Below are 109,096 nucleotides of genomic sequence, written 5' to 3'. Positions count from 1 at the left end.
AAAATTTGAAAGTTTCTTAAAGGAAACAAGTTTATATAATTACCTAATAGCATGTAAGAAAATTGTATTTTTAAATATATTTTGAAAAAACATGATATAGATGCTTTCCTATAGTTGCATCCCCCAAAAAAACACATGACATATGTGGATTACAAGACTTTGTGGATAAAAGGTGTTGAGATATTGCCAAATGGAATAAAAAGGTTTTCCATTTTCTACACATTATCATACTATGATACCCTACTAATCAACCATCTTCTTGATCAAATGCACATATTCAAGAATATTGGAAGTCTCTTATAGGAGTACCTCATAGGGGTTAAGGGACACATCTACTTGCAAATACCTACAAAAGGTGAATGCAATACAGGCATACTAGTCGAAGGTGCATGAGGATGGGTGCATTGTCTCCTAAGGCCCCATGGATAATGTTACGATGAGAAGAGGAACACAAGGCAATGCGCATTCAAATATTCATATGCCAATCGATCTCATGTATAATCTACATGGGGCTTCCACTAAGGACAACTAGCTAAATATTTGAACTCTCATGATTGATAGAAGATGTATCAAGAATGTATTTATACACATATATTGATATGTAAATTTAGAGTTAATTTCATTCCATACTTGACACTACTTTGAAAAGATATATTTTCTTTTGCTTTTCTATTTCTAGTTTATTCTACTAGTTTGGATCACAAGGTCACTAATCCCAAAAGCCCACTTAAAGATATACAAACTTAGCCAATTTATATAGTGGATGTCACATGAAGAAATCCATAAAATTTTCATAGATATTGTAAATGAAAACTCTATGAAGTAATGGTGGTATTTAGAGAAGTATTTTTCCACCTCCATCCTCATGTTCAAGTGCATCTGCTAGTAGACCTTATGATTGGGATATTTATAGTAGACATTATATACAATAGGAGGATGTTCTTTCTAGATTACTTCATGTAGATGCTAAAAGTCTCTACATGATAAAATGCAAGGTCTAAAGGTTTTATGCTACTAGGGTGGTTGATCCAAGAGTCTCTCATCTATATCACAAAATATTTACAATATCAACATAGTAATATGCAATCCCTATGGCATCTAGGAGAGGACCGTTCGATTGTTGGAGAGGTGGATAAGGACGGGTTAGGAAAAGAGGATGGATAACTAGCTAGGTTTTGTATACTACGTCATCTAACAATGGAGATTTGCATGCATCTTTATGAGGCTACACATTATTAATAAAAGCTCGCAAGATAAGCTTTTAAGGCATCTCAAATAGTATGACTCGTACATTATCAAAGTGCCTAGATTCATTTCCCACCTTCATGGCCTCCATGCAGTTGTATGAAGAGTTGAGAAGAGCTACACAACATGAGATAATCAATGCAAGCATGGAAGCATTGAATTTCACCAAGGGCTATGCATAGCAACTAAGCAACTATTAGAATAGCTTACCTTTTTGTACATGATTACGTGAGAATCAAACATTTTATAAGGGTCCATCTTTGCTTGTAATTTTTGTCATGAATCATGTGGTGTGGGGAACTTACTTGAGCTACTATGGTGAATACACATGATACATACAAGAGAAAACTCACTTGAGGACATAAGAAGAGAGATGGAGGAAAAAATGTTTTCTTGCTAGATTTTCTTCCTTCTTCCACACACATTGCAATGTACACAAAAGTATAGATAAGATACAACATAAAGAAATGTGGCCTATAATAGTGCAGAACTAACTATTCTAATCGATTGTTCTATAACTATGGCAGCTATAGATAGGTGCAACTAACCAATAATAATGACCACCAATATGCTAAGTGTAGACTTGTGGAACTATTCAACCAGGTGGTCCTTGTTTGCATGTGTTGAGCTTGCCATCTTGACATTCCTCCTCAAGCTCAATTGAATCTCTACAATTCCAAGGTTCCAATTTTTTAAGCTTCTCTGCATCCAATGCATTAGTGAAAATGTTAGCGATCTAATCATGTGTGTCAACATATACCAAGTCAATCTCTCTTGCAAGTACCTTCTCTCTCACAAAATGGTAATGCACGTCAATGTGTTTTTTCCTAGCATGGAATACTAGGTTCCAGCTAGCTGTATATTGCTCATGTTGTCAAAAAGTGAGTGACAATTTGACCATTTCCCTACACATCCAAATCACCCAATAATTTCTATAACCATATCATCTCACATGTTGCCATAGTATCACCTCTATACTTAGCTTCTATATTCTTCAAAGAAATCCTTGGTTGTTTTTTGCTACTCCAAATAATTGTTGCACTACCAAGTGAAAACATGAACTCGCTAGTAGATCTTCTATCATACTTGCTACCAACCAATCTATATATGTATATCAAACACTTATAAATTCTTACTTGCCTCATAAAATATCCATAATGCAAGGTGGACTCCATATGCCTCAATATGCATTTGATTATATCCAAATGAGGCTAGGTACCTACATAAATTGACTTACAAGTCCAATAGCATAGCTCAAGTTTGGCCTTATGGACTTTACATCAATAGTCAACTTTACATTTTTCTCTAATGGCACTGAAAGAGGTTTGCATACCATCATACCATACTTGGATAACTTATCCAAACCATACTACCTTTGGGACAACCATATACCATCATTACATCTAATCATCTCAATACCAAGGAAGTATCTCAACTCACCTAGATCCTTCATCTCAAACTTTTGTTCAAAAGGCCCTTAACTTTAGCAATTTGGCTATCATTACCACCTGTAATAATCAAGTCATCCACATAGATGACTATGATAACTATGCATGGATCACCCTTCCTCACATAAAGTGAGTGATTTGCATTTGAAACATAAAAATCAATGTCTATAAGATACTCTTCGATCTTGTCAAGGCATGCTTTAGGTGCTTGTTTTAGCCCATTGAGCACCTTCTTTAACATACACACATATGTGGGATGCTATAGATCCTCATAACCTTCTAGTTACTCCATATACATCTCTTTTGCAAATAATTGTGCAAGAAGACATTCTTCATATCCATTTGTTGTAAATCCCCTCCTTTTGCTATTGCCAAAACAATTACACATCAGACAGTTGTGCCATCCTAGCAAGTGGATTCAATCTCTCTTCATAATGCATGCTAGATTTTGTGCATAGCCTTTTGCAACTAGCTAGTCTTATACCTGCTAATAGAACCATCTACATTATGCTTCATTTTATAGACCCATTTATAACCAATAGATTATTTTCCCTTGGGAAATGGTACTAGATCCCAAGTCATGTTTGCCTCTAATACAGCTATCTCCTCATTCATTCTTGCATCTCAATGAACATGACCAATATCCTTCTCAAAACAAGTAGGCTCAACATCCTTAACTATATTTACCATATAAGCCTAATGGTGAGCTTTATAACCCTCAAAACCATATCTTCTAAGAGAATATCTCACCTACTAGATTTGCATACCACTTGATCACTCAATGGAATCTTTACATTAGCATGTGCTCTTTGTATACCGGGTGTCATGACTGAAGGAATGCCAAGCTAATCATCCAAACTTTCTTGTTCCATTTTTCATTATCTAAAACACTACTACATGCACCTAAAGAACTAGAGATGCTTCTTAGTCTCCTCCAAACCAAGAATTGTGACTATAGATCTACTATCAAATGATATCTTTGGTCCACTAAGAGTTTATGATTCATACTTTTCTATTTCTATATGACTACCATGATCATCAATGTCATCCAATGCATCTCAACTAGATGTATGCCAATTGCTCATCTCATCAAAACTAACATCCATGCTCGCCCAAAAATCACCATTAAGAGGGTACAATACCCTTTTTGCTCAATAAAGTATCCAATCAAAGTGCATTTTGCAACCTTTGGGTCCAATTTTCACCTTAACTCATCACGTACATGAATGGGATGTAGGATCTCCAAGCAGCCCATAGATGTAAACATCAAACCATGATCAACCAACTCACAAAACTCATCAGAGTCTCTATAATACCAACACGAAAACAAGAGTCAAAATCCATAACCTCAAAACCCTCTTGATCAACAAACTCACTACAAATCTCAAAAACCTCATCAAGCAACAAATTTGAACCCTCAACTTCGTCAATCAATCTTACCATTTCTAAGCCCTCCTCCTCATGGTCTTCTAAAAGACTCAAAAAAATCCTCCTTAATTCTCTCTTCTTCTCTCAAACACTTAGTTCTTTTATCAGGATATTCTTGACTCTCTAGTTTCTCCCCATCTCTCTCAAGATTTACTAACTCAACTACAATAGATGATACTTCCCGATCAAAATCACCTTCTAGACTCTCATCCTCATTATCATCTTCTTCATCACAGCTATCATTTTCCTCATCTTCTTCTTCTTCATTGTCATCCTCATTTACTAGTTCCTTTCTTGAAGACATATCAATTTTTTTTTCTACTTCTCTATGATCACAAATTGTTATAATTCCTTTTTCCCAATCTTGTATTGCTCTTGCTTTCATAAGCCAAGGTCTATATAATATAAGTGGAAAAGCTCCCAACCTCCTTGTTGGCATAACATGACAATCAATTTACATCAGCACACCATAAACCTTCACTTCCAAATTCTGAATGATACCTAAGCACCTCACTTTAGCATGATTAGCAAACGCCTGATTTAAAACTTTGACCCTTCAACAATTCAAGTCCAAATTGCTCTACACAAGCTTGAGTAATCACACTAATTTTTGCTCCTCCATCAATATATGCTTCACCTATGTTCTGATTCTTATACCAAGCATCAACAATAGGACAAATATCAAGCAATTCTTCTACACTCAAAACTCTCATGGTTCCTTTTTTTTTCCCTTATACTTCAGATTCACTAATTTATTCCATTCTCCTCTCATCTTAGGGCACAACTCCATTAGCTGAGCAAAAGATATATCAACTTTCTTACCCATCATATCCTTTTTAAGGTTATAATTACTTTCTCCTTCCCGTAATAGAATATCAGTAGCATGATAATGTTTTTTAGGTGCTCTCAATTTATTTTCTTCTCTTTTCTCTCTCTTCTCTCCTCTCTTTGTTTTTCTTCCTCTTTCCTCACCAACCTTACTAGTCTCAGGTTCATCTCTTTCAATATCTCTCCTTCTTTTTATTGCAAGCATTACATCAACAGTTTTCTTTTCCTCATTCTAATTTTCTAAAAGAATACAATTAATGGCACTTTTTCATTTCTCTTCTTCAATCAACCTAGGAACTTGAGATGTAGAATCATTTGTTATTTCTATCCCAAAATAATTTTGTATATTTGGCAAGTTTTGAGGTAAAGGATACATATTCCCTCTTGCTCTAGGTGTATAAGGACAATTTGTGCTTACATGACCTATCTCTCCACAAGAAAAACAAGTCACCATTGGTCTTCGAAACTATCCTTTCCCATTTCCTCCCCTTTCACTTCCTATGTTTTCCTGACTGGTTTGTCATACAGATCCTCCACTTCCTCTTCCCCAAGGTCTTCCTCTCAAAGCTCCTAATATCATGTTTTGAATTTGACTTGACAATTGGCCCTCAACCTCTGTGCTAGTTGAACATTTTGTCTTATTAGAATCTGAAAATTTTGTCCATCCACCCTTGCCAATTTTGGTATCTATTTTCAACATTAGATGTCCTAAATGATTCTCTCTTTTTTATTTTCTCAAATGTTATCTCCTTTTCTATGGCAATCATTATAGCTTCCTCAAAGGTACTTGGTTCCTTAATTTCCAAATTTTTTCCCACTTCTCCTTGCAAATTTTCAACAAAATGTTTTCTTTTCAATATTTCAGGTGCTCTCTCTCTTGGGCCTAGAGATGCATTCCAATGATCCCAAAGTCTGTTGTACTCTAAGGCAAAAACTTCTATAGTTTGGTCTAATTTTTTTTGAAAATTTTCTACTTTCTCTAAAGGTCTTGGGAAGTTTCGATTTCCTTAAAACGGTCAAGAAATACCTGCTTGGTTTCTTCATGTTCCATAAGAACAGGAGAATTTCTCAATCTAAGGGTTTTTTCATAATCCTCAAACCAATTTTGAATTTATCCAACAATTAAATTTTTTAGAATTTGGATTTTCAGAGTTGAGTCACTTATTCACTGGATGATACATCCAAGCTCCAAGTTTTTGAGGACTCACTGAGGATCCTCTCCTTCCTTAAAATTCACGAAATGAACTAGTCATTGGAAAATAGTCTCAGATAAGAAATCGATCCACAAGTCACAAAAAAAATCAACTTTTCGGCACTCCTTCAACATGAGCACCAAAAAAGAGATGTAAAACGAGTGGTGATCAAGAACAAGCCTCACTCACTACTCAATAATGAGAGTTAAGGAGTGTCGGTAGGAAATTGACTTTGTTGATTAACAACTCAAAACGAAAATTTTTAATGTTCTATGATCACTACAAAACCCACACACGAATCCAAACAAACAACAATGCCTCTAGTGCTCAAGTATGACTAAAAATCAAACACGAAGTAGAGCAATTGACAAATATCAAAATAAAAAAAACTTGAGTCCGAGACAAAACACCAACACTTTATACCTCTTCAAGAGTGATACAACTCCTTGTGCTTTCAACTTTCATATTTATCCGAACTTGATCGCCACACATGAAAAACCATACCATTGTATGGAACCCTCCACTCACGTCTCTCTCAAGACATCGAGATAGGTAACAAGGGAATAGCCCTTTGCACTTCCTTCTCTTCTCTTTATATGGGATTTTGTCCTCTCCTAACACATTTGTACTTTTTTTAAGCTTTATAAACTTTTAGGATTTTTATCATTTTGAATACTTGAAAGCCTATGGCTTTTAAACTCTGCTTTTCACTTTTCTTTGTTTCCTTCATTTTTTTCATAAGCACTAGTTCAAAATCTTAAAAACAAGAACATAAACACACATGGCATCGTCAAAAGTCAATCACTTCATGCCATAGAGACATTGAAAAGAAGGAATTAGAAGAAATTTTGGCTACTAATAATAGATGGAGAGAGAAAGAGAGAGAGAGAGATAGAGAGAGAGAGAGAGAGAGAGAGAGAGAGAGAGAGAGTGTGTGTGTGTGTGTGTGTGTGTGTGTGTGTGTGTCTCGAGAGTAACAAGATAGGTCTATAGAGAATATGTGCACTTAATGTTGGCACAATTCAATGGTTGATACCTAGACTTATTATTAGAAATATTGGTCTTTCTTTTCACATGCATTTCAAGTATAAGCTTTTTCCTTGAATAAACTTGGATTTTGAGAGACGATTATTTATAATATATGGAAATCCTAAAATATCTACTTTTTAAACCCTAAAAAACTATCTATCTTTTAACACCAAAAGTAGCCACCTATACATGCTTTCACCCCCTATCATTGCTTGAATAATTTTTGTTAATTAGCCATGGTTGATTAATTTTTCTAAGTATAGTATGCTAAGCTTTGAACTATGCGGGTCTCACAAAGTCAGCCACTACCATGGTTACCTTATATATGGAACACAAGCTTTGAAGAAGATAATCTATGAAGGTCATCAATGATTTCTTCTAGAGGAGCATGGCCTTCACCCTAGCTCTCGTGGAGGACCACCAAAACACCCTATCCTTGGGAGATGAACCTCAAAAAATGTAAGTATACCATGTGGGATCTACAAAAGGGAAAATCTATTTAGTAAAGTTTACGTGATTTAAACATTTGCATAAGGGATTTCTAGTTGTAACTTGAAAAAAATTTGAAAGTTTCTTAAAGGAAACAAGTTTATATATTTGCCTAATAGGATGTAAGAAAATGGTATTTTAAAATATATTTTGAAAAAACATGATATAGATGCTTTCCTATAGGTGCATCCCCCAAAAAAACACATGACATATGACTTTGTGGATAAAAGGTGTTGAGATATTGCCAAATGGAATAAAAAGGTTTTCCATTTTCTACACATTATCATACTATGATACCCTACTAATCAACCATCTTCTTTATCAAATGCACATATTCAAGAATATTGGAAGTCTCTTATAGGAGTACCACATAGGGGTCAAGGGACACATTTGCTTGCAAATACCTACAAGAGGTGAACGCAATACAGGCATACTAGTCGAAGGTGCATGAGGATGGGTGCATTGTCTCCTAAGGCCCCATGGATAATGTTATGATGAGAAGAGGAACACAAGGCAATGAGCATTCGGATATTCACATGCTAATCGATCTCATGTATAATCTACATGGGGCTTCCAGTAAGGACAACTAGTTAAATATTTGAACTCTCATGATTGACAGAAGATGTATCAAGAATGTATTTATATACATGTACTGATCTGTAAATGTACAGTTAATTGCAAAGCCTCCTTTAACACCCTAGTGGCACTCTTTACAGAAGTCTCCATGGTGACTTAAGGTCCCCTTCGTAGTCAGATCCATCCTAGAAATATTGATGACAGGCCAGCAAATGTAGTCCCATTTTACATCTTTAAGGGAGAGTATAATAAAGACCCCAATCTTCATGTAGTTGAGTTCATGATAGCATGTGTAGCCAACAATGCAAGAACCCCTGAGCATTGGTTGGAGATATTCCCTGCCACTTTGAAAGGTGATGCGTTTCAGTTGTATGAGAGACAAGCAATAGGAACTTTTAGCACATGGAAGTTGGCCTTCCTTACTAAATTCAAATGCGAAGGTTTTGAAGAGCGGATGCGAGAGGAGTTCATGAAGCTAAGTTAGTCTTCTAGTGAATGAGTGGAAGCATATGTCTCTAGAATGGAATCCATACTGAAGAGATGGACCAACCATCGCTTAGATGAAGGCATCTAGAAGGGAGTTTTTCTTAGAGGCCTACAACCAAAAGTTTGTAAGTTTATGAAATTGAGAAGACCAATCAACCTACAAGCTTTAGTGGGGGAAGGTACAAGATTGTATGATGAAGTTGAAGCAAGGTTGTTGATGACCTAAGGAAGAGGATTCTTACCTCCTCCCATGCCAGGAATAGTATACCCATTAAATGTAGTTCCAGGGATAATTCCCTACTCCTACTCTCAAATGCAAACAATGCTCAGTACTACAGTGCATCGAATCCATAGTGGTTGCAAATGACAGTACCTCAAATGATGGTTTAACCACAACAACACTGGTCTCAAACAGTTATCCCAATGGCAACTCAATAATAGTGGAACCCTACCAACTAGAACCGACAACCACCAGTTTCAACAGGAGCCTTGAATCAGAATCAAAACAAAGAACCATCTAGATCAACCAAACTAGTCTATGCATTGATTATAGAGGCTTCCCAAAACCCTACTGCAAGTACTCCAGGAGGTGAAAATTTGAAGGACTACATGCTCAATTCAGTCACAAGCATCCAGAAAGAGTTTATGAATGTGATTACGAAATAGCTGCAAGACACTGAGGGTGAATGCTGTCAACATATCCAGTCCTACGAGGAAGGTGGAAGAGATGCGATGGGATCTAATACATAGTGCGGAAAGTGCCATCAAGCGGGACATTTAGCCACTAAACGTACCTAAAAACCAACCATTCCTAAAGCTGTATGTTCATATTTTTTAAGGAAGAACCATACAGAGGATGTTTGCTCTCTAAAAAGGAGATGCATGAAAGAAGGAAGAAAGATGAAGAAGCAAGATTCAACTTGTTGGAATCCAAGATGACAACCCACAATATTGGACCAAAGCCTAGAGAGTTCGGTTCTAATTTTGGGCCAAGAAGGTTTCCCTCTCAGAGTTACAGGATGATAGTCTGGTAGAGGTCAGATATTGGAAGTTGAGTGTTACAGATGTGGAGAAAAGAGACATATCTCACCAAACTGCCCAAACCCTAGAAGGTCTATGGATTACAAACCCTTATGCAGTGAAAACAAAGGAGAAGGCCACACAACAAAAGATTGTCCTAGTCTAACCCATGTAAAAGCTACCACTAATACCCAACAGAAGACCAAACAACCTACCTCCAATTTGGTGGAATTGAAAGTTGTTGCAATAACATGTGCCAAGAAAAGAGAACACTTTGTCTATGAAAACAGTGAAGTACAAAGCCATCGAGCAGTACAAAAGGATACAAAAACACGACCAAAGGTCCAAGAGATGGAGGATGCCGAAGTACCTCTAGTAGTAGAAGAAGTGCAAATGTTTCCACTTCTAGAAAAAAGAGGGAAGACAAAAGTGGGGGTTGCCCCATTCCCTATCCGATTGGAGAAGCTCATCCCATCAAAGAATATGACGACTTGGTCAAAGACCTAGACATCTTTAAACCAAACCTAGTATTCTAGCAATTGCTAATGTTGTCTCCTAGTTGTCAAAAGAAATTCAAAATCATGTTGATAAGAAGATGTGGCCTAATGATTACTCCCTCAATATCAACTAAGCCCAATAAAGCCCCAGAGCATGTGAGAGAAGTAGATGTGGCTAACGCCTTCTTGGATCCTAGTACCCAGAGATCGGTGTGCGGCTTGAAGGATGCTTTATAGTAAATGCATTGATTGATGGAGGTTCATTAGTGAACATAATGACAGATGTGACAATGTAGGATCTAGCCTTGCAAGATATAAAGCCTACCCAATGGCTTATCAGACTTGCATACCAAAGTAAAATTAAGTCTTTGGGCATTCTCCCATATGTGAAGACAACCCTCGTAGGAAGAGACTATTGGCTAACCTATCTGGTGGTAAAACCAAATTCCTACACATGACCTCATATCCTCTGCTAATAAAAAGACCATCGCTTTTTGAAGCAAGGGCATAGACGGATTAGTTCAAAGGAACCCCAACCCTAGGCAGAGGATCCAACAAAGTGGTGCTAAAGTTGTATGGTTCACAAAAAGGTAATGGATCCACTTTCATTGAAGTCAACAAAATCCTCCAATAAAGTTGCAGATGGCACATTAGGAGATGAAGAAGCTGTCAAACAAATCTTTCCCAAGAAAATAGAGGTACAGTCCTTGATAGTGGGCATTGTAAGCCAACTCCTGAAAAAAGTGAAGTCTTTATCAATGGGTGAATAACTCCTACTACCTAAAAAACGAAATGACTTTGGCAATCACCTCTTGGTGATAATGAGATAGAGGCATGGATGTATTGTTCTCCCTATTACATAGTAGTAGCAGAGATAGAAGCAGAGGCAGAGGATATAATAGAGAATCTATTCTTCTCGTATAGAGCTCCTAAAGAGGCAGAAACATAGTCAGAAGAGGATGATGATGACAGTGTAGAAGAAGATTATAAAAGTGCATAGGAAGAATCCATCCATCTTGAAGAGGATACAAATGAGGAAGAAAGACCAAAGGCTACAAAAGCCAAAGATCCCATGTTGTTAGATAGAATGACTTTGGTATCCTCCTTTGGACTAGCTAATGAGTCATATCATATGCAAAACCTTTATAAAAAATAGATTAAGAAGAATATGTGTTCCTTTAGTAGTGTTCTTGGTGCCCTAATCCACCCTTCTCAAGAGAGGATGATGATGATACACCTTACCAACAACCACCAGTCATACAGCCCAAATAGAACTCTGAAGGGTCTTGTTGTGTGACATTCCTGGAGGCATTCTCAGAAGATGAGCCCTCAAGTCAAGAGATAAATAACCCTCCCATTAGATCCAAGTGAGCCCTAATATCATGTCAACATACCAACAAGGAGAAAATTCAGTCCCCACAGAGGAAGTCGATTCCATTGGAGTATCAGAAGAGGAGACCTTGAAGGAGTCGAATCTATACCTAGAAGCAATTTGTGGGACCTTCATTCGTGAAGTAGAAGGTGAAAATTAACATTCGTAGATGCTGATGGTACTAAACATCACCTGAAGGTGGGTATCAATCTTCTTGAAGCAAAGCTATCGATCCTATGCATGAACTTTTGAAGGAGAACTTGGACGTGTTTGCATGGTTATACAAAGATCTCAAGGGGATTGATCCCATGGTATGTCGGCATCACATCAACCTAGAGCCTAATGCCAAGCCCATGAGGCAAGGTTAGAGGTGTATGAATCCAAATTACTCTATCCTAGTGAAAGTTGAATTGATGAAGCTCCTTAAAGCTGAGTTTATCTATCCATTGGCCAATAGTGAATGGGTTTTCCCCATTGTGGTAGTACGCAAGAAGAAAGGAAAGCTACGAATATGTTTGTTAACCCTCAGACAAAAATCCTCACACAAACAAGGTGAAAAATCCAAAAAAACTAAAGCAGAAGATAAGGCCAAGGAAAAAGTGAAACAAATAACGAAGGCGCACTAAGAATAATCTAGAAACACAAGAAGTGCAAAGAAGTCCTAAATCAAGGAGAGAGGCACACAAGAAAAAGTGCAAGTCAATACTTTTGTACAAGAGTGCAAGGCGCACCATGATTTATTTTGTAAAAGAGCATTGGGCTCTCACCTATGCAAATTATAAAGGTTGACAAGGGGTAGGAAGGAGGCTAGGAAGATAGGAGTCAAAGGAAAAAGGAGCCATGGCCGGCCATGTAAAAAAGGGGATAACTGCCTAAAAGGGATTTAGGGTTTTGCATATAAAGTTGAAAAGTGAATGAGAAGCTCATTCTTGTGGGTGGCCAAAATTAGCTCTCCTCTTCTTCGTCTTCTTCTTTTTGCTTGCTTGCTTGTGTTTGTGCTTGAGAGATGGAGTGTGAGAGTGTGAGGAAGTGAGTGTGTGACAGTGAGGGACCGTGGTGGAGAAGCTCTCCATCTTCTCCTCTCTTCTTTTCTTTTCTTTTCTTTTCTTTTCTTTTCTTCTCTTCTCTTCTCTTTCTCGCAGCAATGGAGCTTGGAGCATGGAGCTTGAGGATTGAGCTTGCTTGACGCTTGGACTTGGATCATGGAGCTACCGGAGTGCTCAGGAGAGGAGGCAACTCAATCAGGCATGGAGGTAAGCTCACTACACTTGTAGAGAGGGATAGTGTGTGGGCTATGTGAGAGGTAGCCATTAGTGCTTGGCTTGAAATGATTGAACAATAAGCTATATGTGGGCCTTGGTTATTGAGCTTGAGCTCGCCTCTACATTTTGTTCCATTGCCAAGATAAACGAATTCAAGCCTTGAATGCTTGTGTGCTCCAAATCAAGCATTGAAGTATGGTTTTCCCCAAACCAATGCTTGGATAGGTAGAAAGTGAGGGAGTTTGAAGAGGTATTCAATCTCCTTAGCAAGTAAGTTTTTGATTTTTTGGATTTGGAAAAGTATGTTGGAGTGGTGTATGTGTTTGCTTTGTGGTTTCCATGCATTATGAGCGGTGATTTTTGACTCCGAGAAGTGCTTAAAATTTGCTAAAAAATCCAAATTTCAAGAAAAAAATAGACTTCATCGAAGGTGGCAGCTCCAGTTAGTTCGATTTTAAGCGGCAAGTCAGAGATGGGTTTTGAAAGTGCTTCAAGATGCACCAACTGGAAGTTGTGAATTTTTCATAATTTTTTCGATTATCTGATTGGATTTTGGGAGATGCTAGGCACTGGGGGACTTCAGGACGGACGTGCAAGATTTTTTCGAGTGTGAATTAGACGCCGGACATAGCCAAAGACCCGGGAAAATGGCCAAATTTGGTGTGAAGGGAGCCCAAGATGAGAAGGAATAGGGTGTGTCCCTTGGAGGCTCCCCTTGGGGCCCCAAAATTTGATGATTGGTGGGAGGGGGCATGTTTTTTCATGTGAAGGAAAAAGAAGATGGAGGCGACGCCTAAAGGCGACAAATTTTGAGGAAGGGGGGGCTATGGCACCTCCATGCAACCATACTATTTGATCTCATCAGCCCGATGCTTGACATTTTCGCTCTCCATTGCCACTCTCCTCACCTCCAATGGTTGCTTGGACATGGAGATAAAAAATCAGTCTTTCTCTCTCCTCCCTCTCTCTTCTCTCTATGGGTTGTTCATGCACACTACCTTGAAGAAAGAATCGAGAAGGAGATTGAAGCAAATGATCATTGAGATTAATGGGGATGCTGAAGCTTGATGTGCAGCATGGAATTGAGAGAAATGGAGGCTCTGTTCGTTGGTCACATAGTCATTTAATACGTCTTGGGTTTTGTAGAAACACGGTATTACTATTTTTTATAAAGGAAATGAAGCTTTTTTTACATTTAATGATGGAAATGATGTTCTTATGTGATGAAAAATTGTTTGAGTGCTAGTTGCATTATTTTTAATTACTTTCTATTAAAAAAATTTGATTTTGTAATGATTTACATGCGCTATTTAAATCTTGCAAAGCTTGAAACGCGGGTTTTAAGGGTAAAGTGATGGTTTTATTGTTTCGGGTAGGTGAAATGTGTTCCTATGGGAAAAAATGAAAAATAAAATTGAGTTCTGGCATGCTAAAATGATTGGGATGAAAAAAATCAAAAAATAATAGTGATTATGAATAAATAAATGCTAAAAATAAAAAAATATAAAAAATAGAAATATACTTCATAAAAATAAGAAAAAATATAATGAGTGTTTGTGAATGTATGGTAGTGGTGAGCATGAGGTTAAGCCTTAGTTTGCCCTATTTCTTTGTCAAAGTTCGTGATTTATCGCTTTTCATATATCAAAACATGACAAAATAAACCCCTACACCTATGCAATGGAAGCACTACCTAAAAGTAGGGGGTCGGGTATTTGAATGATGCAATTTGGGTGCTGTTTATTGCTGATTTTTCTTACGAATATCATGATGTAGGGTTTGTAGTATTTTAATTAAGAGGATAGTAGCATGAGTGTTGTCTCAGTGCTATCCTTACATCGCTGCAATGAGATACTAAATGAGCAGTGGAAAGCCTGGTTGTGCAGGACACTTTTCTGATTGAAAATTATGTTTGAGCACATAAGGATCATCCAATTTTCCATGTGCATATCAACCATGGTATTGGAATATGAAGAACTGGATGCATAGCACCTATTTTCTGTTATGATGACCTAAGCTTGGGTATGTGAAGACGTCCTAAGCTGTAGGCTAGTCAATCTTTTCTTAGGGAATTATTTGGTAAGGACACATGGTATCTCCTGGAATACATTCAAAATGAAAGAGTGGAGCTTGTATCATGTGTACTTTATGTTGAAGTGACACATCTTCTTGGGGCCAATCCCCAAGGTATAGCAGAGTCGCAGTGGAGCCACGGCAGTCAGTCGAAAGGTGCTTTCCTATGTTTGTGCTATGAGGAATTATCCTATATGTTATGGGATCTTCCTCTCTGAGGAGAAGGGATGGTAAACATTGGACTATGACCTAATACAAACGTAGAATCAACATTAGGATTTAGTGTAGAGTGAGTCTTAGATGCTCTTAGATGTGAGGCCGTGTGTGGGGGTGTCTATTGTGTGCATGAGGTCCAGCTAGTGCCATAGTCAGTGCCAGCCCATTTTAGGTCCCATCAATGGTGCATCTTTTGGGAGCCCCCAATAAGGGGTGGTTCCGAATCTTGGGTTTCTAGGGACCAAATAGTCAGTTTATGTCCTTTGACAAGAACCATGAAGCCAAAATACAAAAAGAGGAACGTGCTGAGAGGGCTAGACGGCAGTTGGAGATTCTAAGGCATTATTCTCCTCAAAGGAGCAGCCCACTACGCATAAGTGGCAGTGCTTCTAATAACCTAAGTGTTACAAGCTGCCCTTTGAGTGCAAGTGGAAGTCTTAATACTTCCCCCATTCTAGTCAATCAACCCACTTTGAGTGGGGTTGTAGTTTTACCTACACAAACTCATGTTGTCAATCTGGTTGTAGGCATGGCACAACCCATCACAATTCCAGCAAGGACACCGGATTTACCGGCATTAGGAAGCAACTTTTCCCATCTTCCATGGGTTAGTAGAAGAAGATGGGAAACTCCATATTAAGGAGTTTCAAACACTCATGTTCAACTATCAAATCCAAGATGAAGGACACTTAATGATGTTTTTCAATATGACATTAAAAGAAAAGGCAGTAATATGGTATCATGATCTAGAGGCCGAAACCATAACTAGCATTGACCAATTCTTCACGGCCTTCCGTAGAGAGTTTGCTCCTAAGAGAGGTGGACAATATTGGTTGTGTGTCTTGAATGTAGCACGCCAAGAGCCAAATGAGAATGTCTAGGCCTATGCCAAGAAACTAAAGCAAGTTCTTCGCAAACTTAATACTTATATCCCCATTCCACCAGCTGCACAGTTGCAATATTTCCTACATAGATTAGATTTCAACATCCACGTGCAGCTAAGTAGTGTCGCTTTGGCCGACATTGACACTGCTATTACCCAAGAAGGAGTAGAGTCGCGCTTGCAAGTGGCTTATGCAACAAGGATAAATTGGAATGGTAATAATTTGGCATTGACCAACGGGAGTCAAGGGGATCCCATGTCAAATGTGAATGGAAGAGGGAGTATCATGCCAAATTTTCCTATGTTACCAGCTCCTCCTAGTCTGGCTATGCCTATGGCTAGTCAGATGGGCCCACTAAATGGTGGAGGCCAAACAACAAACCCAAATGTTATCCCTGTAGGTCAGCAGTCAATTCCTAATCAAGTGGTGAGGCTGATGGGACAAGAGACAGATGATCGTGGCTATGATTCGAGTGCCTCTAATGTCCTTAGCAAAGTTAAGGACGTGATGAAGCACTACACCGATATGATTTCTGAGCAATATAGACAAACAGATGTGGACGTCCATTTCCTTAAGAAGCCGCAAAATTTAATAGGGAGTCGACACCCTGAAGAGGGTGCCCCCTCAAGATTAAGCTGTAAGTGGTGTGGTGGCCAACATTTCCCTAGGAATTGTCTAAATGTCAAATGCGATATTTGCAGAAAGTTTGGCCACTTAGCTACTATCTTTTGGAGTAAGATCAGTTCTCTCCAACAAGGGAGTAAACTACCATGTCCAGTTAACCATTGCACACAAGGGAATAATCTCCAGTAAGATGAGGGACCAAGACAAATACTGCAAAGAGGAAAGGCTAATGTAGAGGAGTTGCCTCATGGCAGTGGAGTCTATCTTATTGAGGCCATATGTGTCAATGACGCTGAAACTTCTAATCTACAAGCCGTAACAGGAGGTCAAAATACTAAAGAGGGTGACAAAGGAAATGTAAAACCTGTCGAGGGAAACCCTAAGCAAGATGCTAGGGGAAAGCAAGTCCTAAATCTTGATATGGAAGGTGGACCTCTAAGGCCTGTTGATAGTAAAGTTGATCGTGACAAGGATAAAGGATTGCCAAGAAAGAAGGAAAAAGTTAAAAAAGAGGCACCAAAGCCGGTCCAAAGACCAAAGGAGAGAATGGTTTTGCGAGAGAAGAGAACTTTGGCTAACTATCACGACTTTGATCTAGCAAGTTCTCTTTGCGAAGTTAAACCAAACGTGAATCTCCTACAATTGATTAAAAGGAGTACGCAAGGAATTCAAGAAAATCCTATGTATAGGGTATATTGTAGAACCTTTGGGCATAGCACAATGGGAGAAGATTGGTTTGATCATGCTGAAAAGCATTGTCCAAGGGCTCTAGCACATGTGGATGGAATATTAGTGGAGCACACTAAACCTCCCTCTTTTGATGCCCGTATGCGGTCTACTTCCTACCCGGATGTATTGGGGATGTATGCATTTGGTTTGACCATGATTTTGGCTTGAATTTGGGGCTGAAATCTACTGTTTAGAACAGTAAATACATGCTGGAATAACAGTGGGCTGAAGGTACTTTACATGCTTTGGCACTTACCTACCGATACCGGATGTATGCTTTGAGCTTTGGCATGATATCTCTGACATTTGGGGACGACTTGGAGCATATGTATGAGATTATGGGATGCTTTTGAGCTTCGCATTAGCTCCGTCTTCACTGGCATTTGGACCGACTCGGCATGCTCGTGGACCGCCTATGCCTCATGTCTCTGCTTGACAGTTAGGCTTTTGCATTACATGCTTTGGTTCGTGACATATGCTATTTGGTTCATGTATGCCATACCGACATTTGGAGCTTGGATTTGGATGTATTTGAGCATTCCCGGCTTACTTGATCACTGATCTTGGTTGCTATTTGGATGTCATTGAGTTGACCGAGAGCTTATTTGGGCTTATGTATTGCTTCATGGTTAATACGACCGGTGCTTCATGTATGTCATGCTCTCTCGGATGCGCTTGATGCATTGACAGGGTCACTTATCACTGGTGCTTTCTCTTGGGTTGTTTGAGCTTCTGAGCTCGCTTTGTACGCCTTTTGTGCCAGTGGGAGCATTTTACATGCTTGCTTGACCTTTGACAGTTGCATGCTATTGGAGCACTTACATGTATTTGGAGCAGTTTATGTCTTGAGCAGCTACATACACATTGAGACTTTGGGATCATACTCCGATATTTATGGATATGCATTGATGTACTCTTGGTTCACAAGATGCTTATGAGCTGAGTCTCATATTTGGATCTTTCTCTTTGAGCAGATACCTATTTGTGTCAGGTTTTGGCAGTTACAGGAACACTTTGCCTAGAGTGTCTGGGGGTGTGCCTTTCACTGGCAGATGTTATTTTGACATGCTTGGTGTTGAGCTCTTCTTTTCACTGTCATTGGCCTTGCTTATGTCCATTTCATGCCGGCTTTGGACCTAGCATTGTTTGCTTGACATTGGATCCTATTTTGGGACAGTTTGCTCTCTAGACTGCATACCTGCAATTTATTACAGCAAGCAGTTATTGGTGGACTGAGGTGTACTTTTCATGCTGAAATATCCTGATTTGGTGTACCGCACCTAGTATTAAGTGGGCAGCCACTTTTGGCACACTTTGCTCGCCCTTTGGACCCCGTTTTGGTCATTTTTGGGCAGTTTCTGCAGTAAAACAGCAAGCAGTTTTGGACTGTTTGGGCATTTCCAGCCTGCATAATGGCGTCATCTTCGCATGATAGTGCCATCTTTAACATTACAAAGTTGGATGGTACCAACTACTCTTACTGGAAGAGTCAAATATGGCAAGTTTTGGTGCAGAAATCTCAGATTAAGCCACTTCGGTTGAGTGGGGAGCAGCCTGAAACTATGGACAATGACGACTGGCTTGAACTTGATGAGCTATGCAAGTCCACGATTGTATTGTCTCTCACTGAACAGGTACATTATAATGTATTTGAGGAAGCACAGAGTGCATGGGATCTATGGAATAAGATCAAGAATCTTTATGATAAGAAAAGTCCGGCGAGTCAGATGTACTGGTTGAAGCAGCTTATGGATCTGCGCATGAAGGATAATGCGACTATGTCTGCTCACTTGAGCCAGTTCCATGCTATACTGAAGAACCTGACTTCGCAGGATATCACCTTTGGAGAGGAAGTAACTCCTCTTTTCTTGCTTGGAACTCTGAATGAGTCATGGGATGTATTCCGCACTGCTCTTTGTGCCTCTAGTGCTACTCTAAAATTGGCAGATGTTGAGAGTGCTCTTCTTCAGGAAGAGGTGAATCACAAAAACTTGGATGCCTCTCGTGGTAGTCATGCTTTGACAGTTAGAGGCAGGAATGACAGGTATGACCGTGGTAATGGCCGAGGCCGTGACTCGCAGAAGGGTCGGTCTAAATCTCGTGGAAAGTCACGTAGTAAGTCGCGTGGGTGTAACGCTAATGTCACTTGTCATCATTGTGGGAAAAAGGGCCATATTAGACCACAGTGTCATGAGTTGCGCAATGAGAAGCGCAAGGATAAGGGAAAAGATAAAGTGCAGGAGAAGTCCTCTGATCGCAGCATAGTACCTGCGAAGTCCAACGTCAAGATTGAGGAAATTAATGTCACGCAGACTAAGGATTCCGATGGTAGTGATGAGTTCATACTTGCAGCTAGTTCTTCTGATGCTTCACACTTGACTGAGACACCTAGTATGTATGCACAGTGCTGGTTATTGGATTCAGGTGCGTCCTTCCATGTGACGCCTTACCGTGAGTGGTTTCACTCTTACCGTACTGTATCTGGATCAGTCAGACTTGGAGATGACAGGTCTCTTGATATTGTGGGCTGTGGAGATATTCAGTTGCAGTTTTCCACTGGCAGTTCCTTTTTGCTCAGGGATGTACGTCATGTACCTGCGCTTACGCGTAGTCTTATGTCTGCAGGACAGTTGGATGATGCAGGATTTCATGTCTGTTTTGGAGATTCTTCCTGGAAGATTACCAAAGGCAGACTTGTGCTTGCTAGAGGCGCCAAGGCTGGCAGCCTCTATCCTCTTGTTGTATCTGGGTCTTCTGTAGACCATGTTTTGGCAGTGGGCTCTATCCCACATGTATCACTTTGGCATGCCCGTTTGGGGCATATGTCTTTGAAAGGAATGAAAATGTTATCTGGTTTGCAGTATCTTCCGCCTTTGGATTATGCATGTTTTGACTCGTGTGATCATTGTCTTTATGGTAAGCAGAATAGGTCTACGCATAAGAAATCGGGTAGGCCACGCATGAGTGAGCCCTTGGCATTGGTGCATTCCGATGTTTGTGGGCCTATGCCTTGCATGTCTATGGGTGGCGCGAAGTACTTCGTTACCTTCATTGATGATTTTTCTAGGAAAGTGTGGGCTTATCCCATAAAGCAGAAGTCCGATGTCTTGGCAGTTTTTCAAAGATGGCTTGCTCTTGTTGAGAACCAGACTGGGTATAGGCTGAAATGCCTTAGGACAGATAATGGGGGAGAATATGTCTCGCATGCTTTTGAGCAGTTTTGTGATGACAGGGGTATTAAGCGTCAGTTGACCGCCCCTTACACCCCACCCCAGAATGGTTTGGCTGAGCGCATGAACAGGACTATTCAGGAGCGTGTGCGCTCTATGCTTAGCCATGCAGGCCTACCCCCGAGTTTTTGGGCTGAGGCAGTTAGTACGTCAGTGCATGTCATAAACCGATCGCCTTCCAGTGGATTGGATTTCCAGGTTGCAGAGGAAGTTTGGGCTGGTAAGCCACCCTCTTATGCGCATCTCCGTGTCTTTGGATGTGAGGCATTCTACCATGTGCCCAAGGACAAGAGGAGTAAATTGGATCCAAAGAGCATTAAATGCATATTCCTTGGCTATGGTGAGTCAGGAGAGATGGACTATCGCCTATGGGATCCGCAGGCGCGGAAAATAGTACGCAGCCATGATGTCGTCTTCCATGAAGACAAGATGCACAGGCAGCCTGAGAAGGTGGTTGAGATCCGCAGAGTGATCTTTCAGGAGGAGCCTAAAGCTCCAGCACAGCTAGTAGTACAGCCTGCAGCAGTTCCTCCACAGGGCCAGAATGTTGGACAGGCAGTTAGACAGGCAGCAGAGCCTGCGGTGAGACGGTCTGCTAGAGACAAACGTCCACCTGACAGATTTCAGCCCTCTATGCATTATGTTTTGGTTACAGATGCAGGAGAGCCTTTCACTTATGATGAGGCTATGCGCAGGGGTGACAGTCACTCCTGGGAGAGGGCTATGCAGTCTGAGATAGACTCCCTGCATAAGAATGAGACTTGGGATTTGGTTGCTTTGCCTAAGGGCAAGAAGGCTTTGCCATGCAAGTGGGTGTACAAGCTGAAAAGTACCCCTGGACACCCAAGCCGGCATACAAGGCTAGATTGGTAGCAAAGGGTTTTAAGCAGGAACATGGTGTGGACTTTGATGAGGTCTTCTCTCCTGTGGTTAAGATGACCACCCTGCGCTTAGTCTTGGCTTTGGTTGCACAGCTTGACTTAGATCTATATCAGATGGATGTCAAGACGGCTTTTCTACATGGGGACTTGCATGATGAGATCTATATGGATCAGCCTAAGGGCTTTGCAGAACCTGGCAGGGAGCACCTAGTGTGCAAGTTGAAGAAGAGCTTGTATGGCTTGAAGCAGGCACCTAGGGAATGGTATCATAAGTTTGATGCCTTTATGCAGTCACAGGGCTACAGCAGGAGTGCTATGGATCCGTGTCTTTACACGAAGAAAGCCCGTGATGGCAGTTTGCTTATCTTGGTACTCTATGTTGATGATATGTTGATAGTAGGGAAAGCTCATGATGAGCTAGATGCTCTTAAATCTCAGCTGAAGAAGAGCTTTGAGATGAAGGATTTGGGACAGGCCTCACATATACTTGGGATGCGCATTAAGCGCGATAGGCATCAGGGACTTTTGTATCTCTCACAGCGGGAGTACATTCATAAAGTCCTTGAGCGCTTCCGCATGCAGGACGTAAAGCCTATTGGCTGTCCATTACCTTCTTATGTGAAGGTATCACAGGCCGATTGTCCGCAGACAGATGAGCAGAGGGCCGAGATGGCCAAGATCCCTTATGCATCAGCCGTGGGCAGTTTGATGTATGCCATGATAGCCACTCGTCCAGATATTGCACATGCACTTGGTGTTGTGGCACGCTATATGGCTACACCTGGCAGCAGACATTGGGATGCCGTGAAGGGTATCATGAGGTACCTGAAGGGCACAACAGATATGTGTATTTGCTATGGCAGCCAGGATACAGGGGTCGTGGGGTACACTGACTCCGATTATGCAGGACATGCAGATAGTAGGAAGTCCACTTCTGGCTATGTATTCACCTATGCTGGAGGGGCTATCTCTTGGATGTCCAGGGTTCAGAAGTGTACGGCTTTGTCTACCACTGAGGCCGAGTATGTTGCAGCCACTGAGGCTTGCAAGGAGGCCATATGGTTAGGCCGTCTAGTTGCTGACCTTGGGATTGATGCTACACCTACACTGCATTCGGATTCTATGAGTGCCATTCAGTTGGCTAAGAATCCGGTCTTCCATGCGAAGACGAAACACATTGAGGTGAGGTATCACTTCATACGTGGTGTCGTGGAGGACAGGTTTGTTGACCTTGTCAAGATCTCCACTGACGAGAATCCTGCAGATTTGCTCACGAAGAGCCTCACTACTGAGCGCTTTGCCTTCCTCAGGAGGTTGATGGGCGTTGGATGAGATGTCACCTTTCCTCATCCCTTGTACCTATGTACATTTGTACTGTCTTTTCTTTTTCTTTTCTCTCTCACTAGGGCAGATTCGCCTTTAAGTGGGAGGTTGTTGGGGGTAAAGGCGCCTCCGCCGTGCCGCCCCGTGTATTACTACACTGACAGTACCCGCCACTGCACACTGCAGGTGGCCATGTCTTTGGATGTGAGGCATTTTGCCATGTGCCGAGGGACAAGAGAAGTAAGCTGGATCCCAAGAGTGTCAAATGAATTTTCCTTGGTTATGGGGATGCACCCGAGACGGGTTACCGTCTCTGGGATCTGCAGGCGCGAAAAGTCATCCGCAATCATGATGTAGTCTTCCATGAAGACAAGATGCATAGGCAGCCTGAGAGAGTTGTTGAGATCCGCAGGGTTATATTTCAGGAGGAGTTGAGAGCTCCCGCACAGCCAGTTGGATAGCCTGCAAACAACTACAACAGATGCTCATGGTCAGGGCATTGGACAGGTAGCTGGGCAGGTAGCAGAGCCTGCCATGAGACGGTCTACTAGAGACATACATCCAACCGATAGATTTCAGCCCTCGATGCATTATGTCTTTGTTACAGATGCAGGAGAGCCTTTCACTTATGATGAGGCTATGCGCAGGGTTGACAGTCTCTCCTGGGAGAGGGCTATGCAGTCTAAGATAGACTCCCTGCATAAGAATGATGCTTGGGATTTGGTTTCCTTGCCTATGGGCAAGAAGGCTTTGCCATGCAAGTGGGTGTACAAGTTAAAAAGTACCCCTGGACACCCCAAGCCGACATACAAGGCTAGATTGGTAGCAAAGGGTTTTAAGCAGGAGCATGATGTGGAATTTGATGAAGTCTTTTCTCCTGTAGTTAAGATGACCACCCTGCACTTAGTCTTGGCTTTGGTGGCTTAGCTTGACTTGGATTGATACTAGATGGATGTCAAGACAGCTTTCTTACATGGGGACTTGCATGATGAGATTTATATGGAGCAGCCTAAGGGCTTCGCAGAACCTGGCAGGGAGCACCTAGTGTGCAAATTGAAGAAAAGTCTTTATGGCTTAAAACAGGCACCTAGGGAGTGGTATCATAAGTTTGATGCCTTTATTCAGTCACAGGGCTACAGCGGGAGTGCTATGGATCCATGTCTTTACACGAAGAAAGCCCGTGATGGTTCTTTATTGCTTTTGGTACTTTATGTGGATGATATGATGATAGCAGGGAATGCCCATGATGAGCTAGATGCTCTTAAGGCTCAGCTCAAGAAGAGCTTTGAGATGAAAGATCTGGGACAGGCTGCTCACATACTTGGTATGCGCATTAGACGCGACAGGCATCAGGGACTCCTCTACTTGTCACAGAGGGAGTACATTCATAAAGTCCTTGAGTGCTTCCGCATGCAGGACGTAAAGCCTATTGGCTGTCCATTGCCTTCTTATGTGAAGGTATCATAGGCTGATTGTTCGTAGATAGATGAGCAGAGGACCGAGATGGCCAAGATTTCCTATGCATTCGTAGTGGGGAGTCTTATGTATGCCATGATAGCCACTCGTCTGGATATTGCCTTTGCAGTTGGTGTTGGTGCACGCTATATGGCTACACCTGGCAAGAAGCATTGGGATGCCATGTGAAGGGTATCATGAGGTACCTGAAGGGCACTGCAGATATGTGCATATGTTATGGCAGCCAGGATACAGGAGTCATGGGGTGCACTGACTCTGATTATGCAGGACATGCAAATAGTAAAAAGTTCACTTTTAGCTATGTATTCACATATGCTGGAGATGTTGTTTCTTAGATGTCCAGGGTGCAAAAATGCATGAGGAAAGACATCATCTCATCCCACACCCATCAACCTCCTGAGGAAGACAAAGTGCTTTGTAGAGAGGCTTTTCTGAGCAGATCTGCAGGATTCTGGTCAGTCGAGATCTTGACAAGATCAACAGACTTGCCCTCAACAACCCCATGTATGAAGTGATACCTCACCTCAATGTGTTTTGTCTTCGCATGGAAGACCGGGAATCTTAGCTAACTGAATAGCACTCATAGAATCCGAATGTAGTGTATGGATAGCATCAATACCAAGGTCTACAGCCAAACGACCCAACCAAATGGCCTCCTTGCAAGCCTCAGTGACTGCAACATACTCAGCCTCTGTAGTAGTACATGTGTACATGCTGTAATGTCTTTTTTTTTTCTTTTGTCTTTTCACTCCTCACTAGGGAATATTCGCCTTTAAGTGGGAGGTTGTTGGGGATAAAGGCGCCTCTGCCTAGCCGCCCGTGTATTACTACACTGACACTCACCACCACTACACACTGTAGGTGGTGGGAGCCCGTCACCGTCACTTTATTCTTTATTCTTTTAGTGACAGTTTGAATAAAGGAAGGCCCGGTCACACATTGTGACTGCTGGAGTTTCCATTTCTAGTCTCTCCTTTCTTGCTCTTACTCTCCCGCCATAGCTCTCGAGTCCAACCTTCGATCCATCGCTCCCTTTCACTGACGCTTTTGGTCCTATCTCGACTTAGCATCTGTGGCTAGTCTCTTTTGTCCTGTGGCTGTGGTCTTCGTGCTCTTTCCCTGGGCCATTTCTTTATTGATAAAATATTACATCCATGCCACGAAGTTGGAGACCTCTATGCTGGTGGGGATGCTTGGGGTGAGGGTGGTTGGTTCGGTGGGGGGCACCATGAGGGTGGGGATAGGATGGAGAAGGGCCTTGTCTTTGCCTTCAAGGACAACATGCGACGTGACTTCTGGTACTTGCGTGATGGAACTAGGCCCTTCTTCCCTCAGTGGGCTCCAGGCTCCCAAATCATCGGGCCTACTCGGCTACTCAATGGACCGTCGTGTGGCTTCGGCCAAGTTCTCCTCCTCCTTCCTTCTTAGTTCCTCTTCTTCCTCAGTAGCTCTTCTTTGCCTTTCTTCTTTAGTTTTCCTGTGCTCTTCCTTCAGTTCCTCTTTTTCTTCCTATTCTTTTCTTTTTCTCTTCTCGGCCTCCTGTTTTGATACCTTTTTAGCCTTTTTGACTTCTTCCTTTGCTTTTTCTTCTTCCTATTTCTTCTTCTTCTCCCTCTCCTCGGCCTCCTTGAGGGATTCTCTTTTCGCCTTTTCCAAATCCTCTTTCTCGTTCTTGCGGCCTTCATCCGGTTTCTTTTTCTTTTGTGCCGCCTTCTTCTTGGGTTTCTTGGCTTGATTTTTGCCCGATTGTTCTTTTTGTTCCTACCCTTCATTATCAGTCTCGGTCCTGCCGCTGGACCTCTCTTGGTCCTGGTGAGGGGGTGACCTGTTAGGCGTTTCTCCTTCCCCTTCTTCTGCATCTTGTGTCTCCTTCACTACCTCCTAGATGAGCACAGTCAAAATGCTTCCATAGGCAATAAACGAGGCCTTGAATGATGCCTTCTTTCTTTCCGTGGCCTTGGAAGCTAGAGACTCTTCTCCTGCTCTGGTGTACTTCTTAAGCTTAGAGCTTTAGCTGCCTGGTTGATGATTTTGTGTACATATCTGTTCCAGTCGACTTCATGCGAGGTGTGAGCTGCTACATTCTCCAGCACAAGTACACTGATTTGATGCATTAAGGCGTTGTAGCGCTAGCTGGAGAAGAGCACGTGTACTAGCTTCGCTTGCAGTCTAGCTTTCGCATCATGAATGTCTTGGATGCTGATGCTGTCATTAGTTAGCACATCCTCCTTTTTCATTTTCAGCATGGCATACACATCCCTCTTCTACTTCTTCTCTATCTTTGGCTCTAGTCCCAATGCCTTCTCCACCAAGGAAAGGTTTAAGTGATCCTGTACTTGTTTAGCATTTTCTCCCCTTCCTATCGTGACAGTGTCATACTCATTGTCAGGGTCGTATGTCCTGAGAAACTCCACACATTTCGTGTGGTCAGGTTCTTGTGCAAATTTCTCGAGGTACTTGATGAGGTTGCATTGCTTGATGACTCTCTTGGCCGCTTCCTCCTTGGCCACCACACCCTCTACATTGTGAATGGTTCAGAACTTGAGATGGTTGTAGGCACGGCTTTCAAGAGTGATGCGGTATTGTGCTCTTTCCTCCTCCGTGAATGGAAGTCGGTGGGCACGGTCTTGTTGCGACATCTTTTGTTCCTATCATAATCCCAATTTTCCATTAGTGCTTCCAAATTAACAATTCGTAAGAAAAGTCATAGTTATAAAGAAAGACTGTATATGTTTATTGAATGAAAGCATTAAAATCCCATCCAATGTAGAATCTTCCCTTCCGACTTTAACTTTTTGTCCTTTATTTCAAAGTTCTCTTGCCATTTTCCTACCTTGCTCGTTGTTTACGTGTTTATGCATTTTGCTTGATCTTCCTTGGTTTTTATTTGATTCACCTCACCCCCTCCCCTCCCAGCTCGAGAAGAATCCTTCCTAAGATTGAAGGTTTTGGAGGTCGAGGACAACCTGCAATGGGTCTAAGAGTTACCAAAGTAGGAACCAAGTGTAGAAATTGGGGTTGTACTCTAACTTAGCCTCGCGATCTAGATCAAAAGGTCAAGTGTCCACATGTGTGATGTAAGTGAGAACATCTGTTAGAAAGTCACCGGAGGCGACGCAACTAGCAATATGTAGCTCTTCCTCAGTCAGTAGGCAATCGAGGTAAGGGTGTCCCTTGATGTGCTCTTCTAGGGGTCGGCCACGAAGAGTGGTTAACACTCTATACAAGGTTGGCATAACATAAGTGGGGTCATACTCCGTTGTTTTGATTGCGCGGAATTGCTCAACGTTTGTCATGACTTGGCACCCTTCTACTTCCCATTGCAACCTAAGGGTGTACCAATGCATCAAGAACGGGGATTTAGTCTTAGCAAGTTTGGATAATTTTGCAATTTCTTGGTCGGTGATGGAAGAAGTGGTTCTGGATCATATGACGTGATGAGGTGCTGTTTGAGGGCTTCCTCTTTAGAGATCTCGCTGTTGAGCAATTCAGTATAGTGGAGTTAGCTACTTTTGCGAAGGCAAGTTCAAACGTCTCCCAAGAACAAGGCATCATATGAACTTTTGTTGCAAAAGGCTTAGGCAACAAGCCTAAGTCCAAGCGGTCGTAGCTCAGAGCTAGCTCTCTGAAAGTGGCATCTAGCCGTTTGATGCAATTAACCATGTCATCCCCCATGTCTTCGGCTAGATTTGAGGCCAGTGTCAAGAATGATTTCTGCTCGTAGGAGGGTTTAAGACGTGCTAGTGGTTGGGGTTTGATAGCACTAGAGCCTTTGACAATGAATAGTTGTGGTTGCGGGTGTTCTTGAGGTTGCAGTTGGAATTCCTAGCTTAGGGCTGGGGAAGTAGCAGCTACTTCTGATGGACTGTTTCCTTCAGAATGGATCATTGTAGTCAGATGGGCTCTATCGGGTGATGGCTCATGTGAAGATTTCTGTCGTTTGGGCCGATAGGCTTGTTTGACTCTCTTGGGCATGTCTGTGGATGAGCTTGATGGATGTAGGCTTGGGGAGCACTACGGTTTATGGTTTTGAGGTTCTATGGGGCTTGGGGGGATCCAGCTTGGGGGCAGTGTATGAGTGGTGCACTTGGTTATGTGGGCTTTAGGGATCCATATCTAGGCATTCCCCTCATAGTAGCCTTGTGCGTGCAAGAGGGCTTTAGGGACCCACTTTTTCTTGATCATGCGCCGATTTTTGTAACTTTGCTTTGGTTTCCTAGGTTTAGAGCTTCGGGTCTGATAAGGTTGTGTGCGTCGACTTCTAGGCGGTGGTTGCAATTGCCTAGGCCTCCATTGAAACCTAGGCCGTTGGGCCTTAGCTTTTGCTGCCATGAGCAGCGGTTCTTGAAAGGTGGTGGGTGATGGCCGAGCACTACCCTTCTCCTTAGATTTGGCTGCTAATATTTCTACTATTGGCCGTGCAGACTGGGGTGAGGTTGCGCAGCCCTTGCTGAAAGCTGTAACAATGTAGATGTTGCCTATGGTAAGGTGAATGCGCTGCAACTCATAATCAATGTTGCAACGAGTTTGCTTTTTGAAGGTTCGCCCTAGTAGCATCTCCATTTCTGCATCCTTGGCGTCTGACAAGCAGCACGTAGAAGATCATTGGTACAGTCTCAGATTCGATAGAAACAACAGCCCTACACTTGCTGAGAAGTGCGTATGAGTGGCCCCCATATGGGCTTAATTTGGCGTTAGTGGGTTATAGTGGTGGTTTGCCAAGCTGGGTCCAATGATCGTGAGTCAAGAAATTGAAGTCCGCTCCCTCGTCTATCAAGGCATTGAAGACGCATGTTTGCTTGGCAGTGACTATGATGTGTAGGTACGCAGGCTCTACGCTTTCCTCATTCTCTTCATCGATTTTGGTGATGGTGGCTACTCGTACTTTGACAGGCGGTTCCAACATTGGTGGCTCATGCAAAGGATGCGTGGGAGGATAGTACTTCTTGACACGACTTCCATTGAAGAAGCCTAGTCCCTCACTGTGTAGAGTCTCGAGCTCGACGTTGCCCGTTCGGCTGATTGCATGGACTTTGAAAGGTCCAAGACCCCTAAACTTCATTTTTTGCTTATGCCCCTTAAAACTGAGTATAGGAGCACTAAGTCGTCCTGTTCGAAGTCGCATTTCTTGACATGCTTGTCAAACCAGCTCTTGCGTCATGCCTTCTCACATATGAGTGCATGAATGGGTAGAAGGCGAGTCTTCGAGAGGCGTTCGAGTTTAACTAGGCGTTGCGTCCATGCCTACTTTCCTTCCCATCGCTCCTAAAGTGCAATTCGCAAGCTAGGCACGAAGAATTCTACAAGGAGAATTGCTTTGGTTCCGTAGGTCAACCTAAAGGGGGTCTAGCCTCGATAGCCGTTTTATAAGCTGTGCGGTAAGCCCACAAGGCTATCATAAGCTTGTTATCCCAGTCACTGCGCGAGGCAGAGACCACCTTGGTTAGGATGTTGACAAGAATCTTATTTGTGGATTCTGCATGGCCGTTTGCTTGAGGGTAGTATGGAGAGAATTTCCGATGGATAATTAGGAAGGTGGATAGGAGATGCGCTATCACTTCATTGATGAAGTGCGTCCCTTGGTCACTAACTAGGTCGATGGGGTAGCCAAATCATGAGATTACCTGCTCTCACAAGAACTTGGCAGTTATTCGAGCATCGTTCTTTCATGTTTCTCTCACCTCTGCCCACTTCGTTAGGTAGTCTGTGGCCACAACGATGTATTTGGCCTGCGAATACTGTGCAGTGGGACTAATGGGTCCTATGAAGTCAATTCGCCATTTTTCAAAGGGTTGTCGTGCAATGATTGGGGTCAACTCCATTCGATCCTTGCAAATCGAGACCTTTGTTCACTAACACTTGTCACAATGCTTAACAAATCGTGCGACATCATGGAACAACGTTGGCCACCATAGTTGAGACTGCAGCACCTTGTGGGCTGTCGTGTCTCTGCTAAAGTGTCCACCAGCGCCTCTGAGAGCACGTCGTGCATCTCATGCTCGCACATGCATCTACGCAACAATCCATCTTTCCCTAAGCGATACAGCTGGCATGCTATTAATTGGTAGGGTTGGATCTTGAGAATGAGTCGCCTCAGCCTTGCCTTCTCTATCGGTTGTTCAGGCAGTCCGTGCTCAAGCACTTGGGCTATGTCATCTGCCCAATATGGCATTAGATCGGCCTTGAATAAATCTCTCTCGTTGGAGAGGTTAGAGAGGCAGGCGTCTAGCAGGGTATCTAGCAATTCATCAGTAATGCCTTCTCCAACGGCTTCTCCTGTGGGGATGCATGACATATGATCAGCCATGTAGTGCTGTTTTCCCTTCCATACAACAACAGAGAAGTCAAATTCCAAAAGTAGAAGGAGCCACCGAGCTATGCGTCCCGTAGCACAAGGTTTATTCACTAGATATAGTAAGGCTTGATGGTCCACAAAAAAGGTAAAGGGTGTAGCCAATAGATAATGCCAGAACTTCTTTACAGCAAACACCATGGCCAAGCCCTCTCTTTCTGTCAGTGAGTTGTTCATTTCCATCTCAGTGAGTTGTCTATTAGCAAAGCTCACTGGATAGTCTAGGTTGTGCTCATGAGGTTGGCACAACACTGTCCCACGGAAAATTTAGAAACATCGATATGCACGTGGAAGGTAATGGTCCAATCTGGGGCTCGTAAAATTGGTGCTATGGTTAGAGCCTTCTTCAACTCTTCATATGCTTGTTGGTATGCTTCAGTCCATTCAAAGACAATCATCAGCTTGTATAAAGGTCTGGCTATCAATGCGTAATTCAGCACAAACTGCCGATAGTATCCCGTATGGCCTACGAAGCATTGGACTCCCTTGTAGTTGGTTGGCGGTGGAAGGTCGACAATAACCCTGACTTTCGAGAAGTCAGTGGCAATGCCATTCTTCAACACCATGTGGCCGAGGATGCATCCATGCTTCACCTAGAACTAGCATTTCAAGGGGTTCAAGGAGAGACAATATAGGTGACACCGCTCAAAGACTACTTGGAGTTTGTCTAAGTGTTCCATCCAGGTCGAGTGAATGCAGAGGTCATCGACAAAGACTTCCAACTCCTTGCAAAGCATGTCTTTAAATATGGTGCACATGAGGCATTGGAAGGTGGCAGGGGCATTAGTCAACCCGAAAGGCATGACTATGTAAGCAAAGATGTCCCACTCGGTGGCAAAGGCAATCTTATGCATGTCGACAGGATGCACTTGCACCTGATTGTGTCTTGAGAAGCCATCTAGAAAACTATAGGCCTCCTTGCCTGCCACTCTTTTGAGCATGTGCTTGGTGTATGGCAACGGATAATTATCCCTTGTAGTAGCAGTGTTTACCTTCTTGTAATTGATACACACTCTAATTTTTCTTCTTTTTTCATCATGATGACTATGGGTGATACCCAGTCCGTGTGCTCAATTTTGTAAATGAATCCCACTCTCATCAGCTTATCAATCTCTTCCTTGATAGCATGAGCGTGCTTTGGATTCATTGGGTACGGTCGTTGTTTCATCGGCATTGCGTCTGGTGTCATGGATATATTATGAGTCACTACACTCGGATCTACCCCTTTAAACTCTTCCAAGGCCCAAGCGAATACGTCTGCGTACTCTCGCAAGAGAGCAACAAGACTTGTTTCTTCTTCCTCAGTCAAGTCATTGGCAATGAAGGCTGGTCAGGGTGTCTCCCCTTCCTGGGCTGGGTTTACCTCCTTGACCCTGGCTGGTCCCTCGATTGGTTTGCTCGTTTTCCCTTGCTGTTTGGCACCTAACATGATCACTACCCTATCTCCTTTCTTTAATTTCATAAATCTTCTAAGAAGGTCCCGCAGTTTTCGCTCTTCATATGTTCGTGTGTCCCTGGGTTATTTCGCCCTTTCCTACTTCAATCGTCTGCGCCTCAGGTGGACGGGTAGGTCCCCGTTGGTGCATCGGGTGTTGGGCGGCCTAGGCATTTCTGGGTCGCTATCCGAGCTTACCTCCGACTCAGAGTCGAACTCGCCGTCTTTGGTAGAAGAGGGGGTCTCCCCTGGTAGTCGCAGTTTAGATGGTGATTCTGTCCTAAGCACCAGTGTCGCTCCCGGTTGGGCTAGGCATGCTTGCTCAAGGTCTATGGCTCCTATGTGTTCTAACTAAGTATGATCACAATCCATGCACATGATCCCTTGCTCTATCCTGTAGACACTCCTTTTCTGTGGCTTGGAGTCCGCCCGTATTTGTTCTATTTCATGTCCCTCAGTGTCGTATTCTACTGTGTCTATCTCACCCTCTCTTTTGTCACTGAAGGATTGGCAGTCTTCGTACTTGTTATTAGAGGCCTTTGCATTAGACTGCTCATCGTCTTCTAGGGCTTGGTATATCTCTTATCGTTGATCAGGGACTAGTGCCCAGTTGTACATAAGGTTCAAGTCATGCACCCTGGTCCATTGCCACTTGGATTCGCCTAAGAGATCTTGGAGTGGTTTGAAGTTTGCTGCTGAATTGTCAGCTAGCTTATCCGTTAAGTATTCCCCAGAGCCTCCTGGAGTTCTCTTTTGTTGCTTGGAACTTGTAAGGTGATGGGCTCAGGTCTCCCAAGAAGGGTTTCTTCCATCATGCAAACTGGTATGGAGGGCATGCCGACAGACGTGTCCATCATCTTGATGGCTTGCTCATACGCTTCTTGATCCGAGAATAGCAGGTCGACTATAGCAAGGACATGCATCCAATATCGCTCATCCTTTGGGCATGGGATGTACTTGGTCAAGGGCCCATAAGACTTCTTGACTTGAGTGTTACCCTTGAGCATCGCGGAGATGGCATACAAGTTGATTGGCGAGGTCTTCCAAGTGTCCATCTCTACCCTCACAGCTTCCGTTCTATTGCCTAGGAAGTTCAAGCCGTTACCCCAATCTTCAATAGCTCTGGCATTGCGCATCTAGGGTCGGCCTAACAGCATATCGTAGTCCACCCCCTTCATGACTATAAAGTCGACAGAGAACTGGACACTCGCAATTTTCACCGGCTACTTTTTAAGTACCCCGAATTGCTTCACTCTCATGCCGTTTGCTAACTTGACATTAAACTTGACATTAAACTGAGCGGTCTCAACAGATGGGTTTCCCTAGGTCTGTAGTACTGCGTGGCTCAGCACACTAACCCCAGCTCTCGTGTCTATGATCCCCTTTCTCGTTGTGTCGCCTAAGGCTAGGACTGGTAACACTGGATGCATCTCGGTGCCTTTCCAGAAAGCATTAATGTGCAAGGATTTTGGCATAGAGTGCAAAGTTAGACTTGGTATTTGTTTTTCTGCATCATGATCGTGCAGATCCACAGCTTGTTCTGGTGATCCCTCAACCCACTGCTTGAGGTCTTGCCATAGGGTGGGATGTTTCTTAAGCAGGTCTCCCAAGCTTAACGTCACAGGGGTGGTTACTAGTGTGGTAAGGAGGCTGTCGGCTACTCGTCTCTCTCCTAAACCAGATTGTCCTGGCCAACGGCAGTGCGTACCTACGGTGCGGTTGCATCTTCTGACTTTGGTTGAGGGGGTGAGACCGCAATGCTTATGCTAGGGAGATCATCGATCTTGTCCTCTAGGATGGGCTCAACATCCCTTAAGTGCTCTTGGGCCTCTTTCACCTAGTCCTTCACTTTCTCTATGGCCTCGAGTTGGCGCTTTGGATGGGGGTATTCCCCTACCTTGGCACTTCCCTTTTCGGCCGTCTTGGGGGCTGAAGTTTCTATCTCTGCGTCTGTGACCTTCTTTCCAACAGGCAGAGTCATAGCACTCTCAATTTTCAATGCGATCTTAGCTTCCGACCTCTTCTTCCTTCTCCTGCGGCTCTTCTTCCCTATCGAGGCTGCATCGAGGTTGTTGGGTCCTACTAGTGATATGTCGGCTTGCTTCATCTTGGCACGGGTCATGACCCGCAACAGGATGGGTGTGGCCTCCCCATTGAGATTCTCGGCACCAAACAACCCTAATGGAACAGATGGTATGTTGGCTGAACTTGAAGAAGGTTTCCGCTTTGGGTAATCGACAAAGAGATGGGTGATTCCGCACTCAATGCACCTTAGGTCAGCTTTTTCTCTGTTTTGCTGCTCCCTCTCGGGGCAACGTGATGAGACATGACCTGGGTGACCACAAGTCCAACAGATGATTGGATCCTGCATCTGCTCCCTAGGCCTCTACCTCGTCCTCTCCCCAATGCCATTACCGATACTGGTCGATAATCCATAAGAACTGTGTTGCCCTCGTCATCATGAGAGACATAAGGGTATAAGTAAGTCTCTTCCTCATTTGGCTCTTCCACATAGTGGACTGGAGTGTCGCTTGGTGGATGGGTCATATAGGGACCAAGCGGTCTAGGTATGCCTATAGGGTTTATATCCACACTAGGGACATCAGGCTTAATGTCATTAGGCATAGGAAGGGCCAATGGGGCTGCCCTTTCGAAGAGTGGCTGCGGCCTGTTTGCTAGGTAAGGCTGGCTATATGGTTGGGAGTACGAAAGTCTTCTGGGCAATCTGCAATGCACGATGTCGTGACCGAACTTGCCGCGGTTAGCGCAAGGTCTCTACCGAGGGTCTTGACACTCGTCCGGCAAATGGTTTCTGCCACAATACACACATTGGACGTGTGGGCGCATTGGTCGTCTCCACATGTCTTGCAGCTTAGCCATCTCCATCTTGACATCAGCCAAGTCTTGGTTCATCTCGGTGGCTTTCTCCTTATCTTGGGATGATGGGGTTGGTCGTTCACTAGAGGCTGACGCTCTCTTTGAACTTTGCGAGTTGGTTTCTTCTGAGTTGGAGCTCCTAGAGCTCCGCTCTTTCAGCTGATCATCAACTCTAATGGCTTCCTCAAAAACCCTAGCTAGCGCGTCTCACTACAAGCTTGAGTTGGCTGCCAAAGCCTTATACAGTTCCTCATTTTGAATTCTGTTGATGAGCACAGTTGAAACTGCTCTTTTAGTCGGTTGTTTCCCCATAGGGATTCTCTTGAAGAGACTCCTCACATCCTTCTCTTTTTGCTTGACATTCATCAGTCATACTAGTAGATTGTCAGAGTATCCAGGATTGGCAAAAATCTCTTGATTAAGAGATTCTTGAGGCTATTGAAATTTGCTCGCTCTGTGGCATCTAAGCTTGTATCCAAGTCCTGCCCTTGTCACCTAAGTAGAGCCCAGACGCTTGAGAGCGATGAGTCAGGTCGCTGAGGCCGTTGGCTTTGCAGACTTGCTCAAACTGCTCTATAAAGCTATATGGATCGTCATGGGGTTGGTACTTATCGAGCTGTTTGCGACTATTGGGATTTTAGACTGGCTCTTAGAGCCTTGGGTTGCTTCTAATCCTGCCACTAGTGAGGTCCCAAATGTTGCAGCACTTTACTCTGCTACAGTGTTGTCTAGCAATCGCTTCATAGAAGCTCGCTTAGCGTTAAGTCTCCTTCTAGGGCTCTCTCGTGAGCCGTTCGATTTCTGTCGGCTAAGTTCAGCACTCGCTGCACCTCATGCAGCTCCGTGCTTTGCCTTTGACTCCTGGCATGTTGGTCTCTATTGTATGCAACTATGCTTTGCAATGCTTTGTGGGCTAGCTTTCTCTCTTCTTCTAAGTCTACGATGATAGTACGGTGCTCATACCGGGCATGTGCATCGTAGTTGCTAACCAGCTGTGCTGAATAGCCTCTGGGAAGACGCTTAAGTCGAGTTCCTTATTAGACCTGCGGTCTGAATTTTCTTCTGCCATAGTCGAGTTCTCATGCTCCACCAAGCTATCGATCAGGTTGAGTAGGTTTGTCAAATCCACTTCATTTGCGTCACTTGCTTGGTCCTACTTCGTGTGTTGATGGTTTGTCTCCATCTATGGGTTCTCTCCTATTCATGGGTTCCTTGAGTGGTTTATTAGAGTGAGTTCCTTGACTTATTAAATACAGTCCTCAATTTATCTCCACTCAGTGCGTGTGTTCTTTCTAGTGCACTTGTGCTCAATCAGGCTTTCAGTTTTCCTTAAGTGCACTTCAAGTGTGGAAATTCAAGGTGAGTGTGGCAAACAGCCTCTAAGCATCTTACGCACCCTCGCTTCATTTGGTCCTGATAAGCTTTGTCGATCGATTCTCTAGATGTCTTGACAGAATTTAGGGCTTTTCGATTACGTTGCCTTGCCCATTTTTGGGTCCAATCAGGGTTTTATGGCTCACTGGGTTGCCTCTAGGTCTCTAGGTTTCTAGGTCTTGTGAGAGCCCACTCAGACTGCTAGCTGCACCTTACGATTTTGTCTATTCCACGTGCCAGAATCAAGTTCTGAGCGTCAGGAGGGCTTGCGACAGTTTGTGTTGCTGAGCTCCAGTTGAGTCATGTCAAATTTCTGAAAAGTTGAGGCAAATACACACTCGGCCCAACTGGTCCGAATTGCAAGGGCCGAGTGGGTGACTCGGACGGGCCGAATCACATTGGTCCGAGGATGAAAACTTTTCGCGGGCCAAGGTCCAAGTGTTGTCACTTGGACGGGCTGAGTTAGGTGTTGGGCCGAGGGCCGAGTTTGGTCTTGGACCGAGGGCCGAACTGGTAAATGGAGCCAAGTGGACTATGGGCCGAGTGTCGTCACTCGGAGGGCCGAGTGGACTATGGGCCAAGGGCTGATTAAGGTTTCTGGGTCGAGCCGGCCGAATGGTAGGGTCCGAGGGCCAAGTTTGGGACTCGGCCTAACAACGGCCACTCAGACAGGCCGAGCGCAGTGCGACGAATGTCACGCGACGATGATTTCGATCAAATCTCACGATTTGGGCAATCACACCAAGCACAAACTTTTAGATCCCAACTAAGGCACCAAGGGAAGTGAGTGGTATACTTGAGGTAAGCGGTAGGCTCTTCAATGATGAGATTGAATCGAATCTTTGTGGGGACTCTCTCTCTCTCTCACTGCAATGGTTGCAAATGAGCTCTCCCTTGGCCTCTTGGCTCTTAAAAACCCTCCCAAGTAAGGTTTTGATGCTCTCAATCACTCACTTTCCGACATTAAGAATTCCAAGCAAGCTTTTTGCCATTTTTTGCATGATTCATGCCCTGTTTTGCCATGTTTTGCAACAGTAAACCCTACCCTTTCCTGATTCAATTCCCTAATCCTATCCTACACTAAATGCAAGAAGAATAGAAAGCAACAAACTAAAATGATTTCTTCATGTCTTTCAATCATCAAACAAACAAACAAACCCAAAATACCTACTTGTTTTGAAGATCAAAACACCCAACCTTCCTACCTATCTCAAGCTCCATTTAGGGGATGAATCCCTTACTTCGATGCTCGATATGAGGTGCGCAAGCGCTCAAGATTGAATCCGTTGGTCCCAGCAACGGAAACAAAATGTGGGAGCTTTTACTGAACCGCCAAGACCCACGGACCACTTATTGTTTCAAGCGTTCCAAGCGAGCTCTAATGGCTATCTCTCACCTAGCCGACGCGTCGTCAATCCTACGAGTGTAGTGAGCTTACCTTGATACCGATATGAGTTGCCTTCTCCCTCGCACACACTAGTAGCTCCATGATCCTAGATGCTAGCTCAAGCATCCTCAAGCCTCCTCCATCTCCAAGCGCCATCCACCATAGCCGCACACGCAAGAGAAGAGAAGAGAAGAGAAGAGAAGAGAAGAGAAGAGAAGAGAAGAGAAGAGAAGAGAAGAGCTCTACCCTCTTGATCCCTCACTCTCACACACTCTCACACTCCCTATCTCAAGAGCACACATGAGCAAGGAGAGGAGAAGAAGAGAAGAGCTCTTGTTAGCCACACACCAAAGAATGAGCTTCCATTCACTTTTTGAACTTTACATACAAAATCCTAAATTCCCATGGGCACCCATCCCTTTCTTTTACATGACCAGCCATTGTGGCAAGGTCCTTTGTCTATTTCCCCCTTTTAGCCTTGTGCCTCTAGCCTACACCCGTTTAATGCTTTACAATTGGCAAAGGAGGGATCTTGGCACTCTTTTACACAAACTTTTGGAGTTCTTTGAGACGCCTTTCATTTAAAATTACACTTTTGGCCCCAACTTAGCTTTAGAGGCCGCCTGCGTGTCTTTGCTCTTTTTTCCATCTTCTTCCCGCTTTTTCATTCATTCTTTCGCCTTCTTGACTTGGGGTTAACACTGGGCAAATGCTCAAATGCCTAAGGTCAGATAATGCGGGTGGGTATGTATCACATGCTTTTGAGCAGTTTTGTGATGAGCGGGATATTAAGCGTCAGTTGACCACCCCTTACATCCCACCCCAGAATTGTATGGCTAAACATATGAATAGGACCATTCAAGAAAGGGTCCATAGCATGCTTAGCCAGACTGGCTTACCGCAGCACTTTTGGACTGAGGCAGTTATACTGCATTGCATCTCATTAACAGGTCGCCTAGTAATGGCATTAACTTTTAGGGTTGCAGAGGAGGTATGGGCAAGCAAGCCCCCCTCTTATGGTCATTTGCGTGTCTTTGGATGTGAGGCATTCTACCATGTGCACAAGGACAAACGCAATAAGCTAGATCCTAAAAGTGTCAAATGCATTTTCATTGGCTATGGAGATTTAGGAGAGATGGGCTACCGTCTATGGGATCCGTAGGCGTGGAAAGTGATCCGCAGCCATGATATCATCTTTCAGGAGAACAAAATGCATATGAAGCCTGAGAAAGTGGTTAAGGTATGCAAAGTTATCTTTCAGGAGGAGGCACTTGCTCTTGTTCAGCCCACTCCACAGCCAGCTAGACAACGTGCAGCATCACCTGATGCTCATGGCCCAGATACTAGATATACTGATGTTAGATAGGATGTCGGTCAGACAGCAGAGCCTGGGTTGAGGCATTCTACTAGAGATAGATGACCTCTTGACCATTTTGTGCCCTCTATGGATTATGTACTGGTTACAGATGCAAGAGAGTCTCTCACTTATGATGAGGCTATGTGCAGGCGTGATTGTCACTCTTGGGAGAGGGCTATGTAGTCTGAACTTGACATAAGAATCAGACTTGGGATTTGGTTTCCTTGCCTCAGGGTAAGAATGCTTTGCCATGCAACTGGGTGTAAAAGGTGAAAAGTACCCCTGGACACCCCAAACCAGCATACAAGGCTCGATTGGTTGCTAAGGGTTTTAAGTAGGAGCATGGTGTTGACTTTGATGAAGTCTTTTCTCCTGTGGTCAAGATGACCACCCTACGCTTAGTCTTGTCCTTGGTTGCACAGCTTGACCTAGACTTGTAATAGATGGATGTCAAGACAGCTTTTTTACATGGAGACTTGCATGATGAGATTTACATGGAGCAACCTAAGGGCTTTGCAGACCCTGGTAGGGAACACCCAGTGTGCAATCTAAAGAAAAGTCTATATGGCTTGAAGTAGGCACCTAGGGAATGGTACCATAAGTTTGATGCATTCATGTAGTCACAGGGCTATAGCCGTAGTGCTATGGATCCGTGCATGTACACGAAGAAATCCCGTGATGGTTCTTTACTAATTTTGGTACTCTATGTGGATGACATGCTTTTAGCAGGGATAGCTCATGAGGAGCTAGATGCTCTTAAGGCTCAACTCAAGAAGACCTTTGAGATGAAAGATGTGGGGCATGCCTCTTATATACTTGATATGCGCATTATGCATGATTGATCTCAGGGACTACTCTATCTCTCACAGAGGGAGTACATTCATAAAGTCCTTGAGCGCTTCCACATGCAGGATGTTAAGCCTATTGGCTGTCCATTACCTTCTCATGTGAAGGTATCACAGGCCAATTGTCTGCAGATAGATGAGCAGAGGGCCGAGATGGCCAAGATTCCCTATGCATCAGTCGTGGGCAGTCTTATGTATGCCATGATAGCCACCCGTCCAAATATTGCTTTTGCAGTTGGGGTTGTGGCACGTTATATGGCTATACCTGGCAAGAAACATTGGGATGCCGTGAAGGGTATCATGAGGTACCTGAAGGGCATAGCAGATATGTGTCTTTGTTATGGCAGCTAGGATATAGGAGTCGTGGGGTACACTGACTCTGATTATGCAGGATATGTAGATAGTAGGAAGTCCACTTCAATCTATGTGTTCATTTATGCTGGAGGGGCTATCTCTTGGATTTTCAGGGCGCAGAAGTGTACGACCCTTTCTACTACATAGAGGCTGAGTATATTGCAACCACAGAGGCTTGCAAGGAGGCTATCTAGTTAGGCCGTTTGCTTGCAAACCTTGGTATGACAGGTGCTATGCTTACACTACATTCGGATTCTATGAATGCCATTCAGTTGGCCAAGAATCCGGTCTTCCATATAAAGATGAAACATATTGAGATGAGGTATCACTTCATTCCCGAGGTTGTTGAGGACAGGTTTGTTGACGTTGTCAAGATTTCGACTAAGCAGAATCATGCAAACTTACTCGTGAAGAGCCTCACTATCGAGCACTTTGCCTTCCTCAGGAGATTTATGGGCATTGGATGAGATGACGTCTTTTTCCTTATCCTGTTATACATGTGTACATATTGCACTCTCTTTTCTTTTTTCTCTTTCTCACTAGGGCAGATTCTCCTTTAAGTGGGAGGTTGTTGGGGGTAAAGGTGCTTCCACCTAGCCGTCCATGTATTACTACACTGATAGTACTCACCACTGCACATCGCAGGTGGTGAGCGGCTGTCACAATCACTTATTCTTTATTCTTTTAGTGACAGTTTGAATGAAGGAAGGCCCGGCCACACATTGTGGTTGTTGGAGTTCCCACTTTTGTGTGTCTCTCTCTTGGCTCTTGCTCTCCCAACAACCTTCCACTTAAAGGCGAATCTTCCCGAGTGAGAAAGAAAAAGAAAAGACAGTATAACATATACACATATACAACAGAATGAGGAAAAAGACGTCATCTCATCCAATGCCCATCAATCTCCTGAGGAAGGCAAAGCGCTTGCTAGTGAGGCTTTTCTGAGCAAGTCTGCAGGATTCTGCTCAGTCGGAATCTTGACAAGGTCAACAGACCTATCCTCAACGACCTTGCGAATGAAGTGATACCTCACCTCAATATGTTTCGTCTTCGCATGGAAGATCGGATTCTTGGCCGGATTCTTGGCCGGATTCTTGGCCAACTGGATGTCTTTGAATATTGTACACATCAGTCGTTGGAAAGTGGCTGGTGCATTAGTCAATCCAAAAGGCATGACTACGTAGGCAAAGATTCCCCATTCAATGGCAAATGCGGTTTTATACCTATCGTTAGGATGTGCTTGCACCTGATTGTATCGAGAGAAGCTGTCGAGGAAATTGCAGGCCTCTTTGCCAGCCACTCTCTTGAGCATGTGCTCAGCGTATAGTAGTGGGTAATTATCTTTCTTTGTAGCTGCATTTACCTTCTTGTAATTGTGACACACTCTAATCTTTCCATTCTTCTTTAATACGATAACAGTGGGGGAAACCCAGTCCATGTGTTCAATTTCATAGATGAATCATGCTCTCATTAGCTTGTCAATTTCTTCCTTAATAGCATGGGAATGCTTTGGATTCATGGGATATGGTCGTTACTTGATCGGTGTTTTGTCAGGTGTCATGGGTATGTTGTGAGTCACCACACTCGAGTCTAACCCTTTGAGCTCTTCTAGGGATCAAGCAAAGATGTCTACATACTCCCGCAAGAGAGTAATGAGACTTGCTTCATCTTACTCAACTAAGTCCTTGGCTATAAAGATAGGTCGTGAGGTCTACTCCTCCCTGGCTAAATTGATCTCCCTGACCTTGGCAGGTCCCTCAATTGGTTCACTTGCTTGGCCCTGTCATTTGGCTTCCAGCAAGATCACCACCCTATCTCCCTTTTTTAACTTCATGAATCGTTTGGTAGGTCTTGTAGGTTTCGTTGTTCCTCTATCTGCATTACTTTGCTCTGCGTCCGTTGTTCCTCTCTTAATTGTTGACGTCATAGGTGGACGGGTAGGTTCCGCTTAGTGCATCTAGTCTTGGGAGGCCGAGGTATTTTAGGGTCACTATCCGAGCTAACTTGTGATTCGGAATCAAACTCTCCATCTTCGCTAGAAAAGGGGCTCTCTCCTGGTGGTCGTAGCTTAGAAGGTGAGTCCATTCGCAATAGTGGTGCATCATTCGGTTGGGCTAGGCCTGCCTACTCATAGTCGATTGCACCAATGTGCTCCAAACAAGTTTGATCCTAGTCCATACGTTTGACTCCTTTCTCTATTCTAAGTGCCCTCTGCTTGTGTGGTCTAGGGTCTACTTGTATTTGTTCGATTATACGCCCCCCAGTTTCGTACTCTAGATTATCGATTTCCCTTTTGCTCTCATCATTGAAGGAACATCAATCCTCATATTTGTCATCAGAGCTGTTATTGTCCGGTTGCTCCTCATTCTCCCCATTCGGGCTCGTCCAAGAGGTCTTGGAGTGGCTTAAGACTTGTTGCTGGATTGCTAGCCAACTTGTTGGTCAAGTACCCTAGAATCCCCAAGAGCTCTCATCTATTGTTTGGGACTCGAGATGCAATAGGGTTGGATCTTCCACGTAGGCTTCCAATCATCATGCATGCTAGCACTGAAGGTGTGTCTTTGATCTTTCCAGTTGCCTTAGTGGCTTGTTTGTACTCCTCAGTGTCTAGGAACAATAGGTCAATGGTAGCAAGAAGATGCCTCCAGTCTTACTCGTCCTCAGGGCATGGGATGTACTTGGTAAGGGCCCCATAGGATCTCCTAATATGTCCATCACCCTTTAGAATGGTGGAGATGGCATCTAGGTCAACTGGTGTAGTTTTCCAAGTGCCCATCTCTAATCTCACAGCCTTCGTTTGATTGCCTAAGAAGATGAGACCATTGCCCCAATCTTCTATGACTCTTGCATTGTGTATCCAGGGTTGTTCCTAGTAGGATGTCGTAGTCCACTCCCTTCATGACTATGAAGTCAACCAAGAATTGGATTCCTACAATTTGCAAAGGCCAAATTTTCAACACTCTGAATGGTTTTACCTTCATTCCATTAGCCAATGTGATGTTGAATCTAGGAGTCTCGACTGGTGGGTTACCCCAAGTTTGGAGTATTGCATGGCTTAGCACACTTACTCCTGCCCCTGTGTCTACAATTCCCTTTCTTGTAACATCCCCTACTAGCAGGATTGCATGCATTTTTGTGTCTTCCCAAAAGGCATTGATATGTAGGGATTTAGGCATGGAGTGCAGCATCAGAGTTGGTATTTGAGTTTCTGTGTCATGCTCAGACAAGTCTATGGTAATTGGCTCATTTGATCTTCAACCCACTGCTTCAGCTCTAGCCATAGCATTGGATGCTGCCTAAGCAGGTTGCATAAGATTAGAGTTGCAGGGATGGTCACTAGAGTATTGAGGAGGTTGCTAGTCACTTGTGTCTCCTCTAACTCCACGGTTCTTGGCCAATGGCCTTGACTGGTTTGGTGGCTCGAATCATTTAGACTTTGTCTAGGCAACCCAGCTTGTGGTACCATCGCCTCCCTTGATTTTGGTCGTGGGAGAGAGATTGGGGTGCTTATGCTTGAGAGATCATCGATCTCGTCCTCTAGTATGGGCTCCTTGTCCTTTAGGTGCTCTTGGGCTTCCCTCACCCATTCTTTCACCTTCTTGATGACTTCGAGTTGGCGCTTCGGGTTGGGGTACTCCCTGACCTTAGCGCTTCCCTTTTCATCCATCCAAGGAGTCGATGTTTCTTCCTCTGCATTAGTGGCTTTCCTTCCAATAGGTAGTGTTGTGGCACTTTTGGTTTTGAGGGTGACCTTATCGTCTAGTCTTTTTCTTCCTTTGTCTCCGACTCTTCTTTGCGATTGAAGTTGTGTCAAGGTTGTCCTCGTCGAGGATCTAGACATCGAACAACCCCAATGGAACTGATGGATCATGTGCCAAAATAGAGGATAGCTCCACCTAGGGCAATCGACAAAGAGGAGCGATTCCACACTCAACAGCGCGTCTTAGGTCTGCCTTATCTCTATTTTCTTACTCCCTCTCGGGGCATCGTGAAGAGATATGTCCTGGCAAGTCCAATATAGGATTGGCTCTTGGACTTGCCCTCCTGGGTCTTTGCATCTCCCTATCTAATGCCATCACTGGTACTGGTCGATAGTCCACGAGGATAGCGTTACCTTCCTCATTGCACGACACATATGGGTTTACAGAAAGCTCGTCGCGCTGCTAGGCTCATCCACATAATGGACTGGAGTATCACTCGGTGGGTGGGTCATGTAGGGTCCAGGGGGTCTAGGGATGCCTGTAAGATTTATTTCCATTCTAAGAGTGGTTTGTTTAGTGTTATTAGGTGTCGGGAGAGCCAATGGGGCTACCCTTCCAACGAAGTTCGATGGCCTGTTTGCAAGATAGGGTTGATTGTAAAGGCTGCGGGTATGGGAGCCTCTGAGGTAATCGACAATGCATGATGTTATGGCCGAATCTACCACCATTAGCACAAAATCATGACCTAGGGTCTTGACACTCAGTTGATAAGTGGTTTCCACCAAATGCATACATTGGATGTGTGGGAGCATTGGCCATCTCATCATCTCATGTAGTTTGTCTATGTCCATTCTAATCTCTGCTAGCTCTTGTCCCAACTCAATGCCCTTCCCTTTGTCATGCGTTCTTGGGCCTGCTCTCTTACTCAGTGTTGAGTCTCTCTCAAAACTCCTGGCACTGAACTCTTCTCTGGAGTCTCTTTCCGTGAGCTAGTCATCCACTCTAATAGCTTCTTCAAAGACCCTTGCTAGTGTGTCTCGTTGCAAGCTTAAGTTGCCGAGGCTTTGTAGAGCTCTTCGCTTTGTATCCCATTGATGAATACCATGGTTATCGCCCTTTTGGTTGGTCTCTCACCCATGAGAATTCTCTTGAAGAGGCTCCTCACATGGGTCACACAATCTCAAATATCCTCTTTCTCTTTCTGCTTGATGTTCATGAGTCGCACTAACAGGTTATCAGAGTATCCAGGTTTGGAAAATCTCTTAATGAAGAGATTTTTCAACCCATTGAAATTGGCATGCTCCGTAACATCTAGACTTGTGTACTAGGTCCCGACCCTTGTTGCCTAAGCACAGTCCAAAGGCTTCGGAATGTTAAGTAGGATCAGTGAGGCCATTGGCCTCGTAGACCTACTCAAACTGATCCACAAAGATGTATGGGTCGTCAATTGCTTGGTATTTATACAACTACTTTGCTACCACAGGGATTTTTGATTGCCTCTTAGAGCCTTGGTTGACTCCCAACACTGTCGATAGTGATGTTGCCAATGTTGAAGCACTTTGTTCTACGGACATGCTATCTAATAGCCATTTCGTCAGGAGCTCGCTCATCATGAGGTCTCCTTCTAGCGCTCTCTCACTCTTTGACCAATTTTTGCCCGCTAGGGCTAGCACTCTCTGGATCTCTCACATTTCTAAGATCTGCCATAAGTTCCTAGTTTGTTGATCTTGGTTATATGCAACTAAGCCGTGCAGAGCCCTGTGGGCTAGCTTCCTTTCCTCCTCGAGGTTTGTTACAATGTCCTCCACCGGTCTACCATGGTGTTCTAACCGGGTTTGAGCATCATATTTATTCACTAACTGCTAGTGGACACCCCTAGGAAAGTCTCCTAGGTTAAGCTCCTCATTGCTTCTATGGCCTGAGTTGCCCTCTTCCATCTCTAGGACTTCATGTTCTGCCAAGTTGTTGATCAGGTTGATAAGGCTGGGTAGATCCACTTCCCCAATAGTGCGCATCTGGTTTTTCAGCTGTGTTTCTTGCTTGGACCTACTTTTGGGGATTTGATCACCCGTACTCTATGTCCTTGGGTCTTGGTGGGTTCCTTCAGGTTCTTAAGTCTGGGTGAGTTCCTTGTTAATATAACTAGTCCTCAATTTACCCTCACTTTGTGAGTGAGTGTGTGTTTTTGTGTTTGTTCCCATGCACTGTGCAAAATCAAGCTTTTAGCTCTTTTCAAGTGCACTTTGAGTGATGGGAATCAGAGTGAGTGAGAAAGCAAAGTGTGTGCAGATCTGATGCTCTTGTCTACGGGTCATCTTGCTAGGAATGTGTGTTTGGTTCCTAGCTGTTCTTGCCGGCTTCTTGGGTTAGTTTGTTACACTATCTCGTTTGGCTCATTCAGGGTCGAGTTGGGGTCTTGCAACTAGCCCACAACACCAATACCCTTTCAGATTGTTTGGCCACAATCTCTAGGTTTGTAACTACTTGTGATATGTTCGGTGGGTTCTTCTGGCACAGGTCACACTTCTCGTTAGCCAGGATTCATCAAATTCCCAAATTTTCATTCTTAGACTGTGTCTGATTTACCAATGTCCGATTTACTAATGTTTGATTCGGGTTCTATTGTCACAATTGGACAGATGTGTCCAATCGGACAGCTCAAGTTGGTCTGATTGGGGTATGTCTGATTCTCAAAATCAAACAAGGTGCTTGTATATCCAATCGGACAGGTCTGTTGGTTCGATTCTATGGTCCGATTGTTGTGATTGGATAGGTCGAGCATTCGATGGTGTCCAATTTCTTCTCGTTTGATTCTCGGAATCGGACGAAAGTGATGTGTCCGACTGTCACGATCGGACGGGTTGAACATCCGATTGGACGGGTTGTGTGACCAATTTGGAATTGGTCCAATTTTCAAAATTAGACAAGGGTCTTCGATCGGACTAGGTGGCTCTGATGCTAGTTGAAAGTTGAGAAGGATCAAAGCTTGCACTCGAGAGCTATGGTGGGAGAGCAAGAGCAAGAAAGACAGAGACAAGAAATGGGAACTCCAACCATCACAATGTGTGACCGGGCCTTCCTTTATTCAAACTGTCACTAAAAGAATAAAGAATAAAGTGATGGTGACGAGCGTCCGCCACCTGTAGTGTGCAGTGGCGGTGTTTGTCAGTGTAATAATACACGGGTGACCAGGCGGAGGCACCTTTACCCCCAACAACCTCCCACTTAAAGGTGAATCTACCCTAGTGAGGAGTGAAAAGAAAAAAGAAGAAAGATAGTACAACATGTACACATGTACAACAGGATGAGGAAAGACGTCATCTCATCCCATGCCCATCAACCTCCTGAGGAAGGCAAAGCACTCTATAGAGAGGCTTTTTGTGAGTTGATCTGCAGGATTCTGGTCATTCGAGATCTTGACAAGATCAACAGACTTGTCCTCAACGACCCCACGTATGGAGTGATACCTCACCTCAATGTGTTTCATCTTCGCATGGAAGACCGGATTCTTGGCTAACTGAATAGCACTCATAGGATTCGAATGCAGTGTAGGGATAGCATCAATACCACAAGGGTCAGCAACCAAACGACCCAACCAAATGGCCTCCTTGCAAGCCTCAGTGAGTGACTGCAATATACTCGGCCTGTGTAGTAGAAAGGTCCGTGCATTTTTGCACCTTGGACATCCAAGAAACAACATCTCCAGCACAGGTGAATACATAGCCAGAAGTGGACTTCCTACTATTTGTATGTCCTGCATAATCAGAGTCAGTGCACCCCACAACTCCTGTATCCTTGCTACCATAGCATATGCACATATCTATAGTGCCCTTCAGGTACCTCATGATACCCTTCATGGCATCCCAATGCTTCTTGGTAGGTGTAGCCATATAGCGTGCCACAACACCTACTGCAAAGGAAATATTTGGACGAGTGGCTATCATGGCATACATAAGACTGCCCACTGCGGATGCATAGGGAATCTTGGCCATCTCAGCCCTCTGCTCATCTGTCTGCGGACAATTAGCCCGTGATACCTTCACATAAGAAGGCAATGGATAGCCAATAGGCTTTACATCCTGCATGAGGAAGCGCTCATGGACTTTATGAATGTACTCCCTCTGTGACAAGTAGAGGAGTCCCTGATGCGTGTTGCGTCTAATGCACATACCAAGTATGTGAGTGGCCTGTCCCAGATCTTTCATCTCAAAGCTCTTCTTGAGCTGAGCCTTAAGAGCATCTAGCTCATCATGAGCTTTCCCTGCTATCAGCATATCATCCACATAGAGTACCAAAATCAATAAAGAACCATCACGGGCTTTCTTCGTGTAAAGACACGGATCCATAGCACTCCTGTTGTAGCCCTGTGACTGCATAAAGGCATCAAACTTATGATACCACTCCCTAGGTGCCTGCTTCAATCCATAAAGACTTTTCTTCAATTTGCACACTAGGTGCTCCCTGCCAGGTTCTGCAAAGCCCTTAGGCTGCTCCATATAAATCTCATCATGCAAGTCCCCATGTAAGAAAGCCATCTTGACATCCATCTCGTATAAATCCAAGTTAAGCTGAGCAACCAAAGACAAGTTTAAGCGCAAGGTGGTCATCTTAATCACAGGAGAAAAAACCTCATCAAAGTCCACACCATGCGCCTGTTTAAAACCCTTTGCTACCAATCTAGCCTTGTATACTGGCTTGGGGTGTCTAGGGGTACTTTTCAACTTGTACACCCACTTGCATGGCAAAGCCTTCTTGCCCTCAGGCAAGGAAACCAAATCCCAAGTCTCATTCTTATGCAAGGAGTCTATCTCAGATTGCATAGCCCTCTCCCAGGAGTGACTGTCACCCCTGCGCATAGCCTCATCATAAGTGAAAGGCTCTCCTGCATCTGTAACCAAGACATAATGCATCGAGGGCTGAAATCTATCAGGTGGATGTCTGTCTCTAGCAGACCGTCTCACGACAGGATCTACTACCTACCTAGCTGCCTATCCAACACCCTGACCATGAGCATCTGCTACAGTTGTAGGCTGTCCAACTGGCTGTGCGGGAGCCCTTGGCTCCTCCTGAAATATGACCCTGAGGATCTCAACAACTCTCTCAGGTTGCCCATTCATCTTGTCTTCATGGAAGACTACATCATGACTGCGGATGACTTTCCGCGCCTGTGGATCCCAGAGACGGTAATCTATCTTGCTTGCATCCCCATAAAACCAAGGAAAATGCATTTGACACTCTTAGGATCCAGCTTACTTCTCTTGTCCCTGGGCACATGGCAAAATGCCTCACATCCAAAGACACAAAGATGCGCATAAGAGGGATGTTTTCCAGTCCATACCTCCTCTGCAACCTAGAAATCTAGACCACTAGAGGGTGATCTGTTTATGACATGCACAGCTGCCCAAAATCTCTTGGTAGGCATGCATGGCTAAGCATACTGTGTACATGCTCTTGGATGGTTCTACTCATCCGCTCAACCAAACCATTTTGGGGGGGTGTACGGGGCGGTCAACTAACGCTTAATCCCCATCTCATCACATAACTACTCAAAAGCATGTGAGACATACTCACCCCCATTATCTGTCCTTAGGCATTTTATCCTATACCCAAACTGGTTCTCAACCAATGCAAGCCATCTTTGAAACACAGCCAAGACATCGAATTTCAGCTTAATGGGATAAGCCCAAACTTTCCGTGAAAAATCATCTATGAAAGTAACAAAATACTTTGCACCACCCATAGACTAACAAGGCATGGGCCCATAGACATCCGAATGTACCAATGCCAAGGGCTCACTCATGCGTGGCCTACTGGACTTCTTATGCATAGACCTAGTCTGCTAGCCATAAAGACAATGGTCACATGAATCAAAACATGCATAATCAAGGGGCGGTAAGTACTGCAAACCAGAAAGCATTTTAATTCCCTTCAAAGACATATGGCCCAAATGGGCATGCCAAAGAGATACATGTGGGATAGAACCCACAGACAAAACATGATCAAGGAAAGAAGCGGATACAATCAAGGGATAGAGGCTGCCAGCCTTGGCACCTCTCGCAATCACAAGTCTGCCACGAGTGATCTTCCATGCAGAGTCTCTAAAAGATACATGATAACCTGTGTCATCAAGCTGTCCAACTGACATGAGACTGCATGTCAAAGCAGGTACATGATGTACATCCTGCATAACAAAACTGCTGCCAAAAGGAAACTGTAGCCTAGCATCACCAATGCCCACAATATCAAGAGAACTGTCATCACCTAAGCGCACAGAACCCGAAACAGTACGGTATGAATGAAACCACTCTCAGCAAGGTGTCACATGAAAGGATGCACCTGAGTCCAAGAGCCAACACTGTGCATACATAGAGTGTATCTTCGTCATCTGCGAAGCACTAGAAGAAGCTTCAAGGATATAATCATCATCAATATCCTTAGGCTGCATAACATTGATCTCTTTAATTTTAACACTGGACTTTGCAGGCACTATGCTGCGATCAGAAGACTTATCCTGCACTTTGTCTTTCCCCTTATCTTTGCGCCTTTCATTACGCAGTTCATGGCATTGAGGCCTAATATGGCCCTTTTTCCCACAATGATGACAAGTAACATCTGCATTCCTGCCACGGGATTTGCTACGTGACTTCCCACGAGACTTGGACCGAGATTTCTGAGAATCCCATCCATGACCACTGCCATTGCCATGCTTTCCATATCCATCATTCCTGTCTCTAACTGTCATAGCATGCAACACACGAGAGGCATCCAAATTCTTATGGTTAACCTCTTCTTGTAGAAGAGCACTCTCAACATTAGATAATTTCAAGGTAGCAGTAGAGGCACATAATGCAGTGCGGAATACATCCCATGACTCATTAAGAGTACCAAGCAAGAAAAGAGGAGTGACATCCTTTGCAAAAGTGATGTCCTGCGAAGTCAAGCTCTTGAGTATAGCATGGAACTGGCTCAAGTGAGCAGACATAGTCACATTCTCCTTCATGCGTAAATCCATAAGCTACTTCAGTCAATACATTTGACTCGCTGGACTTTTCTTATCATAGAGATTCTTGATTTTATCCCACAACTCCCATGCACTCTGTTCTTCCTCAAATACATTGTAATGAACTTGTTCAGTGAGATAATACAATAGTGGACTTGCATAACTCATCAAGCTCAAGCCATTCCTCATCTGGCATAGTTGCAAGCGGATGCTCGCTCAGCCTCAATGGTTTGATCTGTGATTTTTGCACTAATACCTACCAAATATGGCTCTTCTAATAAGAGTAATTCATACCATCAAGCTTAGTGATGTTGAAAATAGCATGATCAGTGGATGAACTCGCCATAATGCAGGCTGGAAGACTGTAGACAGTTCAAAACTGCTTGCTGTTTACTGCAGAAAAGCACAAAAAAATCACAAAAATCGAGAGAAAATTGTGAGAAAAGTGTAACCAAGCTGCTGCCCACCAAGTACTAGTGAAAGTACATCATTTTAGAATATTTTAGTATGAAAAATCCATGTTAGTCCGGAGTTATATGCTTGCTGTAATAAATGACAGTAGGGTGCTGTGAGAGGCAATGTTGACCAAATCACTGCACCAAGTCAAGAAATGATAGCCAAGACATGACAAGCCATAAACGAGCATAAATTAGCACCAAACAGTCATCAAGACCCTGAGCAAACACCCAAACATGTCACCAAAGCATCCGTCAATGAGAGTAGGCATACCCCCTGGACAATAGGGCAAAGTATACGTAACATTGACAAGACCTGACACCACTAGGTGTATGCTCACAAGAGTGCAAAGCCCAAGCTTAGGTCAAAAGCAACTCCAAGACATCAGTGCATGAACCATGCAACATTTAAGTGTAAGAGATCCCAAAGTCTCAAGTATCTGCAAAATGCTCAAATAGCATAAACCTCCTGCTTAATGTCTGTCAAGCATACAAGATGCTCCCACTGGCACAAAGGGCAGATAAACGAGCTCAACAGCTCAATCAAACCAAGTCAGAGTGCCAAAGACAGGTAACCAAGAAAATGCTTCAATAGCATCCCAAGAGCATGACGGCTACAAAGAAACTGTAGGTAGCATCCATGAGCAAGACATACATCCCAATAAAAAATCTCTGACAACCAAAATGACATCCAATACAAGATTCCGAAATAGCAAATGAGAATCCAAGCCAAGTCTTTAGAGAGCACTAAAGCTCAACAAGTACATGGTACACTATGCCAAGACAAATGCATCAAGCCGTAGGCATTGGGTAAGCATGTACCTAAATAGCATATAACTGTCAAAGCACTGACCACTGTCAAGCATAGACCAATGTCAATAAGTACGGGCTGAAATAAGCTCAAGCTTCCAAAAGCATAACTAATAGGCATATGTCAAAGCATGAAAGATAGCTTCAGCCCAAGAGTATTCAACATGCATTTACTGTTATAAACTGAGTATTTCCAGCCCTACAATCAGGCCAAAATCATAGCATTACATGTAGCTTCAATCTCCCAATCAATTGGGATCCAATAGGCATCAAACCGGTTATGTAGTCATGCCCAAACAAGCATAGGCATAAACTGTGAATATATGTGGGAGCTTTCGCTCAACCGCCAAGACCCTCGGACCGCTTATTGTTTCAAGCGTTCCAAGCCGAGTACTAATGGCTACCTCTCACGTAGCCGACGTGCCATCCATATCTACGGGTGTAGTGAGCTTACCTCCATGACGATTGAGTTACCTCCTCTCTCGCATGCTCTGGTAGCTCCACGATCCAAGTGCAAGCTTTAAGCAAGCTCCACGCTCCAAGCTCCATAGCCGTGAGCAAGACAAGAGAAGAGAAGAGAAGAGAAGAAGAGAGGAGAAGATTGAGAGCTTCTCCTCCTCGGTCCCTCACCCTCACACACTCACTCCTTCACACTCTCACACTCCCTCTCTCAAGCACAAGCTCAAGCAAGCAAGAAGAAGAAGAAGAAGAAGAAGAAGAAGAAGAGGAGAGCCACTTTTAGCCACACACAAGAATGAGCTTCTCATTCACTTTTCAACTTTATATATAAAATCCTAAATCCTTTTTGGGCAGTCATCCCCTTATCCCCTTTTTTACATGGCTGGCCGGCCCTTTTCCCCATTGTCCTTCTATCTTTCTAGCTTCCTTTCCACCGCCCGTCTATATTTACAAATTGCATGGGTGAGAGCCTGACGCTCCTTAAATTAAATCATGATACACTTGCGCTCTTTTACAAAAGTATTGACTTGCGTCTTTTCTTGTGCGCTTTTTTCCCTTATTTAGGACTTTTCTGTGCTTCTTGTGTTTCTAGATTTTTCATAGCGCGCCTTCGTCTTCCGTTTCACTTTTTCCTTGGCCTTGTCTTTTGCTTCAACTTTTTCATATTTTTCACCTTTTTTCGTTTGAGGGTTAACATTACCCCCTCCTAGACGAGTGCCAGTCCCATGGCACTCACCATCATAGGTAGCAGGCTTTGGCATGCACTGAAGACATGGGTGAAAGGGACATCGATGGTGATTGCCATGGAAGAGTGTTGGTGCTGGTGTGGAGGAAGGTCGTTGGGGCATGTTGGTGGCCTAGGTGGCTGGTGGTAGGGTTATTGGAGTTGGTGGTAGGGCTGTTCTTTGTTGGGGATTGCACTGATGGCCAGCACAAGTGTTGGTTTGTTGGGGATTCTGCACATGCCGATTCTTGGCGGGCTTGTAGGATGATAAAGGATAAGAGTTCAGAGTTGGGTGTCGATAAAGAGCGAACGACACTTTCGTTGGAGTCTTCAATATATGCAATTGAAAACCTCTCATAGGTGGTCTCTCCCTAGGGTCTTGTCTATCGTGCACAAGACATAGTTCAATTAGTTTGGGAGACAGGTCAAACTCTAAGTTAGCTAAGAGTATTGTCCTACACTTAAGGACCCAAATTGTGTATATATTTTGGTGCAGATATTATGTGAGTGCTTGTGCATACTTAAATATGACATAGTTAGAAGACCACAGTTGGTTTCTCGTAACAATGTGTGAATGAAGCAAAGTTGTCCATGTTGAGAAGAAGTACACGTGAAGGTGTATGCGACATCCTTTGTGTTGTGGCTGCACGACGTAACATAATTGAACACAGGGACACTACACTGTCGGTAGCTAGTAGCTATTGGACCTGCATGATGAGGACAGTGTACTTTTCATGGCCATTCGTGCGGTGCTTACCACAATTGATTGCAATGGTATTAAGGTAGAGTGTAAGAGGGAATCGTGCGAATGGGTTAGGTTGACAAGTCTAACCATAGGTGAGACAAGCTCCCTAGGTATGTCCTGCCCTTGATGTGCCCTGAACAATTGTGGGTGATGCTAAAGGGCTAGGGGACTAGGGACAGAGCCAGCCGACCAAGGTCACTGGATATGCCTAATTTGAGGACCCCTAGGTATTGTGCTGTGATCGTGGGTGCTTTGTATCTTTTCATTCTTTTCTTTTCCTTTTTTTTTCCTTTTCCATTTTCTTTTTTCGTTTCTTTTTCTTGTGCTTTTTTTTTCTTGCTTTCTTTCTTTCTTTCTCTTATCTTTTCTCATTTTTATTTTTTTTAGCTTGCCTGAGTACAACCATTGCAATATGTTGAGGCTATCAGCCTGTCAATGGGTTGGGAAATGTCAAGCTTCGAAGGCTCAGGAAATGGATATTACAGTGATGATTGTACCCTAGCCTCGTTGTTAGAGAAGCAGTTGTTGAGATGGGGAGATACACTTGAGATATTGCAACCCTCTTTGGAACGTGCGGCGTTGGTACAATTGGGGTAACAATTGCCATGAGTGCCCGAGGTAGAGTGTAACCCAGAAGGAGGAAGTGGTTAAGAGCATGCTTTGGGCCATGCAATGTGGGCACTCGCACGGGTGATTTTTTCTTTTGGCAGGGTGGCTTTGTCATGGCTCTTTGTGGGGTCGGTGGTCTTGAGGTGACTTGGGTATTGAACACTTTCGCCCAAAGACCTGTGTCATCCTGCATCCACCTGCCACTTTATGAGAGTACATACACGGCATATGCCGCAACTAGAATAAACTAGTGCAACACAAGGAGTCATCACTTATCTGAATTCCATGGTGTTGGCTTAGACACTTATCACCTGCACTTGATTAGCTTTTTCTTTTGCTAAAGATGGGAAATATACTAAACACAAATATGAAAAGTTTATATAATCGGGGAACATGTCAGCACTTAACCATTTAAATACAAAAATTCATGGCCAGATAGCATTTGATAAGCCTTTTATACAACATAGGGCTACTTTATTTGTATGAGGAGGGGCGAGTCTGGGTGGTTGGGCGACAGAGGCTGTGCTAGTGAGGGGCTCCTGTGAGGCTGGTCGGGGAAGATGTCAGCTGGGACTCGGATGGTGTAGTCCCTGGCTGCAATTATTTCCAGAATGCTTTTAAACAATGCATCAAATTCTTGCTTGTCCCGAGCTCCCCTCTCCTCTTTCGCGCACCTAGTGCCCGAGTGTCTGGTGGGAGCCCTCACAACTAGTGTTGCCATGCCTTGTATGCTCCCTTGAGCTTCTATTCCCCTGGCCTAGGGATTTTTTGGCCTATGTCTAGGGCGATGTCACTTGGGGCCTTGTTTCTTTGCATACCTTTTAAGGGTAGGTACGCAGCGTTCCGGCAGAGGAGCTTGTGCTACATGCTCCCTTCAATAGCGAATAACGTCCTTGCAAGCCAGCTGCACTGGGTGCTCCATGTCGGCTACCGTAGGGGGACCTACAAACTGCGAACCAAGGATTCGGCCCTGAGGCAGGATAAAACTATTTGCATGGAAGGGATTATATAGTGGGTTGTCAAGCGCATATAACAAGGAGGGGAGAGGTGAGGAATGCATTGTTTGTTGTAGAGGGATGGCCCGCATGATGATGTTCGTTTTGCCTCTAGCCATTAGCAAATCTTGGCTCATGCTAAGTTGCATAGACTAGTTGTCATGGAGTGGGGTCGGAAGGATAGACTAGAAAGGGAAAAAGGTGTATAGAAAGGGATGGCACCCTGTCTACACCATCAGAGATGTTGGTCAGGGCTTCCTATGGTGGTAATGAGGGTTGCATGCCCTCCACCTAGAGGTGGGAATGGTCACACAACTTCTAAATGTGTGGTGAGAGGAGAACTAAGGAGCTTAGCCTGTTGAACCTAACTCTTCTCCCTGCGCTTGACTATCATTGCTTGTGTGTGTTGATATTGTCTATACAAGGTCACAAAATTCATTATTTATTTATGTACATATTTACGAATCCATGTCACTTCACGAGGATAAAATACAATTGTAGAACTCGGGATTTTACTGGAGTGTGGCATACGCATCCAGTACTCGTGGTAGCTTACTCAATACCGATAGATATTTTGCAACATCGAGTAGCATGGAACCTTTTCCGAGTCTACTGGCAACATGTAACTCCTCCTTAGTGAGAACCTTATCAGATAGAGACTTTTCTTGGCTAGTTTTAGCTAAGTCCGTACCCCGAATGGCAGTCAGCACTCGAAAGGAAGTTGGTGCCACATAGGTTGGGTCTCTTTGAGATCGCCATTTGGCCAATCGCTCCTCTGAGACTAATCTGGGCTCCTAGTTCGGTGATTGCAATGCGGTTTTCACACCAACGTTGTTCAAATTGATTTCGACCCTCTGCTTGTCGCTTTAGTTGCTCTATCTCTAAGAGATTTGGTTGACAGAGCATATCATTGAATGTTACAGTTAAGCGTAGTTTGTCAACTTCCTTGTCAGAGATGAGTCACATGCGTTCATGCAGGAGCCTATTATAGTGCTCGTCAAGATGTTCTTGCTCTTCCCAGGATAAGGGAAATGGCAAGTATTCTTCAAGCTACTCTTTAGGGAATGCGCCCATGTCTGCTAGGACATAGATATGTGCAAACACTTTGAGCTTAGCATCCAACTTGGTTAAGCATTCTGCGACACTTCTATGTTCAACGAGGGCTTGCTCGGTTGCTATCTCATGCAAGGTTCTAGGAGTTTGCCTAGGCTTTAGCATAGCTAGGGGCTCAGGCCTAGACGAGAAAGATTGGTCAACGCTAGGATTTCTTATGCTCTTGGGGTTTCCATGTTTCTCCTGAGGCTTTGTTATTGCGTCATGGTTCTCCTTGGATGTGACTGGTATAAATTTATCACCTTGTTGTGACAACATTGATCCACTCTTGATTGGTCAATGCGAGTTCTGTTGTCGGTGGATTGAGTGTTGCAAGCAACTGTTGATGGTAACGACTGTTTTGATTTTTCAGAGCACACGGATGTGTCTGAGGTTTCACCGCTATTAGGAGAGGCATCAATGGGGTCATTGGTGGATGGTCTCAATGCTTTATTTTTTAGCTCTCTAGTACTCTTGGTGTCAATGTCCTTGGGGTCCACAACCACCTGTAACTGCTATTGTTTTTGCTGTTTTCTCCTCTTTTTCTTGGTCAGTGAAGGTGCATCTCTCAATGACTCAGGACCCTGGACTAGGTCAACCGTTGATGTGCTTGGTTGGGCCTCAGCATTCTCTTTCTCTAGTGTGTCCTTATGGGACATAGCCGTGGCTTGCTGAATAGCCTCGCTAGGTTGTGAGGGTATAATTGCCTCCCTTTTTGGAGAGTCTAGCTCTTCCCCTTAGTTTAACTCCTCTAGCCTAGACTTTAGGCACTTGGGAAGTGCTGGAGTTGTCAATGAAGTTGGTTGTGACACCTCCTCCATAGGTAAACTACTAAGGACACGTTCCGCAAGGGGCATTGTCACGACCAAGGGCTGTGACTGCTATGATCCCTGATTGGAAGTAGTAGCAACTAGTTCAGTGGACTTGCTATTATTGGTGGATTGCGGTGTCAAGTCCTTAGGTTGATTGGAAGTGATTGTGTCTTTTGTTGCCCTTAGAGCATTCACTTGTGTAGATCGAGTATCGGTTGAGCTAGCCACGGTGGGTTACACAGACATATCCTTAGGTTGAGAGCTAAGGGTGGTGTCGTGTCCTGCCTCTTGGACCTTGGAAGCTCTGATGTAGGTAGAGATTGGGATTGAGTAGCCTCACTTGACGACTGTTGTGCTTCCTGTGTCCGTTTAGGGGAAGAGGGTGTAGGAGACTTGGGACTCCTAAGTGGCTTTGACACTGGCTGGGAGATTTTCTCGTGGCTGTTAGATGATTTTGCTATTTGCTTTGTTGAGAATTTAATCTTGCCATGAGCAGTGTTGTGCCTATGATACTTGCTATCCTCTTGGGGAATCAAAGGCTCCTTGGGCACTAGTGGCTCTTGCGTATCCTCAATGATTACATCTGATATCTACTTGTCAAGCACGCTAGGCTGAGGATCTACCCTCCGATTGGTCCCGTTTGGTTTCTTGATTTTTACCATAAGGGGCTCGGTCACTCCATTGTTGTTGACTTGAGACTTGGTTTTTTGTTTAGATCCCCTCCTACGCTTCTTTGCTCTTGATACGATCTGGCCTTTAGTCAACAAGGGAGGTTTAGCAACGGGTTTTGGCACCCAAATCCATCAGTTACCTGCGTAATACCCTTGAGCACGTAGCAATGCTTTGGATATCCATCATGGCATTGTGTTGACCCTCCCTCGATGCCTTCATCTATAAGGCTTGGGCTTCTTTTGGGGTCTTCTACGATATTTGTAAGTCCAAAGCCCATCCTTGGCATTGTCTCTTGACCTTCTTGTTTTAGGTATGGCCTCACTTACTCACTGGTTCTCGTTGTTCGACCTATGCTTGTATCAATTCTTCCAACAAGCCCTTGCTATTGTTAGTAGGCTTGACTGTTATGTCAGCACCTTCATTGCCTTTCCCTCGAGGTTCGATGAGGTCACCCTTACTAAAGGTTGTGACTATCCTTACACCCGGTAGTGTCAGGTGTATTCTCTGTGCTACATAGTCGGCCTCACACTTGGTCGCCCTTTTGAAGGGTCTTCCTAGGAAGGTTTCCTTCCCGCAGCTAGCACTATTTGGAGGAACATGAAATGGGATAGGCAAGCTTTCAGTTTCAATTGTCGCAAGGATTCTACACTTCCCTATGAGTGCTTGTGGGTGTCCCCCATAAGGGCTAAGAGTTGCATTAATCAGTGTGGGCTCTGGTTGGCCTAGTAGGTGTTGAGATATCGAGCTCCACTCGTGATATGCCAGGGTGACCATTGTGCATTTATGTCACCGACTTGTTAGCTACAGATGCGGTTGGTACACCGCCCATGAATAATAGCTAGATGACAGCTATCCTTATCTACTCTAGTTCGTGGCTCAGTTAATATGCCACCTTAATTAGTTGAGTTTGGTTTTGAGACCCATATATAGGGTTCTTCTATTTCTCTGTACTAGAGTTCTTTTTGGCTTACACAACTAAGAAGAGGAAAAACTATTTTCAGCCTCCACCTTTGTGTGTATTCTCCCATTGTGTAAGTGAGAAAGCTACAAGTGAGACTCCTTCCTTCTCTCCCACAATCTTAACATGGTATTAGAGCCTGGTTCGTGGTAAGGAGCTCAAGAATACAAACCAAGTTCGCGGTGTTCTGGTAAGAGGACCAGTATTGCTTTCATTTTTCAAGTTTGGGAGCAAGTCTTTGCAAGTAGCATAGCCGGAAAGTGCAAGAGTGCATTGTCTCAAATTGAGACGCCCTTTGCGGTGTAGCAAGAAGGCAGTATATGCTGCGGGTATGGGATTTAGCCCTAGGTTGCCCTATTTTTTTGATTCGAGGCCATTTCGGGTCCTGTTTTGGAGGCGGAAGTTTTCCGCACGCACTCAAGAAAAGGCCCTGTTTTTTATTGTTTGACCACTGTTCTCTACAGGTCGGTGAAAAGTTACTGTAAAAATTGCATCTTATGCCTGTGCGCAGAGACATTGGGAGTTACAAAATCATCCTTATTGCCTGTTGATGCAAAATCATCACTAGGAAGTCACTGTGTGGTCAAATACCACTTTCATCAGTTTTGGAGATTTGCCCTTGTGAGGCTGAAACTGTGTTTTTTGCAGTGATAGAATTTTTTGCAGTGTTCTGTAATGGCGTCTGATTCTCTTTCATAGATTGTCACTGAAAATCTTGACAAGAACAACTTCCAAGCATGGAAGTTTAGAATGATGAATTTCCTTATGGGAAAAGGATATTGGGAATTCGTTGTAGGAAATGAAGAAGAACCAGTTCTTCTTGATGTTCCCAATCAACATCAAATGCAGGCATTTAAAGGATGGCATGAGAGAGTCAGAAAAGTTATGTATTGGCTATCTATCAGTATCTCAGACTCTATGATTGTGCATATTCAAGATGCAAGTACACCAAAGGAGGCATGGGATACTTTGTCAAAAATGTATAGCACAAATACGCAAGCCAGGAAAATGCAACTCAAGCAAGAGTTGCACAATGTGCAAAGAGAAAGTATGAGCATCAATGACTACCACATGAAGGTGAACAAGATTGCAGATGCACTTGCTTCCATTGGGTCGCCAGTGGAAGATGATGATTTAGTTTCTGTGACCTTGAATGGTCTAGGAAAGGACTATGCACAGTTCCGGACATCCATTTCCATCCGTGAAAAATTTCCTGATTTTGAGGAGTTGATTGCTCTTCTAATTTTTGAGGAGCAGAGAAATGGTGGTGCATCTTCTTTAGGAGGAACTTCAAAAGAAGCTGTCTTCTACTCAAATGCTGGAAGAGGTAGAGGCAGAGGTAGAGGAGGCCGATCTGGAGGCCGTGGTAGAAATCAAAATATGTAGCAAACTCAAGAAAACCAGTCCTATGGAGGAGGACATGGTAACTCTAGAGGCAGGGGGAGCCAAAGAGGTCGTGGTGGATGGCAAAGCGGCCAAAATGAAAACAACAATGTTGAATGCTACTACTGTGGTAAAATGGGTCATATGGCTAAAGACTGCTATAAAAAGCAGAATGACATCATGAATGGAAAATTGCAACAAGGGAATTATGCATCTTCTAGTAGACAGGGTGATGACAGAAATGAGCATTTGTTTATGGTGCAGCACATGAAAAATTCTGTGACAAGTGTAGAAGAAAGCAATGATGTGTGGTATGTTGACTCATGTGCATCAAACCACATGACAGGTCATGCAGAATGGATGCAAGATGCAAGGAAAATGGAAAAACCAGGATTTGTGGAGACTGGTGATGATACTGCACATCCTATTGTGTAGATTGGATGTCTATGCAGGATGGGAAAAAGAAATAGCATTAGGAGATGCTACACAAAAAGGGACCGTGGACACCGGGGTAGTAGTCAGTGTGCTTAGCCATGTAGTACTCCAGGCTTGGGGTAACCCACCTACTAAGAATGCTAGGTTTAATGTTACACTGGCCAATGGAAAGAAGGTTAGGCCATGTGAAGTGCTAAAGAACTAGCCATTGAAGATTGTAGGTGTCCAATTTTCTGTCAACTTCATTGTCATGAAGGGAGTGGACTACAACATCCTGCTAGGCCGACCCTAGATGAGGAATGCGAGAGTCATAGAGGACTAGGGCAACGGTCTGCTCTTCTTAGGTAACCAAATGGAAGCGGTAAGGGTAGAGATGGATACTTGGAAGACTACACCAATTGACTTAGATACCATCTTAGTCATGCTGAAGGGTGATGTGCAAGTTAGAAAATCCTACAGGCCACTCACCAAGTATATCCCTTGTCCTGAGGATGAGCGAGATTGGATGGATTTGCTAGCCACAATTGATTTGCCATTCTCGGATAATGAGGAGTATGAAAAGCTGCTAAGGCAATTGGAAAGCCTAGTGACATGCCCCCACTACCAGTCTGTATGATGGTAAGGAGCTTGCATAGACAACCCAACCCTGTCAAGGTACGAGTGGTCAGTATCTTGAAAATTGAAAATGAAGATGAGGAAGCCCTGACCTACCTGCTTGTGATTGTCACTGCCAAGAAAACACATACATTTGATGCATTGATCAATGAGGGTGTTGATTTTAATATCCTGAATCATGATCATTGGATTCAAATTGGCAGGCCATAATTGCAGCCCACTAATGCCAAACTTAGCCCATATGGGGGCCAATCATATATGTTTCTGAGAAAGTGTAAGGTTGTAGTCTCTATCAAGTCTAAAAGCGTACCAATGATCTTTTATGTGTTGCCAAATATGAAGAATGCATGTATGGAATTGCTATTGGGACGTACATTTAAAAGGTAGACACACTATGCAATATCGACTACCAGTCATAGCACTTTCATCTAGCCATCTAGAACGTATGAATAATCATGGCTTTCAGCAAGGGTAACATAGCTGCATCAAAACCTATAAAGCAACGAAAGGACGGTGAGTGAGGAAGAAGGAGAGAGGCAAGCATAATCTAGCCAAGGAGGGGCCAAGAAATCAAAGAAAAAAGCTCCATAGAAGAAGGCCAAAAGAAGAGAGTAGGAAGAAATAAAAAGCAGATCTGACAAAAACCCAAAGGGAGTCCAAAAGTGCCGAAGAAAAAAGAAAAATAAGAGAGAAGGAGGAGACGAAAAAGGTAAAAGAAGAATCCAGGAAGGATGAAGAGGAAAGGAGGAGGAAAGCAGAGCAGGAGGCCGAGGAGTTAAGGAGGAAGGAAGAAGAAGACATAGGCCTTACCATCTGCCTCTCAGCAGAGTAACCTTTAAGGGAAGAAGAGGTGGCTGCCATGAGTCCACCCAGATGAAAAGGCCCAAGCACTAGCTCCCAAGTACCCAAAAACCTACCACCCCTAGTAATCGAGTGTAAGGGCAAGGGTCTAATCAACCCCATCCCACTTGTCCTACTATCTACCACCCCAATCTTCTATCATGGTGGATGCTAGCAATCTTGTGGCCTGGGTGCAGTTTCTGGTCAATAAAGAGACAACTCAAGGCGCAAGTGGAGGAACCCCTATGACGGGAGCAAAAAGACAAGCAGTTGTGGATACAGAATCCAGACGAGACCCCAAAAGGCAGAAGATAGAAGCATCTACAACCACTAATCCCATTGCACTACCGTTGTCTACAAACTACGATGACTATGCGCAAGAACTCCTGTCACAGCAGCTGGAGTGGGCAAAAGAAGACAAGAAAATAGCCATTGCTTTGAGCTCAAGGTCGAAAGAGACACGTTGGTAGTTTCTCAATTAGAAAGAACCCATCAAGTTGATGTGTATCAAAAAGAGATTAGGGAGGTAAAAGAGAAACTCGAGGCCAAGGGAGGAGAAGAAGAGAGGTGGCAAGCAAAGCTTGCAGCAGAAACACACAACCTCATGAACCTACAACACCATTATGATGATCTGGTAGTGTTGTATAAAGACCTATAGAAGGAAAATGAAAGGATACAAAATGCTGGGGAGTAGCTACCAACAAAGAAGAAGAGAGAAGCTGATGGCACCAAAAGCACATAGAAGATCTGGAAAAGAGGATGGCCTTGGAGCTTGAAGGGCAACAATGCTTGGAAAGAGAAATTGAGGAATAGGAGAGGAGGTTAAGGGCATTAGCTTGCAGGCACAACGAAAGCCTGGAAGAAATGCATAAAAAAGTAGATGAATGGGTGGACAAGAGCAAAGAAAGGGTAAGAGACTTACCGCACCAAGTAGCCCTTGCAAAAGGCGACAGGGTGTTAATAGAGGCAGGGCAGAGGCCATGCAAGTGGCTTTGGAAGCCCAACAACATGCCTTCCTCCACACTCTCTTGGATGCCACACAATATGAGGAAAATGAGGCCATTGAGTCATTAAGGAGAAAGCTAGAGATCATCTGTAGGTCTTTAAGACACGGGTTGCACGTCCAACCACACGTTGTAGGGCCCAAAGAAACAGAGCCACTAGAGCATAGGGGAGAAGAGAGGCAAAGGCCGACTAAAGATATAGGGCCAAGTTTTGAAAGGGGGTAAGAAGGATCCGTCTAACACCATCTTGAATTTCAAAGGACAGATCCACCCACCATCAGTATTAGGGAGGGACCTGCCCTAATACCATCTTCAATTTCAAAGGGCAAATCCATCCAACACCATCCTCACCAAGGGCTTGTAGACAAATTCAAAAAGCCATCTGGCTACACACACCCCACTTTCTAGCTACTACCCCATTAGTGCCATTGGACTGGCACTCGGCTAGGAGGGGGTAATGTTAACCTCAGCACAAGAAAAAGTAGAAAAAGTGGAAAAGTACAAGTCGGGAGTTGAAAAAGGAAGCCTAGAAGGAAATCATACACAAAGGAAGAAGCAGGAAGGGAAATCATTGAAAGCGCAAGGGCGGCCTCAAAAGCTAAGTCAAAGGAAAAAGTGCATTTTTAAATGCAAGGCGCCCCTAAAAATTTTGTAAAAGAGTGCAAGGCTCCCTCCTGTGCAAATTGTAAGGATAGACGGGTAGTATAAAGGAAGCTAGGAAGATAGGAGGACAATAGGAAAGAGGGTCTAGGCCACAGCCAAGTCGTGTAAAAAAGAGGGTCTACGGCGGCCATGTAGAAAAGGGGATAACTGCTCAAAAGGGATTAGGGTTTTGTATATAAACTCAAAAAGTGAAAGAGAATCTCATTCTTTGGTGTGTGGAAAAAGTGATCTCTTCTTCTTCTTCTCTTCTTCTCTTCTTCTCTCCTTCTTGCTTGCTTTTTTAACCCCTACAAGGTTTGGCGTTATGAAGCAGCTGCTAGTTCCTAGAGCCAAAAAGTGCATGATAGAGGGCAAGATTGATAGATTTCGATGCCATGAAGGCAACCGTCTAGTCCTTTCACAATTCTGAGCTTGTTTAGTCCTCCATCTAGACTGGAACCACTTTTAAGAAGTGTGAGTATACAAAAGCTGAACTGGTTAATTTGTAATGTTAAGGATTAAGTTTAAAAGGTTGAAAAAATGTTTTTTCTCATGTGAAGAGGGGGACGGGGGAGGCACAAATTTTTTTGCCCCCCCTCAAATCCATCAATTCTCTAATTTTCTAACTATTGGAGATGAGAGGAATGCTTCAGGGGACTCAGATAGAGAATTTCTTTGCTCTGCATTGCCATAGACCACATGCAAAATGGTGGAATGAATTAAAATCTCTGATTGCAATCTTTCTCTCTCTCCTCTTTCTATCTCCTCTCTACACCTGAGAGGAGGCTGGGCTGAAGTGATAGATTTTGGATGTGTGATGTGTAAAGAATCGCGTGGTGAGGGGACTTGCACAAGATGCTGCACCGAACACACACAGAATGCACAAGGAGAAGCTCACTCAAGAGACAAGAAGAGAGATAGAGGCCAAAACGTTTTCTTGCTGGTTTCTTCTTCTTCTACCACACTCTTTACAATGTACACAAAGTATAGATAAGATACAACATAAAGAAAAATGGCCTACTAAGTCAAACAATGCATAACCGACTACATCAGTCGACTGGCGCTATAACTATGCCAGTTGTGAATAGGTGTAACAACCTGAATATAATAAGTAATAAGTCAGTGGCCATGTGAGAGTCATAATGACCATCGACATGCTAAGTGTAGACATGTGGACCCATTTAACCAGGCGGTCCATCATCAATGTCCGTATGTGTTGAGCTTGTCATCTCAAGACTCCCCCTCAAGCTCAACTGCATCTCTGCAACTCCAAGTAAGCTTCGAAACTTTTGAAGCTCCTCTGTACCCAATGCCTTCATGAAGATGTCAGCTATCTGATCCTGTGTGCTGACATACACCAAGTCAATCTCACCTGCTAGTACCTTCTCTCTCACAAAGTGGTAGTGTACCTCAATATGTTTTGTCCTGGCATGGAACACAGGGTTCCTAGCCAACTGTATATTGCTCATGTTGTCACAATAAATGACAACTGGACCTTCCACCTGCACATCCAAATCAGCCATTAACTTTTGTAGCCATACTACCTCACATGCTGCAACAACAACACCTCTATACTCAGCCTATGTACTCGACAAAGCAACTGTAGATTGCTTTTTGCTGCTCCAAGCAACTACTGCACTACCAAGAGAGAACATGTATCCACTGTTAGATCTTCTATCAGGCATACTACCATCCCAATGTGCATCTGTGTATCCAAACACCTGTACATCTATACATGCCTCATAGAAAAGTCCATAATGTAATGTGGACTTCACATATCTCAATATACGTCTGACTGCATCCAAATGTGGCTTTCTAGGTACTCGCATAAACTGACTCACAAGACCAACAACGTAGCTCAAGTCTGGCCATGTAATGGTCATGTAGATAAAACTCCCCACTATCCTCCTGAACATAGTAGGGTCTTCTATCTCATCCCCAACATCAGCACTCAACTTTACATTCTGCTCCAACGGGACTGAAAGTGGTTTGCATGCTGTTATACCATACTTGGACAACATATCCAAGCCATACTGTCTTTGGGACAGCCATATACCATCATCACATCTGATCACCTCAATGCCAAGGAAGTACCTTAGCTCACCTAAATCCTTCATCTCAAACTTCTTCTTCAAAAAGTCCTTGACTTCAGCAATCCCACTATCACTATCACCTATAATAATCAAGTCATCCACATAGATGACTATGATGACCAAACGTGCATCCCCCTTTCTCACATAAAGTGAGTGATCAGCATCAGAAACATAAAAGCCAATATTGACAAGATACTCTCTGATCTTCTCAGTGTCAAGATTGTGGGAGAGAAGGAAGGAGTCTCACTTGTAGCTTTCTTGCTTGCACAATGGGGGAATACACACACAGGTGGAGGCTGAAAACAGTTTTCCTCTTCTTAGTTATGTAAGCCAAAAAGAACTCTAGTACAAAGAAATAGAAGAACCCTATATATGGGTCTCAAACCAAACTCAACTAACTAAGGTGCATACTAACTGAGCCATGAACTAGAGTAGATAAGGATAGCTGTCATCTAGCTATTATTCATGGGCGGTGTACCAACCGCATCTGCAGCTAACAAGTCGGTGACATAAATGCACAACGGTCACCCTGGCGTATCACGAGTGGAGCTCGATATCTCAACACTCCCCCTCGAGCTCAATCCCAATTCCTGCACACCAAGCAGGTCTCTGAACTTGCACAGCTTCTCTGCGCCCAATGCCTTTGTAAATATGTCAGCTACATGATCCTCTGTGCTGACATAAACTAAATCAATAAGACCTAGTAAAACCCTCTCCCACACATAGTGATAATGCACCTCAATGTGCTTTGTTCTAGCGTGATAGACTGGGTTATTTTCCAAGTGTATACTACTCATGTTGTCACAATAAATGACAACTGGTCCATCTGTAGACTGACGCATATCATAAAGTAGCTTATGCAACCAAGCTACCTCACATGCAGCCATTGCTGCACCCCTGTACTCAGCCTCTGTGCTCGACAAGGCAACTGTAGGCTGTTTCTTGCTGCTCCAAGTGACTGCAGCATTCCCAAAAGAGAATACATATCCACTGGTAGATCGTCTATCAAAAATACTACCAGCCCAATCAGCATCAGTGTATCCATGCAAGTGTATCTGAACCCTAGTCTCATAAAATAGTCCATACTGCAATGTGGACTTCACATACCTGAATATGCGTCTAGCCGCATCCAAATGCGGTTTCCTTGGAGCCTGCATAAACTGACTTACCAATCCAACAACATAGCTCAAATTTGGCCTGGTAATAGTCATATAAATCAAACTTCCTACTATGCGTTTGTATATAGTAGGGTCTTCGAGAAGCTCACGTGCATCTGCGCTCAGCTTCACATTCTGCTCCAAAGGAACTGAAATAGGCTTACAGCCTGTCATCCCATATTTAGACAGCATGTCCAATCCATACTGCCTCTGTAAGAGCCATATCCCACTTGGTGATCTAATCACCTCAATGCCCAAGAAATAACGCAGCTCTCCCAAATCCTTCATCTCAAACTTCTGTTTCAATAGCATTTTCACATGAAGGATATCTTCATCACTATCACCTGTGATAATCAAATCATCAACATAAATGACAAGCAGCATAATACCTTTCTCTGTTTTTCTCACATAAAGTGAGAAATATACCTTGGGAATTTGAAAGCCAATAGTGACAAGATACTGTCCTATCTTGTCAGACCATGCTCTAGGTGCTTGCTTCAAGCCATACAAGGCTTTTTTCAACCTGCAAACAAACTCAGGATGAACAACATGCACATAACCTAGTGACTGCTCCATATAGACCTCTTCTTGCAAATCACCATGCAAGAAGGCATTCTTTACATCCATCTGATGTAAAGACCATCCCTTTGATGCAGCCATAGCAATGAGTGCTCTTACGGTTGCCATCCTTGCAACCGGATTGAATGTTTCTTCATAATCAATGCCATATGTTTGTGCATACCCCTTGACTACTAATCTTGCCTTGTATCTATTCATAGAACCATCTACATTGTGCTTCACCTTATAAACCCACTTACAACCAATTGCATTCTTATCTTTAGGCAAATGTACCAATTCCCATGTAGCATTTGCTTCCAAGGCATCCATTTCTTAATCCATGGCTTTCTCCCATTTTTCTTTTCCCATGGCTTGCTCAAAAGAAGTGGGTTCTGGTTCCTGTATCACTTTGACTGTATAGGCATAGTGAATGGCTGTAAATCCATCATATTTTAGCCTATCCACAAGATACCTAGCTCCGGTAGACCTGTGCAAAGTAGGTTCACTCCCAGGTGCTCTCAAAACATCCCTAGTCTTTCTTACACCAGGTGTAACAATAGAAGGAATACCCAAGTCATCATCAATGCTCTATTCTGAGCCACTGGATTCACCATCCACATAAGAGTGACCTGCATTCACATCAAACATGGGCTGATCTACCTTCTCTTTTCCTTTTCGTGATACCTGCATACCACTATCTGCATTGCTTTGAGAAGATTCTCCTGATCTCAATCTTCCTGTCCATGGCAAAGAATGTGAACCACTATTAGAGGACACTCCAGGTCCACTAATATCTTGTGACTGCTGCTGTGAATTCTGTGCAGCATTACCATTTTGTGCATCTACATTATCAATCACATTTACTGGTATATACCAGCTACTCATCTCATCAAAAAAAACATCTCTACTCACTGTAAACTTACGAATAGAAGGGTTATAGCATCTATACCCTTTCTGCTCTGCAGAGAGTAACCAATAAAGATGCACTTCTCAGCTTTTGGATCCAACTTGGATCTCAACTCATTTGGCACATGAACGTAGGCAATGCAACTAAAAATTTTCAAATGAGAAATATCTGGTTTCCTACCAGTATACCTCTCCTCTAGAGTCATCCCATGTATTGCTGTAGTGGGAGTCCTGTTCATTATGTAGACTACTGTAGCAACTGCTTCAGCCCAGTAAAAATTTGGCAAGTCTTTTTCGTTGAGCATGGCCCGAGATACCTCTCCAATATGCCTGTTTTTCCTTTCTGCAATTCCATTTTGTTGTGGGGTATGACTGCATGAATATTGCTGCTTTATGCCATGCTCCTGCAGGAACCTTGCAAACTCATTTGAGAGGTACTCTCCCCCTCCATCTGACCTTAGGCATTTTATTTGCAGGCCTGTTTCTTTTTCAACCATAGCTTTAAGAGTTTTGAAATGCCCAAATACTTCACTTTTCTTTTTCATAAAATACACCCAAATTTTGCTGGTATAGTCATCAATAAAAGTGACAAAATAATGACAGCCTCCAATAGATGCAGCTTTAGTAGTCCACACATCAGAGTGGATTAATTCCAATGGCTTCTTACTCTCTTGAACATGTCTAGGAAATGGTTTCCTTGCCTGTTTTCCAAATTGACAGGCTTCACATACCTTATGCATTTGCGCAACCTTGAATTTAGGCAATCCTGCAATAATATTTTGGGCTTGCATTGATTTAAGTCGTTGTACATTAACATGACCAATGCGTTTATGCCAGATATTAGTATCTGCAACTACACCAGTCCCATGTGCAAACATTGCTACACTCAATTCAAGCATGTATGCATCCAACGTAAACATTCTGCCCTTCTTCTTTCCTTTTCCTATCAAGCGACCTTTATTTTTCATATCCTCAACAAAGCATCCATGAGAATTAAATCTGACCTGCAAGCCTTGCTCAGCCATTTGACCAACAGAAACCAGGTTCTTGGTGATATTCGGGACATGAAATACATCCGACAGGTATTTCTTTTTCCCATCCTGCATAGACAAAGGAATATTTCCAATCTGCACAATAGGATGTGCAGTATCATCACCAGTCTCCACAAATCCTGGTTTTTCCATTTTCCTTGCATCCTACATCCATTCTGCATGACCTGTCATGTGGTTTGATGCACCTGAGTCAACATACCACACATCGTTGCTTTCTTCTACACTTGTCACAGAATTGGTCATGTGCTGCACCATAAACAAATGCTCATTTCTGTCATCACTCTGTCTACTAGAAGATGCATAATTCCCTTGTTGCAATTTTCCATTCATGATGTCATTCTGCTTTTTATAGTAGTCTTTAGCCATATGACCCATTTTACCACAGTAGTAGCATTCAACATTGCTGTTTGCATTTTGGCCTCTTTGCCATCCACCACGACCTCTTTGGCTCCCCCTGCCTCTAGAGTTACCACATCCTCCTCCATAGGACTGGTTTTCTTGAGTTTACTGCATATTTTGATTTCTACCACGGCCTCCAGATCGACCTCCTCTACCTCTGGCTCTACCTCTTTCAGTATTTGAGTAGAAGACAACTTCTTTTGAAGTTCCTCCTGAAGAAGATGCACTACCATTTCTCTGCTCCTCAGAAATTAGAAGAGCAATCAACTCCTCAAAATCAGGAAATCTTTCACAGACGGAAATTGATGTTCGGAATTGTGTATAATCCTTTCTCAGACCATTCAAGTTCACAAAAACTAAATCATCATCTTCCACTAGCGACCCAATGGAAGCAAGTGCATCTGCAATCTTCTTCACCTTCATGTGGTAGTCATTGATGCTCATACTTTCTCTTTGCACATTGTGCAACTCTTGCTTGAGCTGCATTTTCCTGGCTTGCGTATTTGTGCTATACATTTTTGACAAAGTATCCCATGCCTCCTTTGGCATACTTGCATCTTGAATATGCACAATCATAGAGTCTGAAATACTGATAGACAGCCAATACATAACTTTTGTGGCTCTCTCATGCCATCCTTTAAATGCCTGCATTTGTTGTTGATTGGGAACATCAGGAAGAACTGGTTCTTCTTCGTTTCCTGCAACGAATTCCCAATATTCTTTTCCCATAAGGAAATTCGTCATTCTAAACTTCCATGCTTGGAAGTTGTTCTTGTCAAGCTTTTTAGTGACAATCTGTGAAAGAGAATCAGATGCCATTACAGAACACTGCAAAAAATTCTGTCACTGCAGAAAACACAGCTTCAGCCTCACAAGGGCAAATCTGCAAAACTGATGAAAGTGGTATTTGACCACACAGTCACTTTCTAGTGATGATTTTGCATCAACAGGAAACAAGGATGATTCTGTAACTCCCAATGTCTCTGCGCACATGCATATGATACAATTTCTACGGTAACTTTTCACCGACCTGTAGAACAGTGGTCGCACAGCAAAAACATGGCCTTTTCCTGAGTGCATGCAGAAAACTTCTGCCTCCAAAACGGGCCCTGAAATGCCCTCAAATAAAAAAAACAGGGCAACAGTGGGCTAAAGCCCTCGCCCGCAGCATATACTGCCCTCTTACTACACGCGAAGGGCGTCTCAATCTGAGACAATGCACTCTTGCACTTTCCGGCTGTGTTGCTTGCAGAGACTTGCTCCCAAACTCGAAAAATAAAAGCAACACTGGTCCTCTTACCAGAACACTACGAACTTGGTTTGCTTTCTTGAGCCCCTTACCACGAACCAGGCTTTGATACCATGTCAAGATTGTGGGAGAGAAGGAAGGAGTCTCACTTGTAGCTTTCTTGCTTTCACAATGGGGGAATACACACACAGGTGGAGGCTGAAAACGGTTTTCCTCTTCTTAGTTGTGTAAGCCAAAAAGAACTCTAGTACAAAGAAATAGAAGAACCCTATATATGGGTCTCAAATCAAACTCAACTAACTAAGGTGGCATACCAACTAAGCCACGAACTAGAGTAGATAAGGATAGCTGTCATCTAGCTATTATTCATGGGTAGTGTACCAACCGCATCTATAGCTAACAAGTCGGTGATATAAATGCACAACGGTTACCTTGGCATATCACGAGTGGAGCTCGATATCTCAACAGTCAGACCATGCTCTAGGTGCTTTCTTGAGCCCATAGAGCGCCTTCTTCAACCTGCACACATACGTGGGATGCTCTAAATCTTCATAACCTGTTGGTTGATCCATATACACATCTTCCTGCAAATCACCATGCAAGAAGGCATTATTCACATCCGTTTGCTGCAATCTCCAACCCTTGGCTCTGCTGCCAAAGCAATCACACATCTGACAGTTGCCATCCTAGCAACTGGACTGAAGGTTTCTTCATAATCTATGCCATATGTTTGGGCATAGCCTTTTGCAACCAACCTAGCTTTGTACCTACTAATAGAACCATCTGCATTGTGCTTAATCTTATAAACCCACTTACATCCAATAGCCTTCTTGCCCTTCGGCAATGATACTAGATCCCAAGTCTTATTGGCCTCTAATGCAGCCATCTCCTCATCCATTGTTGCATCCCAATTAGCATGACCAATAGCCTCCTCAAAACATGTGGGCCCAACATCCTCAACTAGTTTCACCATATAAGCATAATGGTGAGCTGCATAACCTTCAAAACCAAATCTTTTAATAGGGTATCTGACCCTGCTAGATCTACGTACCACCGGATCACTCAATGGAGCCTTTACATTACTATGAGCTCTCTGTACACCTGGTGTCCTGACAGAAGGAATATCAAGCTCATCATCCAAGCTCTCTGAGCCACTAGAGTCTCCATCAAGAACTGCATCAATGCCATCTGACACTTTATTCTTTCCTTTGTATTTACCTGTAGTGCTACTAGATGCACCTAAAGATGTAGAGGTACTTCTTAGTTTCCCAGACCAAGGACTACTAGATGATGTCTCTGGTCCACTAAGAGTTCGTGATTCTTGCTTTTTAGCATGCACATGAGTGTCATGATCATCATCATCATCCAATGCATCACCACTATATGCATACCAACTGCTCATTTCATCAAAGATGACATCCCTGCTCACTCTGAACTTACATGTGACAGGGTTATAACATCGATACCCTTCCTGCTCTAAAGAGTATCCAATAAAGACACACTTTTCAGCCTCCTTTGGATCCAATTTCTTCCACAAATCATCTAAGAACATGAACATATGCAATGCAGCCAAACACTTTTAAGTGTGAGACATCAGGCTTCTTACCTGTAAAACATTCTTCAGGAGTCATCCCATGAACTGCAGAGCTGTGGGAGTTTTGTTCATAATATAAATAGCAGTATGAATAGCCTCAGACAAAAAATGCTTAGGCATATTCTTTTCAGCCATCAAGGCGCGTGCAACTTCTGCAATATGCCTGTTTTTCCTTTCTGCAACCATGTCTTACGTGGCAATATGATTCATGGCTAGTTGAGTCCTTTAAAAACAAATCATGAGAGAACCTAAAACCATTGTGAAGCACTTGTATTATTAATAGTTAATGTATTGCGTTTCTATGTCAATTATTGAAATAATAACTTGATTTTTGAAAATGCACTTCCTCGATCACCTTGTGTGCTGAAGGTTAGTGCATGTCCAGGTTCTTGTCAAGGTGTGCTCTAATAAACTCACATGCTGCTTTGCAAGAGAGTGATGGGCCATATCTCATCTTGCCTTCATTGAATGTCATTATTCTACCTCCCGATCAACTCTGATGTGAAACTTTGTAGATCCCTTTTTTGGTTAAGGACTTTTTCTCTTTCACCAACAAGTGTCAATGCAATTGGAGGGCTAACCACCCATGAAAGTTAAGTGCAACATTACAACGTGCTTCACTGGCTTCTTACTCTCTTGAACATGTCTAGGAAATGGTTTCCTTGCCTTTTTTCCAAACTGACAGGCTTCACATACCTTATGCATTTCTGCAACCTTGAATTTAGGCAATCTTGCAAAAATATTTTGGGCCTACATTGATTTAAGTCGCTGCACATTAACATGACCAATGCGTTTATGCCAGATATCAATATCTGCAACTACATCGGTCCCATGTGCAGTAATGATAAAATTCCCCCTTATTCCTTTTGGATGTGGCTAATTTTGGCTCTTGATGTTGTTGTTGTTGCCGAGTTCCTAGTCTCCAATATTATGGATATTGGAATCTATTGCTTCTTAGTTGTGGCATCCACTCCAATGCTTAGACTTGAGCCTAAGTATAAGCTATTGTGGGTTTTGGTTGAGTTGCTTCATGCTCTCCAATTGAGCTTGTCACTTTAGTTGTAGCTTTCATATTGTGTGCTTGCCTAGTCTGAAGTTGCTAGAAAAAAGAGCATATATTAACTTAGCTTGAATTTACACTGTAGGATCCGAGATGTCCTCCAAGCTGACACCATCATTAGTGAACACTTTCTGTTTTTCCATCCCAAACTTTGCATATATGTCTCTTTTTGACCACTTTTTCTTTATGTTCAGTAGGCCTAAGGCTTTATGGACCATTCTAGACTAAGAGGAATCTTTGTCTATTTTTATCCATTGTGATTGCTCAATGTGACTAAACCAATGTGTCTTGGGCCCATTATGCTCATAGTGTAAACCATTGCTACAAAAATGAGGACTTGGAATGTGTGAGATGATCGAGGTTGGCAAGATCCTCATGTGTAGTCTCAACACAACTTCGTTTGAAGGAGGTGATGAATAGTCCATTGAAGGATTGGTTACATGTGATTTGAGTTGTAGTGAGCTTATCAATGAATCGAGGAGGCCTTAATAAAGATGAATTCAAATTCCTCTCATGAGCAGGGTAGAGACTTCACATTGTTCATGGTGTTCTCATCGAGGAGGCTAGACCAAGTCATACATAGCTATGTGCAAACAAAGTGAATGTTTCTCAATTGTCAAAATATATGTGACAATGTCATCATGAGTATTTGTGGCTATGCAAGCAGTTGATTCCAAGAGGGATTGCCTTCTATAAGAAGGTCATATGCATAGGGGTTGACTCCACTTCATTGGGGTGGTTTGATTGAGAGGTATGACTATTTGATCCTTGCCTGTTGTTGCTAGGGCTAGATGAGGGCATCACGTTAGAGTTAGAAAGGTCCATAATTATTGGTTGGTATTAGTCTTGAGGATTAGTGCGGGACACAATTCTAGCAGTCATTAACTTTGTCTCATGGTCAAGGGTGACTAGTGTGATAGTGGGGTAGTTTGATTCTGATAGCTTAGTGGTTTGTGGCTCATTGTGACTTGTTTGACAATGTTTAGAGTCTAGACTCGTCTTGGGATTGATCAAAGGTGATTGTGGTTATTTCCTTTCTTTCATAGACCTATTGAGGCATAGCTATCAATGTTAGTTGTTGGGAAGCTTGCTTTCTTAGCCATGGAAATTGGGTGTTGTTGATCTGGGGCGGTTGGGATATTGTGGGAGCATTGCATGAGAGTTTCAATAACTGTATCCAATTGTTGCTAGTGCAGTAGCCATGGGCCTTGAGCAAATGTTGGCGACATCACCGTTCTTAGTTGGGGGTCAATTTTTGTGAGCGGCTAGTATATGAGTGGGAGTGTTCCTTTTTTTATGATGTTTTTGGACTCCATTGCTAGTGGTTCATAGTTGGGTTAGGTGCACAATTGACTCACTTGCTATAGTTTGCTTGAGCTTTGAGTAGATATTTGAGGAGTGTATTGCCATTTTTCATGAGATTTAAACTAGAGATGTTGAAGGCATTGGTGGCACTACTTTTATGGTTGAAGCACTAGCATCCTTGTTGAAACTTGTGATAATCTTGATGTTGGGTAACTCCAAATGAATGTGTTGAATTTTGAACTTGACTATGCACTTTGTTAGTCATTTAAATAGGCATCCCAATAGTACTTGATTACCAACTCCTTCAGTGTTAGGCAACATGTAGAAGATAGTTGGTAGACTTTTAGTCTTGTTGGTCAGCATGATTCTGTCGACATTTTCCCAACATTGTGTAAGGAGATACTTTGTATAGATTCACCTTTGCAATTACTGGAGTTAGTGAAAGTTTCCCTATGTTCATCTAGTCATCATATGTCACAACATTATAATGAGTGTTTTCATTGATTAGGGCATTGATTGTGTGGGGCTTCTTTGTTGTCACTACGACTCTCAAGTAAGCTACAAATATGGGATCTTCATCTTTGGAGTCAAGCTTAGTGATTCTAATAGCCCTTCGGCAATGGGAGGTATTTCCATTCATTAGAAGTCCATGTGGATGAGCTAGTGGATGATATTTGTTGACTTTGCTTCCATTAAAGAAGCCTGCGCCTTCATCATCTAATACTTCAAGCTCATATATCAATGTAAAGGGGGTTTGGCTAGTCATAGTCTCGTAGGTTGTACGATATTCCCACAATGCTACCATAAGTTTATTGTCTCAGTTCTCACTTTGAGAAGTGGAGACTATTTTGGTTAGCATGTTTATGAAGATTTGGTTTGTAGCTTTAGCTTGACTGTTTGCTTGTATATGGAAGATTTTTGGTATATAATTGTGAATGTGGATAGCAAGTGCCCCATCACCATTAATGAAGTACATGCCTTGATCTCTCACAATCTTGATGGGATAGTCGAAACATGGGATCACCTACTCCCATGGTGGATAATTCTCTCTCTTTAATGCTACATTGACTTTCTTGTAATCCATGCACTCTTTGATTTCTCCTTTTCTTTCAACACAATGACAATAGAGAAAACCCAATCCATGTGCTTAACTTCATAGACGAGTCTAGCCTTTAGAAGCTTGTTGATCTCCTCCTTGATTGCTTTAGCATGCTTAGGATTCGTTGCATAAGAGTGTTGTTTGATTAGCACTATATCTGACACCATGGGGATATTATGAATGACAATGATGGGGTGTATTCCTTGAAGCTCCTCAAGTGACCAAGCAAAAACATCTTTGAACTCTTGCAAGAGACTTGCAACATTAGTCTCCTTGTCCTTTTGGTAAGGTTGTTGATAATGAAAATGGATCTAGACTTTTCACTCACTGCGGCTAATTCAATTTCTTTGATTTTGATTGGACCTTCAATAGGCATGTTGGTCTATCCTTCTCATTTAGCCCCAAGCAACACCACTATGATCTGATATCCTTTTTTGAAGTTTGTAAAGCATTTAGAAAGATCTTGATGTTTCTTTTGTTTTCTTAGTGTCAATGCTTCTGCATTCTTTCTGTGCTCCTCCTCTAACCTTTTGCACTGAAGGTGGCCTCGAAAGATCCCCCTTGGTGTATCGGGTTTTAGGTAGTGAAGGGATTTTTGGGTTACTATTTGAGTTGACTTTCGATTCGGGATTAAAATCACACCCTTCATTGGATGAGGGTCTTTCTCTTAGCAATTGTAGCTCAAAAGTTATACCAATTTCATACATTGTTACTAAACTTGCTTGCCTAAGTCCTAGTTGCTCATAATCTAGCACTTCCAAATACTCTAGCAGAGTGTTGTTACAATCCATTCTGACTATTCCATTGACAAGAAACACATGTGTTTCTCTAGGTTTGGAGTTGATAGTGATATGTTCAATCGCATGCCCATTAAATTGTAGTTGATTGTCTTGAGTCTTATAGTTAAGGCTTCTTCTCCTAACTTGCAGTCAATGTATGCACACTCTATATCTTCTACATCAAAAAACTCATCATCCATCACTACTTCTTCTTCCAATTTGGCCTTCTTCTCGAGAAGGTTCTAGTTATAAAGTAGGGTTAGATCGTGTACTTTGGTCCACTTCCATTGTCAAGCTTCTAAGAGCTCTTTGACGGATGGACTTAAGAAAGAGGCCTTCTCCTGGGATGCCATAGCTGATAAGAGCTTTAATCAGCTCAAAGAATTACTTACCTCGGCACCCATCTTGGTTTGCCCAGATTTTTCGAAAGAATTCACCATTCAGTGTGATGCCATCGGCAGAGGCATGAGATGGCCATGAATGTATACGACCAAGAAATGCTGGCCATCCTTCACGCCATTAAGAAATGGCACCACTACTTGTATGGCAACAGATTTAGGGTCAAGAGCGACCATAGGGTCCTCAAATACTTCCTCTCCCAATCTAATCTTACCCCCAAACAATGCAAATGGGTAGCTACATTGCAGAACTATGACTTTGACATTACACATACACGGGGAAAAGACAATGTAGTTGCTGATTCATTATCAAGAATGTGGGCTTGTAAAGTTTCAGCCATTACGAAACTTCATAGTGATTGGATAGAAGAGCTTCAGGAGGCCTATTTGTTAGATGCTGATTTCAACCACATTTTTCAGAAATTATAGCAAGGGCATGTAGAAGAAAACTCTCCATATCAGCTCAAGAATGGTCTCTTATGGTTTCAGGGCAGGATTGCCATCCCATACAATTCCCCATTCAAGCAAAAGATCATGCAAGAGATGCATTCTTCACCTACAGCTGGTCACTTAGGCATTTTTAAAACTTATGACAAAATTGCTAAAAGCTTCCATTGGAAGGGCCTATGGAAGGATGTAAAAGATTTTGTTTTGAGCTGCGTGTCATGTCAACAAAACCAAGACAGCACCTTAAAACCAGCCGGTTTACTACAGCCATTGCCTATGCCCGAAGGCAAATGGACGCATATCACTATGGACTTTATAACCGGCTTATCAGTGACCAAGAAGGGGTGGAACAGCATCTATGTAGTTGTGGATAGACTTACCAAGGCAGCCCATTTCATTCCTACAAAGATTCAATATAGTGCTTCTCAAGTAGCTAGCCAATTCATGGAACATGTTTTCAAATTACATGGCTTACCACAGGTCATTGTGCATGACTGTTACCGTGTTCCCCACATCACTGTGTTTCCCGCAGCATAGAGGAGCGGAAAATGGAAAAAAAAGGAAAATAGCAAAAAAGACGCAGGAGAAAAGCAGAAAAAGGCGCCTTGACCAATAACCAGTCCCTGAAAAATTTAAATGTTCAGGCATGACCCTCAGAAAGCCTCGGTGTCACCCCGAGACAACAAAAGAGTAAAAGGGCGCACCATTAAAATATGGGAGCGCCCCCGAATCTTTGTAAAAGAGTGTGAGGCTCGCTCATGTGCAAAGTGTACGCATTAGTTGGGGATAGGATAAATTAGAGTGGTGGGAAATGGGAAAAAGGGCCTACGCTACGGTCGGCCATGTAAAAGAGGGAAAAGAGGATGACCGCCCAAAAAGGATTTAGGGCTTTGTATATAAAGTTGAAAAGTGAATGAGAAGCTCATTCTTTGGTGTGTGGCAAAAGGAGTCTTCTTCTTCCTCTCTTCTTCTCTCCTTCTTGCTTGTGTGTGCTCTTGAGAGAGGGAGTGTGAGAGTGTGAGGGAGTGAGTGTGTGTGGGAGTGAGGGATCAAGAGGGTGAAGCTCTTCACCATCTCCTCTTCTCTTCTTCTCTTCTCTTCTCTCCTCTTCTCTTGCACGCGCGGCTATGGAGGATGAAGCTTGGAGATGGAGGAGGCTTGAGGATGCTTGAGCTAGCATCAAGAATTGTGGAGCTACAGTAGTGCAAGGGAGAGGAGGGTACTCGATCAAGCATCAAGGTAAGCTCACTACACTCGTAGGATCGACGGCGCGTCAGCTAGGTGAGAGATAGCCATTAGAGCTCGCTTGGAACGCTTGAACAATAAGCGGTCCGTGGGTCTTGGCGGTTGAGCGAAAGCTCCCACATTTTGGTTTCATTGCCAGGACCAACGGATTCAAGCTTGAGCACTTGCGCGCCTCATATCGAGCATCGAAGTAGGGTATTCATCCCCGAAACGGAGCTTGAGATAGGTAGGAAGTTGGGTGTTTTTTATCTTCAAAACAGGTAAGTATTTTGGGATATTCTGGTTGTTTGATGATTGGAAAACAGGGAGAAATTAGTTCAGTTTTTTGCTTTCGATTTGTGTTCCATTTGGAGTAGGTTAACAGTAGGAAATCACACCCGAGAAGCATAGGGTTTGCTGCTGAGAAACAATGAGAAAATCGGAGAAAACAGGGGGAAAATGGAGGAAATGCGCATTTGAATGTGTAGGAATCGCAAGGAGAGTGATCGGTAACATCCAGGGAATGTCCAACAGGGTTATAAGTTCTTGAAGGGCAAGGGAATCCTCATTTGCAACCAGCTGAGAGTGAGAGAGAGAGAGAGAGAGAGAGAGAGCTTGGGCAACCTGTTCGATCGATTAGGGCAAGGAGTGACGTTGTTATCGGCGATCCCCAGGTATATAGATCTCTCCCCCATCACTCTAACATCACTCCTGGTGAATTTTCTAGTCTATAATCATCGATGTCTTAAGATTTTGGACGAATCGGTGCTTGAAAGTGCATCGGGCCGGCGGAATCGGACACCCGATTCAGTGTTCGATTCTCAGAATCGGACGCTCAGACAACCGTCCTATCGGACCAACCCGTCCGACTTGGACACTCGGACACTCAGACTCGAACATTCAGACACTCGGACACTCGGACCAACCCCGTCCGATCGGACTACTTGTCCGATTGTCCGATCGAGGAAATCAGACTCCCGACTTAGGACACGTCAGCAATCAAATCACATGCCTGGTCCGATCAGACCACTTGTCCGATTTTCGAAAATCGGACACCTAACCCCCGTCCGATTCTGAGACTCGGACGGCTCAAACTCGGACCCACCTAGTCCGATTCCTAGAATCGGACCACTGGTAAATCGGACCACTAGAATCGGACCACTGGTAAATCGGACGTCCGATTCCCAGAGTCGTACACACCTTTTTTTTTAAAGGGGAAAAAACATCAAAAATTGACCCCCACGAGCAACTGGAAGCGCAACCCGCTCCAGGACAACATGGCGAATGCCTTATAGGCAGTTCCCGATGTAGGAGTCAATACCAGGGGACAGGGGGATAGTGTTGGAGTACTCCCTAGCGACCTAACGCGTCGAGAATGGAAATCCAATCGGAGGACCTGTGATCGACCCCCCTAGTGAACGGCAAGAAGCAACGCAGACCCTAGAACCTGCTAGAACGGCCAGGACTGGAGCAACGAAGCTTATCAAGCCTGAAACAAGCAAGAGTGTGTAAGAAGCCGAGGAATTGCTTGCGGCACTCACATTGAATTTCTGCACTTAAAGTACACTTAAGAAAGCTAAGAGCCTGATTGGGTACAAGTGCACGAGAAACGACACACTCACGGAGTGACCATAAATTGAGGTTTGCATTCAATAACCAAAGGAACTCACTCAGATAAACCACTCAAGGAACCCACCAATAGGAGAGGACCCAAGACATAGACAAACAATTGAAGCGCAGGGTAGGACCAAGCAAGGAGCGCCAACGATGAGGATATGTCAAGACTTTTCAACCTGATCAATAGCGCAGCGCAGCGCAAGAATTCGACTATGACGGAAGAAAGCTCAGACCATCAGTCTAATGAGGAGCTCGATTTGAGTGTATTCCCAGATGCTATACAACAGATGGTGAGCAGTTACGACGCACACGCCCGGTACGAGCACCACGGCAGGACAGTAGATGCAATCATTGCAGACCTAGAGGAGGAGAGAAGGCTAGCCCGCAAGGCATTGCAGGGAATAGCTGATTATAATAGGGATCAATAGGCTAGGAGCCAAAGGCAAAGCATGGAGCTGCATGAGGTGTAGCGAGTGCTGAACTTGGCTGGCCAAAACCGAACAGACCATGAGAGAGCACTAGAAGGAGACCTGACATTGAGCGAGCTCCTCATGAAACGGCTGCTCGATAACACCACAGTAGAGCAAAGTGCCACCGCACTAGCAACATCTCTGCTTGCAGGATTAGGGGCAAACCAGGGCTCAAAGAGCCAGGCCAAAATACCAATTGTTGCCAAGTAACTCGATAAGTACCAACCGCATGACGATCCATACAGCTTTGTTGAGCAGTTTGAGCAAGTCTAAGAAGCCAACAGCCTCAACGACCAGACTCAACATTCGCAAGCATTTGGGCTTTGCTTAGGCGATAAGGGTAGGACGTGGTATGCAAGCCTGGACACCGCAGAGCGAGCCAACTTCAATAATCTCAAGGATCTCTTCGTCAAGAGATTCGCCAAGCCAGGATACTCTGATAACCTGCTGGTGCGCTTGATGAACGTCAAGCAGAAAGAGAGGGAGGACATCTGTGACTACATGACCCATGTGAGAAGTCTCTTTAAGAGAATCCCTCTAGGCGAGCGAGCGACTGACAGAGCAGTTTCAACTGTGTTCATCAGCGGAATTCGAGACGAGGAGTTATATAAGGCATTGGCAGGCAACTCAAGCTTGCAGCGGGACATGGTGGCTAGAGTTTTTGAGGAAGCCATCAGAGTCGATGACCAACTGAAAGAGCGGAGCTCTAGGAGCTCAAATCTAAAAGAGACCAACCCGCGAAGCTCAGAAAGAATGTCAGCCTCTAGTGAGCGATCAATCCCATCATCCCAAGATAAGAGGAAGGCCACCGAGACAGACCAAGGCTTGGCTAAGATCAAGATGGAATTAGCCAAGATACAAGACATGTTGAGACGACCAACGCGCCTGCACATCTAATGCGTGTACTGTGGCGGAAACCACGTGATGGCCGAGTGTCAAGACCCTAGGTCAAGACCTTGCGCTAACTACGGTAGGTTCGGCCATGATGTCGCACATTGCAGACTACCAAGAAGACTTCCATACTCGCAACCCTACGGCCAGCCTTATCCAGCTAACAGGCCGCAACCATTCTTCGGAAGGGGAGCCCCATTGACTCTTCCCGCGCCTAACGATGTGAAACCAGCCGTCCCTAGAATGGACATAAATCCTACAGGCATTCCTAGACCGCTTGGTCCTTACGTGACCCACCCACCGAGCGACGCTCCAGTACACTACATGGAGGAGCCGAATGATAAGGAACTTTACATATACCCTTACGTCTCGCACTACGATAAGGGCAACGTGGTCCTCATGGATTATCGACCCGTGCCGGTGATGGCGTTAGGACGAGGACGAGGTAGAGGCCTAGGAGGGCAGCCGTAGGATCCAATCACTTGTTGGACTTGCGGACACCCCGGTCATGTCTCATCACGCTGCCCTGAAAGAGAGCAGCAAAATAGGGACAAGGCTGACCAAAGGTGCGCAGAGTGCGGAATCACCCATCTTTTCATAGACTGCCCAAAGCGGAAGCCGCCATCTAGCTTAGCCAACTTTCCATCCGTCCCATTGGGGCTGTTTGGTATCAAAAACCCCGATGGGGAGGCCACACCTATTCCCTTGCGGGTTATGACCCAAGCCCAAATGAAGCAGGCCGGCATCTCTCTGCCAGGACCCAGCAATCTTGATGCAACCTCAGTAGGAAAGAAAAGCCACAGGCGGAAAAAGAAGAGATCGGAAGCTAAGGTCGCACTAAAGACCGAGAGTGCTACAACTCTACCTAGGGGGAAGAAGGTCTCAGACACGGAGGCAAAGACTTCAGCCCCTAAGACAGCCGAAAAGGGAAGTACAAAGGTAGGGGAATACCCACATCCAAAGCGACAATTAGAGGCCATAGAAAAGGTGAAGGAATGGGTGAGGGAGGCTCAACAGCATCTCAAAGACACTGAGCCCATCATAGAGGACGAGATCGATGATCTCTCCAGCGTAAGCATGCCAATATCACCGCGTCAACCTAAGTCGGCAGAAATAACTGTGCCGCAGGCAGTGCCGCTAAGACCAAGCCTAGACGCAACAGAGCCGCAGATCAGCCACGGCCATTGGCATGGACAATCTAGGCTAAGGGAAGGACGAGTATCCAATGATCTCCTGACCACGCTAGTGACCACCCCTGTAACACTTAGCCTGGGAGATCTGCTTAAGCAGCATCCTACCCTATGGCAAGACCTTAAGCAGTGGGTCGAAGGATCACAAGAGCAGGTCATGGCAGACCCTCGAGACCAGGATGCAGAAACGCAATTGCCAAGTTTGACGCTGCACTCCGTGCCTAAATCCTTGCATGTCAACGCCTTTTGGGAAGGCTCTGAGATGCACGCGGTTCTGCTGGTCCTAGCCCTAGATGACACAACAAGGAAGGGAATCGTAGACACGGGAGCTGGGGTTAATGTGCTTAGCCATGCAGTGCTTCAGACTTGGGGAAACCCGCCTGTCAAACCTGCTAGGTTTAATGTCACGCTAGCAAACGGTATAAGAGTGAAGCCATTCGGGATACTGAAGAATTGGCCAGTGAAGATCGCAGGTTAACCAGTTCTCTGTCGACTTTATAGTCGTAAAGGGAGTGGAATATGATGTCCTATTAGGCCGACCCTGGATGCGCAACGCTAGAGTCATCGAAGATTGGGATAATGGCTTGATCTTCCTTGACAATAGAACGGACGCCGTAAGAATAGAGATGGACACTTGGAAGACCTCACCAGTCGACCTAGATGCCATCTCTCCTATGCTCAAGGGGAACACTCAGGTCAAGAAGCCCTATGGGTCCTTGACCAAGTATATCCCATGCCCAGAGGATGAGCGGGACTGGATGCACGTTCTCGCTACAATCGACCTGCCATTCTCAAACCACGAGGCATATGAGCAGGCCATTAAAACGATCGGCAAGACCAACGAAGCACTCTCTACACCAGTCTGCATGATGGCAGTAAGCCTCCATGGAAAGCCTAAGCATGTCACCTTCCATGTACCCTCCAACAAAAGGGAACTCCAGGAGGTACTCGAATACCTAACGGACCAGCTAGCTGGCAACCCAGCTGCAAACTTCAAACCACTCCAGGATCTCTTAGAGGATTCCAAGTGGCAATGGACCAAGGTGCACGATTTAAACCTCATGTATAACTGGGCCCTGGTTCCTAACCAACGACACGAGGCATACCAAGCCCTAGGAGATGACGAGCAGCCGAATGACAAAGATTCCAATGATGAATACGAAGACTGCCAATCCTTCAGTGATGAGAGCGAGGGTGAAATAGATACCATAGAATACGACACTGAAGGACGAGAAATTGAGCAGATACGAGCAGACGCCAAGCCGCAGAAAAGGCAGGCCCTTAGAATGGAGCAAGGAGTCATGCGCATGAAATGCGATCGTGCTTGGTTGGAATGCATAGGAGCCATAGACCTTGAGCAAGCAGGCCTAGCTCAGCTAGGAATGACATCAATACTTAGGACCGAATCGCCATCTGAACTGCGGCCACCAGGGGAGACCACCTCTTCTAGCGAAGATGGAGGGTTCGGAGGTTACTTCGGATAGTGACCCAGAGATCCCTAGGCCGCCCATGACCAGACGCACCAAGGGGGACTTACCAGTCCACCTGAGGCACAAATGATTAAGGCAGGATAAGGCAAAGCACCCAGGGATACAAGATCAGAAGAATAGCAGAAGCCGCAGGACCTCCCTAAACGCTTCACAAAATTCAAAAAAGGGGATAGGGTAGTAGTTCTATTAGGTGCCAAACGTCAAGGGTAGGTGGTCAAGTCCAAGTGATATTTTTCATTCACGACTCTGAGGGAGGTCTAAGCAGTTGTCTGCCTCCATTAGGGCAAAAAACATTTCAAAAACAATACTTGTAAGAAAATGATTAAGTTACTTATTAGTTGAGGTTTTAAAATAATGAACCCTCCAAATTTGGCCATTCCGATGTGATTAATGAGAGAATATATTATTCATTTAATAGGTCGATCATTAAATGCCTAAGGACGTTAACTCATGCCAAGGGTCACTTTTTTGCCATTATTCTTTCTTTTTGAATGGTTAAATATTCTACTATCATGTTTCCCACAAAAATCACGCTTCTTTTTTCATCTACATTCATTTGAACCATCGTTCTCTCCTCTTCACTTTGTTTCTTAGTTCTTAAAGCAGATTTTACTATGTCATAAAATTTCTCACCAAAATCACGTCTGATTCTTACCAGTAGTCTGCATTAGTCTCCCTTCGTCTCCTTTCACAAAATCTTGAGAAGGTGATCAACAATCAAAAGAGTCTCTAGACAGAGTACCAACACCACTTACTTTTACCGATTCAGCTATAAAGATATGGTCCTCTATGGACCTGAAACGAGATCATCTCATTAGTTTTCAATAGATCCAACTAGATTGGGACATCCAAGCCGCATCTTTACTTCGACCCCTAAGATATCCATTTTGTAATATTTTGTTTCAACCAAATCTAAGCTTTTTCTTCAATCTCTTCAATTTGATTCATAAGAAAATGGGTAAAAGAGTCCCATGGTGTTGATACAAATTGGTAGGGATAGATATACTAAGGATGAACCTCAAGCTAATAGAATAGAAAGTGAATTTTCACCTTGATTTTGGCACTTGAAAATAGAATATCTTCATTATACAGTATTTTAATATCAACTTTTTAGCAAGAACTAATGGATAAGACAAGGATAATATATTACAATTAGAAGAAATGAAGCACTTTGATTTTTGGGAGACAAAAATATTTACCTAGTAATAGATTAAAAACGTTTATTATTCAATTTTTAGTCTCTTAAAATATAAAAAACATTAACCTAGTAATAGATAAAAGTATTAGTGATATTGTGTATCATATCAACTTTAGGACTAAGAGGATTTTATGTGTGCGGGATGCTTCAAAGAATATGAAGGATACAACTTCTTACTTGATATTAGTTCTTGGGAGTCTTTTTCTCATCATAGCCTCAACTATGATTCTTACTTGATATTAGCTTTTGGGAGTCTTTTTCTCATCATAGCCTCAACTATGATTCTTAGTTGCACTATTGGGTTTCAATATCCTCAATTGTGATTCTTATTAGCACTATCAGATTTCAAGACCTAAATGGTGGCTTGATGTCCTAGGATGATACTACTCATGCTATCATATCCTAGCAAATCTCTTGAGATCTCTTCCCTTGATTTGTTACAATAGGAAGAAATAGAAAGGACTTGGCTCTATTTCTTTCTCTCAGAACTCTAATTCTAATGCAGACTGATTTTATACTTGAAAGCATCACTATATTATTGATGCCTTATCCTTGTATATCTTTCTTCAAATGTAATATATCTCAATTTCACACAAAAAATGACCATCAAAATAATATCTGTGATTATAGATCTCATTTACTTTATAGCATTCATGATATTATTTATTTTTAAAAAAATAGTTTAAATAGTATTATATGATGTTATACAAAGTCCTCTACATGAAATAACATGAACTTTTGGCAAGTTAATGGAGTTAGATAAATAAATTATTAGTGGAGTCATTTATATAATAGTATAAACTGTTGATAAATCAATGGAGTTGAATAAATAAGTCATTAGTAGTCAAATTCTTATATGAAACCCATGATAATATATATAATTATTAAATATCTCTTCAATGTTTTTCTATAGCTCAAAAGGATAGAATATATTATTTAGTAAAGATAAACTATATTCCATAACTCTTCAAGAAGATACTCTCCCTAAAATAAAAATATTTATTGAATTGATAGAATGATTAGTAAATAAATTATTAAAAATATATATTATCTCAAAAATATATAATTATTCAATATCTCTTATATATTTTTAAAGCTCTTAAAGAAGATAGAATTTCTATAGCAAATATATACTAATGCAATATATATTCAAAAAGATAGTGTATTTTGGATCCAAATTATGTAATGAGGTACACAAAAAAGCAAAGGAATAGCACAAAAAATTTTAAGCTTTAGGATAATGGTCACATGTGACTCTCTAATAATGTTATGATCTTTATTTTTAATAAGGTCTTACACCTATCAAAAAAATGTCAAAACAATTTCATAAAAGCATTAGACTCTAAAAAAATTTAGAAAATTTTTAAGAATTTTTTGAGCTCATTTGTTATTTTAAAACTATTTTTAAGAAAAAAAAAGGAGAAGAGAATCCTCCTTATATGTTGTAAGAGATAAGGGAAGCTAAGTGTGAATGATCTTGAGCGAAAGGGAAAACCCTAAACCCTAAAAAGCATTTAAAAAAATGTCATCATGATATGACGCGAATAGGGGGTTTGGATGATGACCCAACCCCCCTATTCGCGCCATATCATGATGGCCTATTTTTTGATAGCCTTGATGGGAAGGGAAAACCCTAACCCCAAAAAAGTATATAAAAACACAAAAAATACGCCATCATGATATGGTACGAATTAATAGGGGGGTTGGGTCATATCATGATGGCCTTTTTCATGCCATATCATGATGGCCTTTGTTTGTGATTTATTTATGCTTTTTTCGGTTAGGGTTTCCCCTTCCCCTCAAGACCATTCACACTTAGCTCCCCATTTCCTCTATGGCATTAGGAAGATTCACATGCATACACTCTCAATACCCCCCCCCCCCAATGCCAAGTGGCATTAGATTACAAAGCATAATAGGATGCTCTTCCTTAATCCACAATAAATGCCCTTATAGATCAAGCTACAATAAAATGAAATATATATTAAAAAATATAGTCTCTTTTGGATCCAAATTATATAATGATAGGTAGAAAAAAAGTAAAAGAATAGCCCAAAATTTTTTAAGCTTTAGGATAATGGTCACATGTGACTCTGTGATAATTGTACTATCTTTATTTTTAATATGACCTTATACCTATCAAAAAAATTCCCCAAAAAAATCATAAATGTATTAGGCTTTGAAAAAAAAATTAAAAAAACTTTAAGAATTTTTTGAGCTTTTTTGCTATTTTAAAACTAATTTTTAAGTAAATAATAGCTTAAAATTACCAAAAAATCACCCAAAAATAGTAAATCATAATATGGCACGAATAGGGGGGGTTCAGTCGGGCCATATCATGATATGCTATTTTTGGGTGATTTTTTGTGCTTTTTCAATCATTTTAAGTCTTTTTTTGCTTAAATTTTATTTTAAAATAACAAATGAGCTCAAATAATTCTTTTTAAAAATTTTATTTTTTTCAAAGCCTAATAACTTTATTGAATTTTTTCAAAAAAAATTATAGGTATAAGGTCTCACTAAAAATAAGACATTACTTGGGGGTTGTACTTTGCACGTACATGTTTACTTCTCCACGATACGGAGCAAGGACCCCTACAAAGATTTTGTTGTACCACTCTCGCACCATATCAAGTCATCCATGATACGAACCGAGAACTATAGTACCAAATATTATGCTTTGCCACGCTTGCGTCGTATTAGCTTTGTTGCTCCACGATACGGCGTGAATAGGACCTGCAGAGATTTGGCTTCACTGCTCTCCCATTATATCAACTTATCCTCTCCGTGTCATATTGCCGATACCAATGAATAGTTTTTTATTACTCTTCATGTTATTTTCTCTCAGGCAGCACAGTGATAACAAGGACAAAGCAAGCAACTGCCAAGGTTTCAATCTCCCCTGGAGTACCTAATCAGCCAACAAATCAGTCTAGACCCTCTTCTGCTCAAGGAAGTGAGCCTTCCAAACCAAGGGAAAGAATAGATCTAGGTCTTACTATATGTAGAAGTGTTTTGGTGAGATATATGTAGAAGTGTTTTACTGAGATATATGTAGAAGTGTTTTACTGAGATAAGGAAGGCCGAGAGAGCTTTATAGCATGTCATTCCAAAGACAACTTTTACCAAATTTGTCAATGATATTTTTGATAGGTTATCAAGAGTGTTGACTAAAACTGGCCTGCAAAAGAAATTGTAGCTTGCAGCGATTCTTTCTCTTTAGGAGGTAGTTGAAGACTTTATTATTGACTTTGTGAATTATGCTTATGTTTTTGTTGCTCATGCTCATAAGATCACCTTGATGAACGAAGATTTTAGTATGATTATAAGATACATGTTTAACAAGGTATTGAGGCCCTTGCCCACTATTTGTAAAAAAGCATTTGAGATTCTTAGCATTCCCCCAAAATTGTCTAGGAAAGCAAAAGGGCCAAAGATTAAGGATGTGATACATCTATACCCAACAAGGTCATAGAAACTGAGGATAATGTTTGCAAGAGAAAAATCAATGAGCTTGGCCATGTTAATTATAAGAGAATGGGCGAGGTGTATGGAAAAATGGTTATCAATGTTTCTTGCATTTCTCGGGAATAGGACTATCCTAACATATCGCTTGAAACAAGTCCATGCTAGTTGTTAAAAAGGATATTTAATTGTTAGATTCTGTAGTTTATTGCTGCATAAGGTAAGGCATTTTGACTCTCAAAATTTTTATTATATAGAATGATTATGATGTTGATTGCAAATAACACGCCTTTAATTTTTGCTATTAGCTTTAGGGCATTGATTGCATCTCTTAGCCAATAAATCTCTAAAATTATATGTATTGTTGATCCACTATTATCAATGGAATTATCTTCGAGATCTAGTTCAAACATAGCAATGTCTTTCAATGCTTTTGATTCCATCACAAACTACCATATTTTTTTCATTATATTAGATACACTCACCATAGAAATTATCCTCATGAACTCTCTAAGTTGTATCCATGGCCAAGCCAGAACTGTTTTCTTTTTGGTTAATTGTTTATTTTATTTTATTGTCTATTTTAGTTACATATTTCCATTTGCAGTGCTGGTAGGCTCATGGACTGATGCCAAAAGACATATTCCATGGTGGATTCTGTGAGGTTTCTCGATGGATTCTGTAAAACTATATTTATTTGCCAGGGCTTGTACACAAGGTGGATTCCTTGTGCAAGAAGTTGATGGGGACGCCTATCCTTTTCGAGCATCAGATTAATTTAATGTGCACGTGGGTGATTCCACAGAGGGTGATTCCACAAAGTACATATCAAATTAATGGATATTTATGAGTTTAGAGTGCACACTTGAATTAAATTAAGGTTAGGACAGAGTTTCAACCTAATTAATTATTTTGTAGTTGAAGACTGCTAGGTATTCACTTTTGTGGATTTTATCTTATTATTTTCTAACAATTATAAATGCTTTAATTGATGTGTAGAGCAGGTAACGTTGGTGTTAGGTAGCACCGGGCAATGGTGTGATTTCAAAATGCTTAGAAGATTTACTATTTTTTATGGGTGCATGCTTTATCACTAAAGGTGTGGTGCCAATATTTATTTAGGCGTGCTTATTTATTAAAGCGCTTGACAAACATTCATTATTTTGTATGCGCATAGGCACAGCCTGACTTATGGGATGCCCAAACGCTTTACCCTTTATTTAGGCAAAAGCAAACACAAAAGCCAAAATCATGCTAATTGTAAAGTGGGCTATTTTTTAGCTTGGAGATTAATAGATCTATAAATACATGCCTTGTTAAGCACTCAGACGAGGCATGGGAGGAGATTGCACCCAATTTATCTTTTTGTCTCATGTCGTGCAAAATCTCTTTTGCTTTTTATGAAAAATTGTAGAATTCTTTGTTCTTGGGGACCTTCCGGCATTCACTACGCACGCATATAGCACCCGATTTGCACATCAGTGGTATCAAAGCAACGAAGCTGAGATCAAGGGCTTCCAATCACTTACCATCTTGTACAAAGGCAAAGCTCCTAGAATGAATGGGCTCTACAGGCTATCTCTCTACGAACCGACAATACAAGCATGTTCTTGGTGGTGAAGAACCCCCTACTGTGCTCTTAAATCGCGAAGGACCTCTCCTAGGAGACAAAGGACCACTCCGGAAGCTCCTTTGTGAAGACATTTTTCTCAGACAAAAATTGCCAAGTTTTTTGTCAATTGTCAAGCTTATTGTTTAAGCTTATAAAGCTTAAGATTTAAAACCCTTCAATTTTGTAATGCGGCATGATGTAGTCACTGCAGTCATCGCTATCAAGAAGACGCCACCATCCTATCGCTAATAATTTGAATTGCTTAAGATTTTTCTTTAAATATTTAAGCTACTAAGCTTAACTAAGGCTTCAAATTCAATCTGCAATCTCCTATCTAGCGGTTGTTCACACCGTGTTGCTCCCGAACCAGCTTCGTAGTCCCAGCAAGCCTTTGTTCCCACCTGCAACTTGGCAGAGTTGATTCACAGCATGATAGAAAAATTGTTTTTGCTTTCATCAGTCAGTTTTGACAACTATTTTCATGAAGAGAAATATGCTGAAAAAGATAAACTTAAATGCGTTACTAACCATCTAGCGGACAGAGCATCATTATAATGGACTGTTGTCTGCAAGAGTGTTGATTGTCCCTCTACTTGGGAGGCCTTTCAAAAGAAATTTTTGCAATATTTCCTTCCACCTCAATTCCATGAAAAAGCTATCAAATAGTGGAATCTCTTGCAACAAAGAGATCATAAATCCATCCCATAATAAATTGAGTGTTTCTGGAGTGCCTTACTTTGAATGCTTGAAGATGTTCTTGAGGCGACCCATAAGCGTAAGTATATGTCTGGTTTGCTTGGTCACTTCTATGCAAAAGTGAATATGTTCAAGCCAAAGACGAGGATGTGACTTCTTTAGTGCATGATATGGAGGATAAAATTCGTGGACAAGAAAAGTGATCGCAACAATTTTCGATTAACCCTTACTACTAATATCTCCAAAGCAAAGCCTATAGTTTACTACAAGTGTCATCAACCTGGACACTTAGCAATAAACTATCAATCCAAGAACTCAGCTATTCAAATCAATCACTTGGGAGCAATTGAGGACGAAGACCATGAAGATATGCCAGACTTCACTAAAGATGACAATGATATCGATGATGCTTCAGATACTTTACCAGGTATGCCAAATCCTCATTCGCTTTTAACAATGAAATGTTTTGTGCATGGTCAAGAAAAGATTATTTTACATAATGATGGAAGCACGCATGATTTTATTTTCGCAAAGTTGGTAAAAGAATTGAATTTACCTACTGTTCCAACTCATTATTGCATAAAGGTTGCATTCTTAGGCACTCGATATAATGGTACACAAGAAGTTCATGACTTAGAGATTTAAATTGGTGATTATGTCAAGCGCAGAAATTTCTTGGTTGTGCCTTTGCAAGTTAGTGATATTATTTTATGAATGCCTTGGCGTCACAAATATAACCCTGACATAGATTATTCCACACATTCCATGAAAATTCATTTTAAAGGGAACCAAATCACATTACTTGGATTGCATACCTTTGATGCTTAGTCACACACAGGCTAAACGTGCATTGAGAAAAGGTAATAAATGATATTTAGTATGGGTGAATGAAATTGAAGCTAAGGAAAATCAAATGCATCCTAGGCATATACAATTTCATGTAAGAGAGGGGGATTTAATAATGGGAAAATACTAGCTACACTGGCTAGTATATAAGATGTTAGGGACTTGATTTTTCATTATCAGATTTTAATACAAGTCTCCTTTCATCTTCATCTCCTTCTCTCTCCTCGTCACTCTCTTTCTCTCTCCTCATCACTCTCTTTCTCTCTCTTCATGCAATCTTTCTCTCTCTTCTTCTTCTCTCTCTCCTGTCTGCTTCATTACAAGTGGTATCAAAGCTCTAGTTCTGATCCATTTAGTTACTTTACATGCTCAGTTACCATCATTTTCAGTTTTAAAATCCAAGAAGCTTCAGGTACACAGTGACAGGCACAAAAATGGAGAAGCACTGAAGAGCTACAGGTCAAGGACCAAGAGGACAGCAGTTAGGAGCATTAATGGAGTCTTTGGACCAAGATTGGAGGCTGGAACACCACATTTAGTAGTTCATGGGTCATTCTGGGCCAAATTTGAAGGTAAAATTTTAGGAACAGTGGTCACAAGAAGTAGGGAAGAGTTAGTCTTGGTTACTTTTCATATGCAGTCCTCTCTTTCTTCATTCTCAAGCTCCTGCCAAGCTTCCATGGAGGAGAACAACGGCAAAGATCTTCTTCCTCCCATCCCCAGTGATCAAATGCTTTCTACCACAGCTTCTAGGGGGCCCTATGCTTCATTTCAAATACCTATTTGATGTGACTGAGCTGCCTCCTTCCTTCCTATGCACAGCAGCCCGTAATTTGTGGCGCAAATTTCGGGCAGCTAACTGAGCAAGATTACCAGTATACCAGGCCTCTCCTTCATCTTGTCCTTCTTCCTCAGCATCTGGCAGTTGATTCTTGCAAGATTGAAGCCACCATTTCATTCTCTTGAACATCCTTCAGCCTCTGAAACCCTAACAGGTGTAGGCCATGGACAGCCACGGATTCTTCTTCAGCATTCACAGTAATTCTTGAGGGCTTTTGCCTTCCTTGGTCCCAGGAACTTGTACCTACATGAATCCTTGAAGAAGCAAGCATCTAGAGGCCCGTACTTGAAGATGGAAGCAAGATCGCAAGCTGAACATTTGGGGCAACCATAGCCATGGACCACGACCTTCATCTTCTTCACGTTCCCTTCAAGATTGGGTCTCATGGCTTCAAGATTGGATTCTTTACCGTCAATGGAGCTTGTTTACTCAATGGGAAGAGCTATGGAGCACGGGAAGGCATTATGGGGTGAGATTTTGGGGCAATTCTTCTTCTATGATCTTCAAGGCATGCTGAGAACTACTGGAGTTCAATCTTTCATTTCCCCATTGAAGAATCAAGCTTGAAGACTTAATTCTTCGCTGAAATTGTCATCATGGAGCTATTGGGAGTATTGGAGACCGACCATGGGGACATTGGCTCTACTGATTCTTAGTCGGCTTCACCAATTTAAGAGGTAATTGACTCTTGAGCTCTCTTCTAATTTTATCCTCTTGCTGAGCTTAATAAGCCTATTGTTGGAAGAGATTCAAGTAGTCAATCATGCATTTCCTTTTAGATTTCAATGCCTACATGCTGTCAATTTAATTTGAGTCATTCTCTTAGGCTTCCTTGCATTTAAGATGATCCATTCCATGCTGGAAATTCTTATTACTATTCATTGATTGCCTCACCCTAACCTTTTGACTTGTGATGATTGCTTGAGCAAATATTAATCCCTGAAAATCCATTGTAAATGAGGTGAGTTAGCAGTGAGTCACTGCTTGGTAAGCCCTCTCCTTATTCCCAATTCAATTCCATGCACCTCATGAAAAGAATTATTTCCAAGCCACCCTACATAGCATGTTGATTGCTTAAATAATAAATGTCTGCCATGTATACTCCGAGTGAGGAAAAAGCCCGATGCCAGGCGAGGTGGCAAGACAAAAGAGGGGTGACCCCCCCTTGCCACTAAAGACCCTGAAGGGGTGCACAACCCGGCCCGGGGGGAACTTTGCCCACCTCCCGATGATCCGGAGCCCAAGTTGCTTGCAGGTATAGCTACTCACTTGAAGAACTGAGATATTGACTTGGCACTGATGTATGGAAGTATTACTGGCTGCAAATATATGGAAATTCTATTGAGGATGTATTTGCAGACATGGGAATACATATGTAGTCAATGCCAGTGAATGCAATGCTTTGGATGTATGAGAGATGGCTATGCATGGAAAATGGTGCTAAGAGATGCTTATGACATGCTCAGTTCTAGAATAAGGCTACAAACAGTGAAATTGGATGATTGGGCAATGCATTATGCCACGTGGGATGACCCTTCAGTCATGCATTAACAAGATAATCCATTGTAACCTTTTTTTTTTCTTAACCCTCACAGGGTGCTGTAAGCAGTTTGTTGCATTTATAGGGGTAAACCTACTCTCAAGAACTGAGGTGCAGGTCTTGCAAAGTGCCCACAGGTCCTACTAAGGGCTTGGATTGGTTTTGGAACTCTATTGGGACTCCACAAAATACTTACAAGTCAAAACAGGTCTCCTACAGGTGTAGACAGGCTGCTGGACTGCACAATACAGCAGTAATTTTCCTATTATAGAATTTTCTGTCTAAAATCTGGGAGCAGATGCTTATGCTCAATTCGAAGAAGGCATCCTTGGCTCCGGTTTGAACAAAAAATTAGGTCAATCGGAGTTTCTTAGCTCAAGTTACAGGCAAAACAGTGACAGGTGGTCTAGCGGATTGCACCTAACAATGGCAGGGAATAAGGGAAAAACTAAGGCAAATGATGACCTACAGCAACAAACAAGGGATGCACGCGCCCTGAGGGCTGAAACTAACCCTGAGGTGGAAGAGGAAGATTATTCTCATGGCATGGACAGCATCAATGCACTCACTAATACCCTCAGTTCGCATGAGACAAGGCACGCTGAGAGACATAGAGAATTGATGGAAGGCATTGGTCAAATGAAGACCACTATGGACACCCTTGCTGCCCAGATTACTAAGTGGATGGAATTCCAAATGAAAGGGAAGGAACATGAAGATAGATCGGGTATGCATGCTGAACGAGTGACGGCTCCACCAGTGAATGCAGCAAATATAAGCTCTCAAGGCATTTTGGGGAGAATGGGCATTCCTAACAGCACTTTTGAACAAGGAGAGCCTTCACATAGACAAGAGGAGCCTATGAACAATGCAATGAGGGGAAATTTTCAGTCACCTCACAAGGCCCCATGCCATCTATACGAGCTCAGCCATCTTTTGGTAGAAATTTCTCTAACCATGGTTCATTTTTGGGTAGCCACATGGATCAGCCTCAGTTTGGATATGTGGGTCAGCCACCTAATCATCAAAGAGAGCTGAGAGACAAGATTGTCTTCTCAAAATTCAATGGTCAATCGTCATCCCCAGCTGAACTTGAAGAGTGGCTCTCCAAGCTTGAGGACTATTTTGACATCCTACCCCGTAATGATGACCAAAAGATCCACTTTGCAACGATCCATTTGGAAGGATTTGCACATACATGGTGGAGGTACATTAAAAGACAAAATTAGCAAGTAAACTCATGGAAAGCATTCAAGGAACTGATGGTGCAAGTATTTGTCTCACCGGTGGAGAAAGAAAAGCTTGCTCGCCGATGGTATGGCCTTGAACAGTGTGGTCTTACTGTTAGAGAATATACAAATCAGTTCCTCAACCTTACCATGTATGTTGAGTCGATTACTGATGATGCCAAGTTACACAAGTATGTGTATGGGCTAGATCCCCAACTCTTGGCTCATGTTTCAGCTCAAGACCCATCGGATTTGTTCAAATCTACTGAATTGGCTGAAAGGTACTCTCGCAAGTATCATCGGGATGCTTCATTTCAGTATGGACAGCAAAGAGGTGCTGTAAGGCCAGGGTAGTTTGGGACCAGTTATGGCAATGGTAACATGTCATTCAGCACTCCAAAAATCCCCACATACCCTACTTTTAATGCTTCAAGACCACAAGGCAATTTAAGGACAGCAAACAGCCCAAGAATGGATAATAGGCAAGGGGACAACAGAAATAAAAATGCTTCAGCCTTTGGTAGTCCAAGATCCATTCCCATGGATTTGTATAAAGAAAGAAAAGAAAAGGGGCTTTGTTTTAAGTGTGGTGAGAAGTATACAGCTGATCATGCTTCAAAATGTGCTTTTAGAAATACTAAGGCACGGGTTCACAGCATGTTGGTATTTGAGGACTCAGAGGAGGACCCTGAAGATACACATGCTTTCATGATGACTACTGAAACAGATGATGCTGATGAAGAGTTTGTTCAAGAAGAGTTCTTTGACCCTGCTGATTCGTTTCCTTTTGACCCCGATGGCCATTTATCACGGAGTGTGGGTAGAAAGATTGAACCACATGCTGAAACACATGCTGCCACTGCTTATACCATATCAATGGATGCTTGGACAGGATCCAAAATCCCTAATACATTGCGTATTAAGGGCCAAATTCATGGGAAAGATGTGTTTATACTCATGGACAATGGTAGCACTCATAGTTTCATTAACAGAGCAGTCATGAATAGGCTGAAGTGTTTTCCCACTGATTTACAGCAACCATTAAAGGTGCAAGTTGCCAATGGGGATGAAGAAATTAGCACACAAGTATGCCCTGCTGTTCATATTCAGTTTGCTGAAAATTTTGGACAGCAATTGGATTTAATTGCATTAGAAATGGGGCCTATAGACATTGTCTTGGGTTGTGATTGGCTGAAAAATTTGGGCACTATAACCATGGAATTCTCCTTGCTGTATATGGAGTTTGTCAATGCGGGACAGCTCATTCACTTGCAGGGAATTCAAAATGATAGCGAATTTCAGCTCATTACCAGCAAACAACTCAAGAAGGAGTACAAGAAACGGTCCCAAATCTTTGTATTGCAGTTAAATAAAGAAAATCCAGATCAATCCACTAAACAGTCAAGAATTCATCATTGAAAACTCTTTTAGAAGAGTACAAGGACCTCTTCCAAGTGTTGAGTTTGATCAAGTAAACGGGTAATCCTTTTCTGACTCCTTTTATGATCCGAGATACTTTGGCCAATTGGATTCTTGGCACTCCTGCCTCACCTTGAGTTGTGACAAATTCCCTTTCAGAGTTTCGAAAGGAAACTTGACCCTTTCCACAGTGAATGTGGGCGTCGTTGGGCTTAAGCCAATCCATTCCGAGTAGACACTCATGGATACCTAAATTCATGACTCTGAATTTGACCGAAGTCTTCTTTCCTCCCAGAAAGAATTCCACCTTAGCAGTTTGCCTGGAACAAGTTACCTCACGACCATTTGCCAATTCCACAAGCAGGGTAGGTGCTTCTACTGTGGCTATTCCTAATATTTTTGCACATGCTGGTAAGATAAAGGAATGTGTACTGCCACAATCAATCAAGGTTTTGAAACCTTTACCTTGATAGTCCGACGGTGTCTGAATCACCGAGAACTGGCGATTCGGCCCTTTCTTGTGTAAAGCGGCATGGACTGTTGCTCTTTCGAATTCTGCTTCCATGGTCGGATCTTCCTCTTCTTCTTCTTCACATCTTTGCCTATTGGCAATGCAGGCGGTTCTTCCTCTCCGCTGAGCTTGGGATATTGCCTCTTGAAGTGACCGGGTTCGTTGCAGTGGAAACAACGGAGGTTTCGGCCATTACTTTGAGTAGGAACAAAGTTGTTGATGTTATTTGTTCTTGCTTTCTTTCTTTGTCCCTGATTATGACCTTGAACTCTCTTCATTTGAGATCTGAATGCTCCTCTGTTCGGGTCATTATAAGACCAAATTTTGTTACCCCTTGGTCTAGCTTGCACCTCCTGAATTATAGGCGCCGCTCGAATGAGTGCATCCTGAAGATCTGATGGACGCATAGATTCGAGACGGGTATTTACTGGTGGATTTAAGCGTGCACAAAATTTGGACACCTGCTGTGTCATGTCCATTTGTGGCGCATACTTTAAAAGTGAGACGAATTTAGAGTAGTATGCGTCAAGAGTGAGTCCTAGCTGTTTTAGCTCATAAAACTCGTTCATTTTCTGCGTGCGATATGCAGGTGGTAAGTATCTTCCCTGCACGGCTTTCTTCAGCTTCTCCCAGGTAACGGATCCCTCTGAAATCCCTTGATCCCTGCACCATTGCTTCCATCAAAGTCTGGCTTCGTCGGTGAGCTTTAACTTGGTGAGCATAGCCTGATTGGCGGGTGCAGTATCGGCTGCTTCGAAGTAATTCTCCATGGATTCAATCCAAATTTCAGCATCATCCTGAACAAACCTGCCTCTTCCGTCAAACTCAGGTGGCTTAATTTGCTTGAGGAGGAACTTCTTCTCCTGGATCACAGCAGTACTTGATGTAGGAGGCGAGTTTGGAACCTGTACCTGGGGTTGTGCCTGAATAAAGGTTTTCTTAACGTTATTATACGATAATCGATGTTAGCTTATCCTTAATTCAGCTATCTCATAAACAATGTAGCTACTTAACTTCTTATCAACTCTTATGCATAGCTAGACATTGATAAAAAGAAGTCTTTATTTGTATTTACATGGACATAGCCCTTTCGAATACAACGTTCTGTGTGATGATAAGTCAGTTGTTACATTTAGTTTGGGGAGAACAACGTTGTATTGCATTTATCTATAGGAACTGAGTAATAGTAGGGTTTTGGGTCATGGATCTTTAGGAATCGATAAGTCATTGGAAGTTCAGGATATCCTTTCCATTGAAATCCATACTTCTCACATGGCGGCCCAACACTTTAATCCTGTCGGCGGGGATTACATGGGTTACTTCCTCATATACATATGAGTTCATTTTAACCCTCCGACCTTGAATATGTAAAGTCGAACTTACGTGAGCTTCCACAAAAACGAACAGCTTCACGACTTTCAAGTCTTCCAACCACTTGATCCTCTTTAGGTTGGTCTGTAGATAAGCAAACCGATGGGCGGCTATATGATAGATTCCTGAAGCACCCGTCCATCTTCGTTCCATGTACAAAGGTGATGGATTATAGATCTGCTCCAAGATGTTCATCATCCCAATTCTTTGTCTATAAAGCGGAGAATGCATTGTAGTCATAAACATGACTCGAAATACCAAAAACTTGTTCCACGCTTCATAATTCTGCAAGACAGCATTGAAGGTAAGAAAATGTTTGGACAACAACAATTTCTTTACTTCATTTTATTGAGATCTCATAAAAACAATTCCGTTGTTGGTCGGCTCTGATACCAACTGTAACGTGTCCTCTTAGTATCATCCAGGACACGTCTTAGCAGTCCATCGGAAAGGATGTCTAGAAAGCTCTGCCCGGCACTCCCATGGAATGTTATGGGATTTGCGATCTAGGTCTTCCCACGTCTGCCACATAACTGAAGTATCCTGGCCGTTCCCACTTAGGATCGATCGGAATTAGGGTTTTCCTAATTGGTCATTAACTAACAGCAACTAGCGTCGGACCCGAGCGAACTACTTTACTCAGAAATGCCAGGTCCGAAGCGGATTCATGCTGCACTTGGTTCAAGGAGAATGGGGAACGAGAGGGATGCAAAGCTCAACCTCTCTGCCATAAGGCATAGTCCCATTCCGTTGCCCTAAAACAGCGTAAATCAGGTAAGACATAACTCTAGGTCATCGCTTTCGTTATTCATTTTGACGATCATCCCGCTGTTCTTCGAGATTTTTGAGAAAAGGTCCTGGCTAACCGGGACCACCCAACCGTAGGACCGACCCATGGCCCATCCTCCGCACTTTCCTCGGTTTGTTTTAGTTATGTAATTATCTAACACATTAATTTAACACGTAACAATCAGCTTCTTTAATTAATCCGTTAAACACTGGTTCCTACACGTAATCTTATCACGTGACATAGAAAAACAATATCAAACAAGTTCTTTATTAACATATCATCATTTTTATCTTTGAAATACAAGGAGTTCCGCCCGTAGGCTTGTCCATAATCCACCCGAAGGCTATCCAGTAATCCACAGGGATCACTATTCCAAGCTTCCGCTCGTAAACTAGTATGCGGGCCTCGAGATCCAATCCGAAGTCACGTTAGCCTCTTGTGCAGGACCCGGAAGGCGAGGGATCTACGGCCAGAGCCCCCCCTGGCACCCAAGAATCCTCCTACTCCAAGTAGAGCTCAACGGAGAGACCTCTCGCGGTGGGTTCGGTCCACATTCCCGGCGCGGTCAACAACCCCCTTGGTTAGGGTCAGGCAGGCAATCGGGGGTAACTGAAACTGCCTCTCCCTTCAGGCCTTTAACCTGAAGTATAGGTATTAATTTAATTTGTAATTCATAAATCAAACAGTGCTCTAAAATCTCTAGCAAACACAAACATTTCCATTAATCGACCGTGTTATTTGGCAAACTGCTAAGGAATTATTCTTTCCTTTTGATGTATCAGCACTCGTTCCAAGGTGTCTTGCAACTTGGCAAGATCCTTTATATTCCGGGTTAGGGCGTACCTTATTAACCCAACTTGGTCAACCCTAAAGTTCATTGGATACTTTAGTTTCCGGTTTATAACTTTCCTTATTTAGAAGGATATCCAAGAATACATCCTTTTGCAAGATAACTTGCGTAAGGATCTGCCATCCTTGTTGAGGGTATTTACCCCTTTCTCCTTGTGAATCAATCACAAGACTATATGACTTCGTGCTTGCTGCGCAAGTCCTGCGATGAAATAATCCGTTTTAGTTTCTTTAAGCTGACATATGTTGGACCTAGGGTCTCTTTTTAACAACCTCAGGGACAACCCTAGTTCTTTTACCTTTATGAATTCATTGACCCTATAATTAGGAAAGGTAGTCAAGTGCTTAAGGTATAAACGTTTCTTTGGTCTTTAAATCATTTCCAAGGCATATTTTGTAGCATGGTATTTCTAAGTTTAGATTGATTTGGTTATCTTTTGGAAGGTAATATTGAGATCACCTCGGCACGATTTGTTATCCTTGTGACAATTGATTTTTCAGTCCTAAACTTTATTGCTTTGAGGTAGGTAAATTCAATTTAATCTTCCTTTTTCCTTGCAAACGAAACTCATGCCAAATAACAATCTTTTCCTTGCTAAGATATGCAATTAGCAATGATAACTTCCTAGGCAACGTAAAAAAAACCTTTCATGAATTTCATGATGATTCGTTGCAAAAAGAATAGGGTTAATGGTGCAAGATGCAATTTTTATACCTTCAGGATTTAACTGAAATATACTACTATAGTAAGTAGATAATCTTGTTCGTAATTCATTATAATGCATGATGCTATTCGAAGGAAACTATGTTCTATACATTATCATTTGTTCAATTAAACTAAACTCCTTCATTGTAAATAAACTCGGAAACATATATCTTATCCCTAACAATTCATCTTTGCATGATTGACTTAAAACCGATATAAAACCAAGAAGGAAAAACCTGGTTTTGCATGAAGGCAGCTTTTACTCTTTCTTCCAGATTTCCATCGTCTCTCTTTCGAGGCAAGGAGTCGTTCAAAAGGTTGACCATGAGGAGGGATAATAAGACTTCTAAAATCTTAGCTCCTTCGGAGAGGGAAAGGGTTTATAAAGCTTTAGAGAGAAAGGGTTTATAGGATATAATTCATGGTGAAAGGTTATATGTGAGTGTGGCTTCGCAAACATCTATGAAAGCCCTTGGGAGATCTTTTGGGCACTAGAGTGAAAGGACTTAGGTGTTTTTCAAACCTAGGGGGAAATTTTGAAAGATAACACAAGGGTTTATAGTATGGGGAAAAAGGCGTGTAAGTAAAGGCGAACACGGGGTTTAGAAAGGCTTACGGGTGTATTAAAAAAAAGAAATGAGGGGTAAAACACGGGGTTTCAAACACAAGATGGGACTTATGGATTTCAGCACGTGGAGGGGATGAAAGGGTAAGGAAGGGTATAGGAAGGGGAACTTGAGGTTTTTAAAAACCTGGGGGAGGGGGGAAATTTATTGAGTGGAAGGGATATGAGGGGGTGAAAGGGGGCTTAATTAGCCCCCCCTTAGGAAGCTTCTACAAGGAAGCTTCCTTTATACACGTGGTAGGAGAGGGACTGCAGGGCAGCTAGTGACGTGATGGTGGGCAGGGGCGGACTGCAGTAGCAGCTCTTCGGCGGCGCTAATGGCTTCTCCCTCCACTTTTTGCAGCGGCCAATCTTCCTTATCAATCCCTCCTCCCTCTCGGTCAATGGCAGCGATAGCAGGGACTTGGCTCGTTTCTCCAGCTGGTAGCGCACAACGGTTGCCTCCCTTCTCGACTCTTTTCCTCATTTATATAGGGGAGGGGAGGGAATCCTCCCCCCCTTGCCTGTCCGCTTGCATGGCGAGGGGCTTGAGCAAGCTCCAGCGAGGAGCTTGCTGGCCCCCTCTATCCCCCCTCGAAGATCCAGCTAGATGCGCCGCCATGAAGGCGAATTTTTTATTATTATTTAAAATTTAATATATTACACAAAGGCAGAGCAAGAAGGAGGATGGACAAAGAGAGTTTGGAAAAGAGGGAAGTTAAAGAGACACCACAATCTGTCATGCTCTAACCTCCTCAACCACTTTTTCTAAAAACCCTAATTGCACCCTTTTGAAACTTTATGAAATCAAATATTTGACCATACAAAAGCAAATGTTGAAGGCCTTATGTATTGCATGCATTTTTGGGCAAGTTACCTAAGGTTTTTATACATAGAAGATACATGCAATGGCTTTTATAGCTCCAAGCCAATCATTTACAATGCATAAATGTGTGTGATAATAGAATACATTGAACATGCGTATAGTATATAATATTGGATAGCATAAAAGATTCATCAATGTTGAGCCACATCCTTTAATCCTTTTTGGTGTAGATATTGAAGGCTATCATTCCTTCCACACTTTAATTGGTGAGCTCCCGCGAACCAAGTATGCATAGCATTCTTCCATTTGAAGCTTCAGGAAACACTTTCGTACTTCTTTCTCTTCTATTCTTCAAACTTTGGTGTATCCTTTATCCACTTCTTCAACCACTACCTCCTAATCTATTATTTACTTCATTAACAAACATTGATAAGGAAAAACACCATGTCACTTCGTCCTTGAAAGACACCATCATTGTGAGGTAGAAATAGGGAAATTCCACCACTTCAAACACCAAAAAGGTGTGAATATGCAAATGATCTTCAATAAGTTCTCCCGCTCATTCGATTTAGCTTTAAGATTTCCCACTCGTGTGATTAAAAAGCTTGGCATAGTTAAAGAAAAGAAAATATCACTAAGAAGGCTCAAAGTGCATTTGCATATGAACTAGTTTCTCTTCTTCTTTGAAGGTTCAAACCTTAGGATTCTTTTTGTTTCTTTTTTTAAAAAGTCCTATTAAAAGAATAAATAGATAGACTCTCACAAACTTAATATATTATTGTTTTAGTTTTGAGTCTTGTGACCTATAGGAATGACTAGAAGGCTAGGAACTCATCACTAAATTGAACTTTCAAACATTTGAGTTCAACACTTTCACTTGAGGAATTTAATCAAGCACATAATATCAGTCACCTTGCCTAGGCAAATGAAAAGACAAAGATACCCATTAGCTCAACATCTCACATCCACGCTCTCCCTAGTCAAAATTTTGTGGAGAGAACCTTGTTACTCAACTACCCTTCATTGCTAAGATATCAAAAAAGTTGCAGAAGTAAACTCTATTAGATTCCTAGGTAGGCATCACATACATTGAAATTCACTAGTCATACACACCCACACCATCTCCTGAAACTCTCCTCAAATCACTTCCTACTGCTAACATCCCATCCCATGTGGGTGGACTCTCATATAAATTGAATTGTTTATGTTTCTTTCATGTTAATTTTTTTGTTTTAAAAGTTCTATTTTGTGTTCCTTTTGTAATTACTGACTTTTGAATCTCCAAATTATTTTAATCAATTTATATTTGTGACTTTCTATTATTTTAAACGAATAGGTATAGATAGATAAGGTATGAAACAACCTGTTATGTATCGAGATATTGCAACTCCAAGAATTTTTGAGCTAAGTATGTAGCAGCGTCTAAATCAAAATGAGAACCTAATCTGCACATACATCATACACTAACTAGTACATTGTTAAAGGGTTAGATAAATGAGTATTGAAACTTTCCCTCGCACAAAATAATCTACCCGTATTCTTGCACTGTCTATTTGTTTATAACATTGCATTTCTCCACTTGATAACTATTTCCCCCATACAAAACCATCCACCTAGCTAATTCTATCACTAATGCCTAACACTAAAAGGAACACCCTAACTGTGCATGCAATGACCTACCTAGTGTTGAGATATTTGCAATCACACCTACTTTAGTCCCTTTGTATAGGACAGCTAGGCTAGGAAGATTCAGTCCATTCTAGGAAGAGAGACAAAATCCCATATGCACAGTGGATGTTAAGTGCTACCAAAGAACTCTATATAATGATGTACTTGAACTATCACTTTCATATAATGATAATGCAATAGTACTTGTCTCTTGTGTCAAGTGTCTGTGTCATTGTTGTCCATACACAAGATTGTGTTTATGAGTTGAAGTCTCAAACTTGAAACCTAATTTACTTGTGTAACAGTTGTCTACATTGTCATGTCAACATGAGGTGTGTCTTTATCTTCCATCCTCCATAGCTTTCGCCTTTGCCATGCTCTAGATCCCGCATATTTGACATGGTATTAGAGCCCAGTCGGGCATGGCATAACTCCCTTCTCTTCTCTCTCAGTCCCTCTTAACCTCAGGTCAACTCAAGTTCAGCTCATGGTTCCATTTCTCACCTCCATCTCTACTTGACCTTCCTTGGCAGCCATAGCCAGCAGCACCTTGTCAACTTGAAGCTCCTGGATCTCTCTCCATAGGCCATATCTGAACCTGCTTTCTTATGAACATTTGTTCCTTGACTCCCAAGGCTTCTCTGTATCACTTAAGAGCCTGAAATTGGCCACTCCATAGCTCAACATTGTGAGTTTACACAGTTGTTGCCTTGCCTAGATAGACCCTGCCAACTTTGAGGAGTTGGATCTTGCAATAAAGGGCATAAATCTCTCTATTGTCTTCTAAAAACTTGTTCCCCAACTTAAGGCAAATCATCGTGGCGCAACACAGCTTGATATTGGCTACTATATGCAACGACATTGCTGAAATTCGTCACTACTGTCAAGACTGCACCTGTTGTTGTTCGAGCTACTGCCACCATCTCTACAGGCCGCGATCTGGACGAGGATCATAAGGCTTTGATAGGCCTTGAAAAGAGCTACATTTCCATTAAAAAAGTTTTGGAAATGATCAACCATAGCTCCTGCAATCAGAAAAAAACTAGGCCCCTGTCATGAAACCCTAAAAATCCACCATAGCCAATTTTCACTCAAGCTCAAAAATCTCATTATTTTCTCTCTCCTGCCACCTGGTGCAACACACTACCACTTTGATCTATTGTCCTAGTATCAAATCAAGGAGGGGAAGAACCTGGAAAGATCGACGACCCCGAACAAAGAAGATTCAAGCTCAACATCAACACAGACATAGTCTCTGCATAGTGTGTTTTCACACTGTCATTACTTATGTCTCTTGATACATTGTAATCTACTCTTCCACTAATAAATCTCAAATTTCTGAAGTTGATTTGCTACTATTTCCATACGTCTAACATGGGCAAAGAATCTCCAACTGCTCGTTTCAAAGGAATCAGGTTTCACACCTGGCAGACTCGCATCAAACTCATCCTGATAAAGAAGGGCCTATGGGCCATTACCATTAGAAAAGAAAAGGAACCTCGTGATGTAGATCTTGCTGTAACTTGGCAAAAGAACGATGATAAGGCCCAGGCCATTATCAAACTGGAGCTAGACGACAGGTATATCGACCATGTGGATAACTGTGAGACCTCACAAGATACATGGAAGAGACTTGACACTCTGACGCTGGGCAGCCGTGAAGTAGAGTGGGAAGCTGTTAGTCGTGAAGGGAGAGACCCTATCGTTGTCATGTGGAGGGAGGAGTCGTCATCTGCTGTCGCAGTCCGCCTCGGTGGGGTTTCCGTGAGAGGAAGAGGAGTCGCTGTAGTCTCCGCCTGCCACAACCATTCGCCACGAAGTCGCCAGCTCGCCACGAAGTCACCCTTTCTCCTTCCACGTGGGCTTCTGTCTTATCCAGAAGCCTTGGAAGCTTCCTGGAAGCTTCCAAGGTTGGGCCTCCTAGGAAGCCCCCCTTCCTATAGCTCCTTAAGACTACCCCCCCTCCCCCCCCCCCCGGTTTTAAACCCCCCCTAGGATTTTAAATTCCCTTTTCCCCTTAAGCCCCTCCCTTGACTTTGGAAACCTACCCCCTCGTGTTTTATTCCCCTAAGCCTTATTACCCCCTTATAACCCTTTTTCAACCCCCCTCGTAACTCTTTTCTTTTTTTCCCACAATTCCCTAAGCTTTCCTCTTAATCCCCCGTATCCCCCTTATTATTTTTCCCCCCTGAACATAAAAATCCAAATCATCATCATGGCCTCGGATGATATCCCGTAAGGGAAAAGTAGCCGTGAGATAAAAGATAGGGAGGGAAAGTAGAGGGAGTGAAAAGAAGGAGTGAAGGAGGAAGAGTGGGAAAAAGATAAAAGAAAGGGAAGGAAGGAGAATAAGTGCTTTCTATTCCTTCTACCCCAAGTCAAAATCCTCCAAGGGTTCCGTGGTTGCAAAACCACACTCACCCATAAACTTTTTTTTTGATCCAAAGAGACGGTGGAATTCCAGAAGAAAGAGGAAAAGGCTATCTCACATTCGAACTACGATGCCACCGAAGAAAGTCCAAGGTGTAGCTGCGGGAGGGTCATCTCCCGGTATCCATGTGGATATCTCACCCCAAAACCAGGGACAATAAATTCGTAAAGATAAGGAACTAGGGTTTGTCCCTAAGGTTCTTAAAAGAAGAAACCCTAGGCCTGACATACGTCAGCTTAAAGGATCTAAACAGATTATTCCATCGCAGGACTTACGCAACAAGTACGAAATCACTTAGTCTTGTGATTGATTCACAAGGAGAAAGGGTAAAAACCCTCATCAAGAATGGCAGATCCCTACGCAAGTTATCTTGCAAAAAGACGTATTTTTGGATATCCTTCTAAATAAGGAAAGTTGTAAACCGGAAACTAGCATATCTAAGGAACTTTAGGGTTAACCAAGTTGGGTATGCCCTACACCAGAATGTAAAAGATCTTGCCAATTTACAAGACACTTGGGGAACGAGTGCTGATACACCCAAAAAGGAAAGAACACTTCCTTAGCAGTTTGCCAAACAACTGGGTTGTTTAATGGAAATGTTTGTGCTTGCTAGAGATTTTAGGGCTCTGTTTGAATTATGAATTACAAATTAAATGAGTACCTATACTTCAGGTTAAAGGCCTGAAGGAAGAGGCAGTTTCAGTTACCCCCGACTACCTGCCTAACCCTAACCAAGGGGGTTGTTGACCGCACCGAGAACGTGGATCGAACCCGCCGCGAGAGGTCTCTCCATTGAGTTCTACTTGGAGCAGGAGGACGCTTGGGTGCCAGGGGGCTCTGGCCATAAATCCCTCGCCTTCCGAGTCCTGGACAAGAGGCTAATGTGACTCGGGATTGGATCTCGAGGCCCACATACTAGTTGACGGGCGGAAGCTTGGAATAGTGATCCCTAGGGATTACTGGATAGCCTTCGGGCAGATTATGGACAAGCCTACGGGCGGAACTCCTTGTATTTCAAAGATAAAATGATGAAATGTTAAAAGAACTTGCTTGATACTATTTTTTTATGTCACGTGATAAGATTACGTGAAGGGACCAGTGCTTAACAGGGTTAATTAAAGAAGCTGATTGTTATATGTCAAATTAATGTGTTAGATAATTTCATAACTAAAACAATCCGAGGAAAGTGCGGAGGATGGACCATGGGTCCGTCCTGCGGTTGGGTGGTCCCGGTTAGCTGGGAACTTTTCTCAAAAATCTCGAAGAATAGCGGAATGA

The 109,096-nt window shown here is 42.9% G+C and overlaps 1 protein-coding gene across 1 annotated transcript; it reads right to left on the bottom strand.

Moving 5' to 3' along the window:
- Positions 1-4,152: 4,152 nt before the first annotated feature.
- LOC148033561 (uncharacterized) lies at positions 4,153-71,222 on the bottom strand. The gene is made up of 2 exons (XM_087680931.1): positions 70,559-71,222; positions 4,153-4,499 (listed from the first exon to the last, which is right to left on the bottom strand). The coding sequence occupies exons 1-2, from the start codon at positions 71,220-71,222 to the stop codon at positions 4,153-4,155; spliced, it is 1,011 nt and encodes a 336-aa protein (XP_087537057.1).
- Between the last annotated feature and the right edge of the window lie 37,874 nt (positions 71,223-109,096).

The sequence above is a fragment of the Lygodium microphyllum genome, chromosome 7 (genome assembly GCF_053477565.2).
Source record: "Lygodium microphyllum isolate KBCC chromosome 7, Lygodium_microphyllum_v1.1.10, whole genome shotgun sequence".
NCBI classification, from domain to species: Eukaryota; Viridiplantae; Streptophyta; class Polypodiopsida; order Schizaeales; family Lygodiaceae; genus Lygodium; species Lygodium microphyllum.
Note: the sequence above shows the minus strand (reverse complement) of the source record. Positions and strands in the feature narration are given on the sequence as shown.

Bases quoted from the DNA above. Each gene is read 5' to 3' on its own strand.
- LOC148033561 (XM_087680931.1), bottom strand. From the start codon at position 71,222: ATGGCATCTGATTCTCTTTCACAGATTGTCACTAAAAAGCTTGACAAG. The intron at 4,500-70,558 runs GTAGAGGAGGTC...GGCTTATGAAAG, and splicing joins TGAAAGAGGTAGAGCCAGAG to CAAGAGCAATACAAGATTGG.